The sequence below is a fragment of the Hippopotamus amphibius genome, chromosome 1, assembly GCF_030028045.1.
Source record: "Hippopotamus amphibius kiboko isolate mHipAmp2 chromosome 1, mHipAmp2.hap2, whole genome shotgun sequence".
Taxonomy (NCBI): Eukaryota; Metazoa; Chordata; class Mammalia; order Artiodactyla; family Hippopotamidae; genus Hippopotamus; species Hippopotamus amphibius.
Genome location: NC_080186.1, coordinates 87,368,833 through 87,513,011, shown reverse-complemented (window position 1 = coordinate 87,513,011; position 144,179 = coordinate 87,368,833). Strand labels below are relative to the sequence as shown.

At 37.5% G+C, this 144,179-nt stretch overlaps 1 long non-coding RNA gene across 1 annotated transcript; it reads left to right on the top strand.

The window, feature by feature from the left end:
• Nucleotides 1-27,293: 27,293 nt before the first annotated feature.
• LOC130837527 (uncharacterized) lies at nt 27,294-100,695 on the top strand. Its single transcript, XR_009049310.1, has 3 exons — nt 27,294-27,361; nt 68,037-68,099; nt 100,559-100,695. It is a non-coding gene; the product is annotated as an uncharacterized LOC130837527 (long non-coding RNA).
• Nucleotides 100,696-144,179: the final 43,484 nt, after the last annotated feature.

Below are 144,179 nucleotides of genomic sequence, written 5' to 3'. Positions count from 1 at the left end.
ATTTTAAAAGGTCCCTGTGAGACAGTTTGGCAGTTTCTCATAAAGTTAAACATAGTTTTACAATATGAATCTACAATATTCACACTCCTAGGTATTTCCCAACCGAATTGAAACCTCTGTTCAAACACAAACCTGTAAATAAATGTTTATAGAAGCTTTATTTATAGTCACTAAAAATTGGATTTATCCAAGATGTCTTTGATCAGAAAAATGAATTAACTGAGGTATATCCATTCAATGGAACGCTTTTCAGCAGCAGAAAATAATGAATAATTAAATTACCCAACAACATGATGAATCTTAAGTGCTTTCTACCAAGTGAAAGAAGCCAGATCCCAAAGGCTACATATTGTATCATTGCATTCATATGACATCCTGGAAGAGTACAACTACAGAGACAAAACAGACCAGGAGTTGCCAGGGGTTGGTCTAGTAGTGGCTGACTAAAAAGGGGATGCACAGGAAAAATTTAGGGTAATAGAATTATTTCTGTATGGCACTGGGATGGTGGATGCATAACTATGCATTTGTCACAGTCTATAGAAGTACACATCACATACAGTGAACCTTAACATATGCAAACTATAAGAAGTCAGTGAAGGGCTTCCCTGGTGGCGCAGTGGTTAAGAATCCACCTGCCAATGCAGGGGGCAAGGGTTCGATCCCTGGTCTGGGAAGATCCCATATGCTGTGGAACAACTAAAGCCTTGCTCCACAGCTACTGAGTGTGCGCTCTGGAACCCTTGAGACACAACTGAGCCCACGTGCCACAACTACTGAAGCCTGCACCCCTAAAGCTGGTGCTCTGCAATGAGAGGCCACTGCAGGGAGAAGCCTGTGCACCACAATGAAGAGTAGCCCCCACTCACCACAACTAGAGGAAGCCCGCGTGCAGCAACGAAGACCCAACGCAGCCAATAAATAAATAAATTAAAAAAAAAAATCTTGCTTATATTAAAAAAAAAAGTCAGTGAAGTTGTTAGATATCCCAAGATGGAATGCAGACTTTAGCCTTTGAGTCAACTATATTATAAATTTACAACATAACCGTACTAAAGGGTGTGGGAGGAAAAAGAGCTAAGTTGAAAAATAGTGTTTTGACTGAAAACTGTAAGGGTGAAGACAAAAAGAACTATATGTGAACACTGTATTCTAGTTGTTAAATTTGTTTCTCATAGAAGTATGAACTAATAATTATGAAACTGCTTTACATTTACACTGGAATTGAACAGATCAGTAAATGGATGGCAGATGGTGGGTGTCATGTTTCTCACTATTGCAGGGGAAGGTTATAGACAAGCAAGAGGGGGAGGCTAGAATGAGCCCTATGGTACTGGATTAAAGTCAAAGACATCAGTATGAACCCACATTTGGCTTAATATATATACACAGATGGATTAATACAAAAAAATTTTAGATGTGCATATGTTTAGGTTCATATACATATATCACTTAGCTCTGTCCACTGAGACAGAATTCACTGAGAGTCTAGAAGCAATGACATCTCAGGAGAAACAAGCACTCTCAATGCACAAATCTTGATTTCTAAATATCATTTTGCTATAAAAGCAACTAGGGGTCCTTAGAAAAATGGTTGACTCTAGGGCTTATTAGGGAAAATACAATAAAGAGTAAAGAAATGTCCCCAAAATTAAAGGATGGAGCATGTCAAAGGAACTAAACTGGAGGAATGCCCATTGTCCGAACTAAAATAATTTGAGTAGCAAAATAAATCATAATATAGGATTATAATATGAAATATAAATCACATACATTCATAGTGATGTACATAAATGACTGAATAAAAAAGTAAATGGAAGAGAAGTGATAAATCTTTCTAACAGAAGAATTCCAAGTAATTTATGTAGGTACTTCCCCCTTCCACTTTTTGAATGTGTTTGGACTAACTGATTCACTTCCAAAGGGTAGAGTAGGGAATGGGAAGAATAGTAACTTTATTGTGGAGAAATCTGGCAAACACTATCTTAACCTCATGACCAAGGTTAACATCACCAATACTGTCATGTGTATATCGTGTATCCTTGATAAGATAAAATGAGAAAGGTGCTTCATCCAACTTTCTTTCCAAAAACCCATAACCTCCGACTAATCATGAGAAAAACATTGGACAAAACTAATTGTAAGGACACTTTACAAAATACAAAACAAGTACTCCTTAAAAATCTCAAGGTCATAAAAAATAAGGAAAGACTGAGAAACTCACACTAAGGTAACATGACGACTACGTGCAATGTGGTATCCTGTATCAGATTCTGGAACAGAAAAAGAACACTAATGGGAAAATTTATTGAAATCTGAAAAAAGTCTGGAATTTACTTCACAGTAATACACTGATGCTGTCTTCTTAGTTTTGAGAAATGTACCGTGGTCAGATGATAACATCAGGGCAAACAGAAACTGGATAAGGACATACTGGAATTCTCTGTACTATATTTGCAACTTTGTGAATCTAAAATTACTAAAAAATAAAAGGTTTAGGGATTTCCCTGGTGGCCCAGTTGATTAGACTCCGTGCTTCCAATGCAGGGGGCCCAGGTTTGATCTCTGGTCAGGGAGCTAGATCCCACATGCATGCCGCGACTAAGAGTCTGCATGCCATGGAAGAATCAACATTGTGAAAATGACTATACTACCCAAAGCAATTTACAGATTCAATGCAATCCCGATCAAATTACCAATGGCATTTTTCACAGAACTAGAACAATAAATTTTACGATTTGTATGGAAATGCAAAAGACCCCGAATAGCCAAAGCAATCTTGAGAAGGAAAGACGGAGTTGGTGGAATCAGGCTTCCTGACTTCAGGCTATACTACAAGGCTACAGTGATCAAGACAGTATGGTACTGGCACAAAAACAGAACTATAGATCAATGGAACAGGATAGAAAGCCCAGAGATAAACTATGGTCAACTAATCTATGACAAAGGAGGCAAGGATATACAATGGAGAAAAGGCAGCCTCTTCAATAAGTGGTGCTGGGAAAACTGGACAGCTACATGGAAAAGAATGAAATTAGAATACTCCTTAACACCATACACAAAAATAAACTCCAAATGGATAAAATAACTAAATGTAAGGCCAGACACTATAAAACTCCTAGAGGAAAACATAGGAAGAACACTCTTCGACGTAAATAACAGCAAGATCTTTTTTGATCCACCTCATAGAGTAATGGAAATAGAAACAAAAATAAATAAGTGGGACCTAATGAAACTTCAAAGCTTCTGCCCACCAAAGGAAACTATAAGCAAGACGAAAAGACAACCCTCAGAATGGGAGAAGATATTTGCAAACGAAACAACAGACAGAGGATTAATCTCCAAAATATATTAACAGTTCATCCAGCTCAATATCAAAAACACAAACAATCCAATCAAAAAATGGGCAGAAGACTTAAATAGGCATTTCTTCAAAGATGACATATGGATGGTCAAGAGGCACATGAAAAGCTGCTCAACATCACTAATTATTAGAGAAAAGCAAATCAAAACGACAATGAGGTATTACCTCACACCGGTTAGAATGGGCATCATCAGAAAATCTACAAGCAGTAAATGCTGGAAAGGGTGTGGAGAAAAGGGAACGCTCTTGCACTGTTGGTGAGAATGTAAATTGATACAGCCACTATGGAGAACAGTATGGAGGTTCCTTGCAAAACTACAAATAGAGTTACCATATGACCCAGCAATCCTACTGCTGGGCATACACCCAGAGAACATCATAATTCAAAAAGACACATGCACTCCCACGTTCATTGCAGCACTATTTACAATAGCCAGGACATGGAAGCAACCTAAATGTCCATCAACAGATGAATGGATAAAAAAGATGTGGTGCATGTATACAATGGAATATTACTCAGCTGTAAAAAGCAATGAAACTGGGACATTTGTAGAGACATGGATGGACCTAGAGACTGTCATACAGAGTGAAGTGAGTCAGAAAGAGAGAAACAAATATTGTATACTAACACATATGTGTGGAATATAGAAAAATGGTAGAGATCAACTGGTTTGCAAGGCAGAAATAGAGACACAGATGTAGAGAACAAACATATGGACACCAAGTGGGGAAAGCAGGGAGAGTTGGGGGGGAATGAATTGGGAGATTGGGATACCAAATGGTAAACTCTAAATATATGCAGCTTATTGTCTGTTAACTGTATTTCAATAAAAGTTCTTAAAAAAAAAAAAGAATAAGAGTTTGCATGCCATATCTAAGGAGCCTGCCTGCTGCAACTAAGACCTGGTGAAACCAAGTAAATAAGCAAATAAATAAAAATATTTTTTTAAAAAGGTTTACTTAAGAAAGAAGCCCTGATGTTGAAAACCTTAATTGATTAGATGGTTGTTTAATTAATTTATTCAACAAGGAGCTACTGAAACCTATAATCTCTAGTCAGTGAAATAATAAAGATGAACAAGTCAGATGTCGTCCCTGTGCTCCCTGAACTTATAGTTTAGTGATGGATAAAGACAATAGGCAAGTTCAAATATAATTTGATAAGCACTTTGAGAAAGTGACAGGTGTTTACAATGCATTTTTAACTCCCATATTGAAGTTAATAATTATGGTATGATAACTGGATGCTGGAACACAGAAAACATATTAGACCAAAAAATAATACTCCTATTGAATATTTTTCATATGGGGTACTCCCTAAACTCTGAATGATTTGCCAGGTATTTTAAAAGATTTTTTTATCAGATAAATTTGGGATATTCTTTAGTTTATTAAATACTTTGTTCACCAAGGAGTTATGCCCTTATCAAGTGGAGAGCTGTTTCCCTTTCTCATATACAAAATGAATAGTTAGTGGATACATTCTTAAAAATACCTTTCAATTTAAAAAGTCAGGGAGCTTTGTCAAATATGTGTTAGTTCAGTGAGGATTTACTTATTGATCATATAAAAATAAACATCATTATATTTTCCTCTTATCATCAACATTCCTATTTCTTCAGTTTATTTCAAGTAAAAACATGTATCCCAAAGAAGAAAGATATTCTTATAGTGAAAAAGGAAAACAAATTAAAGCACCTTATATTCCCTTAGGCAGGGAGCACACCTCAAAAGAGTGAAAAACCTTGTTCCCTTCATAAGAAGGCTGGGGATTGAAATGCAGCACCTAGATCAGACTCTACTCTTGCCAAGCCTGGCCAGCCTACCTTAGCTCTCAAAACCCTCAGGAATGGGTATTTTAAAAGGAAACACTTTTTGTGGATTTGTGACTTCTTGCTGGAAATAACTCCATCTCAGTTTGAAAGATCTCGTGGGGTTAAAAGTCAAGACTCATTTGGGAATATTGGATGACAGACATTCTGTGTCTCTTTTGCTGAGATGTAATCTCATAAATGATTTATTGTCTACGGCTATACATGAAGGCAGCTTCTCTGAGGAGCCCCAACTCGTGTGTACTTCAAGTGGAAAGGTTGGAGGGGTGAATATGAAACATTACGCCCAATTATGAAACCTGCTTCTTTAGCTACAGAGAAGTTTTAGAACCAGAGGCTGGAATCTAACGTGAGACTAAGATGTCACAAGGCAGGAGTCTCCAAGAATGCACTGGGGAAGGAAGGGGGCAGGGCAGTGGCCAGATTTCCTCTAAAGAAAACGAGACAATAGAAAAGGAATTTCTAATGGGGTAGGGGAGACAAAAAACAAAAAACCAAAACCTAAACCAAAACAAACGAAACCACTTTTAGTGGTTTCGTCATATAATACTCTGTCATATAATACTCTTTTTAAAATTACCCTTTTGCTGAATAATTTTATTAGCCTTCTATTTTACCTTCTTGTCACTAATTTCCCTCCTTGAGTTCATTCTGCAAACTACTTTCTGAATAATCTTCCTAAGACATCTTAGGGACGATATAACCTTCATGGTCAAAAACTTTTAATAACTCATCACTGTCCCAGAAAAAAATCCAAACACATCAGTTTTCATTTTCAAGTCTTTAACTTTTTATTTTTTATTTTTTGGTTTTGAAGGCTTTAGATCATTAGCCAAATCACAAAACTTTTCTGTGTTTTCTTCATTTGTAAAATGACTGACATAGGAATTTATAAACTATCTCATCAGCCTAGGGCAGATATATATCTAAATACTAATTTTTAAAAATGGTTCAAAAGTAGTATTTTTCTATCTATCTATCATCAATCTTCTAGTAGTAGTAGTAGTTTGTATTTAGGGTGAATATAAATATGGGATATGAATCACTTGTTTCCAATGTTACACTGATTTACCTTTACAAATGGTTTTGATTTTGGTTACTTTGAAACATGATAAATAAATAAATATAATTCAAAAGAAAAATAATTACACTTTTACTATTTATTAGGACTTAGACCAATCCTTGTAATATAAAAAAAAATGGGCATTTTTTTTAGTGCCTGCTATATATTTTCAGGAGGTTTAGTAGGTAATTGGTTTAATTTAATCTCTTAATCTTCAAAAATCTCTTGAGCAAACTCCTGATCGCATCTACTTTCAGTAGGTTAATTATAAAACAATTAGGTTCTAATGAGGTTTTTCTTCCTCACTCTGTTTACCAGCATAATTTCAGCATCCTTCTATTGATATGAAATGTGTGGAAACATTTTTTTTTCTTTTCTTTTTAATCTTGATTCTGAAAGTCCTGGTAGAATAGTTAAGGGGATTTCTTCAGAGTGAACAGGGGAAGTCTTTTTTTCTCTTTTGGTTTTGATGGTACACAAATTAACTTGTTTCCTCTACTGAGCTGGGAATTCAGAAAAAGGAACTTGTTGGATATATGAACATTCCTCTTTTTCCTGACTCTTAAGTTTCATTAGAAAATTTTATATTGCATAATTTTTACTGAGAGGAGAATGGAGGCAGGGTTAACCAAAAAGGTTTGTTAATGTAAAAAAACAACATAGAATCACTAATCACTTGCATAACAAACAACGTAAACACCATTGCTTACAGAAATGGTGTAATTCTGAAGTAGAGTTTTAAGTTTATCCCAGGTTGCCACTGAAAGAAGGATATCAATATTTACCAGGGACCTAGTCTATGTCAGGCACGATGTAAAACATTTCCCCCCATATTTCATCTCATTTAATTCTTACTACAGTCCTGTGGCTGCGCAGTTTTTCAATCCAAATTATTGGAGATAAGGATATTGAGATTTAGGGAATCATAATAACATGTTCCAGGTTATACATCTAGTAAATTGCAGGGCTTAGATTTGAAACCACGTTTGTTTGATGCAAAACTGATACCGTTTCCACTATAGCACACTTCTTCATCAGGGTTTTTATACCATCCAGAGTCCAATTTCCTGGCTTATAGGACTAACCTGGTAATCTTGATCTGTTTTGCAAGAATGAATGGGTGAAAGAATTGTTAATTGTAAGTACTCTGGTACTTAAAGAGAACATGCATTATTGAAAAAAAAAAACCCATAACATTTTATAATTACTTTCTCAGATTTTTTTTGGTTCAAGTAAACCTTATATGAAGCTATCCCTACTCCCTCCTTAATGGCATGAATTAATGGAAAGCAAACAAGAATTTCTAAGAATTTCCTAACACAGTTAACTCATCCTTCCTTGCTGTTAACTTCTCTCAAACATTTAGATTCATGGGGACACAGAGGCCAGGCTGATGTCTTATTAAATTCTTCTTTAGATGTCTTCTTTAAATTCTTCTTATATATATAAGAATATATAAGACTTAAATGAGAAAAATGCTAAAGCTCTATAAAGACCGTCTGTCGGTTTTATAACCGTGCTTTAGAAGAGTGCATCTGTAGGATATACAGTGAAGAAAAAGAAGCATGCACAACTGTATATATAATAGGGCTGCAATTTTGTAATACATACAATGAAAATACACCTAATAGAGGAAAGACCTGAAATAGACATGCCCAAATGTGAGCCATTGGTCACCTGTAGGTGAAGAGCTCATATGGTCATTTAACTTCATTTAAAAAATATTTTTCTGCATTTTCTAGTTCTTAAAAAAGAACTATGTATTTCTTCCCTAATCAGAAGAATGCATTGAATTTGCATCCATATTTTTAAAAGACACATTCTTTTGAAAGCACCTCTAATGGAGTGTGAGGGTGAGAATATTCTCAAATGGAAACAATTTTGTTTGTAAGGGAATTCAGCTTTAAAATGGAATCAAGGCATTTGTCTCTCTGATGCCATGGCAACCAGAGGAAAAGTGCAAAGTCCAACAATGGTATAAAAATGTGCCTCAAGAGTGGGTAAGAAGGAGGCAACCTTGGACCTCTTTTTTTTTTTTTTCCATTTCCCCTAGAACAGAAGCCTGCATTGTGTTTTTCTAGCTGACTATTGCTTTCCAGCTAGGCTGCTGCGATAGGAAAGAACAAACAATAATAATAAACCTTTTCCTTGTGAAATTTTGGACCTCTCCAAAAATTGTGTGCTTTCTCTGCGGAGAAAAGCTCACTTTCCTCTGAATTAGTTTATCTGTTTCCCCTCACCTTGACATTTTCAAATTCAGTCATTTTTATGATGACGTTTCTCATAAATTTCCCTCTCAGAACTCCCTTTGGTTTGCTCTCCTCTTTGAAACTTCAGGATTAGATCGATCTTCTCTGTGGCCACTGTTTTCTTCATCCCCAAGAGTTTCTTCTATGAATTCTCTTTCTCAGACCTCAGTCCTCAATATGTTTCTCTCAGTCTCCAAGGACTTGGTTGTCTGATACCACCTTTTCTTTTGAAAACTTTTTTTTTAAATCTAATTTTATTCTTTAGGTATATCAAATTCCTCCAAGCAACTAAAGATTGCTAAGGGTCCTCATTTTGGCAGTACTAATTCAAATATTGTGCTGTTAGAGATTTCCAAGGGAATTCTTCCCCAACAGACAGGTAAGTAGTGATGTTGCAAAGCTTTCTTTTGTGGTCTGTGTCATATTATGTACTAACACGACAGCAAGATCAATACAGTAAGGATTGTTGACCTCTGTGATGGATTTTGCTTAAGATTCTAGTGTTTGGATTTAGGACTTAGTCAACTTGGAAGCCCCCAGGAACCTGAGTAAGTGGCCCTCTAGTTTTATCCCACATATCAATGCTTTTCAACCAATACAAAGAAAAGTTATTGGGAAGAGAGTCTTTAGGGGAACCACAAAAGTAACTTTAAAGAATTGCCGGTCCTCAGGGTGGCAGCCAGATATGCAGTTGTGGGAGTGGAGGATCCTGCATGGCAAAGCTGGTCCACGCCCCATAGTGGCCCTCTGGCATTCGAAACCACAGGAGAGCTGTGCAGCTGCCTGGCCTCCATGGCCTGGGCAGCTGATCCTTCTAGAAAACTGGCAGCGATGGTGTCATTGCTAGGAGTGTTGTCCAGCAAGAAGAATGAAGACTTTATAGCCATAAGAAGGCTAACCGTGAGGATGGAGGGTTCATGCTATTCATCTTTTGAATCTGATGACAGTGCTAGTGGGCTTTCCCAGGTCAGATAAATTTAGATTAACCCAAGGTTTTATCAGAATGGTACCAGACTTGATATACAGTAAAGGGAACAATTTAACAAGCCATGTTCTTTGTCTTGTTGATAAGACAGAAACAATAGAGTATGGAGCTATGTGAAAGAATACAAGAAGTGAGTGGTCAGAAGCTGAAATAGTTTCATTTGGTAAGATGATCTGGGGATGGGCATGTCTTTCTATAATGTATGTGCATACTTAGCCAGGTGCTGGTAATTACTAGGTTCTCAATAAATGTTAATAAGATATAATAATAATAAATAATAAATTATGCATGACCCTGTTTTGTTTGTTTTTTCTTTCCTTTTATTAGGCTTGAGTTCTAATTTCTATATTGCTTTTGGCTGCCAGTTTATTCTTCTGCTTGCTTGGTTCTTGATATACTAGAATTACTCAATAGAATTTGTTGAATGGATAAATGAAGGAAGGAAGGCTTGCAGTGGTCCTCTGTATTTACTTCTGAGGCATTGTTAATATTCTCCATTCCAGAGGAGCTCAAAAAGATTCACATTTATTAGCTTCAAAATTTCCATTACAAACTTAGTGGTGTTACTCAATTTAAAGTCAAAATAACTAGTATGTCTTTCTTTATCTTCTCCTTCTCTTTTTACTTTTTTCCCACCTTCATAGATTTTCTTGTACAGTCCTTAAAAAATGGGATGATTCTACTTCTTAAGCTGGCATTTAAAAAAAAATAAATTTATTTATTTATTTATTTATTGGCTGTGTTGGGTCTTCGTTACCACACACGGGCTTTCTCCAGTTGCAGTGAGCAGGGGCTACTCTTTGTTGCAGTGCACAGGTTTCTCATTGCGGTGTCTTCTTTTGTTGTGGAGCATGGGCTCTAGGCGCATGGGTTTCAGTAGTTGCAGCATGTGGGCTCAGTACTTGTGGCTCGCAGGCTCTAGAGCACAGGCTCAGTTATTGTGGCACATGGGCTTAGTTGCTGTGCGGCATGTGGGATCTTCCTAGATCAGGGATTGAACCTGTGTCCCCTGCATTGGCAGGTGGATTCTTAACCACTGTGCCACCAGGGAAGTCCCTTAAGTTGGCATTTTTGAAAGTTATTTTATTTTAATGTTTTATTTTATTTTATTAAATAAAATATTAATATTTAAGTACTGTGGAAGATAAAGCCGGGCCCTAGTTAAAGTAGTAAAGACAGATTTTAATCAATGATATATGATTACAATAGGGAAAAAAGTACAGACCTGAACTCAACTTTGATTTATAAAGAGGTAACTGAGCATTTTAAAGGGAGGATGAGGCAATAGGGAGAGGGAAGGGAGGGGACTCAGTAGAGTCAGGGAAGTGAACAATTACAGAAATCGGGAAGAAAGAGTTGGTCCAAGTGAATCCCATCTGGCTTTGCTAGTTGGCACTTATTGGTCAGGCTCTGTGATGGTGTCAGATTGACTGGGCCACAGGATGCCCAGTATCTGATTAAATATTATTTCTGGAAGTGTCTGTGTGGGTGTTTCCAGAAAAGATTAGAATTTGAATTGGTGAACTGAGTAAAGAAGATGGTCTTCCCCAATTTGGGTGGGCATCATCCAATCTATTGAGGTTCTGAGTAGAGCAAAAAGGCAGAGGAAGGTTGAATTCACTCTCTGCCTGATAGGCTGAGCTGGGACATGATCTTCTCCTGTCCTCTGTGCTTCTGGTTCTCAGGCTTTAGACCCAGATGGGAATCTACAGCATTGGTTCTCCAGCTCTCAGGCTCTCAGGCCTTCAAACTACCCCATGGGCTTTCCTGCATCCCCAGCTTCCAGATGGCAGATCGTGGGACTTTGTAGCCTCTATTACCATGTGAGTCTTATGCCTTATAATAAATTATAATAATAAGTGTAAAATATTAAGCACATAGCACATAGAAAAGATTAAATAAAGGTTCATTACTGTAACAGATATTATGTCTTGGCTAGCTCAACATCTCTTCCAATCTCCTTCTGGTATGCCTCTCCATAAGGCTAGAAGTACTGTATTTCCCAGACTCCCTTGCAGCTTAGGTGTCATTTGTGATTTAGAGTCTTTCTATCAGATGCATCTGTTTGAGTCGACTTTGACCTGAAGGCAAAAGGCATCCATTTCATGGCAGAGAGTAGGGGATTTATAGTCTGTTAACTTTGCTAAAATTGAACTACATTTCTCAGAATTCCATTTCCTGCATAATTCTGGGTTAGTATGGCTATGTGATCTTCGTGAGATTTGGAAGGTAGAAATGAAGCAGTAGCATTGTTACAGTTTATGTATGTTGTGGTTATCTGCTGGTTCACCTTGTTGCTGTGGGACAGTAGCTGAGCCCAAAGCAACTCTAGATCTCCTCCTTCAGCTTCTCCAACTCCTGGGCCAGCTTTGTATTCACATACAAAGGGTGCCAGCTTCTCCTGCAAGACACCCCATTATTGAAATTGGAGGCATAGAAGCGATAAGAGACCAATGTGGGTTTTGGTTTTTCTTGTGGGCTCCAGTTCATTCTTAGGTTCTAGGTTTTCCTTGTTTTCTTCTACTTCACATCCATTTTCCTTCCTAATTGTTTGCTCTGCTTGCTCTGCAGGTCAGTCTCCAACACCAGGTATAGGAGCAACAATCATATAGAAGTCATTGAATCATTTACACAATTGTGTAAGGTCAGATCCCCACAAGAACTCCCATATTCTGTATCATTCTTGGTGGCTCTGTTTCTCTGACTGAGATGCAGAGGCAGTGTAGTCCTGTGGTTAGCAGCTTCTTGCATTAGTAGCTTCCTGCAGAGGAGAAATGATTTTGAAGGTCTAGGTGCTTCCTAAAAGTCTAGAATCTATTGACTTCCAATAGTTTTATAAGTTTCTGATACCTCCTAGTAAATCTCTTTGTTCTGTTACCATCTAGAGTCCTTTCTGCTATCTGTTACAGAACTTTACTGTTGAAGGTATTATTACTGTTACCAGTTAAGCCACGGTTTCTGTCTTCACGGAGCTTATGGTCTAGCAAGAGAGAAGATATTGCAAATGTGATGTGTTCCTTTTCCTTCATTTGAAAAGATTTCCTTTGATTTTTATTGACACTTTTCCCAGTTCCTAGGAGGGAAGTTGTCTTTTCCCCTTGTTACATCAAAAAGAAACAGAGGACATCTTGCTAAAATTTTCACATAGGTTTGGTGTGAGAGCCGGTGTCTCGCTTCACTCTGACTCCAAGATTTTGGGAAGTGTTGATTCAGAGTGACAGCTGCTTAGACACCGGGTTGGGAGAAGGTGCTGGAAAATACTTTCTTGCTAAACGTGATAGTGAAAGAAAGTATCTGGTTTGGAACCTTTCAAAAGATAAGGAAGGAAAAAACAAAGCAACAAACAGAAAAAGCTATCGGAAAGCCGGGTACCCTTTTGACTTTAAATGATATGAAAGCAGGTGTAGCTTTCATATCATTTAAAGTCAAAACCAAACTCTACCTTATATTTGTGGTCAAATTTTGCCTTTCCAAGTGTAGCTGAATGTTACTATTATAGGATGATTATGCTGAAGATTATAAGTGGAAACACTCAGACTAAATTATAAGCCACTGTATTGAATTTAAGGTATTGCTGTTTGAAAATTCTAAAAGCTATAATAACATTTTACATTTTACATTTTTCCATCCAGCAGGATTTTAGGATTTCATCCCATTTTGTAAATAACAGTTTGATCAGATCTCTTTTTAGAGCTTCTCTCAGCCATGGAAGTTATTTCTTCTAGTGTACTTATCTCCCAGGAATATTAAACACTGATGAGAATGGAATGTAAAGAAAACACACATCTTTTTCTCCAGAATCCCAGGGTGAGCTCTGATTTTAGTCTCTATATCTTCCTAATGCACCTGTGAAATTCCCTGAGTACCTTACCCTGGTAGGCATTAATACCTAATACAGACTCTTTATTCCTGAGTCTAAGCTGCTAATTTCCCAGAATGGAAATAGTGAAGTGGTCTGAAGCTGATGTTACCAATTCAGGAAAGGGTGGTGCTGGCTCCAAGGATAAGACGTCTGTCTATAAGAGGCGAAACAGTCTTTAGCTAGTTTGAGGGCTCTCAGCACACTGTTCCAGGATGAGAGATTTAAATCCAACAGGCATTGAGTATTTATTATGTATCAGGCCTGTGCTGCACACTTGAACATTATGTCATTCATCTTCACAATAATTTTGGGAGACCAGCATTATGATGATGCATCATCATCGCTATTGTACAGAGAAGGAAATTGATGCTCATGTTTGAAACAGGAGCGTCCTTTTGATTAATATTTTCATGATATATCTTTTCTAGCCCTTTAGTTCCAAACTTTCTGTGTACTTTTGTTTTAATGTGTTTCTTGTAAACCGTATACATATTTTTCTTGATAATCTCGTTATTTAATAGGTGTTTACTCTTCTTACATTTATTATGGTTATTGCTACATTTGGATGTGTTTCTATCTCAGTTGTATTCTGGTTATCATCCTTTCCCTTTGCTCTTCCCTCTCTCCTTCCTTCTTTCTCCATTCTTTTCCTCCTCCTCTCTCTTTTTTCCTTCCTTCCTTCCTTCCTTCCTTTTCTTTTGACACAGTTTTATACATATGCCCTCTTTTTGTTCCTCTCCTGGTTTAGAAGTTAAAATTATGTAAATATATGCATATGCATGTACATGCAATATACACGTGTTTTATACAAGTATACGTGATTATGTACAATTTTATGTGTATAATACACATGTAAACACGTTTGTCTCTATATACATACAGAGATCCTTGTTTATGTAAAGTATATGGATATTGTTATTATGCCTACAATTACTTTTATTTTGCTTCTACTCTTGAAAGATAGCTTGGCTGAGTATAGAATCTTAGGTTAAGCATTATTTTCCTTACGGTTTAGAGAAAATCATTACATTATTTTCTGGCCTCTATTGCTAGTGACGAGAAATCTACTGACAATGAAAACATTAGGAAACATGACTTCATCATCATTCCTTCTAATACCTTTCCTGGAACTACTGTTAGTTAATTTGTTCTTTGTCTTTTAACCATCTTTCATATTTAAAAAAAAATCTTTTCAACATGCTAATCTGAATTTTGGTGAATTTTCCAGTATTCCAATAATTTTCTGTGCTGCCTAGACTTTATCATGTTTGAGTTTTTAAATATTAATGGTGATATTTGTCATTTCTAAGATTTTGATACATTCATTTCACACTTCCTTCTTTTATTTCTCTAAACTTATTTCAAAATTTCTCTTTTTAAATGGATGCTATTGCCTCAATTACCTTTTCAAAAACTTCAGACATTTCCATGATGTTTATTTCATCTAGAGCAGAATTTGTCAACCTCAGCACTGTTGGCATTGTGCCAGATTATTGTTTGCTCTGGAGGGCTGTCCTGTGCATTGTAAGATGTTTAGCAGCATCCCTTGCTATATGGCATATCCTTGCAGCATCTACCTGTTAGATGCCAGTAATACACCTATCCCCACCAGTTAAGATGATCAAAAATGTCATTGGCCATTGCCAAATCTCTCCTGGTTGATAAAATTATCCCCAATCGAGAACCAGTTCACTGAGTTAGAATGAATTTATGCTCTGTTGATTTTTTAAAGTAACTTTTTTAGTGGTAATTTTCTTCATGTATTTTGGAATTTGATATGTAGATTTATTCTTTCACCGTTTTTGCTGTCTAGTACTTTTGCACTCACTGTTACCGACCCCATGGCCCAAAATACAGAACCAGTTCTTGTGTTGGTGTCTCACATTATTAAGGATATCACAGATTCAGGCACTGAGTGGCGAGGCTCAGGTCTTGGCCAATGTCTATGTATATTTCCTTTACCTCCCTGGTCATCCAACTTCCTGCAAGCCATTGCTTCAGAGAGCTCTGTGTAGCAGCTTTTCTCAACTTATTCTCAGAACCCTCTTTCATACAGTGAAACTTGCTCCATTCCCCACGTCTCTATTGTGTCCCGTAACCAAACTCCTGGCTGCCACTGCACCTATACCCAGAGTCTGGAAGGCTCTCCATTTCACACTGCTGTCTGGTTCTGCTTCATGGAGATGCTTATCTTGATTGTTAGCAGAGTTTTGTGTTTTTGATGTCCCCAATGCTATTATCTATCAATATTACGGTTGGAACACGGCTTAAGGAGGGTGGAGGGGGCTCAAAGTGTGAACTTAGATTAGAATGTTACACTATTTAAAATTCATCGCTGCTGAAAAGAATCTAAGTTGATTTTTGGTGGCTCTAGTCCAGGATTTCCCCAGCTAAGACTTATTAACATTTTGGGTCAGATAATTATTTGTTAGTGGGAGAGGAGATGTCTTGCGCACTGCAAAATGTTTAGCAGCATCCTTGGTCTCTATCAACTAAATGCCAGTGGCAACAGCCCCCTCCCTCTCAGTTGTGATGACTAAAAATACCTTCAGATCTTGTCAAATATATCCTGGGGTCAAGATGGCCCCCAGTTGAGAACAATTCCTCTTGTCTGTGAATTTCTATCCTTCTCCTGTCTGTGTCTCATCCTTGGTCACATAAAATCAGTACTTGATGCTTTACATACATGAAGAAAATTTAAGCAGATTTTTCATTTAGCTTACCATTTAAGAGTATGTATTGTCATAGCACTGGATTTCCAATGCATTCAATTAACAAGAGTTTCAAGATAATATTGTCTGATTTTGATGTTCGTTGCTTTAGATCACTTGTGACTTGAAAGAATGCTCTGGAGGGCAGTGGAAGCACATTAACAGTAGTGGGCTTGGGTACCTGTGATTTGTCCTTGATGTTCTCTTGTTCTAATTCCTCTGACAGGATTGCCTCTAAGAAACAATATTACTTTCACAAATAGTTTCATTCAATAAATGCCACATGCACCCAGACCATGGTTGATAGGATGCTGCTGTCAAGCTATGGCTTTGTGGAAAAGACGTGGAGGCTGAGGTTTGTTGTGTGAAAGGCTCTTCACTTCTCCTGACAGCTGGGCAAGAAAAACAGCTTGCTTAGTGCGTTGGGGATTCACTAACCTAGCCCCTTCCTGAGTGCTCTACTCATTCCTTCAGGAAATCTAAGACTGAGGCTTGGTTTTGACATGACATTTTGCAGTGAAGAAGAGCAGTACTCTTTCTGTAGGTGAAGGGCTAAGACACAACCTCCTCTGGTCCTGGACTGAGGTCTGAGTGAGTGGTAGACACTTGCTATGTTCCCATAAGGAGGGATAGTGGTACAGAGTGCTCAGTGGGTGTCTGGAAGGTGGCAGCTCAGCTGATGCCCACTGGCAGGAATCAAAGTGGTGTAGCCTGAAGAAGTGGAACCAGATTGGGAAGGTAGGAAAACCAAGGGGAGCGTGTCCTCTCCCAAGGGGACACTGTTCTTGAAACAGAAGGCCTCTGTTTCTGCTCTCTTGATACTATAGAGGAAGCACTTTCTAACAGACACTCACTGTTGTCCTTGTTTTGTTAGGCAGGTTGTTCCCTTAAGGTCTGGAGTGTGCTGTTCTACTTGGGTATTAGATGACCGTGTGAACTAAGGTGTGGTTTTTCTGACCTTCAGGACTCCCAGCTGATGAGTGACAGTGTTGTAGATTAGTCCATTGCCAAGAAACACTTCCTTTCTTCATGATTCTATATATTTCCTAGCTTTATAGGGCCTCAAGTTCCAGAATGCAGGCATTATTAACAGAAAACAAACAAACAAACAAACAAACAAACAAAAACTACCTCTCTCCACCTGTGGCCATCACGGAGCTAGAGGTGCAGCACCTCAATGGCCTTGTCCAGAGGGCTGTTTATTAGGCTTAACATCACCTCCGCTTCCTGGCTTGAGCTCTTTCTGTGCCCCAGTGTTCACATTGTTTAAACAGGAAGGATGTGGATTTGCTGCTATCACTGATCTAGATACTCCCATGAATTTTCCCTATGAACTCTATTAGTCAGGGTCCAGACAGAGAAGCAGAGCCATTATAAGTGTTATCAAATCAGGGATTTATTATAGAAATTAGACTTTAAAAAACTGTAGGAGGAGCTGAGGGAGTGAACTTCAAAAAGAGGGAATTAGAGGAAAGAAAAGTGACTAACTCTTCCTCTCAAGGCACTTACACAGGTGAAGAAGTTGGCGTTGTAGGGAAAAATCTGAGAATCTAAGTATGTCCAGCCATTGAGGCAGGAATGAGAACAGGAACTTGTGTAATGTCTATGGAAAGCTACTGATCTGTACAGCTGCTGGCTCTGTGGGTCCACAGCCAAACACCTGGTGGTGGGCACGAGGCAGAGGAAGAAGAGCTGGATGTTGGGTGGAGGACGGCAAAGGCAAGCTGGGATCTGCTGGGCAGTTCTGTCCCTTGCTACATCTTGCCTCAGTGGCTTTCACAGAGTAATGCCCACTGCTTCACTTCTGCCTACAGAATCCCACACAAGTTTCTCTTTTGGCTAACTCTAGTCTGGAGTCATATAGGGGAGAGGTTTCTCAGGACCTTGGTTTCCAGCTTAATGATGTTGATAATAGGTGGGTCCAGCACAATAACACTATTCAACAGCATGTTGAAAAGTTTGTTAATACAGTCTACTACCAAGAAATGCCCAACATCCTTACAGTTTAGGGGAGAGTGCAAAAATATCTAGTTACCATATAAATTGTATCATCTACTAGTCCTTTCAGATTTACCTATAGGTGGTGTGGTAGATTGTATTTTATAAAGATGGCCATACAAATAGGTTTATTTAATTCCATATGTTCTTTTTATAGTGTGACTTATACCACCTAGAGGTGGGTCTCCCAAGAGATGGATCCTAGGTCTCTATCCTGTAAATCTAGGTTCTGAGCAAGTATGGCTGAAGTGATGTTTTGTGACTTCTGAGGCCAGGTCATAAAAAGGATACAGTTTCTGCCTTTCCTTTTTCTCCTCCTCTGTCTCTCTCTCAGGACACTTGCCCATGGAACTCAGCCACCAGTTGTGAGGATGCCAAGGCCACATGAAAAAGACACAGGATGGTGTTCTATCTGGCCTTTAAGTCTCCCAAACAAAGCTCAGACACCATGAGCAGAAAGAAGCCATTTCCGACCCACCATCAGTCCCACCCATCAGGAAATATGCGTGAGCCTCCTAGATAGCTTCCTCCACAAGAAGGCAGACAAGCACTATCAAGCAGAATCAGCAGTATTTTGTCTCATGGAACTGAAAACCACAGCCTCAGAAATAGAGAAAATGAAAAGGCAAAAGACTTTGTACCAGATGAAGGGACAAGATAAAACACCAGAAAAACAACTAAATGAGGAGGAGAGCGGCACCCTTCCAAAAAAAAAAAAAAAAAAAAGAATTCAGAATAATGATAGTGAAGATGACCCAAGACTTTGAAAAAAGACTGGATGCAAAGATCGAAAAGTTTACCAGAGACCTAGAAGAATTAAAGAACAAACAAACAGAGATATGCAACACAATAACTGAAATGAAAAATACACTAGAAGGAAACAATAGCTGATTAACTGAGGCAGAAGGACGAATAAGTGATCTGGAAGACAGAATGGTGATAATCACTGATGTGGAAAAGAATAAAGAGAAAAGAATGAAAAGAACTGAAGACAGCCTAAGAGACCTCTGGGACAACATTAAACACACCAACATTCACATTATAGGGGTCCCAGAAGGAGAAGAGAGAGAGAAAGGACCTAAAAAAAATACTGGAAGAGATTATAGTTGAAAACTTCCCTAACATGGGAAAGGAAATAGCTACCCAAGTGCAGGAAGCACAGAGAGTCCCAGGCAGGATAAACCCAAGGAGAAACATGCCAAGACATATAGTAGTCAAATTGACAAAAATTAAAGACAGAGAAAAGTTATTAAAAGCAACAAGGGAAAAACGACAAATAACATACAAGGGAACTCCCATCAGGTTAACAGATGATTTCTCAGAAGAAATTCTGCAAGCCAGAAGGGAGTGGCATGATATATTTAAAGTGATGACAGAGAAGAACCTACAACCAAGAATACTCTACCCAGCAAGGATCTCATTCAGATTCAATGGAGAAATCAAAAGCTCTACAGACAAGCCACAGCTAAGAGAATTCAGCACCACCAAACCAGCCCTACAACAAATGCTAAAGGAACTTCTCTAAGTGAGAAACATAAGAGAAGAAAAGGACCCATAAAAACAAAAACAAAACAATTAAGAAAATGGTAATAGGAACATACATATCAATAATTACCTTGAATGTAAATGGACTAAATGCACCAACCAAGACACAGACTGGCTGAATGGATACAAAAACAAGATCCATATATATGCTGTCTACAAGAGACCCACTTCAGACCTAGGGACACACAGACTGAAAGTGAGGGGATGGAAAAAGATATTCCATGCAAATGGAAATCAAAAGAAAGCTGGAGTCGCGATACTCATATCAGATAAAATAGACTTTAAAATAAAAAATGTTATAAGAGACAAGAAAGGACACTACATAATGATCAAGGGATCAAACCAAGAAGAGGAGATAACAATTATAAATATATATGAACCCAATATAGGAGCATCTCCATACATAAGGCAAATGCTAATAACTATGAAAGAGGAAATCGACAGTAACACAATCATAGTGGGGGACTTTAACGCCCCACTTATACCAATGGACAGATCATCCAGACAGAAAATTAATAAGGAAACACAAGCTTTAAATGACACAATAAATCAGCTGGATTTAATAGATATCTATAGGACACTACATCCAAAAACAGCAGGTTACACATTCTTCTCAAGTGCACATGGAACATTCTCCAGGAGAGATCACATTTTGGGTCATAAATCAAGCCTTGGTAAATTCAAGAAAATTGAAATCGTATCAAGCATCTTTTCCGACCACAACAGTATGAGATTAGAAATCAATTACTGGAAAAAAACTGTAAAATACACAAACACATGGAGGCTAAACAATACACTACTAAATAGCCAACAGATTATTGAAGAAATCAAACAGGAAATGAAAAAACACCTAAAGACAAATGACAATGAAAACACAACGATCCAAAACCTATGGGATGCAGCAAAGGCAGTTCTAAGAGGGAAGTTTATAGTGACACAATCCTACCTCAAGAATCAAGAAAAATCCCAAATAAACAATCTAACCTTACACCTAAAGAAACTAGAGAAAGAAGAGCAAACAAAACCCAAAGTTAGTAGACGCAGAGAAATCATAAAGATCAGAGCAGAAATAAATGAAATAGAGACAAAGAAAACAATAGCAAAAATCAATAAAACTAAAAGCTGGTTCTTTGAGAAGATAAATAAAATTGATAAACCTCTAGCAAGACTCATCAAGAAAAAGAGAGAGATGACTCAAATCAATAAAATTAGAAAGGAAACAGGAGAAGTTACAACAGACACTGCAGAAATAAAAAGCACCATAAGAGACTACTACAAGCAACTATATACAAATAAAATGGACAATCTGGATGAAATGGACAGATTCTTAGAAAGGTGTAACCTTCCAAGACTGAATCAGGAAGACATAGAAAATATGAACAGACCAATCACAAGTAATGAAATTGAAACTGTGATTAAAAATCTCCCAACAAACAAAAGCCCAGGACCAGATGGATTCGCAGGTGAATTTTATCAAACATTTAGAGAAGAGCTAACACCCATCCTTCTCAAACTCTTCCAAAACATTGCAGAGGAAGGAACACTCCCAAACTCATTTTATGAAGCCACCATCACCCTGATACCAAAACCAGACAAAGATACTACAAAAAAAAGAAAACTACAGACCAATATCACTGATGAATTTAGATGCAAAAATCCTCAACAAAATACTAGCCAACAGAATCCAACAACACATTAAAAGGATCATACACCATGATCAAGTGGGGTTTATCCCTGGGATGCAAGGATTCTTCAATATATACAAATCAATCAATGTGATACACCATATTAACAAACTGAAGGATAAAAACCACATGATCATCTCAATAGATGCAGAAAAAGCTTTTGACAAAATTCAACACCCATTTATGATAAAAACTCTCCAGAAGGTGGGCATAGAGGGAACCTACCTCAACATAATAAAGGCCATATATGACAAACCCACAGCAAACATCATTCTCAATGGTGAAAAAAATGAAAGCAGTCCCTCTAAGATCAGAAACAAGACAAGGATGTCCACTTTCGCCACTACTATTCAACATAAGTTTGGAAGTCCTTGCCACAGCAATCAGAGAAGAAAAAGAAAGAAAAGGAATCCAAATTGGAAAAGAAGAAGTCAAACTGTCACTGTTTGCAGATGACATGATATTATACATAGAAAATCCTAAAGAAGCCACCAGAAAACTCCTTGAGCTAATCAATGAATTTGGTAAATTTGCAGGATACAAAATTAACACACAGAAATCTCTTCTTGCATTTCCATACACTAACAATGAAAGATCAGAAAGAGAAATTAAGGGAACAATCCCATTCACCATTGCAACAAAAAGAATAAAATACGTAGGAATAAACCTAACCAAGGAGGTAAAAGACCTGTACTCAGAAAACTATAAGATACTCATGAAAGAAATCAAAGAAGACACAAACGGATAGAGGGACATACCATGTTCTTGGATGGGAAGAATCAACATTATGAAAATGACTATGCTACCGAAAGCAATTTACAGATTCAATGCAATCCTGATCAAATTACCAATGGCATTTTTTACAGAACTAGAACAAGAAATTTTACGATTTGTATGGAAATGCAAAAGACCCCGAATAGTTAAAGCAATCTTGAGAAGGAAAGATGGAGTTGGTGGAATCAGGCTTCCTGACTTCAGGCTATACTACAAGGCTACGGTGATCAAGACAGTATGGTACTGGCACAAAAACAGAACTATAGATCAATGGAACAGGATAGAAAGCCCAGAGATAATCTATGGTCAACTAATCTATGACAAAGGAGGCAAGGATATACAATGGAGAAAAGGCAGCCTCTTCAATAAGTGGTGCTGGGAAAACTGGACAGCTACGTGTAAAACAATGAAATTAGAATACTCCTTAACACCATACACAAAAATAAACTCCAAATGGATTAAAGACCTAAATGTAAGGCCAGACACTATAAAACTTCTAGAGGAAAACATAGGAAGAACACTCTTTGACATAAATAACAGCAAGATCTTTTTTGATCCACCCCATAGCATAATGAAAATAGAAACAAAAATAAATAAGTGGGACCTAATGAAACTTCAAAGCTTCTGAACCACAAAGGAAACTATAAGCAAGACGAAAAGACAGCCCTCAGAATGGGAGAAAATATTTGCAAACAAATCAACAGACAAAGGATTAATCTCCAAAATACATAAATATTTTATCCAGCTCAATATCAAAAAAACAACCCAATAAAAAAATGGGCAGAAGACCTAAATAGGCAATTCTCCAAAGATGACATACAGATGGCCAAGAGGCACATGAAAAGCTGCTCAACATCACTAATTATTAGAAAAATGAAAATCAAAACTACAATGAGGTATCACCTCACACTGGTTAGAATGGGCATCATCAGAAAATCTACAAGCAGTAAATGCTGGAGAGGGTGTGGAGAAAAGGGAACGCTCTTGAACTGTTGGTGGGAATGTACATTGATACAGCCACTATGGAGAACAGTATGGAGGTTCCTTGCAAAACTGAAAATAGAACTACCATATGACCCAGCAATCCCAGTGCTGGGCATATAGCCAGAGAACACCATAACTCAAAAAGACACTTGCACTCCAATGTTCATTGCAGCACCATTTAAAATAGCCAGGACATTGAAGCAACCTAAATGTCCATCAACAGATGAATGGATAAAAAAGATGTGGTACATATCATATATATATAATGGAATATTACTCAGCTATAAAAAGCAATGAAACTGGGACATTTGTAGAGACATGGATGGACCTGTCATACAGAGTGAAGTGAGTCAAGAGAAAAACAAATATCGTATATTAACACATATATGTGGACTATAGAAAAATGGTACAAATCAACCAGTTTGCAAGGCAGAAATAGAGACACAGATGCAGGGAACAAACATATGGACACCAAGTGGGGAAAGCGGGCAGGGTTGGGGGGGGGGTTTGAACTGGGAGATTGGGATACCAAATTGTACACTCTAAATATATGCAGCTTATTGTCTGTTAACTGTATCTCAATAAAAGTTCTTAAAAAAATAAATAAATATGAGAGATTGGGATACCAAATTGTATGCTCTAAATATATGCAATTTATTATATGTTAATTGTATCGCAATAAAAATTCTAAATAAATAAATAAATAAAAGAACAGATAGTGGCCATAGCACTGCAGCTGGATCCTAGAAGCTTCGGCTGTCCCAGGCCTCCATCTGCTTTGCGATGTGGGCAGAGGAGAGACCTAGTGAGAGGGATGCAGGTGACCTGGAAGTAGAGGTCATCTGGGGTCTTGAGGGGGAAAAAAAAAAAAAAGCTGTTTCCCCACTGTGCCTTGTGTATTACTCATCCACAGAAACCCTGAGAGATAATAATTGATAATTGTTGTTTTAAGTCACAAAGTTTTGGGGGTGACCTTTTATGCAACAATAGATAACTGAAATAGGTGGGCCCTGGAAATCTCCTCTTCCATCTCTTTCGCCAATTCCCCACCTTCCTTTAATATCCTTCTGCCAGCATTCCTGGCTCCATCCTGCTCTCATCAAGATACGTTTGAGGCCGGTGGGATCCATTTTTGGTTCTGTCCTAGAAAAACTAAGATATAGCCTTGTTAGATTGCAACTCCTACAACTGTCCTCTTACTAATACTGCTAACCTTTCATGGTATAACTTTAATGTTAATAGGTGAGGCAACTAACCTCTAGGGATGAGGATAGGGAAGGACAAGGAGAGAAAAAAAGGAAAAAGAGTGCTTTTCTGATACCACTTGTGTGACAGAACAGGGGCTAGTGTGTAGTGGCCACTTAATAAGTATTTATTGAATAAATAAACAAATTACTATACTGTGGCTTGGATGTTAAGAGAAGACTCTCAGGGATTCATAGTGGGCATTATTGAAGTTTATGTAAAAGGTGGTTTAAATGGTGGGTGGTGCAGGGATTCTGTCCCATGGTAGAGCAGTTGAGAGACCTAGATTGGGGCTAGACACAAACAGGTGGGCCTGAAGTATTTGCATCTGTTCTAAGGCAGGCCAAAGAATCTGTAAGGTCGTGGTGGGGACCTAAGTGCAGTAGTCCCTCTACTTATCTGCAGGTTTGCTTTCCACAGTTTCAGTTACCGACGGTCAACCATGGTCTGAAATGTTAAATGAAAAATTCCAGAAATAAATTATTTGTGAGTTTTAAATTGCATGCCATTCTGTGTTGCATGATGAAACCTCACATTGTCTCATTCCTTTCTTCCCTGGGAAATGAACCATCCTTTGTCCACTGTAGCCACACTGTATAAGTTACCTACCTGTTAGTCACTTAGTAGCCATCTTGGTCTCGGATCCACTGTCACAGTATCGCAGTGCTTGTGTTCAAGTAACATTTATTTTACTTAAAAACGACCCCAAAGTGCAAGAGTAGGGATGCTGGCAATTTGGTTATGCCAAAGAGAAGCCAGAAAGTGCTTCCTTTAAGTGAAAGGGTGAAAGTTCTTAAGAAGAAAAGAAAAAATTGTATTCTGAGGTTGCTAAGATCTATAATAAAAACGAATCTTCTGTCTGTGAAATTGTGAAGAAGGAAAAAGAAACTTGTTCTAGTTTTGCTGTTGCGGTTTGGATTGCAAAAGTTATGGCCACAGTGCATGATAAATTCTTAGCTAAGATGGAACAGGCATTATATTTGTACAATAAGATATTTTGAGAGAGAGAGAGATCACATTTACATAATTTTTATTACAGCGTGTTGTTATAATTGTTCTATTTTATTATTAGTTACTGTTGTTAATCTCTTAGTGTACTTAATTTATAAATTAAACTTTACCATAGCTGTATATGTACAGGAAAAAACAGTATATTTGGGGTTTGGTACTACCTGTGGTGTTGGGCATCCCCTGGGGTCTTGGAGCCTATCGCTGGGAATAAGAGCTATTGTAAGCACGGCCCGTACACAAGGCAAGGGGCTTTTTTGATTGCCAATTATGTAAGGCTAGGTTGTAAATTCTGGGACTACTTTGGACTATAATGAACAGCATTACAGCCTTGTAGGCCCCAGCATCCACGTTCTTCACCGACAGGGCACTGCACTCTGTTTATTTGGAAAGCACATGACCAAATAGTCTGGTGCTCTGTTTAGGCAGACTGCTGTCATGGGTCTCTAAACTAATATCACTTAAGGACGGAAGTTTTAGGAATCTTGAGCAACATGGGCTCTGGCTAGGAATTTTGTGACCACCTAGTGTTCAAGCATTGTCCTTTCATGGGTGATAATAGTACAGCGTGAGGTCTGGGTGGAGCTGGTCAAGGTCTTGGTTCTGGAGTCCAACAGAACTGTGTTTGAGTCTTAGCACTGCTGCTGACTGTGATGCTGAGAGAACTGCTTAGCCAGCTTAAACTTAGTTTTATTATCTTTTAAATGAGACTAACAGTAGTATCTGAGTACATTGTGTAGATTAAATGCCATTACACATTGTCATATATGACAGTATACTATACACCTTACACATGGTAAGCGCTCATTAAATGGTAACTTTTCCTATTATTAAAATGTATTCTTTGGCAAAAGTCACTTCCTATTCAATTGTCCCTTGAAAACATCAAAAGTCTTTCATTACGGTGCACTCGGTTTTCCTACTTCCTGATTTTCTCTAACAAAGCAAAAACTATCAATTCATCTGAGATCAACTTCCTTCATGATGTATTCCCCAACACTTCCATCTGACTCATATATTTTCTTCTTGAAATTCCCTTCTCCCATATTACTGAGACCAAACCGTACTATTTAATTTATCACTACTTTTTTTTTCTCACATGGCTCTGGTGTGGTCTTGTTTCTTTAATAGAATTTTAAGTACCTTGAATACAGGGATCATGCCTTATACTGCATTTGTACTATCTTGAGTGTTCTAGATGATGCTCAGCAAAGAGCTGGTGCTCGATAAACAATGGTTGATTTCACTTTCTATTTTGAAGGTGATTAAAATAATATTCCTTCTTTGGAATGGATCAAAAGGACAGCTCATAAGCTGTCACTGATAGCTCTGGGCTGGGTCTAGAGAGATGATCCCTGGGCTTCATGAAGACCAAAGGGATTCTGGCTACAAGTCACATGTGCACAGGATATGTGAGGAGACCAGTGAGCATTTAGTAAAGAAATGTGGTTTAAACAAACCAAATTATCACATACCCTCTGCTCTGGCCCTGCCTATGGCTGGTTCAAAGCCAGTGGTATGTGGCTGGAGGGGTGAGAAAGGCTCAGATGCCTGGCTTTATGGTACACACCATTAACAGAGCTCTCTTTTTTTCTAAAAGCTCCCAGATTTCTCAGCATGCCAAGGGCAGGGCCTGGTCTAGAATAGAAGGCTGATAGAGAACAGATCACCCTGCTTAAGTAGGACTGAGAGAATGGAAAAACTGATCCACAGGACGTCCACCCTGCCAATTCAGCAGCAGTTGGAGGAAGTGCTTTCAAAACATAGTGTGTGGAGGCTGGCAGACCAGCACAAGAGACGTGCCAAAGCTTGCAAGCTCCCTCTCTGAAACAGGGTGGATTCCACATGGCTAAATCATACCTTTTCAAAAGGTATGGTACCTCCCAACTATCTTCTGTATCTCTGCCAATCTTTCAGTGTGGTCTGGACTGACACTGTTTAGGCAAAGACCAAAGAGAGAAAAACAGTTCAGGTGCACAGGGAGTGTGGACGGACTTTATGCTAATTTTCCTGTCCTCAAAGGATGAACTTCATGAGTGCAACTAGACTGTAGAAGGTAAGCACTTAAGTTTCACAGACTTAGTATTTGCTTACATCATGGAACAGGTGAGTAGACTGGGGCAACATTTCTAGTGCCTTCTGGTTCAGTTTCATAGGTCACGTGCTCAGTAATAGAACTCTAAATGACCACAGCTCACAGTGTTATCTTATGAAAGGGGCTGGCCTGGTTTTTCTTGATTGGGAAGAAATAAACCTGTTTAACCAGATGACTTCACCCTTATTCCAGTGACTGGGAAAGAATACAAAAAAAGAGTAACATATATAAGAATGATGCCCATTTCCCTGGAGAAATTGGTGGGGAGGGTGGAACTGTTGGAGAGACAGGTTATGACCTGCTTGGAAGAGATGAAATAAAATTGTGATTAACAGTTACAGAGCAATTTTTAACCTTAGGCCTAAAGTAGCTGGTTCAAAAGAAAACAAATTCATTGATGTGAAACACTGTGATCATTGGTTTCAGATGAGAGAGAAAATGGAGCCATTGTGATTTGGAAATAGCAAACACATTGAGTTTATTCTGCCTGATTCATGGAAATCTATTTTTTATAGTACTTCATTAACCATTTTATGAAAAAAATGGAAAGGGCCTTCTACTTTATTCTTTAGAAAAAGAAACATGGCTTTTCTCACCTCATTTCTGCCAAACACACACAGAGACTCCAGACCCACAGTTATCTCTGAGTGAGGAGGAGACCTTTATAGATAAACATCAATAAAACCAGTGGGACAGATTCCTCTTCTTCCCCCTTGGCCTCAGTTTCCCCTGTCTCTCTAATGTGAAGTCTGTGATCAGAGGATACCTGAAAAGTCTTTGTAAGGAAATGCTACACTCTGACTTGTCTTATGTGTAGAGCAAGTGAAGCAACAGTGGTCTGGGAGAAAATTCAGTCCTTCTCTGTGAGCTGGAGACTTTGATAATCTCTCAGGACTGCTGGAAATATCACCTTTTACTTAACTCACTTCTTAAATGAGCTGAGACCCTTAGCACGTTTCCTGCCAGTGGGGTAGCAGGAAAGCTGATACTTTAGGGGGACGTGTGTGGTTTTAAACTGATTTTTCAGAAATTTAAGAAATGTGTATGAATGTCCTGAAATATCACTGCATGAATATTTGTGTCAGTAGTACCTTCTGAATTCAAATGGCCATAATTGGTAAGCAATTTAGGAGTGGAGAGTAAATTGAATTAGGATGCAGAATTAATTAATAATCCTGAGGTATTGGTGAATGACACTTGGGAAAAGACATGGAGTCATGAAAGAAAACTGCTTAGTCTACTCAGTTTGGGGAAAACCAGAACAAAACAAAAAGTCTGGCTGTTTAATGTCATTTTAAATTCCAAATAGATTATAATTTAAGGGTAAAAAAAGCATAATGATGGTGGAAAAAATAGAGGCAATGTTTTCGTAATCTAGGGATAGGGAAGAATATTCCCTAAAAGTGACATCTAAAGCTAAAATCCAAAGAAAAGTTCATAGATTGGTTACATGAAAATATCTCCCATGATAGAAAGCACTATAAGCAAAGTTATGTATTTATTTATCTATTTAGGTAGTGCCGGGTCTTAGTTGCGGCATGTAGGATTTTTAGTTGCGGCATGTGGGCTCATAGTTGTGGCATGCAAACTCTTAGTTGTGGCATGCATGTGGGAACTAGTTCTCCAACCAAGGATCGAACACTGGCCCCCTGTATTGGGAGCTTGGAGTCTTATCCACTAGGTCACCAGGGAAGTCCACCTATAAGCAAAGTTGAAAGACAAAAAGGACATGGCTTTATTATATAAGAGGTATTATAAAAGAGGTTTATAAAATCAATAAGGAAAGTGTGGATAACAAAAATAGGAGAAAAATAAAAGAAAAAGTATAAATGGCCAATAAACATATGAAATAAAGTTTAAACTCACCAATGATGAAATAAATACAAATTAAAAGAATGCTTACCATCTTATCAATAGAAAATATTTTAAAAAATTGGTAATAAGCAGTGTTCAGCAAGACTGTGAGGAAATGGGCCCTCTCATGCACTGTGGGAGGAAATATATACTAGCACAAATTGTATGAAGAGTAATCTTGCAAACATTGTCTCAAAATGTAAAAAAATGTGCAGTCTTTGACCGTGTATTTCTGGATTAGATAAAGAAATAATCACATACAAGAAGAGATGTGTATGTAAAATGCTCATTGGTGCTTTGTTGAACATAACAAATGGAAATCACTTAAATATCTGTATTTGAGAATTAGTTTTAAACAGTTAAAGCAAAGCCATGCAATGGACCACTTTTGCAAATAATACTGTACACATACATTTATTGATATGGAGAGGTATCCATGATATACTTGGTGAAAAAAGGTCACAAAACAACACTTATGGTATAGTATAATAATTTGACTGGGGATGCTCTGGTTACGCACATAAGTTTGCATAGGTATTTTTCCTTAACATTTTTTTATAAAGTTTTTAAACATACAGAAAAGGTGAAAGAATAGTAAAGATTCTTATATTTTCCACTTAGATTCAATAATTGCTAACATTTTGGCATATTTCTTTCTTTCTCTGTGTGCACGTACACACACACACACACACACACACACACACACACACACACACTTGATTTCACTGAATTGCCCAATTCATGAATCTTCTCAAATCATTTATTAGGGCCCAGATTCTGCTCAAAGAAGTAGTAAAGACCTCTGTCTCCTGAAAGGCCATCTATTTTATTTTTGATTGTGTTCTCTAAGGAAGTTTTCCCCTAATTTGCATTACAATCTGCGTTTTTTGGTGGGAGGTGATTGAACTATGGTTTGGCTGTCATTTTTTCCTCAGGTAGGAGGGTACTGACATCCTCCTCATTTAGGATCAGTTGGGAATAGCTCAACGGTAGCTTTTATGTTACAAAAGTAGTGATATTAATAAGTCTTGGGCAGATTTGCTTAAAAGTCTGGGTAGGGTTTTAGAAAGAGAGATCTCTATTAGTCTGTCTCTCTTGATCTACGTTGGAGGAGGGGAGGGGAACAGACATCTTCACCTGCAAACAGCTTTCCCTCCTAGAGCCATGTTGAGCCACCGCTGTGCTCTGGGACTATTCCAGCCTGTCAGGGAGGAGACGCGAGACAAGAAGATGCTGACGGCGTTCTGGTACCCTTCCAGCTCCCCTTCCAAGTTTACCTCCTTTTTCCTGATCTCCCCACCTCCACCAACCCACCCACCCCACCTTACTGGGTAGGGCAAGGACCTTTTCTTGCCACTTTTCTGCGCTTAGCTGAGCATCTCAGTGTGGATTATTGTAATCAATCCTCTTTTGTAATCTAACCTTCTTAGAGTGTGTGGTGTGTGTTTGTGTACACGTGTGTGCGAGAAGGTTGGGGTGAGAAATGGCTTTCTGAAAGTTGGGAGATTGGATTCCCTGCCCTCCTACCTCCTACAGAGGTCTCAGATTTGGCCTTGTTCACCTCCTTTTCCTTTTAGTTTCTTACTCCTCTTTTCCACTTTCTGTTCCCCTTGCCATGTTACACTTACTCTTCTTCTCACTGGGATTTTTTTGGGACAGTTCTCCTCTGTTAAAGCTGTCACTCATCCCAATTTGCCTGGGTTTCATAGTTCAGTTGTGAAATCTGATTTCCCTCTAGAATTATGTGTTAGGTCCTCTCACAATGTTCTTTCCAGTTCTGGCTTATCTCAAAATTTCCAGCAGGATGGAAGTGTCCTAAATGTCTTTCAGTAGTGGTGCTTGCACTCAAGGTTAATGAATATTAGAGATCTGGGCAGGGGTTTGAGCACCAGGTGGAATGCCGGATTTCCCGTTCATTATTAGGAGTCCACCATGTTTGTTTTAGGATTGGCCTCTAGAGATAATGCTTTGAGTTAACATAAAGGTCACGTTCCCCAGACCGGATATAGTCTGAGTTTATAATGGACACAGATAGGGGAAGGCTTTCAGCTTTTATTTGAAGTTTATTATAGTCTTACATTGTTAAAGGTTGATACATTTAAAAAAACTGGAAAATTCTCACTATCATCAGTTAATTTGTTTTGGTTTTCTTGTAATGATATTGTATATATTCCTCTCTGCTGCCTTCCAAAGAAAGTCAGAATTCAGGGTAAGGTCCAGAATGCTTATCAATCTCATCATACATTTGCTTTATGGATTTTTCAAGCTTAGAATTACTTACATGCTGAGTGTCAGTTGAATTTCTATATGAAAACATAAAAATGAAAAAAGTATAAAAGGCATTGGATCATTGAAAAAGAAAAGAATGTTTGTTAGCCAAAGCAGCAAATGCACCAATGCCTGAAAGATGCAAAGCTTTAGAAAGATTTATACTGCAATGTTGTCTGGCAACTATAGAGGGGTAAATATGTGCTAAAACATTTCAATTGAAATAATATATTAGAATTATTAAGGTATGACAAGTATAATACACTAAACAGTTTAAAATAATTTTAGACATTATAGCATTTATACTATGTTTATATATAAATGGTTAAAAGATCATTTTAATGCTGAGGTAGAATGATGATTTGACAATCTCTCAAGGCCTGTTCTGGTATTTTATTTCTATAATTCTTGTGTATTATGTTTAGATTTTGTGTAATTTTTATTGGTGACTGTCTCAGCACCAGTTATATATCCATATGTTTCAATAAAGACATCTATATATGGACTAAAAAAAAGGCTGATCTGATTCAACTGTCCACATTAGCAGGATATTTTAGAGAAAATATTTCATGTTTATTGAAGATGGTAACTCTGGTTAAAATTCAAAGAACCAGTGCCAGGTGAGTTAGCAGCTCTGCATGGAGCACCCACGGTGGGCACAGCAGCATGTTACACATTGTGGAAACTATAAAGATGGCGAGGCAGTTTTTGTTTCTAGAACTGTATAGTCTATTATTGGCATACAAATTGCATGCATGTAAGATACAAATAATTAGTTGTGAAAGATAAATTATAATACAAGGTAATATGTAAGAAGTGGCAAGTGAAAGATGCTGCTAGTGAGTATAGTACCTGGAGAAGGAGATGGTGTTTTCTGTAGTGAAGATGACCGAACATTTTCTGAAGGATAGGACTTTGAAAAAATTGAAGAGTGTTTTTACTGAGAATGGGTGTGCTGATATACCATAAATCTGCTTTGAATGTAAGGAAAAGAGAGAAAATATTTAAAAATTGAATTTAACTCATTTTGTTTGCTTATAGAACTCAAACCTTTAAATGAGGATAAACTCAAATCAGGAGACATGAAATCAAGACCTTGGCCACTTTGCCCTTTATATGCAGGATGCTGGTGTCGGCTATTGTAACCAGATAATGCAAATTTCTTTAGGGTTTCGAAATCATCTAGTTTCATTTACACACAGCTGCTGTGTTTTCTTTTGGTGGTATTGACTCAACAATTTATATTCTTGTATACACATTTCATTTTTTTCACAGATATTTAACTAAGCTGATCTCACTTGTTCAGTATTTCTTTGTAGAATTCTTTAGTAAAGCTGCCCACACAAATCAAAATTCAGGAGAGTTTTTTAAAAGGGCAAGTTAAATAGTTGGAATTCTAGACATGTTCTATACAAATATTTGGCTCTATGTAACTTTCACCTAATATGTCTGATTGGTATTTACCAATTTATATTAACATTAGTTTTCTGCTTCACTGCAGCTTATAAAACTGTTATAGATTTTAAGGGCCACCATTTTTCCAATCAATCATGCTAGAATCACCTTATATCAAGGAACCTTTACAACTAACGGAAGAAGGTAACAATAAATCCTACCAACCAGAAGCAAGATTTTTTGAGATTGCAGATTTAAATCATTCAGCCTAATTTCATACCTCAGTAATAGTAATTTGGGTAAGTATTCCCAAGTAATTTCATTCAAATGGGTACTCTACAGTAGTCTACAAGAGTATGTTTACAGGCTAAGACTCTGCAAGAAAGTATGCACTAATTCTAGAACTGTGCACCTCTGAGATACAAAACACACAAATGAGACAAAATAATGGAGACATCTATTTGGAGACAAAGCAAAGCAGAAATATTCCTCTATCATGGTGAATACCAGAATGTCCATTAAAAGGTGTGTTGGGAAACAAAATGCTAAACTTAAAGGCAGGGCCCTGCCTGGTGTGGAGAGAACCATCTGTGGAACTCTCTCTCTGATTCTTGGAAGGCTTTTGGTATAGGAAAAGGAATAGGATCTGGAGTGTGGCAGACCTGGGCTCAAACCCAGTCTCTGTGCCATAAGTTGTATGAGCTTAAGCATATTACTTTGCCTCTTGGTGCCTCTATTTCTCCATCTGTGATAGGAAGGCAATACTACTCATCCTTGAAGAAAGTTGTGAGGCTTTCCCATCTGTGTAAAGAACCCAGTATAATGCTCTGTAACTGTCAAGGCCCCCCTTTCTCCCTTCCCTACATTGAGCAAATGCTCAGTGTAACAGCTGCGTGACCAACCACTGTCTATACATTTTGAGAAGAAGCCTTCCCACAGTAGGATAGAGAGCAGCCTTAGCGGGCTTTAAAAATAAAATAAATCTAGATTTTCACAAATCTGCACAGAGAGAAAGCAAAAGCAGTCAGGTGGGAAATGACTTTTATTTCAAAAAGAAAGCTTGGATGGAAATGAAAGAAACTCGAGGTAACCCACTGAAAAACAGCAGGTTGATGGTTAGAATAATTAGTGGCAGAACTTAAATGTCAGGTTGTTTTTGGATCTGAAAATTCCCACAATAAACCTATGTGAAGGTTCTCTCTGTGAGTGGCAGCTGGCCAGGTCTGAGTGCAGATATTTGAGTTTCTTAGAGATGGGAAAGGATACTGTCTGGGCTACTCAGGACCCAGGGCTTGAGGCTGTCTGGTAGGTAGGTTGGCAGTGCTCATGAAGAGCCACCCTGTGTGTGAGCAGGAAAGGCCTGGGGTGTTTTTTGTTTTGTTTTGTTTTGTTTTTGTTTTTTGTTTTTAGGAGGCTGCCTCTGTGACCCTGTTTAGAGTGTGATTTGATAGAAATCTCTAAAAATATTTCCTTACTTGTTGTTTCCTTCTTGGAAGTTTTGCTCTAAGGCATTTTTTTCTTTGGGTTAAGGTATTATTTTCAGATGCTCTGTTTTAAACTGAAAGAATCTGCAAGAGGGTCTAATATAACCCATTTTTGTCCTATTCCTTCACTTAGTTTTAATTCCCCTAGTGGGGAATCAACTTGAACCTGGGCTTTGCTCCTTCCAGGGCTCAGGCACTGTGGATACTATCTGATGTGATGCTGAGGCAGGTCACAGAACTGTTTGTACAGGCTGAACAGGTCTGGGTGGAAACTACGTTCTAAAAACGAAAAAGGGCCAGACGCTATGCTTGGCTGAGCCATAAAGCCTTAGACATTGGAGAGGAAAGATGATTCTCAACATAAAAGTGTAGTGCTTGTCTTTTGACAGGGGGAGAGAATAAGTAAAAATAGACAAATCTATTTCACTGAAATATAAACCCTGAAGTTTGAGAAACACCTCTGAGGATTCCCACCCGTAGGGATTAACCCAAGTAGGAGGCGTTGTCTTACAAGCCTCCAGAGATCACCTCAGCAAGCTCCGGTTACCAGTGGATCAGTGGGCTGGGCTTCGTGGGAGTTTGGGAACAAGGAATTTGCCTGGGGCGGGGAGTTCTATGCTAAGAGGTGGGGGAATCTGTGGAGTCAGCTCAGGTTGCAACTGGAAAATGCGTTTATATGATCACATATGGTATAGAATACATAAGGGAAGAGAAAACAAAAATCTATTTCTATTCCCCGAGTAGTGGAGAGATGGAGACTCAGTAAAATAGGGAGTCAATGTGAAACAGTGATTAAAGGTTAAAACCAGCTGGGGGAAGTGTGGTCTAATTCTTTGTGGACCAGTTTTGGTCAGAGACTAATTATTAATTAAATAAAAGAACTAGCTCATTAAAGGTGTGGAAAAAAATCTGATGGAAAATCTATTTAGAAACATTTGCCAAAATCTTGTCAGAAATTTTTACTACACAGAAAATTAAGTAAATAAAAGTATTTGGTAGATTCATATACCTCAAGAGTAGTATTTTTGCTCTAAGAATTATTTGATTCAATTATATAATGAGTATACATTTATTCCTTTTTAGGTAGATGTCTTTAATTTTTGAAATGAAGTCAGGTTTATACAAAGTTGGGCTCAGTGTTCTATAACGCTTATATTCTCATCATTGGCACTGTCTATTTGGTGGCAGTAATTTGAAAGGTGAGGTAAAATTCCTGGCTGGGATTTGTGAAGTCAAACCAGGAATTACCTCAAAATACTCAAGTCTCAAATGATGTGACAGGGATATATGCTGAGGAAAAACTGTGAGTTGTTACTCATCAAGGTATTAGTATCATTTAAAATAGCTGAGAATAGGACCCTAGGAATGGGAATTTTTGATGGGAAGGAGAATGAAGGTTGCTAAAAGAGGTGGAAAGGACACAGTGGGAATGCGGGCCCAGATGTGTGTGTTTGGGAGTTTTGGACAGCATGGGCTATGGTGTCTGGCAGACCGCTCTAGCTGCTCCTGGGTGGCGTGGGGGGCACAGAGAGAGAGCGAGAGAAGAGGTCAGAATGCTGCTGCCTCCTTTAACCCTCAACTTAGATCACTCCTTAGAGACACACACTCAGGGTTTCCTGGGAGATCCATGTGGCAACTTTTTATGACATCTTAAAAAGAAACATCCTGCTTCTTAGAAACTGAAGCACTTTCCCAAGTATTGCATGTGGCACTCAGTCATCATGCTTGTATTCCAAAGACACCCGTGCAGGTTTCAAGAGTTTTGAAAACGGGTGGCTTGAGCACGTTTCCCTTTCTTCCTCAATCCAGTTTAACAATGTGAATGAGTATTACTGTGTGCAGGGCACGGTGCTGGCCCCCACGTGTAAAAAGATAAGTAATAAATGAATGCCTGAAGAGTGCTTTCGGCGATGGATGTGCTGTGGATAGATTGGTGGGTGGGGTTTGGGTAGAGACAGACGATGGCATGGAAGCTTGACTAAAGAGAAAATATTTGTGAGATAAGGAGAGCGAAAATACATTTTAGATAGAGCCATGGCTTCTCCAGGAAATAGAAATTTGGTGGTATTTGAGGATCTAGTGAGAAAGATAGTAAATATAGCTATTATTTATTGAGCACTGTGTTGGGACACGAAGCTGGGTAAAGTCAGATAGTAAGGCCTTAAATGTTATGCTAAGAGATTTACTTTATTCTTAGAACAAGTAGAGAATGATTCCCTGTAATAAAATTGTGAAGGAATTCACAATTCTGTAGTAACCTAATCATGGCTATAATTATTGAGCATTTATTTGGTGTCAGGCACTGGGCTATGTTAAACATTATATCATTTATTAGGTCAGAGTTCATTATATTCGTATAGAAGGGCCTTGACTAGATTTACAGTACTAGTGAAAGGCCCACAGTGGAAACAGTTGTGGGGAAAATATTTCAAGACCGTGATCATTCATTCATTCACTGTCTTATTCATTCATTCAAAAAACATTTATTAAAGTACTTATTCTTTCTCAGGCTCTGGGCCAAGTGCCAGAAGCCAAGTGCATGCGGTGAGAACTATCTATGGGCCAGGAACTGTTCCAAGTGCCTTGCAGGCAGGTGCCTTGTTAGTATCATTTTACAGATGAGGAAATAAAGATACAGAGAAATCAAGTAACTTGGCAAGTCCAGTGGGCTACCACGTAGGATCTGACCCACAAGGTCTGGCTCCAGAGTTGTCATCCTTTCATACTGTCTTCTACATCTCATGGTGGATAAGGCCTCAGACCTCGAACATGTTGATTTTCACTTGGAGAGAAGGACATGGAACAAATAAATAAAATGCCCCAAATGTATAATTTCAGTGCACAAAGTGCCATGTGTTATTTCCAGTTTGGGGCTATTATGAACAAAACTGCTACAAACAGTCATGCACGGGTTTAATGTGAATGTGAGTCTTCATTTCTCTGAGTTAAATGCCTAAGAGTACGATTTCTCTATGATCATATGATAGTTGCATTTAGTTTTTGAAGAAACTGGTAAAGTGTTTTCTAGAGGGGTTGGACCATTTTACATTTCCAGTAGCTAAGTGTGAGTGGTCCAGTTTCTCTGTATCCTGGCCAGAATCTGGGACTATCACAATTTTTTACTTTAGTTATTCTCATAGGTGTTTAGTTATATGTCATGGTGGTTCTAATTTGCATTTCTCTAATGGCTCATAATGTCAAACATCTTTTCATGTGCTCATTTGCCATCTGTGTATCCTCTTCACTGAAATGTCTCTTCACATCTTTTGCTTTATTTATTAACTAGATTTTTTTTTCTGTTTAGTTTTGAGAATTATTTACATATTCTAGTTACTAGATACCAGCTCTTCATTGGTTATGTGGTTTGCATATATTTTCTCCTGGCCTGTAGCTTGTCATTAATAAGATATTTAGCATAACAAGAGTTTTAATTTTAATAAAGTCCAATTTATATACATATATATATTTTTGGTATCAAGCCTAAGAACTCTGCCTGGTCTTAGGTTCTGAAGATTTTCTCCGATGTACTCTTCAAAAGTTTTATAGTTTTATGTTTTAAGTCCAATTTTTGCAATCTTTTGCATTAATCTTTGTAATAGGTAAGGTTTAGATTAAGTTTCTTTCTTCCCCTTCTCCTCCTCCTCCTCCCTGTCCTCCTGCACCCTCTCCTTTCCCTCTCCCTCTCCTTCTTCCCCTCCCTCTCTTTTTTTCTTTTTTCTTTTTTCTGCCTATGGCTGTCCAATTGCTTCAGCATGAGTTGTTGAAAAGACACTCTTTCCTCCACTGAACTGTGTTTGTGCCCTTGTCAACAATCAGTTGTGCATATCTGTGGGGATCTATTTTTGGGTTTTTTATTCTGTTCCATTGATCTCTGTGCTTATCTCTCCAACAATATCACACGTCTTGATTACTATACAGTAGCTGTATTATAAAGTCTTGAATTCAGGTAGACTGATTCTTCCCATTTTATTTTTTAAAAATTGTTTTAACTATTCTAGTTTATTTGCCTTTCCATATAAGTTTGAGAACAGTCTTGTCTATGTCTACAAGAAATTTTGAGGAAGTTTGATAAGAATTGTGTTAAACCTTGCATATCAATTTGGGAAGGACTGACACCATTTTATGCTGCCTTCCAATCTGTGAATACGGTATATCTCTCCATTTGTTAGATCTTCCTTGATTTCTTTCATAAGTGTTTTGTAATTTTCAGCATGTGAGTCCTGTACTTGTTTTTGTTAGATTCACATGTAAGTATTTCATTTTGGGGAACAATTGTAAATGGTATTGCATTTTTAACTTCAGTGTCTATGTGTTCATATAGAAATACAATAGATTTTTCTATGTTTATTTTACATCTTGTGACCTTGCTGAGCTCATTTATTAGTACTAGGTGGTGCTATAAGTTCTTTTGGAGATTTTAAAAAATTTTCTACATAGGCAATCATGTCATCTGAAAATATGAACAGTTTTATTTTTTTCCTTTCTAATCTCTATGCCTTATTTCATTCCTTATTGTATTCACTAGAAATTCCAGAACTGTGTTGAATAGTGGTGAAAGTGACATTATTGTTTTGTTCCTGATCTATGTGGTGATTGTATTGGTGAGGGGTGTGTGTGTGTATATTTAGTCTTTCATCATTAGCTGTAAATTTTTTTTTCTTTTAAATAGGTGTTCTTTATCACATTGAGGAAGTTCACCTCTATTCCTAGTTTTCTAATTTTATCATGAAAAGATGCTGATTTTTCTAAATGCCTTTTCTGCATCAATTGATAAGACCAAGTGATTTTTCTTCTTTAGCCTGTTAACATGGTGGATTATATGGACTGATTTTTAAATATCAAATGATCCTTGCATTCCTGGAATAAATCTCATTTGGTCATAGTGAAAAATTCTTTCTATATATTATTGAATTCTACTGAGTAATATTTTGTTAAGGATTTGTGTCTATGTTAATAAGGAATATTGGTCTATAGTTGTTTTTTGTTCTTTGTTTTTTTTGTAATGTCTTTGTCAGGCAATATTAACTTCATCAAATACTAGCTTCCTTCTCTTCTACTTTTTAAAAGAGATTGTACAGCATTGGTGTTAATCATTTTTTTAAGTTTGTTAAAATTCTCCAGTGAAACCTCCTGGACCTTGAGATTTCTTTTGGGAGTTTTCAAATTATGAATTCAACTTCCTTATTAGTTATAGATATATTGAAATTATCTAGTTCAGATTAATTCAGTTGTGGTAGCTTCAGGAATTGGTCCACTTCATCTACTTTGTCAAATTTACGAATGTAGAATTATTCAAATTATTTCTTCATTTTCCTTTTGGTGTCTGCAGGGTCTGTAGTGATGTGTTTTGTTACAGTTATTTGTAATTTGTATCTTTTCTCTTTTTACTTCAGTTTCAGTAGAGGTTTGTCAATTTTATTTATCTTTAAAAAAATAGCTCTGTTTCATTTATTTTTCTCTATTGTTTTTCTGTTCCTAATTTCAATGATTTCTGTTCTTATCTTTATTATTTCTTTCCTTCTACTTGCTTTCAGTTCAATTTGCTCTTATTCTAGGTTCTTGAAATTGAATATTAGATTAGTGATGTGAAACATTTTTTATTTTCTAACATATAGATTTCATGGTATAAAGTTCTCACTCAGCACAGCTTTAGTTGTATCCCACAAATTTTGATATATTTTCATTTTCATTCAGTTCAGTGTATTTTTTTTTATTTCCTTTGAGACTTCCTCTTTCATCTGTGGATTATTGTGTTGTTTAGATCCCAAGTTTTGATATTTTCCTGTTATTTTTCTCTTACTGATCTCTAATTTGATGTGGTTGGAGAATATACTCTGTATGACTTCAGTTCTCTTAAATTTGTTGAAATCTCATTGGACACTTCTGACACCAAATGTGTGAGTTTTTTCCCCTCACATCAACCGATTTCTCAACTTTCCAGACACCTACTAGATGTCCTATAGTTTATTTCAATCTGACAATAACTGGTTGATCTTAGTGTCAGACTCCACAGGCTAAGGGCTCAGTCCCACAAGACTGTCCTCACTTCAGAAAACAGTTGCAAGCAATGGGTCCCTATGGGAGCCACACCTCTGCCCAACTTAGCTACAGAATTGAGCTTTCCCACAAGCTTCCCTCAGATTTGAAAATTTGCTGAAATGACTCACAAAACTCAGGGAAACATTTCCTAATGTTTAACAGTTTATTATATACAGATGAAGAGGTACAAAAGGCAAGGCCCAGAAAGGTCCTGAGCACAAGAGCTTTTGCCCCCATGAAGTTGGGGTGTACCAGCTTCCCAGCACGTGGATGTATTCACCAACCTGGGAGTTCCATGAATCCTGTAGTTTAGGGATTTTTACAGAAGCTTCATCATATAGGCGTGATCAATTATTAACTCAATCTCCAGACCCTCTCCCATCTTTGGAAAATGGGGTTTGAGGCTGAAATATCCAAGCTACTAACCATGGCTTGATCTTTCTTGTTACCAGCCCCCATCCTGAAACTATCCAGCAGCCCACGAAGAGTTGCCTCATTAGAACAAAAGAAATGAAGGGAAAGTCAAGACAGTCTCCGATAAAGGAAAACAGGATTTATCATTAACAACACTACTCTGAAAGAACAATTATCATTCTTTTTTCACCCAGGAAATTCCAAAGGGTTTTAGGAACTCTGTGTCAGGAACTGGAGTAAAACCCCAAATATTAGGAAAAAAGATGCTTCTAACATTTGTATCACTCAGGGAATTACAAGGGTTTTAGGAGCTCTGTGTCAGGAACCAGGGACAGAGAACATATATATATTTCCTCTTATGTCACACTTGTCTATATGATTTTGTCTGTTTGTTTGTTTTGGCATGCAGGATTTTAGTTTCTCAACCAGGGATGGAACCCATGCCCCCTGAAGTGGAAGTGTGGAGTCTAAACCACTGGACCACCAGGGAAGTCCTTACATGGTTTTATTTAAAGTTAATATGCTGGTAATGAGAGTGATAGACAGGAGATAAGAAAGAAAAAAATGACAATGGTTTGGGTTAACTACCATAGAATATACAAAAAGGGGACTGAAAAAAAAGAAAGTTGAAGGCCCACTTTTAGTTGCGAATCATAACTGTTTGGTTGCAAAAATCTATAGAGTATCTTCCATTTTGTGTTCCTTCACACTCACCCCAGTCCATCCCCAACTTCTTACTTTCAGGGAGGTAAGAAAAGAATCAAAGTTCACACAACTAGTGAAGAGTGAAAGTTGATTCAAATCTGGCTCTGTCTGTCTCCAAAGTTGATGTTAAAGTCTATGCTAGGTTAAGGAACTGTGAGTCTGGGTATGGGATCATGGTGGAATTTAGGAGGAAAAAGAAGATATGAATGTAGATGTGAACATTAGGGGAGATGGAAAAAAAGAGAGGAGATCGGAGGATATTGCAATTTTCTGATTTTGATGTATCAAGTGTTTATTACCTTTATAATGATAATAATGCCCACATAATGGGATTTCTATAAAAATAATGAGGCATAATATCTGTAAAGCATTTAAGGTAGTATACAAGCACTCATACATATTCAGATATAACATTATTTAGTGTCTTTGAACATGATTTCTATAACTTTTCTGTTTAACAAAAGGAAGCCAAATGGAACTCTTTGAAAGTGAAACTAGAGAAACCAGTGGATATATAATGGAACTATATTGGCATTCACTTTTATAAGCACAAAATCCCTGGAAGAACAAATAGAAAATTTATTATGATGGTTTTTATTGCGGGGTGGGGTACAGTGGTGCTGGTGGTGTGGTTGCAGAACTGGACAGATGGATTGGAGGGGGGCTTTTTACTAGTATCATTTTATAATTCGAACAACTTGATCCCTAAGAATGTATTACTTATCCAAGTGTTTTAAAAAAGGAAAAAAAAAGTAGAATTGGTAATTTTGAGAATTTATCTGTTCCCTTCCCTGGAAGTGTCGGGTTGAGTGTGCACACCCATTAACCAAAGCAGCTGTAAAGAGATATTCCTTCCAAGGGCAAGAGGTAGAATTTGATGTCCTCTAACGTCCCTGTGTTGTGAGTGGATTCTCTATTATTCAGCCTTTATTCAAGAAATATACATTAAGTACATGCTACAGTGAGTCTGTTAATTTAGTCAAATTCAACAAACACTGCTTTTAATTCTATGTTTTGTCTACTTTTCATGTTGGCTAGATTACCTTGTCAACTAAAAAGCCTTTGCATTAAAGGAGAGATTGTACTACACCTAATATCATTCAACTAACATTGAAAACATTGTCTTGCCAGTGTCTGAGTACCAGATATGGCCCCTTGATTGATGGGAGCAGAGTGACCTAATGACCCACATTGACATCGTCCAAAGGCCATGGCTATCTGACAGTTCTCCTTTCATAAAGGAGACAGATTGCCCAATGTCCTTGTTCCTCTAATAGTTTCATGCCTATGTGTGGAAAGAATCTGAACTGGGCTGCTTACCTTTCTTAGCTTGACTTTTGTTCTGACTTGTGAACCCTGTTTTGGACTCTAGTTCTAGTGTTGTTGACTCTTGTCTGCTGGTCCTGATGTGAACTATGCTCTGTGGCTAGGTTTGCTATTTGCTTTTTCTCTGTTCAGAATTCTACTTTCTTTCCCCTTTGATCTCATAGGACTTCAAGAAATATTTCAGCTTCCCAAAGAGAATATTTCCTAAATCACTGTTATCATGAAGTTGCATCTATAATTATTTTGGCTTTAAATTTCATTCTCTGTACAACATTGGCTTTATCACATGATATAAAAGACCCTTTGCTAGTGTCATTAACTCAGTACTGTTGTGAAATCCTGTGATCTTTTACAATGTGTTGGAACTGCAAAGGAATTTTATTTGTGTATTATTGTTTTGAGCATAATTCATCAAGTTTGATAAAATAAAGCACAGTTATCCAGAAGCACTGTGCATCAAATCAATTTTTCTTCCTCTCTGTTAATCTGGGAATGAATATTACTAAGACAATATTGGAAAAGCTTTACCAATATTGACTTCATCTGACTAGCGAGTGGGTAGTAAATGACTCACAGTTTAGAGGTGAATGAATCCTTTCAGGTAACTTTGGCATTAAGCAGTATGCTGGAGACATGTATTGTTAGATGAGTTAAGCAATCTATCATCAGATTTCCCTCAATTTCAAAAGCATGTGCTGCTAGATACCAATCTAATCACATTATGCGATATCAAATGGAATCCAAGTAAGCCTTAGGTTAATTGGCTTCCACAGGAGACATCTTTCTATAGGGCCTGGGAATTGCAAGAACTTTTCATCACCTTTAGAGAAAGAATCGTTGTGAAATTTGAGCATATTTTACAACTAAAAATTTCCCCAGGGGTTGACTTTATTTCTAATTGATTACTCAGTGCCACATCATTGGGCAAAAATTCTCCAGAGTTCAGCTACCTCTTGGTCACATTTAGTTTGATAAGAATATTTAACTGAGGAGCATACCAAATATTTGGTGTGTCTTGTTCCTTGAAACTTGTTATTTTTGAAAACTTACCTAAAGCAATTGTGGAATATTTTTGCTTTGGATTTTTATAGGCTAATAAGCATTTTATTTACAATTTCTAAAGCAAAAAATATAAAATACATTAAAATCAGTTTTGCCACTAATAAGTAAAACATTAATATAACTATCATACACTTCTATACTCATTCCTTTTAGTTAATAGTTTACTAAGGAAAGTAACTTTCATAGTTTGCTTTTGGGCAAATGGCAGTTAGGCTAGTTATAACATTCTTGGGCTATGACTGAGAATTCTATCATTTTCTTTTCTTTTAGCACTGATTATTGCAGAAGATTCTGCTAAAGCTAGCTGATTTTAACTGCTTTGAAAGAGACTTGCTCAGTGACTTTCTGCCCCATTCATTTTCTGTTCTTCTGGGACTTCAATTACAAGTGGTTAGACTTTCTTACTGTATCTCCTGTCTTTTACTCTCTTCTGTATTTTCTGTATTTCATCTCTCCATGCTTCATGTTGATGATTTTTCTCCAATATTGCTTCTTGTTCATTAATTTTGTCATCAGCTGTTTATAATATAGTTTTAGACTCATACACTGAATTTTTAATATCAGTTACATTTTTCATGTCAAGAATTTTTGTTTGGCTTTATTTTATAGATTCTATTTCTGTCAAGGTTCTTAATGTTGTATTTTGTCTTTTTAGACATATTAACAAAGACTTAACGTCTGTATGTAACACCTTCATCATTTGGATCTCATGCAGCTCTAAATCCATTTTCTCTTATTACTCTTGCTTTTAATTACATTTTCTGGTCACTTTTGATTGTGCTAAAAAGTAGATGATGAAAAACTATTAAATTAATTTGAAGCATATGATAGTGTTATTGCAGAGCTTATTAATTGTATGTTTCCTTTTGGCAAGAGCCTAGGAACACCAGCAATCCCATTCCCAGATCATCTCATTCTAATTATAGAAATTAATATGAGATGAAGCTGTGCTTCAGTCCCTGCAAAAGTTGAACTATTTCTAGTTTATCTTTACTCCTAGGGGTCAGCTCTTTGGAATCATAACACAAAATAGGGGGGATTTTACCAGAGAACTTTTGTTCCTTTAGCGTGCAAGTCTTTTAAAATGTCTGTTCAGCATCTCAGCTTCTTTCGTAAAAGATGCAGAAGTTTCTAGAAAAAAAGTGGCCCTAAATGCAGGGATTACGTCTCTGAGTTTCTTTCTTTTCATGATGAGTTTGTATTTACAGAAAATATTCATGAACTAAAAATAAAATCTTGTCTTTCTATCCTTGGTCACATCATTTCCCCATTGCACCTCCTCAGGAGCTTACTTTTTAGAAGCTTACTGATGAAACTTCAAAAATCCATTCTGGATCTGGGTCTTTCTTTGACCACACAATTACATTGCTTTGATAGATGTGCAGAAGCTAAATAATCTTTACAAGGCCTCTTTCTCAATCATATTGACATTTATCAGAATAAAGATTTAAAGGAAGAGTGTCGCTAGGCGTTTAGGAGGATTTCAAAAAATTTGTGAGAGAAGAAAATTTACTTTTATCAATTTGTGTTTATTCTATGTTCACAATTGGTGGAATTAATAGTTTGATAGTAAGTTTACCTTGTTTTGGATCAACTAATGTAGGTCACAGGAGTGGACCCATTTGTCTTGAAAAGAGTTAGGAAGTAACTGTTCAAAGGTTTCTTCCAGAGTATTTTTCACAAAGAGTTTACTTGTAATTTTGAAGAATGACCAGAGTTATATGGCCTTTTTGTAGGCCACAGATAGAAAATTTTCCCATGCCAAAAAGTAATTAGGACCTGAAATAAACTTTGTAGTGAAGCCCAAATCATAACTTAGCTACAACTTACACGAAATACTTTGGCTGATCTAGTATTATCCATTTCATAGCACTGCTGAGGCCAACATATTAGAAGAATGTGTTAATATAATATTGAGGCTTAATTCTGATTGTTTTGTTTTTTTTGCCACTCAGTAGTTTTTTTAACAAAGATAATGTAAGTGAGCCTCATTTTATGTAATTGGAAAAGTACTTGGGAATATATTTAAAAATATGTTAAATACATTTAAAATGCACTTTGAAAAATGTTTATTTACAAGACTGTTAGTCTTTTGTAAATTAAAGAAATGAAGTGGAATATTACTCAGCCATAAAAAGAAATGAAATTGAGTTATTCATAGTGAGGTGGATGGACCTAGAGTCTGTCATACAGAGTGAAGTAAGCCAGAAAGAGAAAAGCAAATACTGTGCTAACGCATATATATATGGAATCTAAAAAAAAAAATGCTATTGATGAACCCAGTGGCAGGGCAAGAACAAAGATGCAGATGTTGAGAATGGACTTGAGGACATGGCAGGGGGTGGGGGGGTGAAGAGGAAGCTGGGATGAAGTGAGAGAGTAGCATTGACATATATACACTACTGAATGTAAAATAGCTAGTGGGAAGCTGCTGCATAACACAGTGAAATCAACTTGATGATTGGTGATGACTTAGAGGGGTAGGATAGGGAGGGTGGGAAGGAGTTGTGGGAGGGAGGGGATATGGGGATATATGTAAATATAGCTGATTCACTTTGTTGTACAGCAGAAACTGGCACAACAGTGTAAGGCAATTATACTCCAACAAATAGCTTAAAAATAAGAAATATTTGAGAAACATCACTCATGATTGCTATATTCATAAATTCAAATTTTTTCCTATTTCTTAAACTTTAAAAAATTTGGACATGTCTGTTTAATGCTGTGAGTGTCAACGGGAAGTAACTGTTAGGTAGAAGGAAAGTGAGGTGGTAGCTAATAGGGGAAAGAGACAAGATCATGTCTGGAGGCAGAGCTCTCCATTTCAGGCCTTTGAAAAAAAGGAAAAACACAGCTCACAATGCAGCTGACGAATGTGACAAATCTTTAAGGCATGGAGTAGAAAGAGAGCTAACAATGCTATTAAGATAAAAACTTTTCCTTTCTGTACTAGCTGAGAGTGAGACTACAAACTGTGTCTATCTGTTGAGTCAGGTTTATCAGATACTATTCTTGTATGTGTTAGCAAAACAAGCTTACTTATAACATGCAATTAACATCTCCCTCTAGTACCACAGTCACTGCTGATGGACCTCAGAGTAGCAGTGTTTATCTTTACAGAGCTCAAAGCACTTCGTGGACACTTTTTGTTTCTTTAGATCCTTTTTTCTCACAGATAAACCCACATGCATCTGTACCTACCCAGTCCACAGTGGGAGTTCAACCAGAGTTGCTGACTAATAGACTCAGTGTATGAAGCTGCCCAGCCCTGCCTAATACGGGATTTGAAGCTAGCAAGAGTTGTATTTGAGGGTTCTGCTAGGATCTTCCTAATCATTTCTCCATAACCTCTCTTAATTTGCTCATGCCATCTGCCAAGATCTACACACTTAGAAAGGCTGAAGTCAGCTCTACTTCTTTTCACAATCAGTTACCACGTGATACACCTCCCCACCCTCATCTCTTTCCTTATCACTCTCACTATTTTCCCTGGAAGGCCATAAGAATGTTTGTTTCCTAGGAGGAAATCTGAAAGCCCAGAGAGTATTTGCTGCATCTCCTGGTCATCAGTAACTTATGTAAAAGAATAATCAGGGTTTCCTCTGTCTCCCTCATGTGTCCTAACTGTTGGATAACTCTGCTTCCTTATAGATGAGGAACTTTCAATAAAAAGAAGAAAATAATTTCTTTGAAGAGGCTGGGAAAGCACGAGATACTAAAATAAATAAGGAGTTTGGGTTCAGAAGTCTAATAGTTGAGATATAACCCAGCGTTTACTAGTTAGTTGGCATTGTGCTTTAGTTTTCTCATCTACAAATTAGGAATAATAAAGCCCACCTCATGGGAGAGGGGAACGTTACAAGAGTGATGAACAGTGGAAGTGCTCTGTAGATCACAAAGATTTATAATATTGTTAACTATTGTTATTTGGATATTTGATTTTGTAGATGCATGTTTCCATAAAAATCCAGAAAATTTAGAAATTTTCTGGTAATATTGGATCCCTGAAAAGTTGAGCAGTTTTTACCATTTGATTTTGGAGCGGGGAAAGGCAGAATGAAAATGGAAAAAAAAAATTCTGCTTCACCCTTCTGTGTCTTCCAGGTGATTGCAGTTGGCACTACCAACAGTTGATTCTCTAGAAGAATACTAGTTTAACTAGCAGCTCTTGTTGGTCTCGCTGCATTTTATTCTTGCATGGATCTGAAGAAGTTAAAAGCAATGATAGCATCAAAGTTCAGAATTATTGCTATAATGTCTAGGCCAGATTTCTGATAGAGTTTTCCAAAAATGTATAAAGGGATCATTCTTATAGGACTTGTCTCAATGACTTGTTCTTTATTTGTCATGCAGAACTTTGTAAATATTTAACTCTCTTTAGAATTTGGAATGTGCAAGGGTGATTTATTGTTTCTAATGATTGAAAAGAGCCTTGGTATCTGCAAACAAAGGTATGAATTGAAAGAGAATTCATGATACAATATGTTTCTTTGTAAGTAGTAAGCAGAAGAACATTTAAAAAAGAGTGATTTCCAAGATGACTTGTCCCTCAGCAATGCTCAAGAAGTGGTGTTTCAGGTAATAACAGCTTTTATTCACTGAGTACTTACTGTGTACAAAGCTCTGTTTGAACTAAGTACTTTATGCGTGAGTTCTGCTCACTGCAATAGAATACTGACTAATAGAGGGTGCAAAGTGGATTGTGTTGAGAATGTCATTCATCTATCTTGGCATGTTATATCAATTCTTTTCAGTTTCTGTACATGACAAATCCAAAGATTCTTGAGAAAGAAAAAGAGAAAGGCAGACAGATAGCCACACAAACAGTAGGGAGAGAGGGAAAGAAGGAAAGAGGAAGAGAAGGAAAGAGGGTGAGAGGCAAAGAGAGAGAAAACAGGAAGAGATTGAGACAGATTAGTTGTGAGATTCAGGTCTTTGTAGAAAAACATGACTCATGACATGTAATGAAAACACAACTTTATTATTGTCTCCCTCGGCCTTGTTTCAGACATTCGGTGAGAGTAATTATCTCTTGCTGCTGAATCAGACCTTGGGTAGGTCCCATAACTTTTTAGCTCACACTTAGGTATTAGTATATCCTACCATCTTTAATATACTCTTTTAAGAGACAAACCTAGTTTCAATGAATGAATCAGAGTTGCCAAGTCTAAAATATTAATACAAACTGAGCTTGATTCAGCATCAGATGTTTTCCCTTTTTCAAACTCAGGTCTTCTTGTTGACAGACATGCTGGGATTGGCATGATTGGCTTCGGTCTTTCCATGCTTTGTGCTTTCCTCTTCCTTAGCAATCGTTTTGTCCCAGCTTTTGAGCTTGTTCCAGACTCTGTTGAGGTTTGAAAGGGCAGGAGTAAGGGGATAGGAAAGGTTATAGATTGGCCCTTCTGGGTTGGGTACATTTCTAGGGTGATTATCTCCCTGGTGGACATTTTGTGTTTTTACTCTCATCCCTGAAGACCTCTCACTTTTAGGGTTGCTGACCTTTCAGATCTGTCTCTGCATGATCACTTTGACTCCCTTCCACAATCCTCAGGAACCAAGGTCTTCTAGCTTCTTGTTTCTGGGGTTCCTTTGCTCTTCCAGGTGGATTTACCTCACAAGACCTACTTTGGTGTGAGGCCAGCTCTTTCTACCAAGGGACGTACATCTCCTCCACCAAAAACATTCATACAACCTTTGTCCCATCAAAAATTTGGGAGTGTAGGTCCATCCCAACATGATCAACCTATTGAGGAGCCCGACATAGGTCACTCTGACTAGCTCACGCTTGAGTCAAGCTTCAGTTTTCTGTGCCCATTAGAGGCAAAGGAATACCTAGTTCTTCAAAGGGCACCATGAAATTCTATTTGCTTAGCTGGAAAGACATAAGAAAATACCAGAACACTCTTCTGTCCTGGATAAGTGGGAGGAAACTCAAAGTGTAGCTCTCGCTGAAGAAATCTTTTTTTTTTTTTAGGTTTTCCTGTAAAGTTTTATTTTGAATAGTATTTGCTAAAGATTGTTGGAAAATCCTATGGAGACAAATACAAAATCACAGGCAAAAAATAAGCTTTGTTGTGATATTAAGAAAGAGTACAAGAGTTACAGGATATAGCACACTGTGTTTAAGTGATACTGTTATCTGAACTCTAAGTTTTTAATATAAGAGGAGGTTTAAAACTATCTGGGCAAGGATATTGCTGTGTTACAGATGTGATTAAAATATGGAATCAGTTGACTTTAAATAAGGGAGATTATTCTAGGGTGCCTGATTCAGTGAGTAGAAAGGATTAGGAGTAGAAGCGAGGGTTCCCTGAAGAAGAGGAAATTCTGCCTTTGAATAGAAGCTTCAGTTCCTGCCCAAGAGTTCCTTCCTGCTTTTCCTGATGACCTACCCTATGTTTGTTTTTTCTTTAAGAACTTTTATTGACATACAATTGACATACAATAAACTACATATATCCAAAGCGTACAATTTGATTTTTTTTCTTATTAGTAATGTATATATGGCAAAGGAAATCTCTTCTGAAATCCTTTTCCATTTTCATTTTCTCTCTCCCTTTCCTCTTTTTATATTTTCAAAGTGACTAAGGTGGATTCATGACTTAGGACACTATTTTTCTTAACTTTTTGGCGGGGACAGATTCTCCATATGGCAACCTGCCCCACACTCAGTTTGGCATCTGAAATAGAGCATGCTGGTATCTCAGTAGACATCAAGGCAAGAGAAATCTCCCTCTAACAACCTTCTTTGCTTTCAAATAAGCATGATAAGGAAATAAGCAAATTAAGTAATTCTGGTGATTTTATTAATTGTACTCTCAGAGCCTAGGACAGTCCTGGATACATAGAAAGAACCCAGCAAATATTTGCTGACAGAAAGAAGGGAAGAAGAAAAGCAGATGTCACCTTCTATAATCTGGTGCATACATCCATATTCCAATGCCCTGCTTCTCTTCCTTTAGCTTCTGTTAACTTTGACCTTGATTTTGTTCTTAGTCCCAATGGTCATGTTTACTCTGTTTACATGTGTAACTTTCCTTTGAGTAACTAAGTGTCTGACCTTGGTTATCTCTCTGATTGTACACTTGCTATAAAACTGAGTTTTGGGATAGGCTTATACTCTCTTTATAATGAACCCTGGCTTACTTTATTTTTATTAATTTATCAAACAATTACTGAGAACATGCCATAAGTCAAGCATTAAGTAGGCACTGAGAATACAAGCTTAAAATGATAGTCTTCATGTGTTAACACAAAAAAACTGATACAGGTGACAGACATTAAGTGTTTTATGGGGATTATCTCACTTAATACTAATACTAACCCTGCAAGTAGATATCATTATTAGCATTTCCATTTTACAGATCAGAAAATAAAACACAAGAAGGCTAAATAAACTGCCTGGGCTCCCATAGGAGTAAGCTGGAGCTGACAGTCTAATTCTTAACCAAAATGCTGCGCAACTTCACCTGCTTGGTTCTGCCTGATGTTTTGAATAACTTCTGTCTGTTTCTGGTGTGGAACTAATGAGTTGGCCATGGGGCTGAACTGGAGCTGATGATGGTAATGAAGCACCTAATAAAAATTATGGAGATGCAATATCGTGTGGTGCTATAGAGCATCAGTGAAAATCATGGCTTCAGTATTTACTAGCTGTGTATCCTCTTTATCCCCCAATTTCTGTAAATAAGGATAATAATATCCACTCATGGGGTTATAGGAGGGATGAAGCAGAATTTAACAAAGTAATGACACTCAGAAAGTATTAAATAATTTATAACTATTATTTTAAAAATAAATATACCCTTTAAGTTCCAATATATTGAAAGTATTCAAGTAGCTTGATCTTCCTTCTGAAAAAGTCTGAGGCTTTGCTCTCGGTAGGCCATCTAGGAATGAGAAACTTAGTTCTATTTTGGAAAAGAGAAAGATGATGCACGAAGCTGCCAAAGACTTAAGATTTAAGAATTTGGTCTCCAGAAAAACGATCTCTTGCTTTTCTCTGTTCTTTCTCTGTTTGCTGTCGTGCATAGCTGCATGGAAAGCAAGTTTTCAGCATTTGTGTTTCTTTTCTCAGAAAAGTTTCATTACCCTTAATTCCATGGGACCATAAGACCTGTGAAATCCATGTACTTTCTATTTAATTAATGACTTTTTAAAATGGCAGGGCTGCTGAATAGTGAGGCCTCCCTTGTGTGGGGACCTCAGGCCTGCTGGTGAAGGATAAGGTCTTCCACAAAGATATGCAAGACTTGGGACATGAGGGGTGGCCCACATGGGTGGACCTTAAGCACCTAAAAGACAGTGAGGTAGTGAATGAAGTTGGCCCTATTTTAAATAAGAATAAAAGTCTGTTTTAGGGACAGAGGGTCTATCTGGAATTGTGCTCAGTGGTCTACAAACCTCTCAAGTTTAGCATTTAATTTTTGGATGAGAATTGGCTAAGTAGGAGATTACATCATCAAAATGAATAGCATGCTGCTCTGTGACATTGGAGGATGCATAAAATATGCAATAGCATCCTCATGAAAGGAAATAAAGCACAATTGTATTTGTTTGGGGTTACATTAACTCCAAAACCAAAATCCATAGATTTGAATTTAAAAGTATTTTTTCTAAATTAAAATCTTTTGTGGGGCACAGGTTTTAACTTTAGAAAGAGAAAAGTTATCTTCCAAAATGTGGGACAGAGCTTATTTTCTTAGCTCCCTACTATTCTACTTAGCCAGTTTATTTTGGAAAGTCCATAAGGGGCGAATCCTCAGACGAGAAAACTTTCTTTAGCCTAATGTCATGGCTTTCTGCCCAAGTTTCCCAGAAAGCCTGTTGGCTGTCAGGATGTTCCTGTTGAAGCAGTGGACAGTTTTCACTTCAGTCTGCTCTTTTGTAGTTGAGTAAGGAAAACTTCTGTGCAGGGAGAACTTCCTTCCATTCATCTACACATAAGAAGTTAGCATAGCAGAGAGAGAGAGACACAGAGAGAGAGAGACAGGTAGCCTTAGAGATGGAAAGAAAAGAGAGATGTAACGAACAAGTCACTTAACTATTTCTCTATGGCTCAGACCTGAAAACACACGCAGATTTGTTCTCAAGCAAATGAAACTAATTTTCCACAAGCTTATAGAAAAGATCTAGACTCATCCAGCAGACTAGACTGAAATTTTCAGGAAGGTGGAAATTTTCCATTTTGACTATTGTATTAGTAGCACCTAGCTTAGGAATTGGCTTCTGATAGGTGAACAATGATATTTGTTGAATGCATGAATATAATGATCAAATTTCCCTTTTTTAATTTTACTTTCAATATGAGAAAGCAATCATGATTCTCTTAGCATTAGGACAGACATTACATTTCACAACTGTTGAGGCTTGTAGATCACTTTAGCAAGAACATTCTTTAGAAAAAGTGTCTAAACAATAACAATCCTTATTGTAACCAATTGTTTTGAAAAACATTTTAACTGATTCAAGTAGAGATAATGTCTTCCTATATGTGTGTGTGAAAGAATGAAGGCCTAAGTAGATCTGAATATTCCTTGTGAGGAGCTTTAGCTGCTGGGGCTGATCAGGTAAGGCCATTTAAAGCAGAATCCTGAAGTCCATTAGATTAGTCTTTTCAGGCTGCCATAACAAAATACTGTAGACTGAGTGACTTAAACAACAAAAATTAATTTTATCCCAGTTCTGGAGGCTGGAAGTCTAAAATCAGAGTGCCAGCTTGGTTGGACTCTGGTCAGAGATCTCTTCCTAGCTTATAGACAGTGCCTTCTTGCTGTGTCCTCATTTGATAGAGAAAGAGAGAGAGAGAGAGAGAGAGAGCAAGTTCTCTGATGTCTTCTTAGAAGGGCACTAATCTCATCATGAGGGCCCTACCTTATGACCTCATCTAAACCTAATTACTGCCCAAGGCCCCATATCCAAATAAAATCACATTGGGGGCTAGGGCTTTAACATATACATTTTGGGGGACACAGTTCACTTTATAGCAGACATGTTGAGTTGGTTGGATTTATTATGAAGTGTCTGCAGGTTCTTTAGCTGCTGAACAGTAGGGTAATATCACAGTGTATATTTCAGGAAGATAATCTATAGCAAGAGTGATTGAAGAGCGATTATAACTAGGATGCAGAAAGGTGTAAACTATGGATGGAGGAGTTGACTACAGATGAGATGTCATTGATTAGGAGTAAGGCACTGATAGTGGGATCCTGGAGAAAGGCAAAAATCAAAGATTCATGAAAAATGAAGAATCTACAAATTTGGGCAACTACTTATTGATAAATATAGGGGATGAAGGAGAGGGAGGCATTATGGCTCTGAAAATTTGAGGCTGTGCTATATGAAGAATAGTGGTGCTATTGATCAGGCAACTTTTCAAGGAGAAACCCCACTTTTGATGTGCAGAAGATAACCCCAGTTATGTAGCATGTGTGTGTGTGCATCTATGTCATAAATTAATAAACACAATACAACAAATATTTATTGAGTACTCTCAGTAAAAATCTTGTGCCAAGAACTGTGGCAAAGCTAATAATTAATAGTCTTTGCCATCAAACAGCTTACAAGCTAGTGAGGGGATCATGGACTTACATAACTTTAAAGTAGACTGAGATAATTTATTCTGGTAAAGAAAATGTCTTCTACCAAAGGTAAATATTATGGGGGAAAGGAGGTTGACTTAGTATTTGGAAAAATTGTATGTGGAGGACATAGGGCATGATCTGTTCCTTGAAAAATGGTTGGACTCAACAGAAATGGAAAGATTATTCCAGAAAGAAGGCATAAGTGAAAATGCAGAGATGAGAAAATGAAAAAGGACATGGTTGAGGAAGAAGAGCAGAATATTATGGCTTCACTGAAAAACAGATAGAAGTGCATAGGAGAGAAAAGGCATCTGTCCTAAAATCAGGTACTTTCAATGGGGCAATATTACTCCTAAGGTGATAAAAAAATAGTTCTTACATTTTTATGTATAAATCACAGATATACACACAATAAATAATCAGATACACAGTAATCTGTGGCAATAGAAGTGTGTGGGTAATTAGAAAAAAATATATCTAAAAAGACTCCTTAAAGGGATTACAATGTAAAAAAGGTTAAGAAACACTGCTATAGATGGATTTTGGCAAGATGGTGAATTTTATGGAGCCCTCTCAAGAAAATAACTTGCCTTACTTAAGTACTGGCTCTGGTCCCTATCCTGGAGATAGGGTACTGCATTGAGGTGAATCTAGGTAATTTGAGTAAAAATACTCCACATACTTGAATTGTTAATGTAATTTTGGAAACTGTATATGAGGTAAATTATACAAAAGTTGTTTTTTTCCTGACTCATGGAAAGAATGGTTTCCAAAGTAATTTTTTCCTTCCCGTTGATTTTGGTGGCTTGGCATTATAAGGTACATGCATTGCAAGATGCTCTCAGAGCCTATTGCAGTCATTAAATAATGAACACTCTCTTCTCAATCTCACAAGTTCCATTAAGACTGATGTCACCACCTTTTAAACCCAAAGACATAAGCCTGCTTTTTAAAAAGTTGCAGAACAGTTTGATTGTAGAGCTAGGATTGAAGTCTATTACTTTTAGTCTAGAAGATGTTCTCAGTTTATTTTAATTATTTTATTAGCAAGTATTTATGAAAACACAAAAGGTGCAATTACTGTAAGAGCCAGGCCCTGTGGGGCAAAAGATTTAGAAGACTGAAGATACATTTACTAGTTTAATAGAGAGTTGGAGAAACAGTAAATAAACTCATGAGAATTTGTGTTAGAATGAATTCATGTAGTAATCTGATAACCTAACTTTGGCTAACAAAACAAAACAAAAAACCTTTAGTCTCTTTTATAACGTGAGTCTTCTTTGGGACAGTGATACTATATTCCAGACTTTGCAAAACTAATCAGGAGTCACACAGCAACAAGCAGGAAGCATGATAAAGACAATTTACATTTACCTTGAAAAATAGAATCTATTGAAACTCAGTAGAAAAAAATAGGATCAATATGGTTGCAGTAGGAATACATCATAGATTATATTCCTATTGATCAATATCCATAACATCACCCTACTGAAGACTGGCCTGGACATGTGACCTCCTTTAGCCAATGAAGGTGAGCGGAAGTGATGTGGGTCACACCCAGGCAGAAGCTTTGAGAGTGGGTTCATTCTTTGCCACAATCTATTTCTCTGCTGTGATGCCAGTGATATTCTAGAGGGAGGCTATTCTTTCAGGCTAAGTTCCAGAACGAGAAGAGGTGCAGATCTGCAGTCAATCTTCCTTGACGTGAGCCATGAATGAAATATGGACTTCTGCTCGTGCAAGCAAATGCAATTTTGTTTGTTAATATAGCATAGCCCTGCCCAATCTGACTGCTGCTAAAAGCTAGGATGGCAAGACATCAATGAGTAAATGCAGTTCTGATGGGGCTGATTAATGAGAATTGTGGACAATCAATTCAGAGAAAACCAGCTGGCTGGAACTCAATAGGAGAGGCAAAGACCATAATCTAATGGTCCTTCAGTAGATAAGACAGCGTATGCACGGCTGGTTATATTTTATGTATATATTTGTGCATTTATCTATTTCAATTGGAAGAGAGAGGAATAAATTAATTATTTGAAAGGGAAAGTAAGTAATGAAAAATTATTGCCTATTACTTTATTATTTTTCAACTATGCAATGCAATTTTTATCGATTTGCCTCCCTTAGAAAATGGGTAGTTTCAGGGAAGGAGAAGGCTAACATGATTTGTTTGCCTGTGACCTCAAGGTAGGGTTTTTCTATCATTCACTCATAATATCTTCCATATTATAATTTACTATTTCAATTCCTGCACATGCATTACATTGCTTTTTGTCTTTTACCTTTTTTCTTTTGATTGTGACTGCTATTGCTACATTGGCATTTCTTTGATGTTTTTGATTTATGAAAGAGGAAGAACCCAGCTAAGTGAAATGATGAAGGCTAATAGCTAATATTTTTAAAGCGTTCATGGTTCTCAGTCACTCTTGTAAGAGTTTCCCATGGATTATCCCATTTGAATTCTCACAACAGCCCTATGAGGTAGGTACATTATTAGCCCATTTTTCAGCATAGCAAACTGAGGTACAAAGAGGTTAAAGTCTTACAATGAGTGAAATAACCTGGATTTAAGAACCTACAAAGTAGAAATTAGGAGTCATGAAGTCATTTGCCACCCCTGTGTCTGTCACTATTGAGTGGTACAATTTGAGCCATTTCATATCTCTGGGCCATAGTTTTTCATGTTTCCAATAAGAAAAGTTGACTAGGGAAGTCTCCCAGCTGTGAAACTCCATAAGTCTATGGACCATTAATGACTTCGTTTTAATCATCTAACATATTATGAGAAAGAGCTGTGACATACTAGAAAGGCCCCAAGTTTTGGTGTGACTAACCTATGTGATATCTGGCAAGTATCTTTACTGAACCTGTTTCTTTGTGTGTAAATTGTCAGTGACATCTATTTCAGAAATTTGTTGTCATGTCTAGATAAGATAATGAATATTGGGGTCCGTTGCTAATTTTAAGGAACAGTATAAGAATGATCACTGTGTAAAAGTGATTCTTTCATTGAGCCATGCATTCATCCACCCATCCATTCATCCATTAAATATTTATTAAGTGCCATTTGCAAGATGAAAAGTAGGGTTTCCTTCCTGTAAGACACGCTGCAAATGGGATACAGGTGCACAAATAACAATTACCATACAATGTGATGAATGCTCGAGGGAGACAGGTTGGAACACAATCAGCTTATATGAACCGCTTAAGGTGGCCTGAAGTGGTCAGGGAGGCTTCACAGAGGACGCAGCATTTAAAATGAGACCCAAATATGTGAATCATTTAAGTGTATGTTGTTGTGGGTGAGGGTAGGTGGGGGAAATTCCAGGAGAGGAAACAGAATATGCAAAGACATGGACCCATGAGACAGTAAAGCACATTTGAAGATTTACAAGTTGGTCATTAAGTTTGGAATATAAACTTGAAGGTGGTAAGAGCAAACAGGTAGGTGGAGCTATATCATCAAGGGTGCTGTACACCATGTTAGGGAGATTAGATTTTATTCCGTAAGAGGTGGGAATCCACAGGAGGATTTTAAGGGCAGGGACTTGACTGAATTCACACATTAAAAATATCAGTGTAGCAGTGCTGTGGAAGATGGAGCGGAGGGAGCAGGACGAGATACAAAATCAGGGGCAGTGGAGCAGCCTCTCCTAGTCACTCTGTGAGGCCTCTAGCAATGCCTTGGCCACAAGAATCCTGAAATTGCACCCATGAGAAACCCCGAGTCTGAGGGGGGTACCAAAGTGCAGAGAGAAAGGGACAGTGGGGATAAGAGTCCATCAATTATGCGGGCAATGCTCGCTCAGGGAGAGCTCAGATTGCGTGGTTGTTGGGAATCCCCACATGAACGCGCTACACCATCCACTGCTCTGCTCTAAGCTGGTACTGGGGGAAGCACAGATGAGAGCAGGAGTATTACAGGTGGTGTATAAACTTGATCTCTCTGTGATCATTACACTCTCTGGTTTCCCTTTTTTCTTTTCCTACATCTTTATTGGAGTATAATCGCTTTACAATGTTGTGTTAGTTTCTGCTGTACAACAAAGTGAATCAGTTGTATATATACGTATCCTCTCCTTCTTGATCCTCCTTCCCACCCTCCCTATCCCACCCCTCTAGGTCATCGAGTTGATCTCCCTGTGATATGCAGCAGCTTTCCACTAGCCATCCATTTTACATTTGGTAGTGTATATGTATGTCAATGCTACTCTCTCACTTCGTCCCAGCTTCCCCCCGTCCTCTAGTCCATTCTCTACATCTGCGTCTTTACTCCTGCCTTGCCACTAGGCTCATGGGTACCGTGTTTTAGATTCCATACATATGCACTAGCCTATGGTATTTGTTTTTCTCTTTTGTTCCTTTAAATCACTCTCCAAGGGAACTAAAATCAAACTAAAAAAACCCATGCTTGTGTTTTTCCTTTGTTCTATTCTTGTTTTCTGATAGAAGCATTGGAAGTTGGGAAAGCCAAAAGCTTAGATAATCCAAGAATTCTTAAATTAATCTCTAATTCCCCCTTCCATTAACCATAATAAATAAAAACAGGTATCCAAGGAAATAGTATTTATATATCTTCACATATGTATAACTATATATGTATACATCTTCCCACATACATTAATTAAAATTCATACTTATTCTCAAAATTTACATTAATAAATACAGAATATCATTGAATATTATAAGGATGCCAACTCTGGAACCAGGCTGCTTGGTGTCAAATCCTGGTTCATCTTCTTAGTGGTTGTGTGTGACCTGGGACAAGTTAGTTAACTTCTACGTACCTCAGTTTCTTCAAGTATAAAATGAAGAAAATTATAGTTCCTCCCAATTCAAAGTGTTTTGAAGGTTTCCATGAATACAAAGGGCTTGGAATAGAGTTTGGACCATAGTAAGCGCCTAATCAATGTTAATTATTATTAATTTTATTAGCCATGATTAACATGCATGCTGCTGAAGGGGTGAGGTTGCCTACTTAGGGGTATTTCTGAGGACAGAACTGTAGAATTTAAACATGTGGCAAGCAAGAAGCTTGTCTTTACTCAGCACAGAGTCAAATAGAGTCAGAGAACAGTGAAACAAGAGAACATTAGAATTGGGAGGTAAATTGAGCTCCTTTTAGAGTCACCTTTTAAATTATAGCTTCTGCATCTCAGACATTTGCAAACCATTCTTCTCTAACAGAACTGATTTTGGTATTGTCCTATTTCCTATTCTTATCCTCTCCCTAGTGTCAGTGTCCCTGAGTCTGACCCTCTCTGACTTACTGATATATCAGTACAGACCTTCTTCTTTCCAAGTGTCAGAATTTCTGGGTGCTCACCATTGGCTACCTGCCATACATAGCACAGGAGTTATCCAAGTGGCCTATAAATACAGCGTGTCTGGGTTGGTGCCAATTCCTCCTGCATCAGAAATACTTAATAATCTCCTGCTGAAAATTTCAAACTGGGCTTCCTAGCAAAACAGCAATAATCAGTATCATCACACCCTAACTTTATTCTAGATTGCTGAGTCTTTGAAATATAAGAGATTTCTTATTAAAAGAATGAATTGATGTATAGATGCAGAAAAGATTCCCCCCTCTTAGTTCACTAAGTATAAAAAAGGAAAGCAAAGGAAGAAACTGGCTGGTAAATTTGATTTAAAAAACTTAGAAACTCACAATGTGAAAATCAAGCAATATTAAAATGTAGATGACAAATTTGGAAAATTTTATGAGTTATGACAACTGAGAAATTAATTTCTCAAAGTATAAATAGTGCTTACATACCAATAAAGAAAATACTGAAAATGGAGCAAGGATGAGAAGAGATAATTCGTGGCATAAATAATTAAAACAATAAACGACAAATTTTCAAATTTCATTAGTAATCATGAAATAAATAATATAGAGATGCTCTTTTTTTGCCTATGATATTGGTAATAATTAAAATAGGGAATCATGATAACGCTACCATAAAATTGGTTTTCTTTTATGGTATCTAAACCTCACTTAAATATTGTAGATAAGTACAATATTTTAGGAACAGAATCTGACAATACAATAGCAAAAGCCTTAGAAAAGTCCATACCCTTTGATCCAATGATTTCTAGAAATCTCATCTATGGACTTAGCGATTCATAAAAAGATTTTTGTACAGAATATTTACCAAAATGTTATTTGTAATAGCAAATAAACCCAGTAACATCAACAACAAAAAACAACAAAAGCAAACCAAAACCAAACAAATAAAAAACTGGAAACAAGTATTCCTAAGGAGTTAAAAATAGGGAATGATCAAGTAAACTATAGTGTACTCATATAGTAAGATTATTAACCACCGTATTTTCAAATACAGCCATTATTAACCATGCTTGGAAATAATATTTAATAGCATGAAAATACATACATGTATACATCATCCTTTATGTATATTATATACAATAGACTTATTATATTAAGTTGCTATTAACCATGTTTTGGAAGAACTTTTATTAAGCTAGGGGTACATACATATATATGTATATCATAATAGACACATGTATCATAATAAAATGCCTATATTTTGAAAAGTATATCTATACATATATACAAACACATATACACATACTCCAGAAAAAGACTAGGAGAAAATACATGAAAATCTTAATAGTAATTATTGCTGGCTGATAGGAAAGAAAGGGCTACAAGAAACTCTTAAATAAGCATGAACAATCCTGCTACAGAGATGTGATTCACACAGCATTTATGCATCCTTTTCAACCTGAGCCTCAATACAATACTGTGGGTAAGTGCAGGCAGGGATTATTTCCCTTTTTTTTATAGATAAAGGTGCTGAGGCTGAGAGCGATGCTTGGTTTAATCAGGGTCACAAGGCAGCTAACATAAGGCAGAGTTGAAATTTGACCATGGCTCACTTGATGCTCCATCTGGAGCTACATTTACCAAACTTAGTTGACCGTAAGATCACATGGCTAGAAAATCTATAGCTATAGAGAGGCCAGGAAAATGGTGAGAAACTACAGTTATAGTTCCTGAAAGTTGCACAGGCATGAAAAAGAAATAGGAAAAGTCAATTGAGATTCTAGGTAGTAGTCTATGCAGATGAAAGTTTCTGGAGACTTAAAGGAAATTACTTATTATTCAAACATCTAGCTCACTGGCTAAATTGAAGAGCCTTTTTCATGAGTCATCCTGAGACTTTTGAAGGAAAGTAAGTGGGTATTATCTCAGTCTACACAAAGGGAAGCAAACTCATACATAAGCAATAATATACTTTGTGCTCATACACGCTGAAATAGTGGACAAGAGTGAGGTCCATTTCCCAGTCCTGATGTCTATGCCGTGTAATGGCTTCATATTCCTATCACCTCAAATAGCGTGTGTTACTGAGGAAGTACGCAGGGCTTGTTTGCAACTGAGTAAGCAAATACATTGATTTTGTGTTCCCATGTAAGATCTTGAGCATTCTTAGCCAAGAGTTTTGGAATTAGAAAAATGAGCATTGGAGTCATTTCATCAGGAAACCACAGCAGGCAACCTTTATTCCTCTTTCATTTGAGAAACTTATACCATATTTGGTACAGGGAGTCCCTTTGGGGTCAGTGTCTCCTGGGTGCCAATTACTTTTATCTCTCAGTATCACCTTTTATTTCATTTCATCAGCAGGTACTCATTTATGTAATTTGGTCTCTCCTCTTAAGACATTATGTACTTCATTCAAGCTCTAAAAGTTTTTCCTCCATTTTCTAAGTTTGCCTGGCTAGAGTGCTTTTCCTTCTGAATTTTCTAAATATTTTTCTTAATCCACCAAATCACTTTGCATAGATAGGCCTAGTGTTCATTATTCTTGAAATGAAAAACACTATTTTATGTTTGATTCTGCTTTGTGCTATGGCATATTGAGAAACATTTTGTACAAAGAAGACACAAGTGACTATTAATAGCTGATTGGGAAATATTATGACTCATGCATATTTAGAATACTGTCTATTATCAATATTTTTGGCAAACATTCTACATACTACAAATTGATACAGCCACTATGGAGAACAGTATGAAGGTTCCTTAAAAAACTAAAAGTAGAACTACCATGTGACCCAGCAGTTCCACTCCTGGGCATATACCCAGAGAAAAACATAATTCAAAAAGACACATGCACCTCAATGTTCATAGCAGCACTATTTACAATAGCCAGGACATGGAAGCAACCTAAATGTCCATCAACAGAGGAATGGATAAAGAAGATGTGGTACATATATACAGTGGAATATTACTCAGCCATAAAAAGGAGTGAAATTGGGTCATTTGTAGAGATGTGGATGGACCTAGATATTGTCATACAGAGTGAAGTAAGTCAGAAAGAGAAAAACAAGTATTGTATATTAAAGCATATATGTGAAATCTAGAAAAGTGGTATAGATGATTTTATTTGCAAAACAGAAATAGAGACACAGACATAGAGAACAAATGTATGGACACCAAGGGGGGAAAGAGGGGTTGGGGTGAATTGGGAGAGTGGGATTGACATACATACACTACTATGAATAAAATAGATAACTAATGAGAACCTTATGCAAAAATGAATAAATAAATAAATAAATAAATAAATAAATAAAGGAATGCTTTCTTAAATTTTGATAGCTCATATGAACTTTAAAATCATAACCTAATGCCCCAGAAGCAGGCATCTCTGATTATCCCTTCATGGCCCTCTCAAACTCAGGCCTTGTCATTTAATCCCCTGCATTTGGACTCTTCAAATGAGAATAATTTAATGGCTGGGTTAGACCGCTGTAAGTAAAAATATGCTAGGTGATAAAAGGGTATCAAAAACATACATTCATGCTATAAAGTAAGACCAGTTTTTGTGTGTGTCTACAGAATATAGTTGTATTAGTTTAGGCATTTTGAATAGTTCTATGGCTTTAATATGCTTCTACTATACTTAGGGCAGGAAATTAAACATACTTATCTAAAATTAAATAGCAATATAAAAGAAACAGTAATGAAGACACTATAAAGCATGCTAAAAAATGTTCCAGAGGGGAGCTTGGTTTATTTTGGGAGAAATTGCTATATTGTGGAGTCATCAAGAGTGTTTTCATGGAGGGTGGGTAAGAGCAAGGGTGACAGTGCAGCATAATGAGTGATAGCATCTACTTTAGAGCAAGACAGGCCTGGGTTTGAATTCTGGCTTTGTGATCCTGAGCAAGTTATTTTACCTCTCTGAGCTTTGATTGTCTTCTATTAAACTGGATTAACAAAATGTACTTTGCAGATTGGTTGGAAGAATTAGGTAAAATAAAGCATGTATAGCATTCTGCTTAGATCCTGGTACGTAGTAAATGTTGAACAATGGTAGATGCTATTAATTAAATTGGAGCTTGAATGATAGGTTGTATTTCCATGGTGGGAGCTAGAATTGAGGGAGCAGGAGAAACCGGGCAGGAAAATGAAGGCAGAATAATAAAGGTAGAAGATCTTGCTGGTGGAGCAAAAGCATGAACAAGGGTGGGAAGGCCTACGTGTGTGGATACGTGTAAGAAGAATGTAAGTGGACCACACTGAAGATTTTGGGGGGCTGAGGATGTTACACTGTTTGTCTTGAACAGAGAGTTTGCTTTAGATTATAAACCACTTGACCTTAGTAGGTGGCTTGGCATCTTCCTTTTGGATGCTGAGATACTGCCTTCTGGCAAGGTAAACATTCTATATTTATTCAGTTTCTTTCTTTAATGTACCTTGGGGTGTCTTACACATGATATAGTTCTTATATAATACACCTGTGAGGGGGGAAGAGCTGTTGATAAAAATGCCTGACACGAACTGAATGGCTCACAGCAGGTGGGTGTGCTGTGGAGATGGGCCTGGCTCCAGGTTTTCTTCTTCCCAGAGCCTCCCTGTAAAAGCCTATATGGCCAGTCATGGCATTTGTCATCACACATCTGCTCTGGAGGAGAGAGAAAGAAAGAGAACCAAGCACTGTCAGAACTTAAACAAGAGGCCTCAAAGCTTTCCGCAAATGCGTCATGAAAACAGTTTTGCTGATTAACCATAATGGAAAAGAATATTTAAAAAAGGAATGTATGTATGTGTATAACTGAAAAACTTTGCTGTACTGCAGTAATTAACACAACATTGTAAATCAACTATACTTCAATTAAAAAAAAAGAAAACAGTTTTGCTTTACATATATGGAATAGGGATCTGTAATTATGAAAACATTTAAACAGTTTTCACAATAGTAAGGTGTCAAGAGGCAGGTGTTTCCTTGTGTTTGCAAAGGGGCTCATCCCACTTCTAAAATGTTTATTTTTATAAAATCTTTCATGTCAAACTTGTGCTTTTCTTTGAACAGATAATAGCTATTTCTCCTTTTCCTCGGATAAATGACTAGGTGAGCAGAGATGGCAAACATTTATGAAACCATATAAACTTTGGAGAAGATTTCTATCCACCGAAGTCACAAAGCTAAAGCAAAAATCATCTTACTGGATTTTCTTCATTATTTTGTGAGCAGTGAAAGGAGAAGACTGACTAAAGAAAATTTTTTTTCATGGAAGATTATAGCGTTGAAGACCTTGGATTGGAAGGGCGCTCAGAAATCATCTAACTGATGTTTTATTTTTACAGAAAATAGTTGAAGCCAAGAGAATTTAAGTCAGTGTTCACAACCTTGGCTGCTATTGGAATCACCTGTAGAGATTTAAAAACCACTTTCTGGGTCCTATTTCCAGCATCTCTGATGTAATTGGTTTGGGATGTGGTTAGGACACCTAGAGTTTTAAAATATCCCCAAGTAGTTCTGTGTAGCCCCAAATTGAAAACCACTGTGTTAAATGAAATATACAATACCACTTATATGCTCTTAATAAGATATGTCAACATGAACACCCAGATATGTCAGTAGGAGCCCAAACGGCTCAATCTGAAGCTATTTCCTCAAGCCTCCAAACCTCCTTTTCTCTTTTTGCATATTCCTTTGTTAGCCTTCCTATTTGTATTCCTTGCATAGCCCATGGCATTTGGTCCACTGTCTCTAAACTAGCAAAACAAGTTAGAAAAGGCGCCAATAAAGGCCTCATTCTGAGTGTAGCTGACTAATCTGTAATACCTCTCCTAGATGCATGTGTATTTTAATCAGAAACAAAGGCTCTTCTAGAAAAAACCTTCATGATAACCTTGAAGTAATAACCAATTGGCAGTTACTGTCTATGGAGAGGCAGTCAGGTTTTCTCTGTCAAGTTGACTAGCTGGATCACCCAGGAGAGCTTCAAGGTCTCTAGCTGTAAACACGTGGATGTGCAAGCTTATTGGGCAGTTGGCATCTGAGAGCCAAAAGCCTGTCACTTCAACTGCGAAGACCAGGATTCTTTCTACTCAGTTTGGATGTTTCCTCCCTACTTGCAATCCTTTTGAAAATATGAAAGAACCTGAGATCAGTGACCTCTTCCTGGAATAAAACTGAAGGATGTCTGGCGATGTCTGGTTATGTCTGGCCAAAGAGTGCTTCTTCATGGGATATGAAAATGTAGGAAACTACATGGATTCTGCTAATCCTATACCTATGACTTAATCTAATAAATCTGCTTTGTACCACCACTGTGTGTTTGTACTGTGTCTTTATCCCTTGCCTGGTTCTGTCTTTCCATAAGGTTGCATTTAAGTAATTAGGCAATTATTGTAGCTATTTAGAATACATATTTTTTCCATAGAGCATCACAGTAGGTAGGAATTCTAGATATCAATTTGTTCATTGATTGAAATTCCTACTGTCACTGTATTATAGATTTTTTTTCTCTAGGTTGATAGCATGTTGATTCTTCCTATAGTGGGATTATAGTTATTAGTGGAATTATCTACTGGAAATATGTTTTTATTATGTTATAGTTAGTAAGGTTTGGAAAGAGAGGAAAGAAGAGCAAAGAAATGAATCATGAGGACTTAACTCTGTATTGAAGAACTTTATGTGTGACTTTAAAATTTGGCCATGATTAACTAGCTTGTATCAGATGTCCCCTTCCACCAAAATGTATATAAATATGGAAAAATATATAAAACAATTAAGTGCAGGAAATGGGCAGCAACAAATGCAAGGCTGAGATCTCTGAGCTAAGGGAAACACATGAGCTACATCCTGCATTCACCCTGGTTTCTCCCCAGGTGCAATTTCCAAACCATTGTATGGGGAAATAGCCGAAGAAGAAAATAGAAGTTTTGCTGTCAGAGGAAACAGAGACTGGTGTTTGGAATTACCCTAATGATTGGGATTTGAGAGAAAAGGTATTAGACAGGAGAGAGCTTCAGAGGAGTTCCAAAAATCTATATAAAGATTCACATTGGGTCCTTGGCTGACTCATAAAGCTGTGCATTCACAGAATGTAATTTCAAGAGATGGAGCAGAGAAAAATTCAGGGAGGCTAAAATAGAATCAGGAATTTCAGAGGTTTCACAGTTTTGGGGGGCATTAAAGTTTGGGTCCAGCTGGTGAAGACCTTGGGCTTGTTGTCATATCCTAGAAGCTGGGAGAATGGGAGAAGCTGTGAGGAATATGCTAGAAGTGAGGGCTAGACTCTAGGAGAAAGGGCAAAAGTGAGACAGACCCACCCTAACAAAGATGAAAATCAAGTTGTGGCAGGATCAGGGAGATCCTCTAGTAATTTAATCACCTGCCATATAAAAACTTAACACTCTCTAGAAGAAAACGTTCTCCAGAGCATCTTTGATGTATCATTTATGATGTCCAGCATATAATAAAAATGTATTAGACATGCAAATAAGCAGAAAAAGAGACTAATAAGAGATAAAATAGAAAATAAATAGGGACCTAGAGATGATATAAATATTGAATATAGTAAGATAGGAGTTCAAAATAATCATGTGTTTTAAAAAAAATGGAAAAGATGATCAAATTGAATAAAAAAGGTGGATAATTTTAACAGAAAGTTGGAATCTATTAAAAGACTCTAATAGAGATATGGGTTTGCAAAGTACAATACAATATTTGAAATTAAGGTCTTTATGTCTGACATACGACTAATTAGTCCAGAATCTCATGGTGCTTATATTTATCTGCCACATAACATAAATCTGTGATGTGAACATAGAAACCAATAGGTGAGGGCTGATGAATGGCAATGACATATAAGGGCCTGAAGTTGTATATATGAAAGAGAAAATTCTTTTTGTGAACTGGGCTTTGACCAGCCAGATGAGACAACTACAAAACATGACATTCACAAGACCAGAAGTACATATTTAGTCTATATATTAGTTTGCTAGGACTGCTATCACAAAGTAACACATACTGGGTGGCTTAAACAACAGAAATCACATGGCATTCTCCCTGTGTGTGTCTGTGTCCAAAAGTTTTGCCCAAATTAATTGGAATTCAATTACTGCTGCTTTCACCCAAAAGACCTCATAATTAAAATAATTGGAACAATATATAAGCCTTTGAGACTTCAGCATATTTGGAAATGATGACAATGAAGCAAAATTTGTCTTTCCAGATGGACAAACCACGTGTGGTCAAAGAATGAACAAGGAGTCTGGAGTGGCTGGAGGAAAAGATGGTAATATTAAGAGGAAGACTGACTTTGGGAACAACTGTGCAGGAGAGGCTTGATTTTAAAGTCTAGGGACTTTTTTGGACAGGATCCTAAACTAAAGAAATTCTAAAATCTACCTCCATATTTAGATTCTCTACTTTGATCACACAATATAGTTGTAATTGCACATTGGTCTCTATTAGAGCTACTAATCTATACTTACACTTGTAGTCCTTGACTGCCCTCCAAATCAGCTCTATTTCCTTTTAAAATCCTGCATTCATGAAGTAATAACATGGCAGGAAGATGATGTTTACATTCACATCTTGGCCCTAAAGCTATAACTGGGCCTCTAGATCTCCTATATCAGAAAATATATCAAGTAAAAACAGTATTCTTGAAAAACCTTGGATTTTCTTTAAACCCTTTGTGTAGTGAAGAATTAAACCTTGCCTACTAGAGGTCTGCCCTCTCTACCTTCAGCTTCTGGGAGGTAATCTTTAAGCCCTTGCAATGCCGTGCCTCATAGGAGTGTCTTTGTGACTGGGGGCTTTGGGCCATGCCAATCTAACAATGTTATTTATAGTAAAAGCTTTGAGTCATATGTATCAGCTTGACCTACAGAGTGTTTGGAAATGGAGGGCAGCCACGTGGGTGGTCGACCATAGAACTCAAATAAAGACACCATGACTTGGGGGAGCTTCCCTGATTGTCAATATTCCGTGTGTACCATCATACACTATTGCTGGGAAAATAACGCTGTCCATGACTCCAAGGAGAAAGAGCAACTCGAAGCTCTTTGTTTGAATCTTTGCTAGATTCTGCCCTATGTGCATCTTCTCTTGGCTAATTCTAACTGTACCTTTTAACCTAACCTAGTCTGTATCCTAAATCATAATCATGAGTATAAGAGCTTCCAGTGAGTTCTGTGAGTCTTTCTAAGTGAATTACTGAAACTACATGTGGTCTTGGGGACCCCTGGACTTGCAATTGGTGTTAGAAATGAGGGTGGTATGGTGGACTGTCCCCTAAATCCATACTCTTTTCAAAAGTAAATAATTTATAAACGGTGTTTCTAGAATTACTAATAGTGATAAGTTATCTGTGAAGAACTGCTAAACAACTGGTGTGAGAATAATGCTGATGGTTGTTTGTTATAAGAAAGAGGATTTGCGGTTTAAAATACCCGGCAGGTCCTCTAAGTACTGAAGTGTTCTTTCACCCAAAAAATATTTGCTGAGCACCTTACTACATGCCTTGAAGATACAGTCCCTTAAATTGGGATAATTCCTGTATTTGAAAGAAAAATGATAATAATGGCTAACAGAGAAATCTGATTCAATTCAAACAAGAATTAGTTTGCTAACAGAGAGAGATACATCAACGCCGTATTGTAACAGTTAAAATTGTGACATTTGGAGCCAAGTAGATCTTGGCTGACCACCTAACATGATTTTTAGTACACACACTGTGATATTCATTGCAATCTTTAGCTCTTTCTCAGTTTCCTCATCTATAAAATGGGGAGAATATCTATGTCATGGGTTTGTTGTGAGAATTAAATGATGACGTATTAAAAGGCCAGTCACATAATCAATACATGTTATCTATGATTATTATTATTAAAAATATGCTCTGGTATATCTTTTAAGGACTCATTTTTTCTAAACCGAATGGGGGGGATATTGCTTCCCAGCATCCCTATGTTAATTTTAGTGGCCACTTAGTTCCTTGATTCCAGAAGCTATTACAGCATCAAGAGGGCAGCAGTGCAGGCCCAGTTATGAACTGTATATTGTAGCAGAAAAGAGCAAAGGAACAGGTTTGGGATTTATTTAGTAGCAGTGACTTCAATTATGGCTTCTTTTGTTGCCTTTTGTTTTGTCAGTAAAATACCAAAGAGAGTTGCCTGTTATATATACAGAGGTACAAAGCCCCAGAGAAGGTGAAATTGCATTTTGTAATCTCATGGCTTTTAGGCAGGAGAAGGATTATGAAGCAGCTGGTGAGAGTAAAATATTCATTAGTTTAGTCTGTAGCAACATTCAAATGTTTAAATGGTTTCTCATCTGGGGTAGCTCAAGCTCTGCCCCTAGACATTTTAACTGTGCAAAATGTATTGAATGGGCAGAACTACATGAATCTTTGGTAAATTGCTTATTTTTGAGATTTTCTTCCTCCTCATTTTAATACATATTAGACATTAGTCTACCCAAATTTATGGAATAAAGGGAAGAGACAACATAACAAGAAAAGGCAAGCTAACATTTATAAAATTAAAATGCTTTTCCCTGAGTACATTAAAAAATGCCATGTTATCCAATATTTACCTTCTGCACATTCCTGCCTTCAAGCAGTTTAGCTGTTGTGGCTCAGTGCACTAGTCTCAGGAATTTATACCTCAATCTGACATGACACCTTGGGCTCTTCCCTCTTAATTCTCAAGATTAATAAATCTGTTGGCTAGCAGAGTAGATCATACTACACTCATTGTAAGTAAATCGCTCAAAGTCACGAGGCTAGACTAAGAGATTTAGTGCTAGTTCCTTTCCATGGGCCCATGGTCTGCGACCTCTAGTTTGCAATAGAATCACATGGGAAGCTTGCAGAACATGGACATGCCTGGGTGTGAACACACACTGGTGCTGATTCACACTGTCTGGTGCAGGGGCCATAAATCTGCACTTTTAGCAACCGCACTGGTAATTCTGAAATAGGTGATTATAGGACAACATTGTAGGGATTACATATGAAGACTCCTGGTAGCAAAAGCTATAGGTTATTTCTCCATCCTTTAAACATCATGTGCTATTTAGAGTTAATGCCATTCCCTGTGGCATAGAAGGAAATAGGGCTGGTTTCACTAAAAGAGAAATGATGTTTTATTTTTCTCTGTCTTCCTAATGCCACTGCTAGATGTGCATATAACACTGTTGAAAGCTTTCTGTTGAAGCTAAGCTTTACCCTTGGGAACCCCAGGAGTGGTTTCTCTTTGTGATGTTCATACTGCATTTAGGGAGTGAACATGAATATAATAGAAGCAAATCAAAGCTTCACCCATGAAATGTCCCTTTTTCTGGACAATCCACTGATGCCTTCTACAGCCACTGATTCAGTGCCATGGCCCCATCCCGATTCCTGCTTTGTGTCTGGTCTCATTGACTCCTACCAACTTCTGCGAGTAGTTACCAGGAAACAAACAACAAGTTTCTTTCTGAAGACCCACTTCTTCTTCCCAGAAATATCTAAGCAAGCCATCTCATGAGAATAAAAAATTGCTCCTGGGGTCACTCTGGTCATCAATCTCTAGAGGACAGCAGTTTCTGCAGCAACTTGGCACTCCTACTTTGTGCTGAAGTTGGAAGCTGCCACCTTTCTTTATATTAAGTAAAATTCAGCTTTTGGCATGAGCTTGTGCTATCTTTTTTTTAACCTCAGGTTTTTCTGGTCCTAATGGGAATTACTTTCCTTTCCACAGTGCAAATGCTAGATGTGTAGTATTAGAATAAAATCCCATGTTCTGTAGGGCTCCCAGGAACCATCACTGCATCATAAAAACAGCAAAACAAGCTAATGAAGCAGGTTTTATTTCTATCAGTAAACAGTCTGCACACGTTTCCTGTAACTAACAAAGATGATACATTAGGAAATTTCTTAGCAATATTCTTAGCAATATGATTGTATTTAATATTCTCATCAGGAAAATGAAGAGGGTGAGAATAGATTAGGGGTCAGCAAACTTTTTCTGTGAAATATTTTAGACTTTGCAGGATGTACAGTCTCACAGTTACTCAGTGCTGCTGTTGAAGCACAAAAGTAGCCATACACAATACATCAATGAATGAACAGGCTTTATTCCAGTAACTGGTGATGTGCAAGAACAAGTGGTGAGCTGTGTTTGTCCTGTGGGCTATAGCTTGGCAACTCCTGGACTCAGTGGTCTTTTCTGGCTCCCAAATTTTATAATTCTACTCAAGAAACTTAAAATCCAACTGTCCCTTTCTGATTAAGATCTCTAGTGCTGATCCACTTTCAATTTTTTCAAAGACTACTGAATTTAGAACTAATAATAATAATATTTATTGAAAAGTTCATGTGCTATGAATCGGATGAATGTTGTTCAAACATTATTTAATTGAATCTCCTCAAAACTGAGGATCAGAGAAATAATTAGGAAATTATTGTATGCGTTCATAGTAAATGGTGCAGCGGGGAATCGGAAACTGTCTGATGACTCTCATGCGCCAAAGGTTGGGTCCAGCAGCCACATTACAAGAGGGATAATAAAAGGAAAGTAAAGGAAGACTTGTCATTTTAGAAAATTGGCAATTTACTGGAGAAAAATGGGACGGTTACTTCCAATTCTTCCAATTTTTTTTTCATTTGCTCTACATAGAGCACTTGAAAACAAAAACAAAAACAAAAATAACTGAGATACAAATATCCTTTCATAACTTGATTCTTATGTTGCTTAGCAAGGTTGCCATGAGTTAAACATCAGGAGTTATTCCTCAGTAGGAGCAAACACTTCACTATGTGGCAGAAATTCATTAGTCTTGAACCTAGGTCAGTGAGTGACAGAACGTGCACTAAGGTTTTCTTTTTGGCAGCTGAGAGTGTTGCTTCAGCATCACTGAGCTCCTCAATTCTTTTACTGTCAGAACAAGATAAAATTAAGAGGCCAGTTTGTTGGGAAGTCAATTCTTTGTATTGTGCAGATGTAAGAGAAATGTTGGAGCAACTGCTCTTCCCAAAAACATACAAAGTCTGGAGTAACAAGCAGAATTTTGTTGATTTTGCTTTTTTCATAAAGTAGGAGAAGTGGATCAAGTCTGTCAGGGTTCAAAGCACTCTTTCTCTCACTAAAGAGGCATATCTCCAAGAGGTAGAAAAATAAGAAGACAGTGTGTTTATGTCAATCCCTAAATTAGAAAATATCCCTGGCCAACTTTCCAAACTATGTATTTCTGTCTTCAGCCATCTAAGTGAGAGCTGGAGACCTGGTGCTAACTTTGAAGAGAGTTGGAATGCTTGCCTCTTTTGCAGAAACATATAAATTGAACAATTGTTTTAAAAACAGACTGTCTATAATGATTCATTTTGCAGAACTTTAAAAAACTCATTTAGAAATAAATACCATATGATTTCACTCATACGTAGAATCTAAAACAAACAAACAAACAAACCAAACCAAACCAAAACAAAACTCATGGATACAGAGAACAGATTTGTGGTTACCGGAGCGGAAGGTAATTGGGGGCGTGGGCAAAACTAGTAAAGTGGGTCAGTTGTATGGGGATGTGATGGTAATTAGACCTTTGGTGGTGATCACTTTGTAGTGTATACAGATGTCAAATTATAATGGTGTACACCTGAAATTTATATAATGTTATGTACCAATTTTACTTCAATAAAAAAGGGCTCAGTAGTTTAGAAGCATTATCTTGCAGGACACCTTAAGATTAAATACATAAATATCTTGGGTAATCCAATATGGGAACTTGAGAGGAGGTTAAATATCTTCTAAGACATTTGTGGATGTTTAAAAATAGTGCTTTAAAAATAGAGGGAAGCGTGCTCCAATGTTCATTGCAGCATTATTTACAATAGCCAGGACATGGAAGCAACCTAAATGTCCATCAACAGATGAATGGATAAAGAAGATGTGGTACATATATACAATGGAATATTACTCAGCTGTAAAAAGCAGTGAAACTGGGACATTTGTAGAGACATGGATGGACCTAGAGATTGTCATACAGAGTGAAGTGAGTCAGAAAGAGAAAAACAAATATCGTATATTAACACATATATGTGGACTATAGAAAAATAGCATAAATCAACAGATTTGCAAGGCAGAAATAGAGACACAGATGTAGGGAACAAACATATGGACACCAAGTGGGGAAAGCAGGGAGGGTTGGGAGGGGAAATGAATTGGGAAATTGGGATACCAAATTGTACACTCTAAATATATGCATTTATTGTAAAAAATAAATAATAAAAAATTTAAAAAAATAGGGGAAAGCACGAACTATATATTAACTTTAGTAATATCATGGATAGTGAGCATCCACCAATAATGAGTCTCAAACCTTAAAGCCATTGTACAACGTTCAGTTTCCAGTAAAAGCAAGCGTTGCAAACAGATATAATTTCGTGTATTAAAATTTTATTTTCCATTTTGATAATAGTGATTTGTGACCTGCTCAAAGAATTGTTATTAGAAGCAAAAAGATGGGGCAAAAGAGCTGAATAATTCTTTCACCCAGTTGTATAACTAAGGCTTGGCAAAAATAACATAATGTAATTCAGTGATTTAGTGAACACATGGGGGATGGTGGACAGTTTCTAGTATTTTTTTAAAATTAATTAATTAATTAATTAATTTTATTGGCTGTGTTGGGTCTTTTTTGCTGTGCGTGGGCTTTCTTTAGTTGTGGTGAGTGGGGGCTACTCTTCGTTGCAGTGCACGGATTCCCCACTGTCGTGGCTTCCCTTGTTGCAGAGCACGGGCTCTAGGCGCATGGGCTTCAGTAGTTGTGGCACATGGGCTCAATAGTTGTTGCACATGGGCTTAGTTGCTCTGCAGCATGTGGGATCTTCCTGGATCAGGGATCGAACCCATGTCCCCAGCATTGGCAGGTGGGCTCTTAACCACTGTGCCACCTAGGAAGCCCACAGTTTCTAGTATTTTATGAGATGATACTTTTCATTTGCCCTTTACTGTAATTTTTCTTGTATTTATTTCTCTATTAAATGATCTTTAAAAAGGAATTAAAAAACCTTTTTTTATGATATTATAGTAGGTCCTAATTGGTTTATTATGGAAGAATTGGAGTATGATTATTGATTCATACTTCTGATCCTTTCATTTATCTGTATGATATTTATTCAGCTTTGAGTTCAAAAGATCTTTACCTACTTCTACTGTTAACTCTAAGCACCAATAGTTAGTTTCTCTTAGAGATGCAGACCAAGTTATTTATCATATTGGACTCAAATGTTGTCTAATTAGAGTCTCATGATTTTCTCCATAGGTCATTCTTAGACTGATCTGTTTTAGGTAACATTGGCTTAGTATGCGGTGCCTGACACAGAGCTTACCACACATATAGTAGACATCTAGAAAATGATTTTGGGTTTGTATTCTTTTAAATAGACATTTTATTTTGGCCTTAACTTCTTTTTTTAAAGTTAAATCTGACATAATTTTGTAGACAACCAAGATTCCTATGCTACTTACCAGTTGCACAGAAGTATTCACCTCCTTTTCTTTTTTTTTTTGATTTAAAAAAAATTTTATTGAAATATAGTTGATTGTATTAGTTTTACATGTACAGTATAGTGATTCAGTTATATATATATATACATATATATGTCTATTTATATTCTTTTTTTATATTCTTTTCCATTATAGGTTATTATGAAATATTGAGTACAGTTCCACATACTATACAGTAGGTCCTTGTTGGTTATCTATTTTATAAATAGTATATAATCCCAAACTCCTACTTTATCCCTCCCCCAACCTTTCCCCTTTGGCAACCATAAGTTTGTTTTCTTTGTCTGTGAGTTTATTTCTGTTTTGTAAATTTGTTCATTGGTATCCTTTTTTTAGATTCCACATATAAGTGTTATGACATGATATTTATCTTTGGCTTACTTCACTTAATATGATAATTTCTAATGCCACAAATGACATTATTTTCATTGTTTTTATGGCTAAGTAATATTCCACTGTGTATATATATCACATCTTTTTTATCCATTCATCTGTCAATGGATATTTAGGTTGTTTCTATGTCTTAGCTATTGTAAATAGTGCTCTATAAACACTGGGGTGCATGCATGTTTTCAAATAAGAGTTTTCTCTGGATATATGCCCAGGAGTGGGATTGCAGGATCATATTGTAACTCTATTTTTAGTGTTTTAAAGAACCCCCATACTGTTCTCCATAGTGGCTGCACCAATTTACATTCCCACAACAGTGTAGGAGGGTTCCTTTTTCCTTTTTCTCCACACCCTCTCCAGCATTTATTATTTGTAGACTTTTTGATGATGGCTGTTCTGACTGATATGAGGTGATATCTCATTGTGGTTTTGATTTGCATTTCTCTAATAATTAGCAATGTCAAGCATCTTTTCCTGTGCCTGTTGACCATCTGTATGTCTTCTTTAGAGAAATGTCTTTTTAGATCTTCTGCCCATTTTTTTTTTTTTGGCACACGGGCTTAGTTGCTCCATGGCATGTGGGATCTTCCTGGAACAGGGATCAAACCTGTGTCCCCTGCATTGGCAGGCGGATTCTTAACCACTGCGCCACCTAGGAAGCCCTGCCCATTTTTTGATTGGGTTTGTTTTTTGATATCGAGCTGTATGAGCTATTTGTTTATTTTTGAGGTTGAATCATTTGCAAATATTTTCTTCCATTGTGTAGATTGTCTTCTGTTTTGTTTATGGTTTCCTTTGCTGTGCAAAAGCTTTTAAGTTTAATTAGGTCCCTTTTGTTTATTTTTGTTTTTATTTCCATTGTTCTAGGAATTGGATCAAAAAAGATATTGCTGTGATTTATACTTATGTGATTTATGTTCTGCCTGTTTTCTTCTAGGAGTTATGTAGTATCTGGTCTTACATTTAGGTACTTAATCCACTTTGAGTTTATTTTCATGTATGGTAATAGAGAATGTCCTAATTTCATTCTTTTCTATGTAGCTGTCCAGCTTTCCCAGCACCACTTATTGAATAGACTGTCTTTTCTCCATTGTATATTCTTGCCTACTTTGTTGTAGATTAATTGACCATACGTTCATGGGTTTATTTCTGGGCTTTCTACCTTGTTCCATTGATCTGTATTTCTGTTTTTGTGCCCGTACCATACTGTTTTGATTACTGTAGCTTTGTAGCATAGTCTGAAGTTAGGAACCCTGATTCCTCCAGCTCCATTTTTCTTTCTCAAAGTTGCTTTGGCTATTTAGTGTCTCTTGTGTTCCCATACAAATTTAAAAAAATGTGTTCTAGTTCTGTGAAAAATGCAATTGTTATTTGGTAGGAATTGCATTGAATCTGTAGATTGCCTTGGGTAGTAAAGTCATTTTGACAATATTGTTTCTTCCAATCCAAGAACACACTATATGTTTCCATTTGTTTGTGTCATTTTTTATTTCTTTCATCAGCACTACATAATGATCAAGGGATCAATCCAAGAAGATAAAACAATTGTAAATATATATCACCCAACATAGGAGCACCTCAATATATAAGGCAAATGTTTACAGACAATAAAAGAGAAATTGATAGTAACACAACAGTAGTGGGGGACTTTAACACCCCACTTACATCAATGGACAGATCATCCAGACAGAAAATCAATAAGGAAACACAAGCCTTAAATGACATATTAGACTAGATGAACTTAATTGATATTTATAGAGCATTCCACCTGAAAGCAGCAGAGTACACAGTCTTTTCAAGTGTACGTGGAATATTCACCAGGATGGATCACATGCTGGGCTACAAACCAAGCCTCAGTAAATTTAAGAAAATTGAAATCACATCAAGTATCTTTTCTGACCACAATGCTATATGATTAGAAATAAACTACAAGAAAAAAAGCTGCAAAAACCACAAACACCTAGAGGCTAAACAATATGCTTCTGAACAACTAATGGATCACTGAAGAAGTCAAAGAGGAAATCAAAAAATACATAGAGACAAATCAAAATGAAAACACTGTGATCCAAAACTTATGGGATGCAGCAAAAGCAGTTCTAAGAGGAGGTTTATAGCAACACAAGCTTACCTCAAGAAACAAGAAAAATCTCAAATAAACAACCTAAACATTACACCTAAAGCAACTGGAGAACAAACAAAACCCAAAGTTAGTAGAAGGGAAGAAATCATAAAGAACAGAGAAGAAATAAATGATGTAGAGACTAAAAAACAATAGAAAAGATCAACTAAACTAAATGCTGGTTCTTTGAAAAGATAAACAAAATTGATAAACCTCTAGCCAGACTCATCAAGAAAGAAAGGGAGAGGGCTCAAATTAATAAAATTAAAAATAAAAAAGGAGAAGTTACAACTGATACCACGGAAATAAAAAGGACAATAAGAGACTACTACAAGCAACAATATGCCAACAAAATGGACAACCTAGAAGAAATGGTCAAATTCTTAGAAAGTTACAAACTCCAAAGACTGAACCAGGAAGTGATAGAAAATATGAAGAGACCAGTTACAAGTACTGAAATTGAATCCATGATTTAAAGATTCCCAACAAACAAAAGTCCAGGACCAGATGTCTTCACAGGCGAATTCTATCAAATATTTAGCGAAGTGTTAACACCTATCCTCCTGAAACTATTCCAAAAAATTGCAAAGGAAGAAACACTTCCAAACTTATTATGTGAGGCCACCATCCCTCTGATACCAAAACCAAAGACACCACAAAAAAAGAAAATTAGAGGGCAATATCACAGATGAACATAGATGCAGAAATCCACAACAAAATACTAGCAAATTGAATCCAGCAATACATTAAAATGATCATACACGCTGATCAAGTGGGTTTATCCCAAGGACACAAGGATCTTTCAATATTTGCAAATCAATCAGTGTGATATCTCACCTACTCTTCTTGGCGACATTGGAACTGACTCTAGGAGTGAGCCAATCACCTAGTAGTTTATTCAGGTGCATATTATTTTCATGGTTTCCTGTGAAGAAATGAAATCAAACTTTAAAACACACAGTCAGGCCTATGTATATTGTTAGAATAAGAAAGTAATTCTGTTATTTCATTTCAGTTCTTGGGGTAAAATTTACTTTTCAAGGATCTGTTTATTATTCTTTTCAGTGTTAGTCATGGGAAACAAAAAGTAAGTATAGTAGACATAATCACTATCTACTAGCAATTTCTCTTATATTGAGACAGTTTCATTTGTACTAAATTGATAATTATATGCATGAATATTTAATTAATTAAAAAACTGATTACTGAGGCTTTCCTATTTGTTTTAAAAAAACAGAAATTCATTCTAAGTATTTAAAATATGTTGAAACATGAATCTTCTCAGGCTGTTGCTAGGATATTCCAGACATAATAATACTGTTACTTGCTTGAAAAATCTTGTTCTTGCTATGGGAGCAATCAAACACATGTTTACCAGAAGAAAAAAATATTTACAATCAGCTTGATTTGAAACAAGTTTTCTTATAATCCCAACTAACTAATATTAAATTGTAAGTTGCTGAGTCCAGGTATGTTTTTTACTGCAGAGTTTAAACTCCAGAGTCCCAGTGAACAAAAGTTCCAGTGATTAGTGAGAAATGAAACATACAGAAAGTTAAAATGTCTATTTTGTTAAAAAAGAATGCTGAGAATTATCATAGAAGGAAGCACAAACTCATTTCTAGAAAAATCAGACATTTATACTTTTTTTTGGTGAGGGAACAGAGTAAACATTCTCAAAATTAATATTTAATTTCTCAATAAAAATTTATTTCTCATAATTAATATTTAAGAATTTCTGTATCTTATTCTGTTCAGGTATTAAAATTGTTTGTCCTTCACTTTGTTATAGAGATAAAAGACAAAAGGACAATTTTAAACATGATTAATGTAATAGCAATATTCACTTGACCTAGACAATGTATGTTAGCATCACTAAGAAGCACATACCTGTGAACATAATTAGTTTTCAAATGGTTAGAATGTTGTTGTTTTTTAGTACCTATTGTGGGCTGAATTGTGTCTTTCCCCCCTCCAACTCTTCCAAATTCATATGTGATGTCCTAACCCCCTCAGAATGTGAGTGTATTTAGAGATAGGGTCTTTCAAAAGATAACTAAATTAAAATGAGGTCTTCAGGGTGAGCCCTAATCCAATATGACTGTTGTCCTCATGAGAGGAGGAGATTAGGACACAAACATACAGAGCAAAGACTATATGAAGACACAGGGAGAAGACGGCCACCTACAAGCCTCAGAAGAAACCAGCCCTGCTGGCACCTCGATCTTGGACTTATAGCTTCCAGAACTGTGAGAAAATACATTTCTGTTTTTTAAACCATTCGGTCTGTGGTACTTTGTTATGGCAGCCTTAGCAAACTAATACAGTAGAGCTATAGCTATAGGAATTCTGAGACCAATCTTCACTCTTCTGGGAGGTTTTATGAATTCCAGTCCTGATGGTTGTAAACTTTTATGAGTTTCTCTGTATCCTCTGGCTCCTTGTTAGGTAACTAGAGAGGGGAAATTTCAATGGATGATGAGAGTTTGATGTGTCCCAAAACATCTGAACACCAAATCTATTTGCTCTATAGCTCCATTTGTTTGTGTAAGAAATAAGTCAGACTGTGTGTTCACATGTGTATACATTTATATGAAGGGTGTGTGTGTGTGTGCATTGAAGAGGTGTTAGGTGTTATAGTGTCCTGGTTCAGAACACAGGCTCTGGAACCAGATGGAGTCTAACTCTCTGCTCCACATTTGCTAACTGTGATCTTGGGCAAGTTATTTACCCTCTCATGTCTTCAGATCCCATATCTGTTAAATGGTTCAGTAGTATTCCCTACTTCATAAGGCATTGTGTGGATTAATTGGTTTGAGTATTTAGAATGGTGCTTGACACAGTTATTATATGCATTTTTGCATTTGACTGACAAGTGGCTTTAAGTGGAACAAAAGTCCTAGTGATTGGTGAGAAATGAAATATATAGCAAGTTAAAATATCTGTTTTGTTAAGCAAGAGAATATATTCCTTTTTAGACTTCATTCATTCATTAATCATTTAAGTAAATCTTGATTTGCTATAATTGATAATATGTATTATACTTATATCTTCTTGCTTTTGTAACACTATGGTGTATTTTGTTAAACAGCATTCTTAACTTTAATGTAGTCCAGTTGATCAATTTTAATTTTATTCCTTTTTGGGAAATTTTTTTCATGTTTTGGAAATCCTTCACTTAGCCAAAACCAGAAATTCATTCTCTATTTTTTTAGCTGCCAAAGTTTTGCTTTTGAATTCAGATCCTTAATCTGTCTATAAATATGTTTTTATATATTATGGGAGGTAGAAATTCATCTTCTTTCATTTTTTTTTCCTATGTGGATAATTATTTGCTCCAGTATCATCTAAATAGATTTTCCTTTTTCCACTGATCTCCAATGCCACCTTGGCTGTATATCAAATATCACTTAATCCTCACAGAGAGTAAATTGAACATCTTCTATGCAAGGTAGTTTGCAGTATTAATCAAACTTACAAATAAATAATTTGAATATCCGAAATTAGTCCTGTATGCTTGCACATGTGAAAGACCATGTGAATAAAGTTATAGAAAAAACCTTGATTTAAATCCTGGTCCCTTTAGCCACCAGCTTGCATGATTTGGGGCAGCTTATTTTACCTCTGAACTTATAAACTTTAGTTTCCTCAACTGTAAAGTAAGGATAATGATCTCTACTTCACAGGATTATTGTGAGGATTAACAAAATGAAGCAATGGGTTTGAAGAACCTTATGTGGTACCTGGAAAGTGGAAGGCACTGAACATCTTTTGTCTCCTCTTGCATCTCAGTATTCCCATAATCTCAATAGGGTTCTAAGGTTATACGCTCAAAGAAGGGAATCAAAGTGTGAGAACTTGGAAAGCACTCAGAAGTCAACCAACTGAATTGCTCAAGGACAGGTCTGTGAGGACAGGTTAGAGATGACTGCAAACTCCCTGTCTCTCCATCTTTCCACACTGACAAGCTCTCCTCTTATCATACATACTTTTTTTTCTCTCCCTTCCCTCCCACATGAGGGAGAATCAAATTCAATACAATCAGTAGTTTGTAGAAGGCAGAGATTGGCAGAAGAAATTGGATAATGGTAAGGATTTGGCAAAGGTTTTTACTGTTTTTCTCATTCTCTGAAATGTGAACCTGTCTTATTTTTCATAGGATTATAGCTATCAGCCTTTTAAAGGTCCATGACTTACATGCTAAATCTCTGCTGGTTTCTTCCCTGCCCTCTGAACACTTTTTTTCATAGCCTTATTAATTTTATGGTATTTGCCTATCTTCCCTTGTTAATTCAGGGATCCCATAGTCAACCAAGGGAAAAATGCATCAAACTCATTTTGCCCTCTGAATCCAGAACGGACAGAGCCCCTCAACTGCATTTGGCACAGTGGTTGATTTGCTGTAAATTTCTTTCCCAGTACAATTTATTAGCCAATTAATTTCCATTTTAATCTCTTTATGACTCTAACACAAAGTAGACAAGTAAAGGAGAGGCTATTGATAAGATTCAGAATTTTTCAGTTAAATAAATCCAGTCCACACACATTTCAGTTCTTTTTCAAGGGAATGCAAAACCCTAATGCTGAAAATGACTTGAGAAGAAAAGCTTGAAAATTTTTCAAGAGACCAGATGGTGGCAGCAGAGAATGTGAAAGAAAAAACTTTTATGAACAATAAAGGTTTAAAAACATGATATGAATATGTTGCAAATAGTTGTAAAACTACTAATTATGGGTGGCAATTAAAATAAGGAAACTGGTTAAGGACATGCGCTTCAAGGCTAGAAGTACCTGAATTTGACTCAGTGGTACTGTGAACTCTGGCAAGCCATTTAACGTCTCTAAGTCTTGTTTCCTCAGTTTGTAAAGTGGGGATAATAATAGGTACAGGGTTGTTTGGGGATTAAGAAAGATAATGTAGTAAAAGATTTAGCCCATTCCTAGAAAATTGTAAGTACTTACAGAGAGAGAGAGAGAGTGAGAAATGAATCATACCAGTGGGGTACCATGGGGGAGACGGCAGCAGTCAGCTCTTAGGTGCAGGCAGAAAGGAGATGCATTGTCTGTAGAGAGTTTAAAAACAGTACTAGTACCAACTAAAACCAGTCTGCATTAAAAAAAAAATCACTATGCACCAGCAATTCTAAATCATGCTAGTGATAAAGTGCTCTTCCTCTTGGAAACTCCTCTGTTCCTAACAAACTGAGGTTTTCATTGTCAGCTAGGCATTTTACCCTCTGGCTTCTAACCCGTCTTCCATACTTCTCTCTCACTACTCCTTCTTTCCAGTCCAGTTGGACTAACCGTTTAATGGAGATACTCTGCACGTTCCTGCCTCAGCATTTTGATCATACAGTTTCCACCATCTGAACTGCCTTGTTCTCTCCCTTTCATTCATCTAGATCTTACTTCTCCTTCATGGGCTTAGGATAAGGGGTACATTTTCTGGGAAGCCTTCCCCCTCCGCTGGATTCCCAAAGATCTCTCCCTTCTCGTGTATGTAGCTGTTTCTCTCTTGGCATTTAGCATCTGCTGTCTTGTATTGAAATATATTGCCCTGACCTCCCAATATGAAAGAGGAGCTCATTCATGGAGCTGGTTCTTTTTTCCATACTCTAGGCCAGCTTTAGGTTTTGACATTATCTGTGCACTTGGTGCTCACAATTGTGATTAGAGTTCCTGTTATCCTATTTCATGGAATAAACGTAACTGGTAGATAGATTTCATTTTGAACTTCCTCTGAGATATGTATATGTTACCTTAAATAGTGTATATAATGTAACATCAATCAACATCGGACATTTAAGAAAGAAGAAATATGACTATATTATGGATTTAGGGGCAAGTGATTGGGGTCTATGTCTTAGAACCAGGATTATTCTGGAAGGCCCCACATATGAGCTCTGCAACCCAGATTCCAGAGATGCTATTTTTCAGTCATTTTCTGTGGGATCTCGAACTCTTTCATCTCTTCTTTGCTGGCGCAAAATATAACGCAAGTATCAGCATGTTATGTCCACCCCCATTATTGACAGCATGAAAAATACTGGGTTATTGAACTCAACCCTTAACCTTGCATTTATATTCTAACCAACTCTGCAAACTGTATACTATCAACGCTTGCCTGGTATTCCAATAGAGAAATACATTTTTAGGAGGACACATCAGCTAACAGACTACTTCAAATAAATTGAGAAGATCATTAGGGAAAACGTAAAATGTCAGAGTAAAATATCTTTCTTCACATCCTCATACTCAACAAATTAGCTGTATACAGTCGGGTTCTTTGTGAAAAACTCAGCCAAATCCTGGGATCAAAGGCTCAGTCTCCAGAGGAACAGGGATCTCAGAGGTTCTGGGGTTCTAAGATGTGTTCTTAATAGAAGAAAGCATTTCTGGGCTGTGGTGGCTCTTGTTCAGGAGGAATTTTGGAAATGTGGTTTGGTTTCCTTCCTCTCAGAAGGGAAGGAAGGAAACCAAACCACTTCATTCCTTCTCTAGTGAAGTTGGACCTGAGTGTTCAGTCTCTTGTTACTTGTGGGAGTAGGGTGAGGAGAACTCTGTCTCATCTCATCATTGATTAGAATTACTATCTTACTGTTTCAGCAGCCTTGTTCTGGGAGTGAACCAAAGTTTGTCATTACCAAAGATACATGGACAATGTGGTAGAAAATAACAGATGTCTTTAGCTATTTGAAACACTGCTGTATGAAAATGGACTGAGACTTACTCTCTATAAACCCAAGGAATAAAACCAGGAGCGATGGTAAAAGACTTCAGTTCAAAATAAATAACAGAACTTTCTAACAGTCAGTTGTCCATATATAGAATGGACTGTAATGTTGCTACTGAGTTTTCCATGATGTGAGACAGTCACATAAGCGGAAATTCTACAATGTATTCAAATATTAGGGAATGATGTGAATAAATGAATTCTAATTCTCCTTTTTATCCATAGTCTGTAGTTTTGTGATTCTGCCATTTCTTTTTCCAAATCTGTTGATTAGCCAGTCAGAATTTTTTTGAACATGTCGAATTCAAATGAATCAACATATAAAAAGCAAATTATTTTTCCTCTCTCTCTTTCCTATTCTCATTGTTATTGTAGAGTCTGGTCTTGTCTTCTAACTGCTACCAGTTAGGGAAATAGAAGGAATAACCTAGAAAAGTATATGTTATTAAAATAGTAGGCATATAAAAATCACGTGGGACTTTGGAAGACTATGCACAGAATTTCACTTTTTTTTAAAGCTTGGAAAGAGATGCAGTCTTGAAATGAAGTCTTAGGTAGCATGTGAAGTGAAAAATCAGGAATTTGGCTCTCCTGCTGTGCTTTCTCATTAATGGAAAGCTTTATTCATATACTGAACAATTCTTTTTCCCAACCTGGGTGGTCCCAAAGGATGGGTTAAATGAAGAATTGGTGGGAGGCACAAGTGCTCTTTCTATTCTACTTTCTATTCAAGGGGCAAAAAGGAAATTGAAGCTCCTTTAAATGACTCACATGTTATATGCAGGTGCCACATTGGCAATTTCCTGTATGGCAAGAAAAAAATAGACTCTCCCTCCTTTTTCAGAGTGGGGTTGAGTGTAGGCATTGCTGTGAAGTGGTTTGAAGATCCTTAGAGGGAGGGTAGTATAAAGCCTTTTGTAGGATGGTCAAATCACTGGGTCAAAAGGAGAATAATTTGTGATTGTATCAGTCTGTGACCAGTCAGGAGACAGAAACCACACAGTAATTAGTCATTAGAACAGGGAAAGTTAAATATAAAGAATTGTTGACTATAACAGTGGATTCGCCGCTAACTTCGTTTGTGCGATTGAAATAAAATTGCAGTATATTAAAAAAAAACACAAAACAAAACAAAACAAAATGGATTCAAGCAATGAGAGATTAGATAGTATAAAGTACAGAGAATAACAAAAAATTTAAGAATAGCTTATATAAGGAGCAGCCACTACCTGTAGGGCTGAGAGACATGCTCTGTTGGAGAAGACACAGTTGTGGGTCCGTATGTGGCTGAGAACTCACTGGGGTACTGCACAGGTGGAACCTGATGGAAATCTGAACCTAGGGTTCCAGGAAAAGCCGTTCATGAGGAAGTGTCTCACTGGAGGTACTCTAAGACAAAGCCACCCAAGGGAGGTGCGGGGGGAAGCTGCTGGCTGTTGAATCCTGCTGATCGCTTTTGGTTTCACTTATTTTGTCGTTGTCCTCAATTCCTTTGATTTCTGCTCTTTTTATTATTTCCTTCCTTATGCTTGGTTTGTGATTATTTTACTCTCCTTTTTCTAGTTTTCTTAGGTTGGAAATTTGAATCATTGATTTGATATTTTCCTTCTCTTCTGAGTATTTAGTGCTATGGATTTCTCTTATGCACTACCTTCTGGTCATCCCACAGAGTTTGATATGCTGTGTTTTCATTTTCATTCAATTTAAAATCTTCTTTAATTTCCTTTGTGATTCTGTTTTTAGAAACAAAGCCACCTTTTCTCTTTCTGTTTCAATTTAGCTGATTTCTATTGACCTCTTTCAAAGTTCACTTCTTTCCTTAGCTGTGTTAAATCTACCAGTGAACCTGTTGAAAGACTTCTCATCTGCTACTGTATTTTTCACTTATAGCATTTCCTTTCAGTTTTTTCCTATAGTTTCTATCTCTCTGCTGAAATTCCCACGTGTTCATGCATGCTGTCCAATTTTCCCATTTTTGCATTTTAAGCAGAGTTGTTTTTAATTCTCTGTCTAATACTTAGACATCTCAGTCATATCTGAGTTTGGTTTTGTTGATTACTTTGTCTCTTGACAGTGTTTTTTTTTTTATTGCTTCTTCATGTACCTTTTAGGTTTTACATGAATGATATTAATCTTGTGTAGGAATGTAGAGACTGAGGTGAGTGGAATCTGGGAATAGGAGCCTGGAAATCGTTACACCTCTTACTTTGCTAAACCTTTTGCACGGGGATTGAGTTAATCTAGTCAGAAGTTGAGCCGGGTTTGTGTTGTGTTATTAGGGTTACCATCTGTGCATATTCCTTAGTGCCTTTGCATGTTCCTGTTATAGGGTCTTCCTACCAGCCTCATCTTCCAGTAGCATGGCTGCTCATTCTACTGGATCCAGTAGTACTTAATAATAGATTATGTTTAATTGTATTAGGTCTGTGCCCGTGGTAGTTGCCTCTCTTAGTATACACTTGTACTTTTCTAACTGATGGAAGTAAAACCAAGTTCTTGTGATCTGTGCCTGAAATGCAGAAGCAGAAATTTGGTTATATACCCTCACATTCCACCTCTGCCCCTCAAATGTGAGTGAAATAGAGTCAAATGTGGACAATTATTTTATTTCCTTTTATGTTCCCAAGTTCACACAACGATGCCAGAATTAACACTATTCCACCCACAGTGCTATTACCAAAAAAGGAACATCTTTCCTTTTGAATAAAAACAATAAAAGAAGAAAAGATGAAAAAAAATACTGGCTTTGGAAGTTATAGGAAAATCTTGATTTGGTGTCCCTTTTTATTTATGTGGTTCAAAAAGTATTTATTGTATGAGAAGTAGCTTTTCTTGGCTGAACCTCACCATCAATTTCCTTCTTTGATCATATTTCCTATCTTTTGTCTCTTTTATCAAAGATATTTCTTTTAGTAAGAGCTATTATATTCTTCCTTCCTCTTAGAGTAGTCTGAGAGCATTCTCTAATATCCTGTGAATAAATTTCTTTCAAGACAATTATCAGTACAGGTAACTATCCTATTGCTCAACCAAAATTCATGGTTTCACTTTTTTGGGGGCACGTGAACTCTGTTACTAAGGGACAAAGTTATGTTTTGCATCCAGGGTACGAGGATATTCATAAAGCATTTGTTCTTATTTGGAGTTGGGTGGTCATGAACGGGCCTTAAGACAGTACAGATGCCTTTCTAGTTATTGCTTTAAGAAATAAACATCTTAGATACAACCAGAGAGAAAGTGATTCCTTCAGACAATTATCCCACAGATGAATCTGTGCAGTCATCATTTCTCTTTCTAAAAAATCTCTCAAACATTATTCCTGGAACTTGCATTTGAGAAATTTGAAAGAGACAGCATGGGACTGAATGGCATTCCATAGGGTTAGGGAAAAATCTGGGCTGCTATCTCCTTGCTACCTTTCTCGGGCATAGTCATCATTCTCAAGTTTACTGGCTGCATTCCAGTCAGAAAGTAGACAGGGATAAATCAAGGCAAGCACCCTCTCTTCAACAACACTTCCTGGAAGATGCCTTATACCACTTTCACATAGACCAGCTCTGAGTCACATGGCCACACCTAGGTGCACAAAGAGAGGGTGTCTACATTTCGAGCTGCTGTCTGCTCAGCTAAAGTTGAGGGATTCTGGCACTAAAAATAAACGGAAGGATGATTTTGGCAAACAGCCACTGTTGTCTGCCACATACCACATCGACATGTACATTTTTAAGAAACACATCACAGAAGTCAGTCAAATTCAGAACTGAGAATCCCATTTATTCTACTAAGATAATTCATTCACTCAGTTGCATACCATTCATATGCTAGAGTAGCCTGCAGACCATGGGAATTTTGAATGCAATTCTATTCTCACACCTCAATATATAACTCAATATAATTAAAATTAACTCATAGTCATTTTTGATACAAGCCTAGAATCATTTCCTCACAAAAGTTAACATGAAAAATATGGACGTTACTGATTAATATGTCTCAGTAAATTCTATAGCACTTTCACTACATGTGTTCATATTGTTAAATGTATTAACCTTTTATCCTCGGCTTATTGTCCCAGTTTTATGTTCTGTGGGGTTTACATTCACTCTAGACTGAGTTTAAAAAAATCAATAATCTGTAATAATCAAAGGAATCAGTAATAATTTCTTTACATTCAAATTAAAATATTCAAGGAAATATTTAACTGAGTACTTTATCCAGTTAGAATTATACTAACACTACTCTGCATCCCTAAATTGAACTAGTTCTAAAAATTTGTCTTCTTGTTAAGAAAGTATATGCCAATTTTAAACATAGCTATTCAAAATGAATCAGATAAAAATTAACTCTTAATCATCAAGGGAAATTTTAATTTCTGTATAAATTTAAAGCAATACCTTTCACCAATATTCATGCAGTTAATTCTTTAGATTATGGAAAACTTTGTCCTGATCCCATTCCCTCTCAAATTACTGCCCCATCCCTCCACTTTCCTTTGGAGAAAAGCCCGTCAAAATATTATTCTATATTTTGCGTCTTCAGTCACTCACCCTCCCAGTCTCTCTTGAATCCACGGCAATTAGGTTTTTGCCTCTGTCATTCCACTCAACCTCTGCCAATGATTCCTAGGTTTCTAAATCCAATGGTCACTTTTCAACACTCCTCTTATTAATTTATCTGCAGCATTGGTACCATTGATTACTCCTTTCTCCTTGAAGATCTTTTTTCTCTCGGCCTCTAGGACACTGCATGCTTCTGTTTTTTCTCTTATCTCAATGATCCTTCATTTTCAGTTTCTTTTGCTGGTTCTGCCAAACTCTTAACATAGAAATGCTCTAGAGCTTACACTTGAACTTTTTTTCTCTCTGTGCTCAAGGTCTGATGATTTTAAAAACAATCTATACACTGATGACTAAACAATTCATAATTATTACCTAGATATCTCTCCTAAATCCAGACTCATATCTAACAGCCTATTAGACATTGCAACTTACAGAGCTAATATTCATTTTAAATGTAGCATGACCAAAGGTGAGCACTTGATTTTTGGCCCAAGGCTTCTTCCATAGTCTTCTTGATCTTGATCAGTGATATCTCTGTCATACCTCTAGCTCCAGCCCAAAGCCTTGGAGTCATTCATGAAGCTGTTTTCTCTTCCATGCCATATGTAATCATTTAGCATTACCTCTTAGTATTGCCTTCAGAGAATATCCAGAATCTGACCATTTCTCACCATCACCACTGCTATCATTATAAATCAAGTCACAGGCAGCTATTGCCTGAATTATTGCAATAGCTTCCCAACTGTTCTCTCGTGCGCTGTGAGTTTCTTCTTAGCCGTCATGTCAATTCTAGGCTCAAAACTTGCCACTAGCTGCCCATTTTCCCTCTACATGATAGCTGAAATCTCCCTGCGATTCCTCTCTGCTGCTCTCCCAGACTCTTTCCGCTCTGGACAGGGCAAGAGAGAAATCAACTCCTTTGGTTCCCACACAGCTGGGAAAATTGGGTGCTCACTCACATTCTCTCCTTTTCCTTTTCAGGATAAATCACAGGCTGAGGAAAATCTTTCCTGGCCCTAAGCTGTACCACCTTGGGAGATGGTGACACAGCTGGTCACACTGCTCCTCTTACCTACTCCAATGTGTCCAAACAACCCCCCACCACCACCCCGCCACCAACAGAGTGCCAGAACTTCTCCTCTGGAAATCTGCACTCCCATAAATGCTCTCTCATCCCTGAGTGGTTGTCTAAGTCAGTATTCTACAGGGGTTTCTGGACTGCAGGCCAAGAGAGGCTGGAGCAGGTTCACAGGCCACTGCATGGCTCACAGCAGGGGCTGAAGTCTGTCTACCTACTACCCGATGCATGGGTGAGCAAGACTCTTCCCAGTCCCTTGGCATATGATGCTGGTTCCCACGGCTCCCTCAGAGGCATTTTTTGTCTGAGAATGAATGCTGACTTTTTGTTGTTGAGGTGGGCAGCAAACACTGAGGGACATTTTTTGCTGCCATGATGATGATGTCGCTTCTAACTGTAACCTTGTATTTTAGCACTCCCACTTCTGTGGCTTTCTTCTTGTCTCCAGAAGTTTGCTTTAAAACCAACTGGGGTGTTTCTCTTACCGCTGAGTAAGAAAAGGATAAAACACTAAAACTACAATAAAGAAAAAAAAAAAGATTAGTCCCACCCAAGTGAGTTAAAAATAAAATGCTGATTCACTAGATATTATTGTGCTTTGAAATGTTTGTTTTAATGAATTAGAGGCAAATAAAAGCAACTGAATGAATTATCTATATAGAAAAATGGTTTCTCTTAACCCAATTTTGAGTTAATGACCCTAATTGCCTCTTACAAGGTGGGAAGGGCCCTTCTGCCAGACAGTGGCTCTCAGTTGTAAATGGGTAAACTTTCAATGAAAGAAAAATGTTAGTTAAGGAGGACTCCATGGTGAGAAAAGTTTGAGCTCCAACAGGGACTTTTGCCTACAAAGAATTAGTGTGGGAAAGCACTCTGGGTAGAAGTAAATGGCATGTGTGAAAATTGAAGGTGAGGCAACAAAGGACATGTATAGAAAGTGGGTATTACTTTAACATGACCACAGCAGCGTGGATAAGTGGAAACTATGTAATGCAAAAGGTCAGTAATTGTCTGAAGCTTTGTGACTCAACCAGCAGTTTTGTTTTGATTCCATAAGAATTTCTGAGTGGGAAAGTATATAGTGATATTGTGAGAGTGAGGAAGGATTGGGTGAGACTTTAATCTTAACTCTCCTACTAACTGGCTGAGTTCTTGGGTTATTCAGTTTCCTCAACCATAAAATATAGGGTTAATTGCAGAAGTCCCTTTCAGCTTAAAAAGAATTTATAAATCAGCAATGAGTAGAGTAAGACTTGCTCTAAAACTTCAGATATAAGAAATATCATGTAGATTTATTTTTAGGTGAAATTAAATATGGTTTATTTATTCAACAAATAATCATTTAATGGCCATTATATGCCAGACATGTGTTCAGTTCTGGGGATATTCTTGGAAAAGAAGGTAGACAAGGTTTTGCCCTACTGGAGTTTTTTTTTCTAGTTTTCACTTTCCAAGGATAAAGTGTTATATCACTCATTTTTCACAGGTCCTGCCCTATGTTTTAGGTTAGTCCAAACCTGTGATTTACACAGTCCAGGAAAAATAAGAGCAATCCCTAGCTCTCTATTTATGGCCATCGAAACTGCCATTGCTTGTTTTCTGATCATAAGACATTTTTGAAAGTGTCTGTCCCTGCAGGTACCATCCTTTCTCAAGAACCAAGTGTTGGGGCTTTCCTGATGGCACAGTGGTTAGGAATCCACCTGCCAATACAGGAGAGATGAGTTCAAGCCCTGGTCTGGGAAGATCCCACATGCCATGGGGCAACTAAGCCCGTGCACCACAACTACTGAGACTGCTCTAGAGCCTGTGAGCCACAACTACTGAGCCCACGTGCCGCAACTACTGCAGCCCGCGAGCCTAGAGCTAGTGCTCCACAACAAGAGAAGCACCACAATGAGAAGCCTGCATACCACATAAAGAGTAGCCCCCACTCTCTGCAACTACAAAAGGCCCACGCACAACAAGGAAGACCCAACACAGCCAATAAATAAAAGTAAATAAACAAATAAACAAATAAGTAAAATCATTAAAAAAAAAACCAAGTGTTGTTCTAGGAACTGCTTCCAAGGCTCTATTTGCCTCCATTTCCACAGGAACTCATGTAGCTGTCAATGTCCTAGATCCTGTCCCTTTTAAGAGGCTATGAATAAGTAGAGCAGTGTACGCCACTCCACAAACCCCACCTTCATCCATCTCTCCCAGTGTCTAGGAATCAAGCTACCACAAGGCTTTGAACTACTACCACACTCAATTCTCAAGGCTACAGCTTCCACCATGACCTACTTTGGGCAATGTAGTCCTTATCTTCCTAAGGCCTGAGGCTGCAAACCAGTGATCCAAGGATTGAATTTGACTCACAGTTGGGTTTCTTTTCCAATTGCTTCCATCTCTACCACTCTCTTTTGATTCCCAACAATACAACTGAGCATCTGTGTCATCATCCTTTCAGTTTTGCTTTTCCTACATTTGTGGGTCACCACACAACTCCAAAAATCAGATTGTCCAAGTTTAAGTCAACTCACTAGCTATGTGGCTTGGTCAAGTTATTTAGCCTTTCTGTATTTCAATTTCCCTATCTTTAAATTGCAGATAAAAGACACTTATCTCCTAACGGTGTTGTAAGGATTAACTGAATTGGTGTATACCTAGCAGATAGTAAGTGCTTTGTAGGTGTTTTTATTTTATATTATTATTGCTTCTTATTTATTTATTATTACTGACCTGACTTGTATAAACATTTGAATGAGATCAGTGGACTGGATCTTTCCTCTAAAGGTCCTCTAAAGGTCTTAGCGGGAATTTTCTTCAAAGTAGTCCTACTTTCAACCACGTCCTAGCAACGTTTTTGGCCTTTAACAACAAACAATTGTTTAGCTCCTTAGCAGTGAACAGAAAGGTCTAATGGACTTCTTTTTAGGGGGAGATGGTGTGTGAAGAATCATCTTTTATTCCTTTGATATGATATTAGTAATTTTTTAAAAATCGCCCTATCACATTTTACCAGGCCCAAGAAAACATAGCCAGCTTTAATTCTGGAGTCTGCACAGATTTCCTCACTCTGCTCCTGACTTATGCATCACCAAGAAGATGTTTCTACTACATTGAGAAATTGGCTAAATTCTCTGCCCCCCATCTGTTTCAAAGGCTAAATTGTGGTTTTTTCATTCCATATCACTTATAACTCAAAGTAATTTGACTTGCTTCTTGAAGTCTTAACTTGTTAGCTGGCTTGTCAGTCATCCGTTTTCTGTGGTGAGTCAAAAATATTTTTCACTTGGTGAATAAAATATGGATATTTCATTTTATTGAAGCATTTCAAGTTTCTAGAGTTGAATTGTTGATGTCTTGAGATTCTTTGCACCTGCTTAATTTTGACACATGACCTTTACATTGCTTTGAAAGTCAAACTTCTAGTAGGGAAGATTTTATTTTAAGGTACATATTGGCATGTTTTGTAGGTTCATAAGCTCTTTCTTTTATGTTCAGAGAATGAAAATAAATGATCGTTTGACAGCCTGTCAGCCAGAGTTTCATTACTTATGTCTGACCATGTCCCTTAGGTAGAAATGGCAGCCAGGAGCAGTTGGGTATTTATTTATTGCTATGACATTTTGTACACATTTGAAAGGAGCCATGGTTGTGAATCTAGAAATAGGATACGCGCAGAGACCAGGAAATTTCAGAAACTGCCTGAATAATCCTGTGATAAAATGGGCAGATCCTAATCTAACTTCTTTTTGCCCCATCTTTTGAGTAAATAAATCTCCACCACTATCTGCAGGAGAGAGGAAAGGCCTTCCTATCAGACTGTACCTTTTACATTCTCGCCTCTTCTCTATATGCTGGTCCTGCAGCTCACTTTAGGAATGTGGAGACATGGGGGGAGGGTGGCAAGAAATTGAAGAATTCTGGGAAATGTACAACTTTTTAATGTGTTTCAGGATGAAAACTCCAGAGAGATACCTCAGAGAACACATTTGTTGTGCGTGGTGATTATAGTTGCTAAGTTTCCAGGCCTAGAGACTAAGGAGGTCAAAAGAAAAGAAAAAAAATGTATTAAGTATGTTCTAAGAGTTGTTTTCAATGCTTTACAGGTCTTACTTCTTTTTACCCTATAATAATCCTATGAGATAAGAGCTAATTTTATGCCCATTTTAAAGGTGAGAACATTTGTGATCAGATGGGCAAAGTAACTTGTTCAAGGTACCTGTTTGGTAAGAGCAGAACCAGAATTAAACCCAATCTGTTTGTTTCAGATCACACAGTGAGAGAAGTGAAAGCCTACTTGTTCTTAGGACTTCACTATAATATGGAAAATTTTTATTTATTATTTATGGTAGACTTACAGGCCATATAAATTTGCTGAGCTATTTTTAAGAGTATTTTTTATTGTTGTTGCTATGGCTTTATTTATAATTATTTTCTTTTCCATTATGGCTTATCATAGGATATTAAATATAATTCCCTGTGCTATAGAGTAGGACCTTGTTGTTTATCCATTCTATATCTAGTAGTTTGTATCTGCTAATCCCAGACTCCCAATCCATCCCTTTCCCCCAACCCCCTGCCTTGGCAAAGACAAGTCTGCTCTCTGTCTGTGAGTCTGTTTTGTAAATAAGTTCAATAGTGTCATATATTAGATTCCATGTGTAAGTGATATCATACGGTACTTGTCTTTCTCTTTCTGACTTCACTTAGTATGATAATCTCTAGGTTCATCCATGTTGCTGCAAATGGCATTTTTCATTCTTTTCTATGACTGAGTAGTATTCCATTGTATATATGTACCACATCCTCTTTATTCATTCATCTGTCAGTGGACATTTAGGTTGCCTCCATGTCCTGACTATTGTAAACAGTACTGTTCTGAACAGTGGGGTGCATGTATCTTTTTGAATTACAGTTTTCTCCAGATACATGCCCAGGAGTGGGATTGCTGGGTCACATGTGCCATGGCTTTAGATGCAAATTAAAAAGATCTTCCTATTAGTGGTTAAAAATTATGGTAATATTGATGAATATGCCTCTAATTAGGCTCTGGTGAATTGTCTCCTTCAAGTAGTAGGGATTTACTTTGAGTATTCTTGGAGAAACGAAGAGGCGTAGAAAACTTTTCCAAATTTCACAATGAAATCAGGTCTGTGAAAAACTGGAACATTTTTCAAGATGTCCAAGACCAAATAGCAGTTCCTCTGACCTGGCTATTTTGTCATCCACTCAGGAATGGGCATCTGTGAATTCTTGCCCTGGGCATTCTAGTTCAGCCAGCTGTGACCTGTACAGAGAGGTCACGTGACAAAACATGACAACTTTAGTAGAAGACATTGTCCCCAGTTGTTTCTTCATGGTGGGGCGCTGAGGACATGATAGGTACTTAGGTACCCCCTTAACACAGCTCAAATTTGCAATTCAAATTTACAGCTATATTTACTGTAATGCTATAAAATATAGGAATGACAAATACAATTTTGCACTAAAATCATTATAGTTTAGATTGTCAAGAAATAGTACACTTTTAACTTCTGGATGGAAATAGAGATTGAGGCTGTTCAAAGGCTTAGCAATTTTTCCACTTAGATTATTTCTAAGTGTACCCACCACTTCATAACAACCAGGTGAACTTTCACCTCTAGCTTTAGCATCAACTATCTTATTTAATCTATAGATCTTGCCTGCAATGTATTGAATGTTTATGTCTCCCCAAAATTCATATGTTGAGATCCTAACCCCCCAAAATAGGGGACTTTGCGATGTGATTAGGTTAGAAGAGCAGAGGCCAAATGACTGAGATTAATGCCCTTATCAAAGAGACCCCAGAGAAATCCCTCACCCCTACTCCATGAGAAGTTATAGTTAGCAGGTGCTACAAACCAGAAATGAACCAGAAACTGGGTTCACACCAGACACCGCATCTGCTGATGCCTTGATTTTAGACTTCTCAACCTCTAGAACTGTGAGAAATAAATTTCTATTGTTTTTAAGCCAGGCAGTTTAAGGTATTTTGTTATAGCAGCCCAAACAGGCTAAGACATTGCCATAGAGCTAGTTGTTCCTGTAACATGATGTATTTATAGTAATAATAGTGGGCTCAGAATTATTTTGTTTTACTAACTTCTTGATTTTATGTAAGTTTCCTTAAATTTTCTAAGCCTCAGATTTCTTGTGGTATTTAAAATGGGATTAACAAAATTACTTGGTTGTAAAGCAATTATTAGTAAACCTTTGTGAAAAAAGCTTGCAAGATATACTGTTTGAATCATTCATTAGACAGTGTCTTGAATAAAGAAGGGGTTAACTGAGTTACATTGGAATGAGTTTAATTTACAGGGATTGGATAATAATTTTTTTTAGTCCTCAGATTTTGAGATCCTTAGCCATCAGAGACTCCTGAAACCTACATTTTTATTAGATTTAGCTAGGCATGAGAGAAAACGGAATTATCAAAAGAAGGAGTGACGTAAACAATCCCTCTTGTCTTGCCTGACCTGTAAAAGTTCTCTTGAGACTGAAAGCGTGGCCTTCAGCAGATTCCTTGAGGTGCCCAGTGTCAGCTGGGCGTTGTGCACAGGGAGACTTGCCATTAGTGACGATGACATTAGCGCTTGTGGAGTCAAAGCAAGCCACAGGCAAGAGGAAGCACGTTATCTTTTCCCTTTAAGCAGCTCCCTCTCTGAATGAGAAAAATATGCCTGCCTGCTGTTTTCTTTTAGGAAAAAAACATTTTTTTTTAAAGACCAAAGAGTTTTCTGCACACGTGGGTGGAAATTGGAACGGTGCACAGTCTTCTGGAGCAGCACCACCTCTCACTGTGATTGTTCCTTGGGCTGAGGTCTGTTAAGGACACAGGACGTCCTTTAGCTTGGGTGTCTGGGGGCTGCAGTACTCGCTCAGGAATAAATCGGGAATAAACCTGCTGGTAATGTATTATTTGAAAATACGTATTTCACAACACACCAGCAGAAATATAAAACCAGACCTCATAATAAGAGCATAGAGATTGGGCTTTTTTCATTCTCTCAATGATTTTATTCAGAGAAGGATTATCTTCTCTTTGTTTCAAACTGCAGTGATTCCGGCAAATGTGCAGGCTCCTTGAAGGAGGGGGTTGAAACAGAGAAAGAGAGAGTTGGGAGGGAGAGGCACGTTGAGCTGGCATGTGGTGTTATTGAACAGATTTAAAGGTATTTTAATCATAGGCCTTTAATGCTATTTTAGAATGTGTGTGTGGCTTCCTAGCATGTCTCCTCCCTTCTGCTCCGGCTGCTGAGAAATAGGCAAACTAACACGGTGTATTTAAGGACCCTGCATTTTGGATCCCAGGTGCTAAGAATGAGCAAGTTCACAAAACCATGTGCCTAGAAGAGTGTGCCTGTGATTAGACATCTCCGTCTCTGGAAAGGGGAGGAAAGCCCTCCCTCTTCACGTTAACTGAGCTCCAGAAGCCCGTGACAAGTAGCTACCTGTGCAGGTTCAGTTCATTGATTTGCCACTGACTTTTTTCTCTTGGAGTAAGCCTTTGTATTCATGCCATCCTAGTTTCTGGTATACCCAGTAATTTGTGTAAAAGCAAAGTATCAGACATGCCTGCTTAAGAGTCTCTATTGACATTTTGCAGAACAGAACAGATCGGACCTAGTTTCTTTCTGCAATCATTTGAGTGTTTGAACCTTCCAAACAGCTGTGATACAATATTTATTCTTAATCAGCAACTGATTTCATGAGTCTGATGCCATGTAATGTATGTGACTGTGTATTAAACCATGCAGAGCTGCCTGTGTGATGAAGCAATTTCAACAGGAGGAGATCAAATGTGCTCTGAGAAGGAGCTTTGGGATCATAGTATGGGTCAGACTCTAATCTAGGAATATAACAAAATGGCTCAGGAGGAGGCCAAGGGTTTCCATTCCCAGGAAGGCCAGTCAAACTCACAGGCAGAAGGAATATTTGCAGAGTTTTACCTGGTGATAGTGGTGGTCGGGGAGGGGGGCTCAGAATTAGTAAACAGAAGAGTTGTAGGAGTATGATTAGGAAGTAGCCATTTGTATGTGAATATCATAGGATATTAAATACATTTCACCAACTTCTGCTTGTTTTCATATTATTATTAAGGAGCCACAGGGAAGGGTTTGGGTAATGCACGTTTCGAGTGTGTGTATAGAATCACTTTGGGAGCTTATTTAAAATGCAGAATATTGTTTGCATCCTCTAGCCTTTCTGGTTCAGAAGGTCAAGGATAGAGCCAAGGAACTTTCATTTGAAATAATCACCAGATTTACAAAGGAGAATAAAGCATCTAATATTCTTATTGAGATTAAAACATCACTAATCCACAGATATTCAAGAACATAAAACAGGGAGCAAAATCAACTCTAATATATTATTGTGTAATTTGATTGTAAGTGATGGTAAGGTAATTAACATTTCTTTAGTCCTTAATATGTGTCAGATGATTCAAACAAAATAAATTTTATTTAATCTTTAGTATTGTTTAATAAGTCACTTAATAGTACATGATTTTGCAGGTGATAAAATAGACTCAGAGCTGTTGAGTAACTCGTCCGAAATGACATGTATAGAAATTATCAGGGCCCTTTAGGTCTTCTACTCTCCCTGTTATGCTTATGGAAGTTGATCTACCGTGACTTCCATCCCAATGTCTACACCAGCAAATCTCAAATCTGTGTCTGCAGCCTGGAACTCTCTTGGGTGTTCTCCAGCCATCTATCCAATGGCTGGTTTGACATACTTGCCTAGATGTCTTCCAGCCACCTCAAGTTCTATGTATCCTCAATTGTACTTGCTGTCTTCATCCCCATATTTTTTGTTCTTTACTATCCTAGAGCTTGGCCAGTAGCCCCTACCATCTGCCAATTGATCCGAGCCAAAAATCGTGGAGTTCTTTTGATTGAAACTTGCCAGGTGTATCAGTTAGTGTTTGCTGCATAACACAAATTTCCCCATAACCTCGTGGCTTAAAATAGAAATCATTTTACTTAACTTTTAATGTGGGTCAGCCAGGCAGTGCTTTGGGTCTGGGCAAGTTTGGCTAATCTTTGCTAGGCTTTCTCTTGTGTCTGTATCTGTTGCTGAGTTGGTTGGTGGCTTAATGAGCTCCCATGGCCTCACTCACATGTCTAGTGGTGGGCAGACTGTGAGCTGATAGCTGGATGGCTTTTGGCTAGGATGTCGAGGTTCTTTTCCCTGTGGTTTCTCATTCTTTAGCAGGCTCATTTGGGCTCATCCACATGGTGGTCTCAGGATTCCAAGTACAGTAAGAAAGGACAAGCCCCGACAAACAAGTACTTTTCAACCCTTGGTTTGCATTGTATTTGTTAATGCCATCCAGAGCCACTAATTCATTGTGACAAGGCACTACCAAAGATTGTGGAGAGAGGGAGAGGAATATTTTATATCCAGTTTTGCAACCTATTATACTGGGACATTATAATAGCCTCTTAATGGTTTCTTTACTACCATCCTTGGTCCCTCCAACCCCCTTTTTATACGGCAGTCAGTGGTTGGTCTATCAGGCCACTACCCTGCTTAAAACTTCAATGCATATCATAGTTCTGAATGTGTTAAAGTCCTAGCAACTTAACACAACTTAAAATGTACTTATAAAGATTTGTATTCTGTCTGCCTCTCCCTATTATATTCTAAATTTTCTTCTGGTTACTCAAATAGCCAGATTTAGTTTCCCCGAAGTCAAAGGGAGAATGCTGCAGTATGCTCACATTAGTCTCCTTGTCTTTCCCAACCTGACATGCTCTTCTTCATTTCCCTCTCTTATTTTCCATCTTTTGCTGAACTAGCATAATTATCCATTAATCTGAGCTTAAATATCCCTCCTTCAGGCCTCCCTTGCCTTCTTTGGGTATTAACACTTACGCTTGATTGCAATTATGTGTTCAAAGTCTGGCTTTCCTGTAAGAATGTAAGCTTTGTGAGGTCAGGGACCATTTCTATTTCACCTAGTACTGACTCTCTAACATGTAACACAGTCCCCAGTAGGTAACAGGTGCTCAGTAAATACTGGTTGAAAAAACAAACACCCCTGACTTAATTATTTCAGAACTCTTCTATGGCACAATGCAACGTAGACTCAACTTGCTGATCTTTTTCTTTTGCTTATATATTTAGTATTTTGTGTTCATGGACTAAAAATGATCTTAGTAATATAGAGGAAAGGTAAATAGATATATAATATCTATTTATATATAATAATGTATGTAAAATAATATTATACATATTGCAGTAGATATTGAACGCCATGAGTTTGAACTGCACGGGTCCACTTATACATAGATTTTTTTCGACAGTAAATACTACAGGACTGCATGACTCATGGCTGGTTGAATCCATGGTTGTGGAACTGCGGATATGGAGAAATTGCATGTGTATGGAGGGCTGACTATAAGTTACAACTATTTTGGACTCCACAAAGGGTCAGTGTCCCTAACTGCTATGTTGTTCAAGGATCAACTGTATATATTTAATACATTTAGTAATTAAATTGAATAACTTTTGTAAATTCACATTGCTTCTTATACAGAGGTCAAGTGCAAATGACATTTTATTTCAATGTATTTTTCTTGCATCCCAACTTCTTTAGAGAGAAAAATAAGTGAGTGATTTAAGGTGAAAAGGATTGGCCCCTCCAAAGGGAGCTTGGGCAATTTCAGTGTCTGAGAGCAGTCTTACTCATGTTGCCTAAACTATGGTCTATTGCTGCCTGGACATTTTCCTGGTGGGCTGGCATGATGAAAATTGACCAAGGTCTGCTCGCTGGAGGCCAGTCAACTCTGGAGGCCATTCTAAAAGTAATGGAAAACCTACTCAGGAAATAAAGTTCCAAGGCTGGTGTTCTTTGACATACATCATTTCAGAAGTGTAGCCTGTGACCCGCACATTTTGTGTCAGGTGAAGCTGCCACAGTGACGCTCATAGTAGATCTGATAACTCTGTTACTACAAAAAAAAAAAACAAAAAACAAAACAGGAAAACATTTTCAAAATCTTTTCTGGATGCTAGATAAAATTGTTAAATCAAATGGTTTTTCTTAAATCAAAATTATCTTTATTGCCATGGAAAATTAAGTCGTGTATAATTTATATAAATCTATTTAGTTGGAAACCTGAAAAGTGGTTTGCAGCCTCTCCCTATGTGCTTTACCTTCAAGGATTTCTCAGCTTTGCCATCAGTGAAATGGAGACATTCATGATCTTATACTACATGATTACTATGGAGCTAAGATAATATAATATTTTTGAAATAACTTTGTATAAGATAAAGTGTTACTCATTCATCAAATGTTTATTGAATACATATATTTCAGACCTTGTGGTAGGCCCCAGGGAGGGATATAAAACTGTGTAAGAGTCTTTGTTCTGATTGAGCTCACAGTTAAGGGAGGTGACAGATAAGGGCAAAATCATAATACGAGATAAACAAAACAGCAGTATCACAGATGGGGTAACAATTAATTCTGTCTAGAGGGTTCACAGAAGAGATGATATTTGATGTGGGCTTAGAAGGATAGGTAAGATCTCACCAGAGGGAGAAGACAAGAAGGGCATTCTAGTCAGATATCTACTTAAAATCTGTAACAGGAGATCACTTCTGTTCTTAAAACAATGCTGAGTGGCAGGAAGATACCCAGAAGGCACATAAGAGAAGTTTAACTGTGAATTTTATTTATTTATTTTTGCATGAAGAGAAGACAAGCTAAAATCATAAAACAAAGCGGTACCAAGGACAACTGAGCCAGAACAATAAGAAATGAAAGGTCAGTGGGGGAAACAGTAATCCATGACTTTATATGAGAGTGAGTCAAAAATTATCCGCACTCTGGCTGTAGAATTTATTGTAATTAACTTTTAGAAAAGACAAATACATCATTTTTAGATATAATCTCCTTGCTTTTCAATATGCTTTGTCTATCTGTCAACAAGCTTTCGTATTCCCTCATTAAGAAAAGTTTTAGGCTGAGCTGTGAGCCATGAAGGCATCTCTGTCTTCACTTCCTCATCAGAAGTGAATCTTCGTCCTCGGCCTCGTAGGGCTGCTTTCAGGGGACCAAGCAGGTGAAAGTCGGAAGGAGCAAGATCAAGACTATAAGGAGGATGCTTTAACACCTCAAAACAAAGTTTTTGCAGAGTGTTGACAGTGTGGGCAGAAATGAGCAGTCGTGCATTGTCACGCAAGACCACAATGCCCTTGGATAGCAGTCTTCTGTGTTTAATTGGAAGTTTAGGCTTCAGCTCTTCAATAAGCATCTCGTTGTAATGAGCACTGTTGACTGTTGAAAGTTTTTCCTGATAACGTTCCAATACTGGCCCTTGAGAATCCCAGAAAACTGTAGGCATCAATTTTCCAGCTGGTGGTTGACTTTTGAACTTTTTCTTGGTCGGCAATTGAGGATGTTTCCATTCCATACTCTGCTGTTTACTCTCAGGCTCATAGTGATGAATCCATGTCTCATCCCCAGTAAAGATTCTCTTTAAGAAACTTTCACCTTCCTTACAGTATCAGTCCAAATTTTGTTTGCAGATATCCAAACACGTCTGTTAATCTTCTTCCATGAGTTGTTTTGGTACCCATCTCGCACAAATTTTTCGAAACCTAAGTCTGTCATGGATTACTTTGTTTTGAGGTGTTGAAGCATCCTCCCTGAAAGCAGCCTTATGAGGACAAAGATTCACTTCTGATGAAGAAGTGAAGACAGCAGTGCATTCGTGGCTCACAGCTCAGCCTAAAACATTTTTCAATAAGAGAATACAAAAGCTTGTTGACAGATGGACGAAGTGTATTGAAAAGCAAGATTATGTTGAAAAATGATGTATTTGTCTTTTCCAAAAGTTAATTAAAATAAATTCTACAGCCAGAGTGTGGATAATTTTTGATTCACCCTCATATGTGCCCTAAAAATGCATAAAGGCCTTGAGGCCACCGCCAGAAACTTCATGAATCAGAAGAGGATGCTCCTGTCTTAGTGACCAGGCAAGTGAATATGTTGATCTAGAGATTAAAAAAACAAATCAAAAGTGACTAACAATATTTGGTCAAGGATACATTCAAATGCCTTTTACAAAACAACTTCACCAACGATTCATGAATTAAGCAGAAAAATGGGAGAATAGCTGAGTTCTAATTAGAATTATTATCAACACTTTGTGTCATAGGTGTAAAGGTCCATTACTCATTTATACTCTCTTAGTCCTTTTGCCAGGGGACTTCTGAGACAGATGAGTATTCTGACTTAGTTTTAAAGATAGAAATCTGTGCAAGACAAATTCAAGAAAAAACAGCAAAATAGTTCAAAGATAAAGAATTCAAAATCTTAGGGGAAACACATACACATTCACATGGACTCATTTCCCACTTTCAGACATATTTAGTTAAATATCAAACATATTGTTTAAATTATCCAAATGGACACCACTGAAAGTGAAAGGGGGTTCTATTTGTAATTATCATTAGGACAATAGGTGCAAACTTGAACTGTCTTGGGCAGGCTGGATGTATGGTGAGCTTAGTCATAGGAACCACACAATTAAACTTTGTTAAACAGGGTAAGACAAATGCTTTTCAGTCCCATGTAAGGAGCTCCTGGGGCTTCTGGTCTTGAAACACCAGAACTTTTGGCTTAGGCAGAATTTATTATCTCGGTGGGGATGGAGTGGGATAAGGCCCAGTGTATAATATGTGGTTAAGAGCATTGACTGCTTTCAAATCCTGGCTAATCAACAGTGTGACCCTGGGCAAGATGCTTAATGTTTCTGTGCCTCAATTGCCTTATCAGTAAATTGGGAATAATAATTGTTATTGTGAGAAGAAAACAAATTAATATTTGAAAAGTGCTTGAAGAGTGGCCCATAGGATTTTATAAATGTTTGTTATGTTTTTAATTACCCCCATCTTATAGATTGCAAAAAAATGGAGAAACAAAAAACAAAAGGAGCAAATTCACAGAAGTTCAGGGTTAACCTAATATTTAGGTTCACTTTAGGATAGTAAAAAAGTGATTTAGGATAGAGAGAGCTGGAAACTTGGGTCTCCTTCAGAAAGAAATATTTCCAAGTTTTCTCTGGCAATGAGTGGAGGGGAGAAAGAGGTTCGACCAAGACCTTATTCTATTGGTTTAAAGTCTCTGAGGTGTCCAATGCTGGGTCAGATCTGTACTAGACTTGTTTCTCATATACTTTCATTGTCAAAGCAAATGAGGTTTGAGAAAACACTGGAAACAGCCAGAACAACCACAGTGAGGTCCATATTTACATGCTTATCTTTAAGTCTTGCCCACTAAGCTGAGTCCTCTTCATTACTGTAAATAAAAATAATAGTAGCTGTCATTGTTGAGCATCCACTAGATGCCAGGCCCCGCCCTACGTGCTCCACATGTACTAACTCATGTAATACCCACAATAAATATTTGAGCATTGTTATTCTCATTATTTTCCAGATGAAGATAACGAGGAATAGAGGAATTAATAATGTACTCATTTTTGCATTTAATCAATGCTAGATACATATCAGGCATCATATAAGTATTTATTGACTTAATTTCCTTACAGGTTTATTAATATTTTCTAGCTGAACCCATTTACCGTGGTTGATTTTATTCAGCAGGAAGAAATTTGGCAATCTATTTAGAGGAAAAACATTTACTACTGCCTTGTTGCCCTTTCATACATTTGTCCTTGATATTTTGGTTTCTGTAAGACTTTGAGAATGTGTCATTATGAACAACATTTCAAACAACTTTTTAAGCACCATCATAGAAGGATAGATGTGTTAAATGAGATTGTAAATTCTGGAAATCAGCCTGATAAATGAATACGGGCAGTTTTTAGTAAATCATTTATATTTGGCTTTGGAAAGCATTATTGTGGATATTTTTTTCTCCAAGGATTTGATTTCCTAATCATGTTTACCTTGGGACAATACTGTAACTGCTTGCATTTTCTGAGCAAACGCCAGCTGATAAGGGGAGGTGGCACTACTGAGCAGCTCTGTAAATGTCAGTAGGTCAGTCTGGGGTTAATCATGTGCTCGGAATCTTCCACACAGTGGAAAATCCATACAGAACAATCCTCCAGCGGTTCGTATACCTGTGGTAAAATGCATGAGTACAGAGAAGAAGCCAAACAGAGAAAGAGGTGGCAGGAAAGACATCAGCAGCAGGGAACACAGGGGAGACAGCACAGATTAGCCATTCGAGGCAACTGATCAGGGAAACAAGCAGAGGATGGGAGTATATTTTTATTTTCCTCTATGGGCTATTTTGCAACAGTACTTTGTACCCTGTGTGATTGGCTACAAAAGCAGACATCACATTTTTAATGTTCTGGTCAGTTACAGAAAACAATAACAGGGGAGAAATAGTATTCCCAAGGATATGATGATATTAGTTGCTGCATTTAAAATTTAAAGGGCCAGGCTCATGAAAAGAATTACGGTTAGAGTAAATGCTTTTCCAAATGCCAAATTGATGCAATGGCTTCTCTGTTTCAATCTCATCACGCCTCAGATTGATTACTGAAATTTGGGTACAGCCGTAATCTCGTCAGTCTGGCTTCTTTAATAAAAGCTATTTATCCTCAATGATCCATGCATTCAATAAACATTGAGTAATAACCATCGGCAGGTAAGCAGTCTAGTGGAAGAGAGAAATACTAAAAAACACTAAAACACAGTTACAATTACGTTAAATGCCATGAAGAAAAATTGTATTGTTTCTCAGCACATTGTATAGAAGAACCTATTCGAGACAGGTGTGTATGTTGGGAGAGGAAGGAAGATTAAGGAAAAGTGTCCCTCCATGAGTTAAAGGAGGCACACATAAAGGAGACTTGTAGAATAAATAGAAATTGGCCAGGTGAAGGTAGTGGTGGAGTCAAGGTACACATGACTGATCTTACTCTATTCTGTACATTTAAAGGGATTTATAACTTCCATGTTAGGTACAAAAGAAACTTAGCCAGTTGACTATTTCTGGTGTGGCTGATTGGAAATTGGAAACATCAGAAAATAACAATAGGGTACAAGATTGACATGTGTCTCTTCCAAAACGCTTCTCTCCGCCCTGTAAAGCAGAGACGTATGGTAGAATTACAGCAGTGTCGGCGAATATGTTGCCGTCTTTTAGGCTTGGAAGGTGTCAGTGGAGGGAAACAAGAGTCCGTGGATTCGGCGGAACAGCATCGGGGGCTGTTAGATGACTGTCCTCAGGGAAGAGCATCATTGCGGGCTAACGGGGAGCTCTCTCTGGGTTGACAGGCAAAGGCGCAAACTGCCTTCTAAGGTTGGCAGGTATAAAAAACGCAGACGGCAAATATAAAAAGCTACATCTCCAAAGACATTCTAAGGGGAATTCAATGCAGTTCTAGAGCAAGGATTTCCAATCTAGACACCCTATTTATCACAATCATGTTGCCGATAATTTCAGATATTTATTTTTATTGCAATAGGAGGGAGAGGAGACCTAATTTTTTCTATGTTTAATTATGACTTTGTAAATCGCCTCAGAATAAGTGTGACATTAAAAGTAAAAATGAGTTAAAATCCCATGTTTAAAAAAACAAAATAAAACTGTGTGGGAGGCAGTGCTCAGTCTGGGAGATTTGAGAGGAAAGCTCTCACGATGTTCGCAGCCCCCGCGATCACATGGTGTGAATTCTCAGGGAGGGAGTTCTTTGGCAGCAGCAGTGTGTATAATCACATTATCTGCAGAGCAGAAGATTTTATGTTCACGTTTTTAATTCACACTGAGATCTAAAGAATTGCTCTTTAATAATGAAAATGTTGAAATTTTTCTACAGTATCCTTTCAGAAAACAGATTCCTTGAGGAATGATTTAATCCAATGGTTAGAGAAAGGATAGGAAAGCACAGGCTCCTCACCCACTCAGCCAGGAAATGTGTGTGTTTAGGTGTGAAGCCCAGCTAGGAATGTGCATTACATTATTCTGTTTTCACAAAATCCTGTCGATTAAATGAGCAAATCCCACAAGTATAGTTCTCCTGTAAGGATCAGGGCTATACTGAGAGTTCATTCTCAAGTACAGATTTCTCCACCTGAAATCGTAGTAACCAAACATAATAGTTCCTCTGTACACTTTTGATTATTAGTGTGAAATTTATTGCTAAATTGACTTCCCATGGCCAATAACATCACTTCACCAGGGAGACCAGACTGTTTGAGTTTTCTGCTATATGCCAGCTTGATGCTAAAGGAGATGTGGAAAGTTTCATAGTAAAGGAAATAATGATAGTTAATATTTCCTAAGCATTGTCTATGTGATGGGCAATATTCTAAATGCTTTCCATGTTTTATCTCATTGACTCTTAAAAAAACTCCATGAAATAGATCTCATTCTTATTTTCATTTTATAGATCAGAGAAAGGGAAATTATGAAAACTGGCTAGTCCCACATCTCATAATTGTGATCAGGCTGGCAATCTGACTTCTTTGCAAATTGTTACATCAGAAGTGAAACATATTTTATTGGTTCTTTTATTTTCAAAACATATTCAATTAAAAATTTATCTTAATTCTTCCCTAGTCAAGTGATGCAATTTAGTGCTTAGTGACACAAAATTTAGTGACAGCAGAAGCTCAACGTTATTGGTCAATAATTGTGGACCAGTCTCAGAATGTTATTTTTGAAATCTTCCTTTGGTATGATCAGTTTATAAGCAAATGATGCTCCCTTTTCCCCTTTTGTCATCTCTCAACATGAGAAAATCACAAATAGATCTTTAAGAAATTTCCTTACAGATATAGAGTGTGCAGCATGTCTCATATGTATTTAATCATGAACCTCTCCCTCTTTTGGGGGAGCATTTTGTGCAGTAAATGCTTCACAAGACACCCTTTGATAAATGCATATTTTACCACCTTTTCATTTCTCAAGCGACTAAAATCTGGATTTTTGTCTTCAAGACTTCCATAATTTCAAACCCAAAGGCCTCTTCTCATATCACATCTCATGACTTCCCAGTAAGTGACTTTATAGGCAATTTCTGACCCTCTTGGAAAATTCTCCTTTCTGGATTTCCAGTTCACCATTTCCTTCCAGTGTTTTTTCTTCTTTGCTGTTGTCTCTTCTCAATATTCTTTATTAACTTGTCTTTATCTAATTATTCAATGTTAGTGCTCCCTAAGAGCTCATCCTTAACTGTCTTCTCTTCTGTCTCAGTGATGTATTTCCAGTTGCTTTATTTAGATTACCACACTCACTCTTACCTTATGAATCTTCCCTTTCTTTTTAAAAATTGAAGTATAATTGATCCACGACACCATGTTAGTTCCAGGTGCACAACATAGTGATTCAATATTTCTGTATATTACAACACGATCACCACAATAAGTGTAGTTACCATCTGTCACCACACAAAGTTATTACAGTATAATTGACTATATTCCCCATGCTTTACATGTCATCCTGTGACTCACTTATTTTGTAACTGAAAGCTTGTATCTCTTAATCTCGCTGACCTACTTCTCCACTCCCCACGCCTCCTCGCCTCTGGCAACCACCTATTTGTTCTCTATATCTATGATTCTGTTTCTATTCTGTTTGTTCATTTGTTTAGCTTTTTAGTTTCCACATATAAGTAATATCATATTTGTCTTTCTCTGTGTGATTTATTTCACTTTGTATAACATCCTGTAGATTCATCCATGTTATCACAAATGGGAAGATTTCATTTTTTTTCTGGTTGAGCAGTATTCCATTGTATATGTGTGTGTGTGTGTGTGTATATATATATATATATATATATCACATTTTCTTTGTCCATTCATCTATTAATGGATGCTTAGGTTGTTTCCATATCTTGGCTTTTGTAGATAGTGCTGCAATGAACATATAGGTGCATATATCTTTTCAAAATAGTGTTTTTGTATTCTTTGCGAAAATCCCAGAAATGGGATTACTGGATTATATTGTAGTTTTATTTTTAATTTTTGAGGAACCTCCAAACTCTTGTCCACAGTGATTGCACCAATTGACATTCCCATTAACAGTGCATGAAGGTTCCCTTTTCTCCACATCTTCACCAACATTTGTTATTTGTTGTTTTTTGTTATTTGTTATTTTTGATAATAGCCATTCTGACAGGTGTGAAGTGATATCTTATTGTGGTTTTAATTTGCATTTCCCTGACGATTAGTGATGAGCATCTTTTCATGCACCTGTTGGCCATCTGCATTTCTTCTTTGGAAAAATGTTTGTTCAGGTCTTCTGTCCACTTTTCAATCTGGTTGTTTGTTGTTTTGATGTTGAGTTCTATGAGTTCTTTGTATATTTTGAATATTAACCCCTTGTCAGATATATCATCTGCAAATATCTTCTCCCATTTATAGGCTGATTTTTGTTTTGTTGATAGTTTCCTTCATCGTGCCAAAGATTTTTAGTTTGATGTAATCCCATTTGGTTATTTTTGCTTTTGCTTCCCTTGCCTGAGGAGCTGTATTAAAAAAGCTATTGCTAAGATCAATGTCAAAGAGCATACTATGTTTTCTTCTAAGAGTTTTATGGTTTCAGGTCTTATATTTAGGTATTTAATCTATATTTTTGAATATTGTGTGAAAAAGTCCTCCATTGATTCTTTTGCATGTAGCTGTTCCATTTCCCCAACACTCAAATTTGAGCGTTCACCTTCCCAATACAAGGGCTTTCTATGACTTCCATGGCAGAAGAAAGAGGTTAGAAACTGTCTCATACTGGACTGGCACAGGTCTTTGCTGTTCATATTTCATTGGCCATAACTATTCATAGGGTTTTGTCTAATGAGAGTGGAACTGAGAATACTAGTCTTCCATGTACCCAGGAAAGAAAGAGGAACTTCCATGAACAGTTTAGAACTGGAATTATATCATCTTCTTTATATCCCTAGTACTTGGCAGAGAGTTTGGCAATAAACATCCAATAAATGTTTCATAAACTGAGTCAAATCTAGCTGAAACTTGAGTCATTTTACAGATGGAAAAGCAGAGTCCCCCAAAGGAAAGTAACTTCCCCCAAATTACTGAAGTAGATATTTACAGAACTAGAACAAAAATATAAGTCTATTGCTCTTTTTACTACACTTGCTGTTCATGGAGGAATTTGTTCTGAAAAAATTATATGATTTTGTGAAGTTGAGCATTATCTCCATTAAAATTTTGAGTTGGTTTGTTTTATTGCTTGCTTTAAATTTTTGCTTACACAATTAACAGAGATATGGTATGAACTATATCATGAAACTGATTCAAATACAATAGAAAAAAGTAAGTATGGATTCTCAGCTGGTTTCCAGGAAACATCAATAGCTATTTCTGGCTCCTAAATAGCTTACATATGTTTGACTGGTATTGTCTCCTTTGTTACATGGTTTTTAATTGCATAGCAAATACTGTTATTAACAGAAGAAAAGAAGGTTGAAAAGAGAGCCACAGTATTATACAATGTTACCTATTCTTACTTCTTTAGTTCTTCACTGTAGTTTCTGGAGTAATAATTCTATGTATTTGCTTAGCAATTTGGGGTCTATTTCCCCATTTAATCTTTACTAATTTTTACATCAGTAGGTAGGGATTCTCTCAGTGCTATTTTATCTAAGAAAATATTAAGATTCTATGGCTACTCTAATATCTTTTTTTGGGGAAATCTTACTTATTCCAAAGCTTGGTGGTCTTGTTTACTTTATACAATACCTCAGGGTTCTCCTCAAAACTCTGTTGAGATTCTCTCTTAAGCTCTACTTCTACACGTGAAATTCCGTTTGAATGTACATAAATTATTCTTAAATGCAATGTTTATAAAATATACTCATGCTCTTCCTGCCTGCTCTCAATACTCCTCCAACAAACAAATAAACAGTGACAGAGACTGTTGACTGTGATGTGTGGCTGACTTCTAGTCAATGGAGTAGGAATTCAAGTTATGGGTGTCCCTTCTGAGTCTGGTCCATACCATCTTCCTAGACCACAACAAATAAACCAGCAAATGAAGAAACAAAACAACAACAACAGACCAAAAAAAAAAACCAAAAACAAAAACCTTCTTTCTAGGTTTTTTTCTTGACTGGAGATGACTACGTCAAACTTAGGAGCCATATTGTGTAAAATGACAGAGATTTTATCAGCCTGAGTTCTTAAATGGCTATAGGGAAAAACCCCCATCACCCTCCTGGACCTCAGTTTGTTCATCTATGAAATGGGAATAATAACTACTTTATTTTGAGAACTAAATGAGATAATGTAAACAAAGCATTTATTTTAATGTATGTGTATAGAAGACAGCTGATAAATTTTAGTCTCTTTACTTCCTTCCATCCTCCCTTAGATGCAAGGAAAACAATCGTTTTTCTTGCTTTCTAAGCCTCTGATTCCACTACCATTTTTTCCATTCTTTACCTGGCAGAGAAAACAGTGGTTATGAGACTGAAACTTTAACTTCCTGTTGCCAAATCTACACATAGATGTGGATCCAAATCCCATTTCTTTCCTTTCCTCCTGCTCTAGTCATACCCCTGCCATTGGGTATTAGCCAGTATTTATTGATTAGTGTGTGCCAGCCAATATGTGAAGCTCTGCATGGATTTTATCATTAGAGCTCATGAAATAGGCACTATATATATATATAGCAGGTGAAAGAATTAAGAGCAGAAAAATTAAGCAGTTTGCTCAAAAAGCAAGCATGGTAGACCCTCCATATATCTTTAAACTCTCTCACTCTATTTTCACTTTCTGTGTGCATTTAAAGATGCTTATATCCCTCTAGTTTTGAGAAAAGCCATCCCCTGAAACTACTGTTCCCTCCATCATTACCTGCATTCGCTCTCTCTAGTTCCTCACTGCCACTCTTCAAGAAACCTGGCTTGTGTCTCACCACTCTAGTGGTTGGCCTCCTATTTTCTAGTAAGACAGCCAATGGAGACTGCTTAACTCTTATATCACTCAACTTTTCTGAAGTATTTAGTGTGTTGACTACTCTCTCCTGAAATGTGCTCTCCTTTCTTTAGCACCTTTTTCACTCCACACTATGTTTCTAGCCATTCTTTCTCAGCCTAACTTTGGGCATTCTTTTTCCTGAACATTTATTTCTTAAATGTTGGTGCTTCTCAGGGTTCTTACCTCAAATTATTTTTTTTTTACCCTAAATATTCTGCTGTTAGTATCATTCTCTCCTGTGGTTTCAATTACAAAATATATGCCACCTATTCCTACTTTTATCTAGTCTACCCATTGTTTTTGATTTCTATAACCATTTAATCAAGTTCTATTTGGCATTCCCAATTTAGGTGCTACTCAAGTACCTCACACTTAACATTGCTAAAACTGAATATATAGCCTCTCTTTCTCTCTAAATATATTTTCTTCTAGCTATTCTCCCTCTGAGTTTCCCTGTTCGGCAATTTGCCCATTTGTACAAGTTGAAAAGAGCACATCATCTTTGGATCTGCTCCTTCAGTCATCCCCTACACCCAGTCAAGTTCTAAGTCTTGTTAATTAACAAGAAATTCCATTTCCTAAATATAATTCAACTTGATAGGCTTTTATTCATCCATCATCACCTACCATTTGCCATTATCCATGCCTCCTGAGCTTTGAATGCTGAAGCTACATTACTTGCCACTCTCAGAAAAATATTTGTCAGAAAGTCTGCAACTATTTGAGGATTCATCTCTCCTTCTAGATTGTGAGAGTTTTGAAACAAGGAAGCTTGTCTTTGTTACAGTGAATTGGACACTTCCTAATTTGAAAATATATTTGCTAGCAGTCCAGTTCACTGAAAGGCCATTTGCCAAATGACTGGGTTCAGCAGTGTTACCAAATTCATCAATTTATTCCAAACACTTTTAATAGTTAAAGCAATTTGGCTGTTCAGGTTTAGTTCCCAGCAATAAAATATGATTTTCTGCATATTAACTTCTTAATGTTGATATATCATATGAGAACCCCACCAAAAAAATGCTGAAGGTTAGAAAAACAGAACCTGTATTAATGAAAAAAAAATTCTCAAAGGAAAAGCTGTTTTCTAACCTCTCCCTTTTTGCCCTATTTTATATATAATGGGGGCACTCGTCCACCTCTGAAATATTTTCAGTTATCTTTGAATGTCATTTTCTATTTTAGTAAACTTTAAGCACTCTCCTATTTCTTTTGCCATTTCCTCAAATGGCATACCAGCTTTCCTTTTATATCTCTAGCATTTAAAGTTTAAGATTAAATTAAACTTTAATTAAGATCAAACTTTAAATTTAAACTCACAGGCACTAAAATAAATCAGAATTTTAAATTAAATTAAATTTTAATTAAATGAAATGTTTAAGTTAAATTTAGAATTAAATTTAAATTTATCTAAAAGAATCAGAGTTAGTTGACAACATCACATTTCCATAAAACTAAAAGTGCAACTTCTATTAAGGCACAGTTAGGGTTTCTGGACTTGGTTGATAGCAATTTGCAAAACGATTCTTGAAAACACAAAAAACAATGAAAAGAAATGACCACAATGGACCAAACAAAAAGCTATCAAAGAAAGGTAAAAAAAATTGATTAAAAATACTATAAATGATAACAGATGAATGCTAAAAGGTTGGCTCAATATAAAATGACATTTTAAAAAGGAGTAAAAGTCAGCATAAGCTGAGAATTCCCTTATGAAAACGAAGATTTTGCTTACCATCTATGAACTATTTCATATTCAGTCATCAAATCAAATATTAATTTTAAAACCTATAAGATTATCTTTTGTCAAGTCAACATATTTATTGGGTTGGTTGTCCAGTGAATCAGCCATTTGGTGAACTGATTTTTAATGACTTTGTCTGCTTGTTTGCCCCCAGCAAACTTGCCTATGCTCTCAACCTTCTCCAATTTCTACAACTTTCTTGTGTTCTTTGAAGCCTCTTTTCCTCTTGGCATCTTTCTTAAGTGATGTCTGCTAACTCTTTTACAATCAAGATATTTTAAGCTTCTCTGGTCAGAGGTTTGCTTGCTTGTTTTCCTCCTTTTCAGGTTCATCTTCTCTTCCCTGGCTGAGGCTTAGTTCTATACTTCTTTTTTCCTGTGTTCTTTCCCCAGGCAATTTCATCTTTGCCATGGCTTCAGTCACTGTCTTTGAGGAAATAATTTACCAGCCTGTGGCTCTAGACTTGACCCAGATCTCCATGGGCGTACCCCATGTGCACTTGGATGTCTCAGAAACTCTTCGAACTCAGTGTTCCCAAGATCAGAGTTATGCTCTTCTCTTCTCCTTCACCAATGCTCTGATCTTCCTTGGAGTTTCATATTTTAGGATGTGGCACCAGCCTTTCCTCCAACAGCATAAGCCAGAAACCAAGGAGTTATTCATGTCACTCCCTCTTCCACAGCCTCCACGTTCAGCTCATCATTGATTCTTCCATATACTTTTCAGGTGTATTTTCATCATTCCTTTCCATTGCCACCATGTTAGTCTAAGCTTCCATCACCTATTGTTGAAACGACTATCATAGTTTATTATCCACCTGATGGGGTTGTGTGAACTAAACTTTTACACCTAAAATCTTAGAACAGAGTCTGGCACCTAGTAAGCACCCATTAAATGTATGCCAACTTAATATAAGTAGTATGTTATTTTGTCTCCCTATCTCCTCTTAAGATTTATTTTAAGATATTCAATATATTTCCAAAATGCACATTAGACTATATCACTGTCCTCTTTAAAACATTTTAATAGCTTCACATTACTTCTGAAGACCTAAATTCATAACATGGCCCACGTGATCATGCAAGTTTTAGCCCCTGAATAACTTTCCATGATTTTTGGAGCCCTTGCTCCTGCTTTGGGCTTCAGGCACTGACCTTTTCAGACCCTGGGATGTGCCATGCCACTGTCCAGCCCTGAGCCTTTTTATGTGTACTTCTCTATGCATGCCTCTTCCTACCTACCCCAGTGCGCTTTGTTATGACACTCCTCTTCCTTTTTTTTTTTAAGTTGATTTTATTTTTTAGATCAGTTTTAGGTTTATAAAACTGAGTGGAAAAGCGTAAAATTGAGTAGAAAGTACAGAGCCTTCTCATACACCCCCTAACCCCTCCACAGGCACCGTCTTCCCCACCCTCTTTCTCTTTGCAGCCTCCCACCTTGCTAGATGCATTTAATTATTGGCTCTCATAGAACCATATTTTCTTCTTCAAACACCACTTTGAGATTGTAGTTTTTTAGTGTGATTATTTGTTGCTTGTCTTTTCTCTTTGCAAGAAGAACTCCATGAAGGCAAAGATTGTGTTTATAACTGCTTATCATGTACTACCTAAGATCTAATCCGGAGCCTGGCATGCAGTAAGAATGTCTTCAGTAAACATTCATCATTGTGATTGGGTGTCATACATCATTTAATCCTGTATAGTCTCTGGGTAAAATATAGCTCTCTGTAATTACCATTTCAGGACTTTGAAAATGCAAAATAAACATTAACTGTAATTTTGCTATTTGTTTCTGTCTCAGAGTAATTTAGATTCTGCATGTATAACTGTTCTCGTACAGTAGCTCTTAAAAATTAACCGCAGATGTTATGTTAAGTATACACGTTGATGGAAATAAAATTATTCTATTATGTATTAAGTATAAGAATTCCTTTCTACCTTCATGTTTTTCTTGTCTGTTCTCAAACTGGAAGTGTTTGCTTCCCTCCTCTAAAAATTTGCTTGTCTTAACCTGAGAGGCACATATTGCCACAAGGGGGCAGGGATAGACAAATATTCAGTTCTTTTGACTCAGTCCTGTATCATGAGGTTATTTGTTGACAGAGTAAATTTGGGCCATTATTTATTTATTTTTTGCACGAATTTCTTTTTTTCACTTGCCATTTAGTTTAAAATATATAAGTACTAGTACCCTTTTCATACAGCGTACATCTTAAAAGATGAAGAGACCTCTACTATAACTTTTATACAAGTTATAGGCATGAAACAACTCATTTCACTTCATTAAGTAATTTTACAGAGTTATAAGGATGATATGCCAGACATTGCAATAAATTTTTCATTGGTAATTTTATAGCCAGTTTCTATTCTTCTGTTGTATTGTTAGCCTACACGTACCCACACATATGTTGGTGGAGGGAGAAGGAAACTTCATGCTTTTTTTTTGAATAATCATTTTAGGCAGTACGTAAGTATTTATGCCATAGAAATGAGAAATTGAGCATTTTGGGGGGAATAGGATTTCACAGTATAGTTTGATTTATCGTTCTATCTTTTGTGCACCAAACACACATTCATCTTCTTGTTCACTTTAATTCAGAAAAACACATCCTGAGACATATGTGGCTTTCTTGACAGAATTCTCCTAAACAATTTGGGTGGGGCGTCATGTTAATAATCTAAGTACATGACTAGCTTCATTTAATTGGTAATTTTGAAATTTAGTTCTCTGTAAATGAAGAGTCCATCAAATTTAGAGTTGAATTTTAAGACTGTCAAGTTTAATGGTAATGAAAACAAGATGATTTGTATGTGAACAAATTGGTTAGGAGAAAGTTTAGATGAGAAAGAGAGTTTTTTTAGAGATGCTAATAGCAGAAAGAATAAGACTTTGAGCCACGGAAGACTGGGAGCCACCAAAGAACACACGGGCGGTTCGAAGACAACAAGTCATCTGAACTTGATGCTTTTCCAGGCTTCTGTGTCTGCCCTTGCTTGCCTTGTTCTGGGATAACACTTCCTCCCACCACCCCTCTCATTTTCCCCCCAGGTTGTGCAAGTAACTGGACATACCTGTCATACTCTAACCCCTTGAACCCATGGAAGATATTGCTAATAGATCACACTCCCCCCTCTCTACTAAATCTGGCCTTAATATCTTTCTCAGTACAGCTTCTCAGAATAGCTCAGATACCAATACCAATAAATTACAGTTAGCTTATGAGGTGAAACATTTTCCATCTTGGTGACTTAGCCCAAATTGGTGGCTGGTTAACTCAGACCAGGATTGGGTGGCTTTGGAGGATATAATTTTGACTTGACTATGAAGATGTTTGTGGAACAGAATGTTCCTTCTTCCATACATATGGCAACAGAGGAATAAACCTTTTAGCCTGAGGCTGAGAAAATAAAGCAACTAAAAATGCTTATAATTGTATTATTAATCTGTTAGGCTGAATTAGAATGTTCATCCATAGGCACCAAAGAGATGTGTTTATTTTGGTCTTCATTGTATCTCCAGCATCTAGCCAAAGTCTAACGTACACCAAGGACTCAATAATACATGATGATTGAATAACACATGAGTGAATAATATATGCTGAGTAGTATTTTATGCCACACGGTTTTCCCTATTTAATGAGGTATTTTTTCCCTCTAAGCGGGTGACTACTCTGAAGAAAGAGTTCCTAAAGAAGTAAAAGAGAGAGTTTTCTTAAAGGGTAACCCTGGCCTTTTGGAAGCTAGCAACAGGAAGATACCAGCAGTAAAAGCTGGGAAATCTGTGAATGCCTTGTTTAGTCTGTTTCACTTCAAATCATCAAAGAATCATATAAAAGCCTTTGAACAAGTGAAGATTTCTCATGAGCCAACATGAATACTATTAAGTTAGACATGAAATATTAGGTATTGATACTCCTCTGAGACCCAATCTTTGAAAATTCTAAGTTCAACTCAAATTTTTAAGGGGAAATATTTCAAAATCCTTCAGGGCTATTTAATGTGATTTTTATTTCTAAAGGTCAGTTAAGTCCCAGGTTAATTCCTTTTATGCACTGCTGTCCTAATCTAAGACTGGAAGGCTCAAAATTGAAAATCTTATTATTCATGTGACTACAATCAGCGCAAACAGTTTTCAGGTTTAATAACTTGGGTTTCAGGAGCAGATGGCCTCTGGGCCATCTGTCATTTTTTGACATGTTAAGGAAAAGGTTAAGAAATGCTTCAGAGCTAAGTAATTAAATATGTTAAATTCCTTAGATATTGTCTATGCCAGTGCTGTCCAATAGAATTTTCTGCCATCACGGCAGTGTTCTCTATTTGTGTTGTCCAATACAGTAGCCACTAGCTATATGTAACCACTGGGCACTTGAAATGTGGCTACTGCAACTGAGGAACTAAATATTTAATTTTTTTTACAATAAGTAAATAAAATTTATATTTAAGTAGCCATATTTGAATATATGGTACTATATTTGAATAGTGCAGGCTTAGAAGAGTAAATGCCTAATTAGAATGCTGAAATTTTTGAAATGACATATTGAAAATTTCTACAAAGAAGATCTCAGACTAAAACTAGATGAAAACCTCAGAATTGTAGTGATGGAATTTTAAAAAGCAACAAGTTAGTCATCTCCCATGTGCTAGACTCTGCTAGGCAATTTCATATTTACCATCTCGGGGAAAGCTTATAACAACTCTGCAAGGACAGGTTTTATTTTCATTTTACAGGCAAGAAGTCAGATGTGAAAACTTCCCCATGGAAATAGGATTAAAACTTACACCCACCTGGTTTCAAAAGCCATGCTTTTGTGAAATTTGAGTGAGTAGAAGAAAGCTACAGAGATGCAACTGTGGATGTGTGCCTATGAGGGGAGGTCAGGGCTGGATTGAGTGTCACATACAAATATTTGTCTATAACTTTTTTTTAATTAATTTTTATTGGAGTATAGTTGCTATACAACGTTGTGTTAGCTTCTTGCTGTACAAAAGAGAGAATCAGTCATATGTAAACATATATCCACTCTTTTTTAGATTTCCTTCCCATTTAGGTCACCACAGAACATTGAGTAGAGTTCCCTGTGCTATACAGTAGGTTCTCATTAGTTATCTGTTTTATACATAGTAGTGTATATATGTCAATCTCAATCTCCCAGTTCATCTCAATCGCACCCCCCCTTCGCCCCTTGGTAACCATAAGTTTGCTTTCTACATGTGTGACTCTATTTCTGCTTTGCAAATAAGTTCATCTGTACCATTTTGGTCTAGAACTTCTTAAATTCTTTGTTGCTAAGGCTGGGACTGGTTTCTGATGATGCAACAGGGTCGAAGCTAAAGGTGGGTCAGGTGGTCTGAGTTGGGTAGAAGAAGGATTGTGAGGCCAGGAACCAGGCAGGTACCAATGGAGAGCACTTCTGGGTGAACATAAGTCTCAAAGTATACTGGGCCTCACGTACATGGGCGACAGACTAGACTTGCTATTTCCATTAGAGTCACTGATTTATGACAGCATCCTTGGCTGTAATTTTATGGTTGGACACGTGGATGTTATTTTTCTCTCCAATAATGCTCTGTGACCTGATTTTATCTTCATTCATCATACAGCTTATGCAGAGTGGCAGCATTCATCTGGTAAGTGCGAGTCGGGACATTTCCCTGTTATGATTATGGAGAGAAACAGCTTCTGCTATACCAGGAAGTGCGTTTCCTTATGGTGAGGAGGATGAAGACACACCTCTACTTGTTGACTGTATCATTAGATCCACTGCCTCTGGGTATATATATTTGGCTGAGAACCTAAATCACCTTGTGGAAAATGTATCCTGTATTCTTAGAATAAAAGGATAACCATATTTTCCTGGTTGGTCTTTAGAGTGGGTGCCCTAAAAGCTTGACTGGGAATTAGCTTGAATATTAAATGAAGGAGTTTATTTAAAGAAGGCTGAATATCTTGGTTGAAGAACTGGTTTTCCCAATGATTGAAATGAATTAGATATGAATGATGGCCTGAGTATCTGTATTAGGCTAGCCCTGTATCTTGCAATCCTGAGAGTCTTTCAAAACTAGAAATCCAGTATTAGAATTCTTTGATAAAGATTCAAATTCTGAGACAGGGTAATAGGGATAACCTGTTTTGAGTGGGGCTATGAATGGTCGGGGGGGTATCTTGGAGGTCCAAATACGAATCTGATGCAGGAGAGGAGACTCTTTATAAGATTGCCAGTCCATGGAGATAGTGGCCTAAGAGGCAGCATGTGAGCTAAAAGCAGGATATGGAAAGGAAACTGGATTTCTGAAAGAGCAGATGAAATGGTGCATCAACCTTTAAGGTCCAGAGGAGAAGGAGAGCTGCAGAAGGAACACAGAAACAGAAACAAGATTGTCACAAGGTGGTGAGGGAGCAAATTACTTGAATTGCAGCCCACTTGCATTTGAGCAAATGTGCTTCCTGGAGCTGGGGGGTGTGTTCTTATAAGAACCAGTCCTGCAGGACAGGTGCCTTGCCAAAGTCCGGACTGGCTTCAGTGCTGCAGGAACAAACACATTTTGCAAAATCCGAATATTCATCTCTAGGGGAGTGCTAAGTTCCCAGGAAATGATTTTTCTTTATTTGATATTCTCAAGCATCAAGCATATATTGGATGATATGTAGCCTCAGAGAGTTGAGTGGAATTTCTGCAAGCAGAGCCCAATTGCTGAATTTTTTCTGGAAAAATAAGAAATCCAGCTGAAGAGCTCTGTCAGAAGCAATTTACCTCTCTCTCTCTGTCTCTCTCTCTGTATGTGTGACCTTTATAAATGAGGATGATAAATCTCCTTTTCCAAAACTTGTCTCAGCTTTGGGAAAGGGAAGTGAAAATGTTTTGCCCGTTTGAGGGGTGAGGTTATCTAAGTACCATAGTACATAATTTGTTAGAGTCTGCTTGATTTAAACTCTGACTATACCCAAAGCACTCTGTTCTGCTTCACAAGTGCTAAAGGGCCTCCTACAGTTCATTCTACCTCTCAGTCATTCACACTCCCCGCCCACTTTGTAGAGGAAGACAGGCTGCTATCAGCCTAAGGAAAACACATCCTGGGTTTCATGGATTATGAGGGAACTCTCTGATAACATATATTCATTTTTCTTCTCTTTGATCAAGGACACAGTTGGCCATGGAGCTGGAGCTGGATGTGGCTCTGTGATAAGTAGTACAGAGACTAGAAAGGCTGCCCTCCTTGCTACCAACAAAAGTCAGCTCACATGTCTTTTTCCATATACATGTAAGTAAGTCTGTTAACACACTCAAATACATACAAAACACATATTAGGACTGAGGTAACAGTTCAAATCCATTCATTCTTTCAATAGCCATATATGTTGAACACATTCTGTGAGCAAGAACTGACCTCATGAATTGTCTCCAAATATTATTTTTTAATTTTTTATAAATTTATTTACTTATTTATTTATTTATTGGCTGTCAGGGCTTTGTTGCTACACACAGGCTTTCTCTAGTTGTGGAGAGTGGGGGCTACTCTTCATTGTGGTGCACGGGCTCCTCATTGTGGTGGCTTCTCTTGTTGTAGAGCACAGGCTCTAGGCCCGTAGGCTTCAGTAGTTGCAGTACATAGGCTCAATAGTTGTGGTGCACAAGCTTAGCTGCTCCATGGCATGTGGGATCTTCCTGGGGCAGGGATTGAACCTGTCCCCTGCATAGGCAGGCGGATTCTTAACCACTGCGCCACCTAGGAAGTCCCTCTGAACATTATTTTGTGTGTTCTTTCCTCCTGTATTTTATTGTCTTTCTTCTTATTTTAAGCAGATAACTTTTGCTTCCTCCCTCAAGGGTTTGTTTGTTTGTTTGTTTTTTGTTTTTTGTATTTTTTTTGCAAAGCAGAAAGTAGAAACTCTTTGAAAGCAACCCTCTTTTTGCTTTTCTAAAAGATTGTGCTCACAAAGAGTGGAGAAAAAGGGAGAGAGAAATACCTTCCCCACTGAGAAAGGACAGAGATTTCTCAGATGATGGTGGGAGAAGATGCTGTTGGGTCTGCCAGCAAAACGGTCCTGTGCCTCTTCCTTGGCAGCACCGTTGGCAATGGCAAGACTTGAAGGGTACCCAGAGAGGCTGGCCCCAGGCCACAGAGTTCTCAGCACTCCCGATAAAGATTCCTAGGGCCTCATGTGTACCACAGAACAGGTGGAGGCCATCTGACATAATGTGAGAAGAAAAATGCAGTAACCAGTGTGTACCAAAGGCTGGATAGGCCTCTGCAGTGCCTTGGGACAGAATAAGACACCCCACTTAGATTTGTATATAACACTAAGGAAAGAAGGACAAACCCTAGCATTAGTTCTTGGGATTAAAATTCTCTAGATTGGTGAAATTTGGATTTTAAGTCACTTAAGCAGGGTGGGATTTGCACACCTGAATTTGTTGATTAATGTTCTGATCTGTTATTGCTCTCGCAGGGAATGTAAGTTTCAAACAAGTGATTATTGTAAATTGTAATTTATATGGTAAATATAATGGAGGAATTCAGGGTAGTTTGGAAACAGAACTGGGGGCCTAGTTGGGAGTGTGTTTGTGGGTCAGGTGGAGAGGAGGAAATCATTCCTTGAATGTTTCTTTTAGCTGTTATCTGCAGGATAAATATGAGTTAGCTTGGTTAAGGGGACATAGGAGGGAGGGTTGGGGAGAGTTCCAGGCAGTGAACACCATGTGGAAATGTCCTGAGGTAGAAAAGAGCTTGGATCAGCCAGCCTTAGGAGAATAAGGGAGGCAATGACTGGGACAGAGGACAAAGTGGAGCCAGGCCTCAGGCTGCGTAGGGCCTACTAGACCATATTCAACCATACCGTGAGAGATGTGGAAAGCCACTGAAGGATTCTAAGTAGATGAATGACATCAAAGACTTGAGATTTTCTAAGATTAACTTTGATTGCACTTTGGAGAATAAATTAAACAAAGTAACAAAGAGGACATGGAGGACCAATTAGTAGGTCTTGTGATTATAGTAGGTTTGACTAGCTTGTAGCAAGAAGGATGGTGAGAAGTTGATAAAAACAGATTTTTAGGAGATTGAATCAATAGACCCTGATAAGGCAGGGGACATGAGGTGGAGGGGTAAAGAAAGAGAAAGTTGCCTGTGTTTCTGGTTTGAGCAACAAGACAGTGGAGGTGAAATTATGGAATTAAGAAACATTGGTTGAAGAAACCATTTCAGGTTTTTTGAGCACAGTGAGTTTGATCTGCTTTGGTGAATTCTAAGCTTTTATATGCATAACAATCATATTATGGAACTTAAAAATAATTCATTATTAGACTAAAGATGAGTGTGATGAGTACTGTAATAGTGTTAAATTCAAAGTAGATGATTTTATTTCATTAGATACATTAAAAATAAGTCTAAAAAGAGATTAAAATGGGTATGAGCTGTTATTGACAAAGTTAACAACCTTGACCAAGAAACTTGCCAAAGATAAATTGTGGCACAAATAAATTTCTTCAGATTTCCAGATGACAACAAGAAGCTGATGAAATAAAGTTTATAAACTGGCTAGCACAACACCTTGAAACAGAGGGACTGAGAAAATATTAAGTTGTCCCTTCATTTTAGATGTATGGGGCTTGAAAATTATTAGTATAAACAACGGACATTCCATCAAGCTACCATGAAGATAGCCCTGTCTGTATACCTTCACAGGCATTGACTTTCCTAGGTGAATCATCTCCAGGAACCATGAATGGGATGGATAAATGGTATGGTTTTGGGTCAAAAAGGTCTTTACATCTTTGAATTATAGTGGTAGTGATTGGTTGCTAAGCTTGCCACTTCTCTGCCCTCTACCTGCTAAGAGCTTTCATTACAAAACTAGCCATTTGGCTTCTGTTTTATCATGAAGTTTTACCATAAAACTTGCCACAGATTGAAGAATCCAGATTGAAGAAGGTAGTTTCTAGCCAATCTTTTCTTTTCTCCATGCAGAGGCTCACAATAGAGACTGTGTGTGTTTACAGAATCGTAGACTTTTCTCAAAGGAAAGGGAAAATGGAAACAGAATAGATGCTTCAGGAAGAAAAACAGGCTAATAACCAATAAGAGATTGTTGGCAGGTTATTAGGGATCTCCTTGCTTAAACTTCTTGTCAAGTGGTTAATGAAAGACATTGTGAGAATCCAGGCATGGGTATCTTGAGATTCTGTGAGGTCTGTTAAGAAAAGCACCTTGTACTTTTCTTAACGATATTGATCTTACTCTACCCTGTAGTACAGTTAAATGGCAAGTTTTCTTCTTCTGAGATAAGAATAGATTTCAAAAAGCAGACAGGAAAGAGTTAGGTGGTTTTGATATGTCTAACTCAGCCAAGCAGCATTTTGGCAGAATTTGATTATGAGGCTGATTGCAACAGTTGGGGAGCATTTGGCTGGGGGACATTTTGAAGAGGAAAGACAAAAAGACTGCGGAGAAGGAAGTCTGTTGTTCTCAGCAATATGGTCTTTCTTGTGGCCTTGTGCCTGGAAATTCTTCCTTCCCATATAATATACATGGAGCAAGAGGCCCATCTACTCACTAGGTGGTTGTGAGGATGAAATGAGAAGACACATCAAGGATGCTTGGCTCCTTTTACATGCTCCATAAATGTTGGCTCTTGTCATTATTAGTCAGGTTAACAAGGCCGGACATGGGATGTGATCTATCAGGTCATTTAAGCTGTGGCAGTGTGGCGGAGAGGACTCACATTTATGCTGCTCAGGCACTTTGCTAGGTGCCTGACGTAGGTCCTTTCCCTCTGCTCTCGCATCAAATACATGCAGAGTATTAGCATCTCCACGTTCAGAGGAGAAACTCTCACTCGGAGAAGTTAAAACAATTTGTCCAAGGACACACAGTTTGTCAATGGTAGAGCCAGACCTAAAAGTCTATCTGATTACAGGCTTCTAAGAGTCTGTTTTTTAGAGTACGTAACCCTCTGGGTTAGAGGGAGGGAAGTTAGGAAGGAGAAGGTATGAAATTTGGAAACTATGTAGAGTTTCCAAAATATAAGCATATAAATATATAAGCACAACGCTCCCAGAACACCATGCGCATGCTTCCACAGCTCATTCCATACTGTAATTTGTGGATTTATTTGGACGGCCTCGTTGACTAGACTGCACGTATCCCCTGAGTAGGGAGATGACTTTCTATCCTCAGTGCCATGTTCAAAGTCTAGAACATAGTAGTGCTTGTATATTTGTTGAATGAATTGATTCATTCAACCAAGCCCAGAATTGCATGTTGCAGCACACAAATGTATAGAAACTGGTGGCAAAATACAGGCCAAATCAATGGCATCTGCAAGCTGAGATCTTTTCACAGTAAAGTAATGTGTCCTGTAATAATGTTTGGGTCAGTCAGTTAAACAGAGTGTTACACACATTAACTTGAAGGCAGATGTGTGTGACTGTATGAGACGTGTGTACATACTCATCACTGTATTCCTCAAATCCTCAGACCAATGCATTTCATGTAGAGACAGTCAATAAAGCCTTATTGAATTCTAAAAGAAGTTAATAGTTTAAAACCCTATATGAGAGAGTAGCACAGACATATATATACTACCAACTGTAAAATAGTCAGTGGGAAGTTGTTGTATAACAAAGGGAGTCCAACTCGAGGATGGAAGATGCCTTAGAGGACTGGGGCGGGGAGGGTGGGGGGGACTCGAGGGGGGGGCGTCAAGGAAGGGAGGGAATATGGGGATATGTGTATAAAAACAGTTGATTGAACCTGGTGTACACCCCCCAAAAAAAAAAAAAAAAAACCCTATATGATTTTCATATTTTTGGGTGGGAGGTAATATTTCCATGTCACTGAAATTTGGTGCATTAACATCTTTGAATCTTTTTTTTTTTCCAAATATTTATTTATTTGGCTGCGCTGGGTCTTAGTCGCGGCACATGGGATCTTCATCGTGGCATGCAAGATCTTTTTTTTTTTCAAGTTGCCGCATGTGGGATCTTTTAGTTGCGGCATGCAAACTCTTGGTTGCCACATGTGGGATCTAGTTCCCTGACCAGGGATCCAACCTGGGCCCTCTGTACTGGGAGTGTGGAGTCTTAGCCAGTGGACCACCAGGGAAGTCCCAGCATCTTTGAATCTTAATACATGAAATGTATACACAAATTTGTAGTTTTAAGATTTAAGGTCACATATAAATCATATCAAGCATCTGGATAAAAAGTGAAAAATGGACCAAAAAAATCCTAAACCAAATGTTTGGATATTGGAGGAACATTTCATGCTATGTAGAAACAGCCTAAAATGTAGTATTTTTGTTTTTAAACCCCAAGCCCAAACCTACTATCAACATTACATCTACCTTTATAAATGGGCAAAACGAGCATACGGCATTCACCCAATAACCTCAATTAGTTTAGATTTGAGAGTACAAATTTAAACAAGAAAGGAAATGGTTGAAAAGGTGCTGGGAAATGGTATTGACATTACTTCAAGTCTGGTGTTTTAATTGTGCCGGTAAAAAATACTAGTAGGTCAAAAACTGAAAGCTCAGTGAGATGAAAACACCCACGAGCAGGAAGAGGGAGACAGGAGTGGGGGAGGCTGAGAGGTTAATATCGACTTCCATCTAATTTAGGATTTGGATTAAAAAACAGAGAAGCTCAAACCTACTCAAATCATGCTGCCATCTGTGACTCTGATGTGGCATTTGGAAGAGTAAAAACACATGCTGGAAGATTACCAAGACAAAGAACAATTCTGGAATCTCGGCATAGGATTTTCCTTGTGTGGCTAAAAGGCTGAGCTACTTTGGAAATATTTAGGTTCTTTTTCTGCTTCAACTGAGATGCAGAGAATCTTTTAGAAAACATAGATGTTGCTTTCTCTGTTAGTAAGAACCTTTGTGGGTTAAACAGACCCAATTTTCCAGACTTGTCCAGGAGTTGCATCATTAAGAAATATGTGTTGGTAGTTACTGATTATGTAACAAAAGGGAGAACAAGGGAAATTAAAAATCTTAAACGGCATAATTCTTAATGAGTTCTGAGATGTTCTCTTTAGCCCCAGTTCCCATGGAAATTATTTAATGCCAAGAGGGAGTTCAAGGTACCCAGGGAGACTGCATGTTTTCGGATCACCTAAGCAAAGAAGCAAAGCAAGAAGGGTCTGCCTATTTGAGTAAAACATTTTGTATTACATGCACATCTGCATTTGCTCTCCTTAGAAAGGCTTCCAGGCAGCTGGCTGAAGACAGAAGACGACATATTCTTTCAATTTTAAATTTTCATCTTATTTTGTATCCTTTACATACATGTTTCTAAAATGAGTTAAGGATGGATATACCGTTTTTCAGAGATCAAAGGAAAATTATGTGATACAGAAATACCCTAACATAACACTATTTTCGCTGAACTCCCTGGATTATAAAGGGGCTTCCCTTCTATTCAGTGTAAAGGAATATTTTTATCTTTTGAAGCAGCATCCAGGTCCAGCAGGCATGGTTTAGTGTGTGGCAGACATCAAAGACAGTACAACTGCCCACTTCTCACCAACAGCTTTCCATGTTTCCCATGTCACCTGCATTCAGTGTCAACTGCATCCAATGTTGTCCATGTTCAATTACCATCTTGCTGAGCCTCATGGTGAGGAAAATTAACAGGAACTTCAGAGCCTGAAGCTCTGGTCCCAGGGCTGCTTTTGTCTCTGGCTAGTTATGAGGTTCACGGCAAGTTACTGAACATCTCCATACCTCAGGTCTCTCATTTAAAGAACAAGGACAGAATCAGCTAACAGTTGCAAAAATTATATAAGATGCTCAGTCATGCTAACCTGTGTCACCACTTCCCATCAGTTAGCTAAACATATCATCCTTTACCAAAAAATAACAACTGGAATAATATAATCTCCTCTTTTGATTTGGTACTCACATGGAATTGACTCCTATTTCCCCCTTGTCTCTCTCTCTCTTTTTTTTTAGCAACAGCACTCTGCTACTGTTATATCTTTATTCCAGTTACTGTTGTTTCCCTTGAGGAAATGACCCCTACCTACTGTTATCAGGTGCCTTAGATCCAGGCCTAAGAACATCACATATGTAGTTCCTCTGTCTACAGTGTTGGGTTAAGATGACCTGATTTGATCTTTCAGTCAAAGCTGCGGGCAGGCAGGATGGTGTTAGTCCAAAAGCATCTATCCTTTCTGGGGAGCCTGACCATGAAGTCCATGGAGGATAAAAGAGCCAACATCTGGTCTCAATGACTTTATCTGAGCTCATCAACCCCAAAGCTAAACCCAGCATGCCCTGAATTTTTCATCAAACGAGTCAAGAAACTATGTTTTGGTTTAGCAGGTTTGAAAGTGTTTTCATTAACACCTCCAAGGGTGGAGATCAACTATGGGGGTGGGGAGCAAAATCTAAATTTGGGTAAGATTTTTTTTTTTATTTTTTGCATGCAAACCTTTTTCTTTAGATGTCCATATATTGCATTAATCCTTTAATGCATTTAGGGGAAAATAATCTAGGTTATTATTTATAAATTTTTCTTGTATTATAGTTGCAGAAAGAAGCCACAAATGGTCACAGATCATGAAGAAAGAAACAATGCAGAGAACATCATCTGAAGCATGTAAAAATAATTAGTATCTCCACCAGAAGAGAGCACTGTAGTTGTCTGAGTGTGGCACTTACAGAAAGAAATACACATTTTGGAACCCAGGAAAACATCTTCCTTAAGGGATAGACAAAAGAAAGTCAGGATAAAAGCTGTCTGCAAAGGGGAAGTGGTTAACAGAAATGATCATTAGAGTAAAAAAGAACATGTTGACTTTATAATTCCAACATGGACTTGTTGAACAATACTGGCAGTCTGTTCTGGAGGCATCCGTCTCCGCTGGGAAGGCGGTGGTAAAGAGGACACATCTCTGTGCAAAGTGGATAACAAATTAATGGAATTTGTTATCCCGGGGGTTTTACAAACCAAATTAGTAATGTGGAGAGGCTTAGATAAATTTATTATTGTGAGACAGTCACTTTTTGAAGGATAGAGGGCAATGGGAAACACTGTCTAATATTTAATGTCCACAAAGTCCCTGGGGAGTGGAAAGACCCTTATGACTCATGGAGTTATGAGTCTGGTTTAGCCTCTTTGAAACTGTGTGACCTTGAGCTCACTTGTCAATATGGGGTCATAATACTGCTACCTGACATCATTGTAGGAATCTCAAAACAGATCATTATTTTAGTGACCTTGAAAGACACTGAGTTAAGTTGCAAACAAAGTTCTAATACGAGTAAAATCTGCACTTATCATGATTGTCAGTAACATCTTGGGCCGAAGCCCACAATCGTCTTGTTTCTCAGCCTTTATCTCATTTGCTGTATCAGCACCACTTGCCAAGTTATTCTTTCCTTCAGACGCTTCATTTCATCACCAGCATTTACTCCCACTAGTCTCTTTACTGTTGCTTCTTATGTCTTCAATCCCTGAATGTTGGAGGTGCCTCAGGGTTGCATCCCCTCTTCTTTTCAATCTATTCTTTCTTCTCATGGACAATTTCATCCAGACAATGGCTAATACTCTATACACTAGTGACACCCCAATTTCTGTCTACAGGTAGGATTTCCCCTCAAACTGGGGATCCCTATATCCAGCTTCATTTCCATGTCTAACAGGTGCCTTAAATTTACCATGTCCACATTGGGCTCCTGATATGTCCCTCCAATAGCGCCCTCCTGAAATGTCCTCATCGAGTTAAGTCCTCTCCAGTCTTCTAGCTGCTCAGTCCAAGAGCTCGGTGTCACCCTCGACTCATCTCTTCCCCTCCTCTCTTTTGTCCAGTCCATCCTATCAGTTCTTCAAACTGCATCCAGAATTTGACCACTTGTCATCATCTCACTCTCTCCACCCTAGTGCAAATCAGCATCACTCACCTGGGTTATGAAGAGCTACTGAATTGTCACTGGCCTTCTGTCATTGTCCTTTAGTGTTCACAGCACTCAGCCAAAGTGATCTGACAGAAGTCAGGTCTTGCCCCTTCTCTTCTCAGAATCCTCCAGTGGCTGCCATCTCAGAGGAAAATCTGGTGTCCTTGAAATGTTATGGTCTGACCCATGATCTACAAAATCGTCTTCATCTGCCTACCATGTTGTTTGCTCCACTCCAGCCACCCCGGCATCCTTGTTATTCCTCTGCTATCACAGGTGTATTTCTGCCTCAGCACATTTGCATTTTCTGTTTCTGCTGCCTGCAGTGCTTTTCCCTCAGATATCCAGATGGTGAGCTCCTTCACTAACTTTAGGTTTTTACTCAAGAGTTTCCTTGTGAGATCTTCTGTGGCCTAACTAAAATTTCATGCCTCCACACAATACTTCGTATCCCCTTTTACTTATTTATGTTTTTATTTTATTTTTCTTAGGATACTGATTTTTATTTTCACAGAATTCCAGTCCCCAGCAGGATAGTGGAGAAATAAGGTCCTTGGTAGCAGGTTTTTCAAATGATAGATTCACCGGTGTGAAGCCACGAGCTTTTGTCAATGACTGAGCTTTGCACTGAAGAATTCTGTCACCGCCTAGGGGATCTTCAGACTCAAGAACCAGGCCCCTAGGACTTAGGCAGCCTTGTCTGCTGTCTTCACATCTCCAAAGGGCTGTCAGAGAAAGAACACATAAGTATATCCACAGTGGGGACAAACTAAGCCCACTAGGGGTAGCAACAGGAAGTATAGAGGCTGACTTAGCATATGGAAGAGCTTATATACTGGCTTCCTTGATTGGAAGGCTGTGTCCCACCATAGCAAGGGAGCAGAGACCAGACGATTGTCTGGCAGTGCAGGAAGAGGACTTAGCACTTCACAAACTGGTGGGTGACCACTTAGATTCCCAGCCTTGAAACTTTTGACATAGTCTGTCCAGTCCTTCTCCTGTAGATCAGGTCAGGGCAGACTGCCCCTGATTTCATTCCCTCAGCAGCAAACCTGGATTCACCTCCCCCCCCACACACAATGTAACCCAATCAATAAGTATACAAATTATTTTTATGTATGATATAAGGTATACATGTATGTATAAAAATGTGAATTTTGATAATTTTATCAAAATTTACCTACAGTAAACCCTGACGAGGGCAGAAAAGGAAGGAAGAATTGTCATCAATTAATATCATTTACCCCAGAGGGCATACCATATTCATCAAGGAGGACAATATTCATTCAGCTGCTAAATAATTTAATCATTAATAAAATTATTCACCAATATTTCTCAAGTGTTTGGAATGTGCTAGGCTCTAGACTATATGCACTCTCCTCCTGAATGGTCTTTACTTAACTATTCAGAGAAAAAAATGAGGCAAAATGCTTTCCCTGATTCTTACTGCCTGCCGACTTTCCAGGACTATGTCCATTGTATGATACACACTATGGAACAGGTGGATTGTTGGGGAAAAAAAAAAACACAGTGACTACTAAGGATCATTTTTGTTTCATGTAAGTTGGACAGAACAAAAACATTTTCTTTTTTTGTAAATTTAAGTCATTTAATGTCCTTTTTGTAAACGGTAAGAACCTGGTTAAGAATTATTCATCTTCTCTCCATATCGGGTCTTAGTATTTCATTTGTTATTTATTTATATACATCCTAGTGCATAATTCAAAACAACTTAAGGAAACATATGACATACACACGATAATTTAGAATTAAAAGCAAAAATAGAATAACAAAGCAGATTGAATAGGAGGTCAAGATTAGGGAAAATTAATAAGAAATACAAGACCTACAGAGGAACACAATTGTTATAATTGAACAATAACTTTGGTACTGAGTTGCCTAGTGGCTAAAGTGAAAAGATAGCCTGTTATAACTTTGTATCTTTAGAATCCTCACCATTACTGTTAACTAAAAATAAAAAATCAAATAAGGGAAGGGGGTTAGGAAGTATTGTATAGAGGCATGATATTTTAGATAGGCCAGAGAAGGCCTCACAGGGGCTACTTTTGGGTAAAAACTTAATATTAGTGAAGTAGCTCACCATGTGGAATATCTGGAGGAAGAGTGTTCTAGGCAGTGGAAACAGAAAGTGCAAAGGTCCTGAGGCAGAAATATGCCTGTGATAGTAGAGGAATAACAAGGAGTCCAGCTTGGCTGAAGTGGAGTGAGTAACATGGCAGGTAAACGAAGATGATTGTTTTAGAGGCAACTGCGTCAGGTCATGAAATGTCAAGGGCACATAAGCTGTTTGTACTAAACAATTTATTTCCCTTGAAGACATACAGTAACTTTAATCTTTGAATGATTTCTACCAACGTATGCACATTTAGGCAACACTTTTTATTGGTTATTAATTATAACAGGAATAAATATTTCAGTGATCAAATACACAGTCACTCATTATTTTGTATTATACAGTCACATTTATACATTTCTCACATATTAGGTCAAAATAAGTTTGTGCAAACAGAAGCAGTTGGAACTTTTTTTCTGCAGTCTTCACCATTTGAACATGTCAAAAAAAAAAAAAAAAGAAAGAAAAAGAGAAAAAAACCACAAGACAGAAAGTTCAAAGAAATAGTTTTTTCGCTTAAATTACTCTGTCATAATAACATACACACTTTCCTTTTTTGTGGCAGATTTTTTTCCTCTAACAGCCTTTGCTTGTTTTGATTTTCATAAGCTATGATGATTTTCATTTTTCTCAAGTCTTTGTATGTGAGCCACATCCAAATGGGGAATAATACTGTAAAGCTGTCCCAATTTGTGTTTTTAAATAAGCCCTTTGTGTAGAAAAATATTTTGGAACCAATATTTTAAAATCATAATACAGATAGGATGGTAAGGAAAAAACCTACTCTAGTGCTAACTCAGAAAATCTAAAAAACATTTTAATGGAAAATACAAACATTTTTCTGCCATTAAGCTAGTTTTTAGAGCTACTTCCAGACCTGTATGTCCCTGAAACTTTGCCGTTCTCAACAACCATCATTTGTTCTTTCTCTGAACGCTTATTTTCAAATCAGAAGGAGCTCTGCTGTTAGTGCCAGACCTGAGGAGGAGAGAGAAGAGAAGGGGAGAGAGAAGAGAAGGGGAGAGAGGAGAGGCTTTGTGTAATCTAGTATGAGGTATTAAGCTTCCATTGAAAATATCAATTCTCAGTTTGTGGCTAGATTTTTTCTTATAAGCGTCTGTTGTGAATTGTAGTGTGTGCCTCTAAAAGATAAGTTCAAATCCTAAGCCCTGTTACCTCTCAATGTGGTCTTACTTGGAATTAGGGTCTTTGCACATGTATTTAAGTGGGAAGGAGGCGATGGTGTTAAGTCTTCATCTGAGTCTGAAAGCCCAGAACCAGGAGCACCAACATTCCAGGGCAGGAGAAGAGGGATGTCTCATCTCCAGCAAAGAGAGCGAATTCACCCTTCCTCTACCTTTTTTGTTCTATTCAGGCCATCAACAGATGGAAAGATGCCCACCCACATCAGGAAGGGCAATCTTTACTCAGTTTATTGGTGCAAATGCTAACCCCTTCTAGAGACCTCCTCACAGAAATAATTTTACCAGCTATCTGGGCCCTTAGCCCAGTCAAGTTGACACACAAAATTAACCATCCATTAGGCACGGGGAAGGGAAGTATTCTGTTATTTTTGATTCAACCTCCATCTTTTAGTGGGCCTGCATTCCTGGGCTATGACCTTAATAAGTGTTTCTTGGCTTCTTTACCCTTTTGGGTAAGACAGGAAAGGCCAGAGGGGGCTGGAGTAGGAGAAACGCCTTGCTCCAGGGCAAATATATTTGTCAATAAGAAAATGATTCTTCTTTGAATACATACTAAATTCACACTAAAAGTAAATAAATTTCTTAATAAATACTGCAATATTTGAAGTTACTCAATTGTTGCTGGCATCTGTTTTTCAACTTGCTCTCTGTGGTCCTTAACAAAGGGCAGAGAAGAGGGGAGTTTTGACCTTATTCCAGGTTTGTTTTGCTTGATGTTGATGCCTATTCCTTGTCGAGAACCTTGGACAGAATAAAAAGATCAACAGAAAAAAATGCTTTGTGTAGGTTTTAATATTGTCTTAGATTATATCTGAGGATAAACTATGTCAGCTGATGTGCCCCAAACCACACATCTAATCTGTGCTACAGGAAGGCTACTATCCATGTTTCTGAATGGCCACCATGTGATCAACCACCCCAGTCTGCATGGCACCAGGAGTTCTCCAGGGACATGGAAACTTCAGTGTTCAAACCAAGAAAGCCTCAGGCAAACCAGAAAGTGTTGGTCACCATTGTGGAGAATTTCAAACGCTTATTTAGAACTAAGTAAAAAAGGTAAGAAAAGATGAAGAATTTCCCCCTTTGCACTCATTATCTGTGTGCTGATTGCTTGGAGCACGCCTGTCTATGTAATGTGACAGATTACAGGAAGATCAACTTGCTGGCAAACAGTTTATAAATTACTTTATTACTCATATCAGCATCATCTGAGATTTCTATCTGTCTGACTAAACGAAACAATAAAACAGACAGAAGCTTCTCTTTTCATGGGAACTGCATAAGTGCTGAGCCTATCTGCCTACTGGCAACCTACGCTTGGGTGGGAGTTTGATGGCGGCTCTGAGTGAACCTTTCTTTCCTTTAGATGTTACCATTAGAATCAGGAATAGGGAGTGGGAGGAAACAGGATGGGGCTGGAGGGAAAACGTGTTGGCACCGCCAGACTTGGGAGCCACTCATCTTGTCTCTATTGTCACCTCCACTGCAACCAGATCGCTCTTTCCTTAATGTAGGAACAGATCATGGTCACTGACATGTTCAAGCACAAAATGACCCCTGATCCATGTACCCCAATTCTTATAATTGGGATTAAAGCCTCAATGCCAATGCTCCAGCTACAGTGATTATAGCTGTCTTGTCTCTTATTTCCCCTCAACCTAGGACTGAAACACAGTGCTTTTCTAGGAAATTCTCTCTCCAAAAACACTGAAGTCTTGCCCTAGACCCCACCTTAGGACACTCTGCACAAAGACTGACACTACCTTTATCACTCATGAACTGCAGCTTGAAAGTCAACATGTCTTGGAACCCAGATGGTCACAGATAATTTGACTGCAACCTGGATGGACGTGGGTCTATTGCTCTAACACTAGATTTTACCTGATCTGCTGAAATTCCAGCATTTGTTTGCAACTCCCTTCTGCCTCTCCTGGTCAGAAGGAGGACAGGTTTATGTCAGACTAAACCTGAGCAGGTGCCGCAAGGTTGGGTATACAGCTGTGGGTAGCTGGAGCTCAGAAACAAGACGTGATGTCCTGGTGGGTGTCTGAAGGTCAGTGACTGGGGCATCAATCCAAGGGGCTTAATGGAGGAGCAGACCCAATGTATGGAAGCAAAATGGGAGCTGGGGGATCAGGGAAGTGGTGGGATAAGGAGGGTGGAGCTGCTAAATGGAGACAACTGGGAGGGGCTTTGGGAAGGGCTTTGGGAGGGGCTTTGGGAGCTTGGGGATCAGACACACACTGTAGATTTTATCATCGCTCAGATTTATGAGGCTTGTTCAATTTAGTTAAAGAGGTTGCAATGAAATGACCACTGACTTAATCTAACAGGCAGGTCTATTGCTATATCCTGCACATCCCTGACAAGTAGTCTTGCTATAAGAAAACATGAAAGTCTTCCTAACAATTATAAAAGTATTGCAGATACTCTATAATCAGCCAATACTCTGACTCGTGTCTCATCTAGATCTAGTTCTGTTCTTGGCCTGTATCTAGATTGATTTTGAGTCCTTAGGGAATATCTGTTTAGATGAGTTTTTTCTCTAAGGCTAGATCTTGACTAATTATTTAATGATGATGCAACTAAGAGAGAGAAATATTCTAAGATGATAATTGCCATGTTAGAGGAAGAAAAATTGAGACTGCCTTAGGCCAGAAAAAGCAATATTTCAAGTTTTTACTTTTTGATGTTATAAATGAGAAATTTTGGAAAATTTTTGTAAGTATTTTTTATCCTTGGAACGGCAGTTTCTAACTTGTTCAGAGGTAATGGCCTTATGGCCATTAGGATTTGGGGGTGGGGGTGGGGATAGGGATTTGTTGATGGAAAAGTTCTTTTACTCAAATATCATGTCTCTAGCCGTAACCTCTGCTTGACTGCACGTAGCACAGACTATGTCTTCGAGGTGTGTGTTTGTCAGGAGAGAAAGTTTGGCTGGAGGCTTTTCCCAAGTAAGCAGCCATTTCAAGAACCTCAATCTCTATCTCTCTGGAGAAAATATTCTGTTTGTGCAGTCCCTGTTATTTTGAAAAAAATGCTCCTTTGAGTTTCTACTGCACTAAAGGATGGGTCCTCTGATATGACACCTTAGTTTATTGCTTGAAACTTCAGTGGAAATAAAAGCACGGCTTTTTCAACTCTGTCTTTCAGAAACTCATTTCATTCAAATTAAAAATAAAATTTGGAGATGCAGTTAGAGTGTATTAGCCCTTATAGGGCCAACACAAATCTAAGACTTCCATGTGAAGAGATTTAGGTTTTTATAACTGACATGGATGCAGACATTGGCAAATGTGATTGTGTGTGTTGAAATGCTTTTTTTCTTTTAAACTCTTTATTGGAGTATAATTGCTTTACACTGTTGTGCCAGTTTTTGCTGTACAACAAAGCGAATCAGCTGTATTTATACATATATCCCCATATCCCCTCCCTCCCGCAACTTCCTTCCCACCCTCCCTATCCCAGCCCTCTAAGTCAGCACCCATCATCAAGTTGATCTCCCTGTGTTATGCAGCAGCTTCCCACTAGCTATCTATGTTACATTTGGTAATGTATATATGTCAATGCTACTCTCTCACTTTGTCCCGGCTTCCCCTTTGCCTCCCCTCACCCCCAATGCTTTTTATTTGATGACTTAGAAGTGATGACCACAGCCAGCCACCACTGGGAACAGTTATGATGGCTCTGCCTCGTCGCCCCTCATTTTTATCTATTTTTGTAAACAAATAGAATAGTTGTTAAGAAAAAGAATGCTTTGAAATAATTTAAATCTTTCATCTTTAAACCTATTATGTCAAAACTAAGAGTTAATAGAGTGGATTTAATCAGTGAGTTTGAAAGGGAGCTGGCATCCCCAGCAAAGATCACACTAGTGGACACATATACGTTTCCTTTGTGCCAGGCACTGGTCTAAGCAATTTTCGTATATTTACTCATCTAATTTTTGTAACCATCATATGAAATAGGTACCCTTATTATTTTAATTTTACAGATAAGGGAATTGAGGCTGGGCAAAGTTAGGCAAGGTCTGAAGTTGCACACACAGAGCTGGGGCTGAAGGCCAACTCAGGGAGACGTATTCCAGGGCCTGTTTGGATATTGGTAGATAGTCAATCATGGTGGGCTCGGGCCCATATACAGTTCTCTGGTTTCCATAAATCAACTGTGCATTTCCTTGTTAAATTCCACATCAATAGGAATCATTAAACAAATGGCATGAAGAAGATTGTATTTGTTGACTGGGTGTGCTTGGGGCATTAATACCTCTGGTTTTATTTGGTTCCCACCAATTTCTTGATCATTTGGACATGCTTTAGCCAACTATTTTTGCAATTATTCCCTCAATGACTCTGATTACCTTTTCTCTTTGTTAATCACCTTCTCCAATTCATATGACCCTACCAGAGTGCTGACAGTTGTAGCTGCAAGAACGGAATGCCCTGGCTGCTCTTGTAAATTATAATTCTCCCACTATGCAGACCATCTGAATATTCTCTTTTTCCTGTTAACTGTTTTGTCTCTTATATAAAGGCCCTGAGGTTTATTCTTCGCTGATACAGAGTCTCTGACATGTATTTCTGGCCTTCTCAAGGCTTCCTAACTTGAATGGACTGATCAGTATTGCCAAGTATGGAATTTTCTTCTTCCAAAACATTTAGAGACCCTACATGCATTGAATTTCCTAGTGATAATTGATGTGTGATACAATAACTTGTCTTTTATTCTGCAGAAGATATCTCGTGGGCCTTAAATCAGTGGACCCCAAAGAACTTCATGTAGCAGGCTCCAATATCTTTGTGTGGTTTATCTCCCTCCCTTTGGGCCATGTTTCCTATTGAGGCATATAGAGTACTTTGCATATCTTATTCATCAGCTCTGATTGACCATGATGTCATCAATATAATGTATTAATGTGACATGCTGCAGAGTGTTCAGATGGTTCAAGCCCTTCAGATTATATTGTGATAGAGGACAGTAAAGTTAACATAGCCCCGCAGCAAGACTGTTTTTATTTATTTGTCCATATCAAGTGAACGCGAAGTACTTCTGATCTCCTTTCCTGATGGACATTGAATAGAACACATTCACCAAATCAATAGACACACATGACATACCTGAGGCTGTAGTAACATGCTCTATTAAAGATATTAGATCTGGTACAATAGCCGTCACCAGGGCTGACACTGGTTAGTCCACTGTCATCCACCAGGATCCATCTGGTTTTTGCACAAGCCAGGCTAGTGAATTAAATGGGCGAAAAATGGGGGTCACCACTCCTGCAACCTTTAAGTCTGACTGTGGCAATAATCCGTTCTCCCCAATAAAAGACCAGGCTTTTGAGGGAGGTTCACTACTTCAACTGGATGTCAACTTCTGATGCCAAACAGTCAGAGAGGGTGTACGCTAGTGGAAAATTCTTAAATATTAAAATACAATGTAAAGCCTGAGCAAAAAATGTCAAATTTATTCATTGATTAAATAAATCATATTTGAATACCTGTTAAAGTTTGGTGAAGTGTGTGGATAATGCTCAGAGGTGAGAAACCAACAAACTAAGCTGAAAATATATGAAAGAAGATATAGATAGAGATTAAGTAAATGAAAATATGGTGAAGATACAGGGAAGAGCTTTAGAAGTCAGCAGAAGAACTATATAAAGTATCCAGGAGTTGCTGGAGGGTCTTCAAAAGGAAAAATAATACTACTGAGGAATATTTATTATAGTAATACTTGACATGAATGCGCACTTATTATGGGACAGGCATTTTATTTACATTTTCTCAATTTATTATTTGTATAATCCAAAGCTGTTGAATGCCCTTATGGTTCCCATTTTACAATCAAGAACACTGAGTTTAGAAGAGTGAAGTACTTTGTCTCAATTCTGGTCCAAACCTGGTAAGTGGTGCAACTGAGATTCAAATGCTCTAAATGAGGAGTTGTAACCCCATGCCCAATACATACCTGTTGGTAGCGATGTGTCCTGGTGGAGGCTGCAGTAATCCAGGCCTGCAGTGATTGGAGTGGAAATGAAGGCTCTTAAATTGGGGAGGAAGAAAGATGCAGAAATACACAGAGATATGGTCCTAGGAAAGCCTGTGTGCCTTCACCTGAGGATAATTAACAAAGGGTGCATCATTTTGGTGTTAAACTTGCTGCAGAAGATGGAGATATGAGGGGAATTTGGTTACTAGATTTCCCTGTCTTATAAAGTCTTATCAACATAACTAATACTCTGTGAACTGTAGAAATAGAAGACATTTATAAGGATGACCCCTTAAGAGGCAGAGAAGGCTTATCAGCCTCTCTTTTCTTCATTAGGTATATTAGAATCCTCCCTGCCTCCCCGACACTTTGCATTTACCCTCTGCCAGGATTTTAACTTAATTCTTACTTGTTCAGCATTAACATAGCACATTTGTTTTGAAATGCAGATGATTGAGGTGGTGTTTAATGTACACTCACCGGTTAAAATGCAATTTTCACATAACATAGGCTCATACTATGCTATGGTGTTTCTTATTTTTTAATGTAATTTTTAGAAGTCTATATTAAATAATAATAATGGAAATTAAATACATTACCTACAACCACCATAAAATAGATTGCTTAATATTTTACTCCCTTACTGTTCTTATTGATATGTATATATCATTTTTACATAATTGTAATCAAAGAAGAGATATAATTTTGTTTTCTTTTTTCCCATTAATTATGAATATTTTTCCAAATTGCTATTTAGTTTTTTAAGTTAACATTTTCCTGGCTGTATTCTACTCCATAGAGTCACTGTAGCAAAATGCATTCAACCATTTCTATACCATTGAACACTGAGGTTGTTTTAATATTTTACTGACATAAATAAAGAGCAATAAGCGAAATAAAACTTGGAGTCTGGGTGACCTATGTTTGAGTCCTGACTTTACTGTTTATCAATATAAGGAATAACATACTCACAAATATCTGTTGTGTTAGAAAGCAGGCTTGGTGCTGGGTATGCAGTGAAGCATAAGAAAGATGTGGTCCATTCCCTCCACAAAGATGTAGTTGATGAATCAGTACAGTCTAAAGTGGCAATAACAGTAATATCCATCTCATATGATTGTCGTGAGGAGTAAAAGAAATCACAACTGTAAAGTGCCTGGCAAATTATGTGTCCAATATTCTTCTTAGCATTACTAATATTGTTATTACTATGGTGATATTATTACTATTATTGTTATTATTACTTAGGCTTAATACTAGCTTCAAAGCTACTAGTTTTCAAAGATTATGCATCTACTGATGGCTCTTAGGAAGCATAATTTACTATTTCTTAAAGCTGCCTTAAGGTTAGTTTACAAGTTCAGCTCTTCAGTGACAGCTGCAGGGAAACCACGTTTTCATGTGCTGAGCACCCTCTGTGTATTGTCGGGCATTGTGCCAGGCCCCAGAGGGAGAGCAGTGGAGCCTGACGCCTGACCACTGCCTAGTTGCTGCCTCAAGAAAATGATAATCTCTGTTGTTTTTGATATAATGCACATGATCAATTGTCAATGTCTATATTTCAAAGACTCTGGGAACTCTGATTTGTGCAGGAAATCCCTAAAATCTGCTGTGCCAGAATATCACACTTCTTATAAAACAAACAAATCCACTTTCTGAAGTTTCCATAAGTCTACATGATTGAATTTTTATGATCATCTTAATGATGATGGATCCCTTTAATCCCTCAGCATAGTTATAATGTTGGCTTTTACTCCTACATATATGAGTCACCGTTGCCACTAGTTAAAGCCCACAAAGAACTCAGCCTATGATTGCAGCCAGGTTGATAATAAACAGACAAATTTTGTTACAATACAAATTTTTCTCATCAGCTTTGCTGGAATGTCCTTATATGAGACTACGTGCAAGAAATTAGTCCCTAAGATCCTGTTTAATTCATGTTTGCTTATGAATTTAATAGCTTTTAAAAATTAAATCTGAACACGCATCTTTGTGATTGAGTAGAGGTGTACAGCCATAAGCCACAGATTACACAGGAAGGGGTCAGATGTAGCCTCACCCGCAGGGCCCTTTGAAGGAAGTCATTTCTCTGGACCATTACTTTTTTATCTCTCAGTCACAATTGTTTTTACACACATTTAAAGTGCTGCAGTTTGATAAGTTTTGATATCTGTCTACACTCATGAAACTGATCAAAGTCAAGTCTTTAAAAGTATCCCTCACGCTCAAATGTTTCTTCATAGCCTTTTGGAGTTCTTATTCCCCACCCTTCCCTGCTTCCACCCTCAACTTCAGACAAACACTGACCTGCTCTTCCTCACGATAATTTTCTGTTTCTAGAGTTCCATATACGTTGACTCATACTGTATGCACTCTATTTGCTTGGCATCTTTTGCTTTGCATAATTACTTTGGGATGCACCCATATTGTGTGTGTATCAACGGTCTGTTCCTTTGATTGCCAATGTTTAGTCCATTGTACGGTTACACTGAAATCTGGGTATCCTTTCACCCATTCCTGAACATTTCAGTTGTTTCCAGCTTGTGGTTATTGCATATAAAGTTACTCTGGAAAGTCATGTCTAAGACTTCGTGCTTTTGTTTTTATTGCGTAAATACCTAGGAGAGGAGTGGTTGGGTCATGTGGTAAGTGTATGTTTAGTCTTTTAAAAAACTGCCAAACTGTTTTCTGCCGTGGTTGTCTCCTTACCTTCCCACCAGCAGTGTATGAGAGTTCCAGTTTCTCTGTACACTCACTAACACTTGATACAGTTAGTCTGTTTAATTTTAGCTCTTCTAGAGATTGTAGTGAAAGGGAAGTCAGCATCTATGGCTCATAGGCCAAATTCAGCCCTCCACCTGGTTTTGCAAATAAAGCTTTACTGGAACACAGTGATGTGCATTTGCTTGTATATTTTCTATGGCTGCTTTTGCTTTACAGTGGCAGAATTGAATAGCTGTGATAGAGACCGTCTGGCTGATAAAACCTAAAATGTCATGATCTGGCTCTCGACAGCAAAAGTGTGCTGACCCCCAGTGTACTGATATCTTATTGAGACTCTAATTTGCATTTTCCTAGTGACTAATGACACAAACATCACTATATGTGTCTAAATTTCAGGCTGTTACACCTAACAGCAGGTGGCAGAGTTACATTTTTCTCTGTTACTACTATGCCTAATACAACTGGAAAAAACATAAAAATCATGTATTCCAAGTACTCTTCTAAAACTGCACTCAGTTTTTTTGTTTCTTGTGTTCCTCACTATGTCATGTTTAATTGCTATATTCATAGGGGATCTAATCTTTCTACAACCATAAGAAATTACTGTCTTTTACTATAATTTTCTTCATGATTCCAAACACCTTGTCTCTGAAGTAGCATTGATTTTCCAAATGGGGACTAAAATTTTCATTTGTTGGCCCTTAGACTAGCACTGGCCTAAAAAGCGGCACTTGAATCTTTAACCCAATATAGACTATATGCTTACCCCATCTGACACTTCTTCAACTATTTGTTATGCTATTTGTCTCTGAAATATTTTGTATGTATGTAAATATATACTATATACTATACATATATACTATAAATCCAAAATAATTCATTTTAGAATGTCCTTAAACATTATGAAATAGCTATCATTCAGAAAATATAATATAATCAACACTTACATACTCACCACCACTTTAACAAACCCTAACATTTTGCATATTTACTTCAGATCTATTTTTTAAAGTCAAACATATAGATTCAGCTGAAAATCCTGTGTACCCCTCCTTGAACCTATTTTTCCCCTTCTCTACTTTTGTCCTTCCTCAGAGATAATACTATGTTGAGCTTGGTATATATATGTTTTCCATTTATTTCCATACAGTTACACGTATATAAAAAAGGAAATAGTATTGTTATGCAAATGGGACAACTTCAATAGTTATTCTTTTTCTTCATTTTATTCAACTGATCAGTAGTGTTTGGCAGAAATGTCCAGTCTATCCTTGTTACGGAGGGTAACCTTCTATATTAGCCTTCTATAGTTTTCCTTCAGTTTCGCTAGTTCCATTTTTTTCATTTTGACTTTAAATGTGGGTTACCTCAGGGCTTAATTCTTGAACCTCTTTTTTTTTTTTTAATCTACACTCCCTCCCTAGATGATCTTATCCAATTTGAAGGTATTAAACACCATCTACAGGCTGATGACTCAAAAATTTATATCTCCAGCCCAGCCTTCTTTCCAAAATCCAAATTCATATATCCAACTTCTTGTCATCTCCACTTGAAAATTGTCTTGATTCCTCCTGAATTAGTTTTCTACTGCTGCTATAATAGATTGCCAAAAGTTTAGTGGCTTAAAAACCACGAACCTAGTGGCTTAGTGGCTTAAACACAAACATTACTTTGCAGCTCTGGAGGTCAGAATTCTAAAATGAGTCATCAGGGCTGCATTCTTCTGAAGACTCTAGGGGAGAATCTGTTCTTTGCCTTTTCCACCTTCTAGAGGCCACCCGCACTCCTTGGCCCTCTTCCATCTTCAACGCTGGCAACTGCATAATTATTATTTTTTCTTTGTAAACATAAATTTTAATGGCTACATCACATTGGCAACTGCATAATTCTGACCTCTGCTTTTGTTGTCACATCTCCTTCTCTGACTCTGACCTTCCTGTCTTCCTTATATAAGGACCTTATGATTATATTGGGCGCACTAGGAAAATACATGATAATCGCTCCGTTTCAAGATCCTTAAATTAACATCAACTGCAAAGTCCCTTTTGCCATGTAAGGCCACATTTTCACAAGTTCTGAAGATTAAGACGTGCACATCTTTGGAGGCCCATTATTTGGCCTACCACACCCTCAAATATGTATTTCCCACAGTCTTCCCCATTTTACAGAATTCCCTTCTTCCATTAGGTCTGCATGAAACTTGTGGAATAACTCTTAACTCCTTTCTTTTTCTCATAACTTAAATTCCAGTGGTTCTATCTGGAATCTGGAATCTAGTTACTGTCTCCACCTGCGTG